This window comes from Lissotriton helveticus, chromosome 10 (genome assembly GCF_964261635.1).
Source record: "Lissotriton helveticus chromosome 10, aLisHel1.1, whole genome shotgun sequence".
Lineage (NCBI taxonomy): Eukaryota > Metazoa > Chordata > Amphibia > Caudata > Salamandridae > Lissotriton > Lissotriton helveticus.
The window spans coordinates 430,669,551-430,813,729 of NC_136071.1; the positions used below are offsets into that span (position 1 = coordinate 430,669,551).

The window sequence follows — 144,179 nt, forward strand, 5'->3', positions numbered from 1 at the left end:
TGTACACAGATACTATGTAACAACTAACATGGGAAGGACGATCAGAGTCTGTGACATTTCACACCCACCTCGGGCATAACGTTCTTCACTTCTTCATGTATCGAAGAGTGGCCGCTAGGGCCGAAGATCACCCCCCTGCAAAGGTACTAGGTAAGTAAGTCTGTCATACCCCAGAGTAGGCTGTTAGGATAGTATTGTTTACAAATTACAGGAGAACAAAAGTTAAAGCAACATGCATAAGCATGAAAGACCAGCAAAACGATATATAAGATTCCAGACATGCTGCAGAGTACAAGGTGGACTGCTATTCGGAGTGAAGGGTCAGCGAGATACAGAGTTCGGTTTATAGCAGTGATCTGGAGGAACATCCTGAAGGCCGAAGCTGCGAGGAGGTCACTGCCGTAGAGGCAGGATAAGGTGGCTGAGAGCTGCCCTGACGAACTTGGATAGTCCCAGCAGCACTGGTGTAGTGACGGACCATTGAAAGGGTGGTTCCCCACTGAAGAGGCCAGCCTGGAGCCCCCTGGCGAGTAGGAGTAGCAACATGAACGATGTGTAGTCAGTCGGTTCAGAGGAGCAGTGCTCCAGGAGCTCGATCAGACTTTAACTGATGGGTCACTGCTCGCCTTATGTAACGTCCACGAACAGGTCCTGACTCTCGGGTGGCTCCACTTCATCTGAGCCGTCTGTGGATTTTCTGCGCCGGTTTTGGGTGGTCGCCGACTGGCGCCATCCCTCAAGCCAGTCCCACACTTCAGCAGGAGATTCAAAGAACCAGGTCCTGCCATCTGATTCAATGCGGAGCTTCGCAGGAAACAGCATGGAGTACTTGATGGACTGTGCACGGAGTGCCTTCTTCACCTCCAGGAAGCTTCGTCGACGAGCCTGCACTTTCATAGTGAAGTCCGGAAAGATCGTGATTTGAGCATTGCCAATTCGTAGGGGCGGTCCTGCCCGTGCCGACTGGAGGATGACATCTCGATCACGGAAATTGAATACACGGGCATCGATAGGGCGGATGGGAGCGCCCGGCTTTGGTTTGCCCCCAGGGACCCTATGAGCCCTTTCTATGGAGAAGTAGTTGGAGAGTTTCTTCGGCTGAAGGTATTGCAGGACTAGTTTCTCCACAAAGAGATCAGCCGGCTCCTCAAGGCGCTCCGGAACACCCAGGATGCGGAGGTTGTTGCGCCGTGCGCGTCCTTCGTAATCATCAAGGAGCAGTTCCATTTGATGCTGTTGCTTCTGAAGTTGAGTTACCGGCTGTTGCAGTGTGGAGGTATCGTCAACCAGCGCCAGGGTCTTGACTTCTATGTCCCTCACTTTGGAGTCCATTTTACGAAGGTCTGCACGCAATAGTGTCACTTCTATGTGTACTGAGTCGATGCGAGTCTCTAGAGAGGAGCAGACCCCCACGATAGCCTCCATGACATCGTCCAGGGTGGGGGGGAGCCTCGCCTGTGGAGGGGGAGTCGCTGTTTTGAGAGCAACCTCTGGGGCAGTGTCTTTGGGTTCCCCCTTGGAGCCCCATGAGAGCTTGTTGATTTGCCTTTGGGTGGGAGGCCGACCCCCTTTACCGGAGGCCATCCCTAGACCCAGGTCCCGCAGGGGGTCGTCCAGGCGCAGGTCCGCAAGGCGCACGGGTCGGAGAGAGGGGAGAGGAGGGGAAGTCTCTCACCCAGTACCGGGGGGGGGAGGGCATACCTCGTTGTCCTGAGGTCTCAGCTCCAGGAGAGGCCGTGTATTCACAGGGTCTGGGGGGGACAAAAACGAGTGTTCGACCACAGGTAAGGAACAGGGGTCGGGCAAGAGCACTCACAGTGAAGCCGGTCTCCCCACCCAGGCAGGGCGAAGAACAGCACTCAGCTCACACCCGGGCAGTAGTGGTAGTCGTAAGGGCATTAATCACCACAGCATGGGGGCCTGTTTCCTCTTGGACGCCTCCAGTAGTAAGGATGGGCACAGGGAACGAGTGCACCGGATCGATGCGCAGGTGGAGAGGCGAGTGCCTTGCGATGCGCGCCCCGATGGGGTCCAAATCAGTGGGTCCCAGCAATGTTGCAAGCCTCCAAGGTGCCAAGGAGTCCCCCACGGTCCAGCCAGTCGAAATAGGTCGGGGGAGAAAGGCGGGCCGGAGGGCGAGGCCCCAGGCGCGGTCACTCCCCTGCAGGGTGGGAGAAAACTGCAGCAAGAGCAGGAGAAGTGTGTCGGTCCCCGGCGGTAGGCCCAAAGCCGGGAACTCGCCTTGGTGCTGGCGCCAAGCGAATGGGGGAGGCCGTTGTTTGTTGCACCGCGCTGCACCCGTGGGTGGCCAACTGGGCGTGGGCGTATGGCAAAGGTGGGGAATCGCCTCCCCGAGACTCGGCGGGGCAGCTCACCAAAAGTTAGGATCTTCCAGCATGTAGGGCAGCCCGGAGTGCAGCGCAGGACGGGAATCGGCTCCGGCCGCCATCTTGGGCCGAGGAAGGTCCGATCGCCAGGATCCAGTCGCGGCAGTCAAGGTGACCCAACGGACAGTAGGGACTGGGGGGGAGCGCCCAGAGAGGCAGCAAAGTGTCGTGGGTCGATCCTGGGCATTACAAGAGCACTAGCACCAGATCAAAGGCAGTTAGGCAGCGTGGGCCGAGGAGCAGCCTTAAAGTGCGACCATTTCCCTCGGCTGCAAGCCACGCCCCCCTTCCACTTCATTATTGTATATGTTTCGTAACAGTCCTGTGACATGCTATTATTTTCATCACTTCACGATATATGATTGATAACGTACTGTGTCTTAAAAATCCTCTCTTTGATGTCTTATTGTATTATTTTGTTTGTATTATGGCTCAATTGATTTGCCAATTCTCAAAGAAGTTTTGGGACTAAATAATGTTTTGTAAAAGAAATATAACCTCTTGGACAGAACCAATTGTTGTTGCATACCACTAGATTTTCCAGGTTCTGGGGGATACTGGGTCACCCCATTATTCTTAATAGGCACCTACATTTTAAAACAGCTCTCAACAGAAAAATAAAAAGTCAATCTTTTCAATCAGATTACAGGGCATTTGCTAAAAGAGAACACGCTCTCCTGGTTCTCATTAGTTATGATAGAAAAGGTCCCCAAAAATATATCATGGGAACCATTTTCACCATATTTCAAAACAAAATACCTGCATCTCCGGATGGGCTCCTTTTAATCACTAGACTTACTACGTCCATGGACAATTAAAACCGAGTATAAAACATGTCGATTATGTGGCTTTCTCATGAACCGATAAACCACCTGCTCTACATATATACCGTCTTTGAGGATGGCAGAAGATTTCTTCGGCATCTGTGGATCAACGAGGGGTCACATACATTATCATTTGCTGTGAGTCACTTATTGAATAATCCCCAGTTGCAAGTGGTCACCAAATGTATAACATTTCTGGAGATAACAGACAAACTATTAAGAAAAAAACCAGAACCCTAAAAGAAGCAGTGACTCAGCTGCGAACTTCTGTAGCACTAAAGATGAATTGCATTCAACTAAGAAATACGGGCTACATATCTGATTTGATCCAAAGCACAGATGTTTATTAAGGCAGGGAGAACAGGAACAATGAGCCTTTCTTTATATAGTCTAATTTCGAAGATTTTATAATTTGTTTATTTTAAATCACATGGTCGTAATCTGAACAGTGCAAAACACTGTGCAATGCCCACATCACTAAGTTATACGCTGCTTATTGCATTGCATTTAAAATTATTCACATTACCAGCATTTATTGAACCTGTATGATGATAATTCGATCGCTTTGACTAATCATTTACATTTCTGTAAAAAATGAGGTCTCGATCATGCTATAATTTTACTTGGCACTTCTGCACTTTAATAGACTTGATTGTCAATAAAGTATATTTTTATTTGATTTGATAACTATTGCATTACTTGTTCATACAACATTAAAAACAGTTGAGCATCATTGGTGAGGTTTTCAAAAATATACAATGGTCAAACGAAATGGAAATGGTTGGTATCCTGCTCACTTAAACGTTATTATTTCTGGGAGAAAGGGTACATAATTCAAAATTTAGACGCATGAACTATAAGCGTTATACATTTCCGTAGAATTCAGCAAGAGCATTTGCTTGTTAAGCAAGTTTTTATGTAGAAGTTGTTTTTGTTTGTTTTTATGTTAAAAGAAAACATATTATATATATTGTGTAATTTGATAAAAACGAACCTGAAAATAAATCAGGACTTTTAACATTAGTGGGAGATTTTAAAATGTTGCAATCTATATCTGTCCCTTTTCTTTTCAAGGACACAACAATGCTCATATCAGTCGGTGGAATGTGTCGCCCAGATGGAACGCTCACTGCTGCGTCACAAAGAAACCATGGCGTTAGCTTGGAGACGCATCTCTAACGGTTCTGATGCACCATCTTTCAGCTCGCGCGTGAGGGTCATAGGTGACATAACAATCACTGCGCTCGCTGTTAAAAACACACAGCGGCCGCGGTTAGTTCTTGACTTTTCTTGAGGGAGAGTCGTCAGCAGAGGTGACTGGTTACTTCTGATTGAGGTACGTTTTATGGACTCCCCCCTTATCTGTACCATTAGTCTTTATTTGACAGCTGAACTGTGTCATATATTTTAGTCTCACACTTTATTCCATCCCTTCCAGGTCAAATTCTCTGAAAAGCGACAAAGGACACAGCCAGCGCAAAAGAAAGAGAGAAAGACAGAGTGTCGTAGTAGAAAGAGGGGGCGAGCCAAAGGGGAAGACCTAGGCTCCTTTGCCACCTTATGTGGGCCCCACGGCAGAGTGCGGGGGAGGAGCAGGCCATCCAGAGCATGTGAGTGGGCTCAAAATAAGCGGCTGGGGCTGGGGAGTGTTGATAAAATGTGCATTGTTCAAAGCCTATCTGCGAAACTGGAAAAAATGATTTCATTTACAGTGTTTTATCGTCTCCTATTATAATATGCAGCACATTATGGTTGGCCTGTGCTTTTAAAATATGCAACATTTTGAAAACATTGATTAAAGTGTGTCAAATGCTTGTACGTATGAGAAAAGTATCTGATCATTTGTTTTCATTTGACTGTATTTTTCGATTCCCGTGAAAGCCTGTCTTGTATGAAAACTAGCCTAAACCGTAGCGAAGGCTGTTCTGGGCTCAGGTGTCTTTGTGTACCATCTAGACCGGCTCCACTTCCGGTTACCACATTTTGTCCAATCCAATGGTATGTGAAGCTTTCACCGTCCCCACACACACTACGGGCCTCCCTCGAGAGGGCAATGTCTCTCTGACCGACCTGAGATATATACACAAAGGGGTGATGCCCAGAGGAAGTACAGAGCTCGTGGGCAGAGATGATAAAGGGCAGATGGGGTAGCGGGTAGAAGGGTTAGAACGGATATGGGGCACTACAGGATGTTTGTCAGAGGTGACAGGGCGTTGTGAGGGAAGGAGCTAGAGGTTGAGGGAAGCCATTGTGGAGATGTGAGGTAAGAGGTCAGGCAGGGAAACAAGAAGGCGGACAGAGGTGAGACAGGACAACAGGGTAAGTGCTGCTACTGGTGACAAGAACAATGGCGGGAGAAAGGTGATATAGGTCAGCAGGAGAAGGAGGGCTGGACTTGAGGTGAAGTACAGGAGGTCGAAGACCACAGGGGACACAAGGCTACTGGTGTTAAGTGAAAAGAGATGAAAGGAAACTGCAGAGGGAGGGGCTAGAGTTGAGGTAGGACAGTGGGGAGATGTGGCATCCTTCTATCTTGGTGTCCATGACTACAGGTAACATAGTTCCACATGATGTAATGTATTCCAGAATGATTACTGGGCAGTTATCCAGTAAGCCTCTTTGTGTATGGTTGTATCTCCCTGTACCTGCTTGCTATTAAACAGCTTTTACTTGAATATACATTGTTGTGCAGTCCTTACAACAATGGCGACAAGATGGGATTAATTTAAACCTGTTGGACGGAACCTGGACTGCGTTCCCCTCGACAATATTATTATTATTTTTTCTTTTTTAAAGAAGAAAAAAGAATATATATTTTTTTCTCTCTCAAATACTCTGTTTACGGGCAGTAGTTTTGACAAGCAAGCAGAGCACACTGTCCGATATTAGCGAAGATCTACAATTGAAAATTTATAAAAAAAGAGAAGATTCTATTGACAAATAATTGAAGCTTAACATCTGAGCGGAGGAAATTGTATTCATTCTTCCACATCCTCGGAACCTTCTCTCGGCGATCCTGAGTAAATTTTAAAGTATATTTGTAAAGGGTACCTTCAGATGGTTGTCGCGGTTGAGTGTGCATCTTTCAACCCGAGGCGACGTTCCATCTTGAGACGCAGATCACCCGAAGCTGCGTGTTCTGACTTGCCGTGTGCTGAACTTGCACAGGCAATAGAACGCAACGTCCGATATGCTGCGTCTAAACGTGTGATGTCATCACGCTAAGGTCATCTCCTACGTGGTGGCCATTTTGTGTTATTTTTTTTTTGCAGTAAATTCAAGTATTTTCCCTTGGACAAGGTACTGAGAGAATAAGCCCAAATATTGGAATTGGACACAAAGCTTAGTTAAATTTAAACATAAACAGAAACAAATTATTATAAAAAGTATACAAATTTTATTAAAATACATAAAAACACATAGTCATTTCTTGAAAAACATTTGTTCCAACATAAAAAACACAATCTTAATTCATCTGTAGTAAACACATTCTCATGTAAAAATCAATCATCTATATATTAAATTATCACCTAGTGGGGAGTAATTATGCAATAAAGGAATGCAATAAAGGGAAAAAAGGGGGGAGAGACACACAGAGACAACAACAATTTGTCATAAAAGTTATGCACATCAAAACCCTTGTTTAAAGCTCAACCTAGACCCGCTTCATTTTGTTGTTCTTGGGGTGAGCTAAATTGTTTGATTGTGCACTAGTGGGCGTCGACGCGTTTCGATGGACTCTTTCAATCGTGTGCCATCTTTGTCAAGACTAAAGGTTTTATGTCTCTCCTGTTATGTGGCACTGGATGGTTGCCTCATTCAAAGAATTCCTGTTGGTAAACATATTTAAGATCAATATTTTCCATCAAACCACAGGTTTATCATTTGTATATTACAGCTATTCATTTTTGAGAGTCTTTACATGTACTCAGTTGTACTGATAGTTTGTACAGGTTGTTAAAAGTTCAATTGCTCTCTACTGGGTTAACCACTTATTCTTATATTCATTTCTCATCAGCCTTTTTTAATTAACATACACTTGGTGAACATAACTCTTGTCTCCATCCTAACACGACACATCTTTACTCTTAGGTCATACATGATGATATAATTCCAGGTCATACATGATGATATAATTCCAGTATGTGGGCTTTTGTTGGGGAATAGACCTCCCACCCGCAACAACTCTTATTTCCGAACAGGAGAATATTTGTTAGAGGGATTCCTATAGGTACTACAGCCACCTCCCCATTACGCATTTACTGATTTCATGTCCCATGATTGCACTTTTAAATGGTAATCACTCATACTCAATTTCGATTACCTTATAACATTTCCTTTTTGTCTGGCTGCAGATTTATTTCAAATTTGGCATAAAATAGCATCTCTGTTCTCGATTTAGTCTGCAAAAATAAAGTTTTTTACGTTTACACAACGTTTGCTCCTACTCTTCTGGGTTTTATTGACTATATATGTTCTTTTATTACCTGGGGGTCCTTTTAAATGTTGCTCTTTGGGTACCTTTGTTCAAATTTTTTCAGGTGGTATTGACACGCTATTGCTCACCTGTGGGGCGATATACGAAGGATTTGGTTTTATTTACGTTGCGCTATTGAGGAGATGTTACTATAAATCACATTTTTCAGGTTTAATAGATGTACCTTATTGCAGGGGATGCTAGTTGGGTGGATGTTGGTCTTCTGCACGACTGTAGGGCAAGAAATTGCCGTCTCTTCATTCACCTTTTTAGAGTCTAGAATGCAACAAGTACCCTTTAGTCCTTGTTCGTGACTAATTTTTTATATTCATGTTAGGGTATACCGCTTAATAGAACCTACCTAGTCTCAGCGTGCGCTGATTGTTGGATCGGGTGGGTTCAGATACCATCTTGATATTCTCGCGCTCTGTTACTCGTGCGCCTTCTACAAATAGATTGAGGAGAAGCATCTTATGTTGTTTGTTTGATCTCTATATAGGGTTTTGGTTTAAGGTAGGGGGTTGATTTTCCTTACCGTATGGTCTTCCGGTCTCTGCTTGTCCGCACCCGCGTCACTCGTGTCAGCTTTCGTCCGACTCCTCCAAAAGGAATAGTAACAGGCACCACTTGCTAATGCCCTATTTGAACTACGTTTTTTTGCAACCAACTCATCGACTAAAGGAAAATCACTGGTACAAGCAACCAAGTGGAAATAAATAACCGGGAACAATCCTGAAGAATAAAGGTAACCAGCATTTCACTATTAATGTGGATTTGAATCCTATAATTGAATATTTGTTTGGGGAGAGAACATTTTCAGGATCAATTACCACAAAGATTGAAATATACAAAGTGATTTTATATACATTGTTCAGTAACAAGAACCATTTTGTTATTATATCATAACAATGGCCTCACAATCTACTGGGCTAGTTACATTGGTTCCTTTCCTTCCACGTCCCAGAGAACCTGCAATTAACCTGCAATTAAGTGGTGTTAGAACTGGGGGTCTCTAGTTGGCAGAGGTAGGTACCACTGTCCAAATAGGGACCCTTGATTCTAGTCAGGGCAAGGAGATAACCCTCTGAGATAACCCCTGCTCACCCTCTAGGTAGCTTGGCACGAGCAGTCTAGGCTAACCAGAGGCAATGCGTAAAGTATTTGTACCAACACTCACAGTAACACAGTGAAAACACCACAAACTGACTCCACAACTGTTTAGAAAAATAAAGGTATTTAATCTAAACTACACAAGACCAAAACGACACATACACAGTTCAAGAATATGATTTCAAAAGAGTTCTTGAGGTTGCGTTAAAATTCTTTAGGTTGCAATAGAATTCTCTACGTTGCGACAGAATTCTCTACTGATGCGTGAAAAGTTCACAGTTCACAGTTGCGTCACGTTTACTCACAGTGCCTTTTTTAGTTGCAGCAAAGTTCCAAAAGCAGAAGCTGGTGCAGTGGAAAACAAGCGATGCGTTGCTCCTGAGACCCTGGAGAGGCGATTGCGACATCCCCGCTGCAGCAGCGGGCGTGTTGCGACGAATCCGTTCTGTATGGGGAGGAAGGCCACTTGTATGGATTCTGGTGCGTAGGTTCCGAAGGAAGTTTGTTCTCGCAAAGGCACGATGCGACGATCTCGTAGGGGCTGCGACGATCTCCGGGGCGACGATGCGCGGTCCGGCGGTGATCCTCTCTCTCGCAGCTCCTCGATGCGATGATTCTGCGATGATGCTCGCAGCGACGTGATGTGGTCCGCAAGCAAGAGGTGCGGCGATCTCACCCAGCGACGACAGGCTCTGCGACGACACTCGCAGCGATGTTCGATTTTCCCGCACCGGTCTGGTGCGTCCCGCAAACGAAGGATGCAAATCTTCTCGCACTGTCGAGGATGCGCTCTGCAAGCGAGCACTGCGACACTTTTCAATTTCAAAGGTCTCTCAAGCTTAGTTTCAAGCTTCCCAGCACAGGTACAACTTCCAGAGGCCCCACAACTGGATCAAGCACTCTAGGAAGGACAGAACTCTATCAGCAGAGTTCAGGGAAGCTGGGGGTGAAGTCCTTTTGTTCCTGGGACTTCAGAACAGGGAGCCAGCTCTACTCAGGCCCTTGGAGATTCCTTCAAGACAGGGGACACAGCTCAGCAGCAAAGTCCTTCCCCTCTCCTTGGCAGCAAAGCAGCAGGTCAGTCCAGCAGAGCAACAGCAGGACAGTCTTCCTTCTTCAGTTTCAGCTTTCTCCTTGGCAGAGGTTCCTTCTTGATTCCAGGATGATCTAATTTTCTGTTGTCAGGGGTCCTGTACTTATACCCCTAAAGTCTTTGTTCTCTCTGTGCATGTGGGCCCTGAGCCCGGTCTGAACCAGTTCTGGGTGTTTCCTGAGTACTTTGTTTTGCTGGCTTCTTCTTTCCTTTCAGAGTGAGGGGCAGGGTCATCAGCCGCCCAGCAGGAGGGGGAGCCAGCATTGTGGAAGGCAGGCACAGCCCTATTCAGGCCCAGGTGCTAACTCCTTCCACCACTCCAGTTGCAAATGCAGTCATTCAGCCTAGGGCTGACTCAGCCAACCTCCTGGGGAATGCCCAGCCCCTGTCACTCTCAAATCAGACAGTCAATACACAAGCAGACCAAGGCACACAGAAGGGTCAGACAAGAGAACAGCAACTTTCTAAAAGTGCTGTTCTCAAACACAGGATTTAAAAACAACCTTTCCTAAAAGATGTGTTATTAAATTCTGAGTTCAGGGATACTAGATACTTATGTCCTATCTGGTTCCTATGGGAAGAAATGCTGTTAACCACTGTAGCCAGCATCCCCCATGTTAATCTATGGAGCCAGATAGCCTTACAATAGTGAAAAACGAAAATGGCTGCCATTCACTATCAGAGCATGTTACCTGCACTAGTACATGCTCTACCTTTTACATACACTGCACCCTGCCCAGGGGGGTACCTTGGGTCTTCCATAGGGGTGACTGATGCGCACAAAAAGGGAAGGGTTAGGCCTGGTCAGTGGGGACACTGGCCAGGAGGACATGGCAGTTTCTAAACTGCATACAGGCACTGCAGTGTCAGGCCTGAGACATCATTTTAGGGCTACTCCTGTGGGTGGCACAATCAGTGCTGCTGGCCCACTAGTAGCATTTGTCATCACCAGCCCTGGCACACCCAGTGCACTTTACTAGGGACTTCATGGTGATACAAATATGCCAAACATGTATATCCAATCAGAATAACACTTTACATAGGGAGCACTTACACTCTGGCACTGATCAGCAGTGGCAGAGTGTCCAAAGCATCTAAACCAGCAAAAAACGAAAACCAGCACAGCATCAAAAATACAGAAGGTAGAGGCAAAAAGATAGGGGAAAACCACGCCAAAGATGCCAGGTCTAACACGTGTCCCCTCCAGCTGAAAGTGGGGAGAACTACCCACCCGCTTGGGAGTTCTCTTCACTAAGGCGGAAAAACCTGGACAGACCATCGGCATTGGCGTGTTCTGTGCCAGGGCGGTGTTCCACCGTGAAGTCCATTCCCTGTAGGGAGATGGACCACCTCAACAGTTTTGGGTTCTCACCCCTCATTTGCATTAACCATCTGAGGGGCCTGTGGTCGGTCTGAACACGGAAGTGAGTCCCAGACAGGTAGGGCCTCAGCTTCTTTAGAGCCCAGACCACAGCAAATGCTTCCCTCTCAATCGCACTCCACCTCTGTTCCCTGGGGAGTAGCCTCCTACTAATGAAAGCTACCGGCTGGTCTCCTCCCTCCTCAGTGATTTGTGAGAGTACTGCTCCCACACCATGCTCTGAAGCTTCTGTCTATACTATGAACTCACTGGAAAAGTCAGGTGCCTTGAGCACCGGTGCTGTGCACATAGCAGTTTTCAGGGTTTCAAAAGCAGTCTGGCAGGTTTCAGTCCAGTCCACTCTTTTGGGCAATTTTTTGGAAGTGAGTTCTGTCAAGGGGGCGACAATGGTGCCATATCGCTTGACAAACCGTCTGTAATACCCGGTGAGTCCTACGAAGGCTCTCACCTCTGTCTGGGTCTTGGGGGCTCCCAAGCCAGAATGGTATCAATCTTTGCCTGTAGGGGTGCCACCTGGCCGCTCCCCACCTGGTGTCCCAAATACACCACCGATCCCTGCCCTATCTGGCACTTGCTGGCCTTGATAGTGAGTCCTGCTCTTTGCAGAGCCTTCAACACTTCACAGAGGTGTTGCAAGTGTTCCTCCCACGTGGAGCTGAACACAGCAATGTCATCCAGGTATGCGGCGCTGAATTCCTTCAGCCCGGACAGTACCTGGCTAACCAGTCTCTGGAACGTGGCAGGGGCATTCTTCAACCCAAAGGGCATGACTCGGAACTGGAAGTGCCCCTCTGACGTTGAAAATGCTGACCTCTCTTTGGCCCCATCAGTTAAGGCAATCTGCCAGTACCCAGAAGTCAAATCAAATGTACTGAAGTACTGGGCAGCTCCCAACCGATCCACAAGCTCATCAGCTCTGGGGATGGGGTGTGCGTCAGTCTTCGTGACCGCATTGAGCCCACGGTAGTCCACGCAAAACCGGAGTTCTGGAGGGCCACCGGGCACAGCAGCTTTCTTGGGCACCAAGACCACTGGGCTAGCCCAGGGGCTGCTGGAGGGCTCAATCACCCCTAGCGCCAACATCTTGGAAACTTCTTCCTTGATGCTGGCCCTGACCTTGTCAGCTACCCTGTAAATTTTGTGTTTCACAGGCAGACTGTCTCCAGTGTCCACATCATGGACGCACCAGTTGGTGATACCTGGGGTCATGGAGAACAGGGAGGAGAACTGACCCAACACTTGGTGACAGTCCCTCTGATGCTCTGGGGTCAGGGTGGGCGAGAGGACCACACCATCCACTGACCTATCTTGCTGCTTAACTGCCAGGAGGTCAGGGAGAGGATCACTATCCTCTTCCATTCCTGCATCTGTAGCCATGAGCATAGTCACTTCAGAGCTCTCAAAGTGTGGTTTGAGGCAGTTCACATGCAAGACTCTCAGGGGCTGCCTGGGAGTCCTCAGGTTAACCAGGTAGGGTACCTCACTCTTCCTTTCCACCACCTCATATGGCCCAGTCCACTTGTCTTGGAGCGCGCAAGCTCCACTGTCGCCATCAACCACACTTTCTGCTAAGGTTGAAATTCGACCAGAGTGGTATTCTGGTCGTACCATCTTTTCATTTCTTCCTGGCTTGCTTCCAGGTTCGCCTGAGCGAGCTTCCTGAAGCGTTGTGTCTGGTTGCGGATGGCCAGCACATAGCTGAACACATCCTGGGGGGTTTTCCCACGGGACTTTTCCCAACCCTCCTTCACCAGTGAGAGAGGTCCTCTAACAGGGTGGCCATACAGGAGCTCAAAGGGACTGAACCCTAAGGACTACTGAGGCACCTCCCTGTAGGCAAACAACAGGCATGGTAACAAGACGTCCCAATTCCATCTCATGGGCTCCGGTAGGCCCATAATCATACCTTTCAGGGTCCGGTTGAACCTTTCAACCAACCCATTTCCTTGAGGGTGGTAAGGAGTGGTGAACTTATAAGTTACCCAACACTCCTACCACAGAGACTTCATGTACTTAGAGATGAAGATGGTACCCCGGTCGGAGACCACCTCTCTGGGGAACCCCACACGGGAAAAGATCCCCATCAATGCACGGCCCACCATGGGTGCTGTGATTGTCCTGAGAGGGACTGCTTCCGGGTACCAGGTGGCATGGTCTACCAAGACCAGGATGAACCTGTTGCCTAAGGCTGTCTTGGGGTCCAGGGGCCCTACAATGTCTATGCCCACCCGCTCGAAAGGGGTGCTTACCACTGGGAAGGGCTGAAGGGGTGCCTTCAACTTCATTCCAGTCTTGCCACTGGCTTGACAGGTTTGGCAAGATCTGCAAAAGGAACCAACGTGCTTTCTCATCTGGGGCCAGTGGAAGTGGGTGACAATCCGGTTCAGGGTCTTGTCTTGCCCCAGATGTCCTGCAAGAGGAACGTCATGAGCCAGACCCATTAGGAAGTTTCTGAAGCGCTCGGGTACCACCAGCACACGGGCTGCACAGGGCTCAGCAAACTTAGGCTCGCTATATTGTAGGTCATCTTCCCAGTAGATAAAGTGATATCTGGCTACTCCACCTGCTGCCTGATCTATAGCCTGTTGCCGCAGACCAATGAGGGAAGGGCATTCTTCCTGCGCCTGGCAGAATTCCTCCCGGGAGGGACCACCTTCCTGCTGCCAATGGGTCAGCTCAGGTAGGTCTCCCAGTTCGGCCACCTGTTCCCCTGTAGGTTCCAGGGCATCCCCCTCAGGTTCTGCTTCCTCCTGGACCGTGGGAACGGCTGGGGCTGGTTTCCCACGCCCTCTGCCTCTTCCTCTCCTGGCAGGTCTCTGGGCCACTGTTTCAGGCTCCAGTACTGCTGAATCACCCTTACTGGCTGCCATAGCACGCGTGGTCACACAGATCCACGCAGGCAGACCCAACATCTCCAAGTGAGTTCTGTGTTCTACATCCTTCCATAGAGAACTCTCCAGGTCGTTACCTAACAGACAGTCTACAGGCAAGGCATCACTGACAACTACTTCCAAAAGACCAGAGACTCCCCCCCATGCAAAGGGAACACGGGCCAACTTGCAGAGGTGCACTGAGCTGTCAGCGGCCACTACCGGGCAGAGTACATCAGGGATAATTTGCTCTTCAGACACCCACTGACACTTCACGGATGTCACGTTGGCTCCTGTGTCTCTCAGAGCCTCAACCTCCCTTCCATTGATGGTCACCTTCTGCCCATATTTCTTAGTGTTAGAGGGCAGTAAGGTTTCCTGGACCACCTCTTGGTCTCCTAGAGAGGCAAGGGTCATAACTGCCAGCTCCCCCCAGTCACTAGAAACCAAATCCCCTCCCAAAGCTACACTAGCTAACGCTGGGGCGGGGGCACCAGTGGGTGCTAGCTTCTTCTTGGGACAGCTTGGAGCAATGTGGCCCACCTCGTTGCAGTTATAGCAGGTAGGGGGACCTTGGTTATCCCTTCTGTCTCTATTGTCCCGCCTGCCCTTAGGGGGCCATGGCTGTCTAGGTTTGGGGGGTTGGGATTCCTTTCCCTGGGAACTATTTTGGGGCCCTTGTGAGAACTCCTTTTGGTTACCCATGTACCCCCCACTCTTCTGCTGGGGACCATGCCCACCTTTGGCCGTGGTACCCACAATTCCTCTGTGGACCCTGGTACTGGTCCAGCGGTCCGCCTCCTTAGCAAGCTCAATGGGGTCTGTCAGCTTGCTGTCTAAAAGATGCTGGTGCAGCTCTGGAACACAAAGACTATTCAAGTGCTCCCAACTGATTAAATGCAACAACCTCTTAAAATCAGTTACTTTACTGCCCTTCATCCAACCTTCCAGTGCACGCGAGTACAAATTCACACACTCCATCCAAGTCTCAGACTCTCTCTTCTTGGAGTTTCTAAACTGCAGTCTATACTGCTCTGGAGTAAGGCCATATGTTATATTCTTATTTAATGTATATCCCTATAAGTAGTATGGTTATGGTCGCATGCCATTGCATGCGACATGTTTTTATTTAATGGTGTTCTATATTCCACATGTTGGTGGAACTATGATGCTGTTTTGCTGAGAGTCAGTTACAGCTGGACTCTGATGCATGAAGATGGATTGCCGTGCTGCCAATAAAGACACATCATATTTTTACTACATTTTCCTGATTATTTAACAAAATATGGCGACGAAGGAAATCACCACTAAGCAGCACGGAATTGGGTGGTGTTGAACCCATCTTTTCATCCTTTTTTCAAATTTTATTGCAGTCTTGGTATGTATTTTGAAACATAATTTTCTCTTAATGTACTATGATTGTACCTGCGGCTGAAAGGAGTGTTACTGTGCTCTGATTGCACCTGCGGCTGTATTTTACTCTTAATTTAAACAGACTTTGACTTCATTTTTCTTAGTGTTTTGTACCGTGTCATATTTAAACATCCTTTTTCTTAAATCCTATTTTATCCTCTGTGCGCGACACTCGTTTAACATTTTTTTTAAAAATCTGATGTTTATTTACCTGTTTATTGACTTTGGGACACACGAAGAGTTTCAAAAGTAAATACTTTCCCGATGTTCGTTTTCGAGTGTCTCATACTAGAACTGCACATGCGCAATGATTTCTGATGACGCATAGCGTTCACCGCGTCTTCACGTTCACTACGTCACACGTACAGCGGCCATTTTGTTATTATTAACTTGTTGCCCTGGTAACGCAACGTATTTCTTTTGCCGATATAGAGGACTTACATACTTCGTTTTTCGACACAATTTTGGTACAACGCTTGGAAGTAAGTGATTGTTCATTTTAATTTTTTTTGTGGGAATTTCGAAAATTATATTTTTAAGACTACCTACACCATATACTTTATTCCAGCTACTGGCAAAATACTATCATCAATAGTTTAGTGTCATAACTATCAGTATAATTTACAAATGAATATGCAATTTGATCCTCCTGCAAAATTTTTACAACTCAAAGGAGATCCACCCATGCCTTGGGCAAGGTGGAAAGAGGAATTCATGACTTATATGAAGGCTATTGATGGTGAAAGAATGGGCTCTGAGAGGAAGAAAAGCATTATTTTGCATTGCCTTGGTTCTGAAGGACAAGTCATTTTTAGATCATTACCCCAAATAATCTCTCAGAGTGATGGAGGGGGAGATTCCATGAATGTTTATACTGAAGCCTTAGCAAGACTTGAGAAAAGATTTAAACCTAATGTCAGTATTGCTTTGAACCAGTTCAAATTTTACACTAGGAAACAGAAGGAAGACGAATCTTTTGATGACTTTTTAACATCTTTAAGATCTTTAAGTTTACATTGCAATTTTGGTATAATGACAGATGAAATGATACGAGATCAGATTATCGTACATGTTAAATGCAAAAAGATACAAGACAAACTTTGGGTTATGGGTGATCCCAATCTTACAGCGACGATTGCAATAGCTAAAGCTCAAGAACAATCTGACTTATGGATGAACACTATTAGGAATAACACGGAGAAGAAAGTTCCTGAAGAAGAAGTTTGTGTTATAAAAAATAGACAAGATAACAAGCTAGTTGCTAATCAACTTTCAACAAAATATACTTCATTTAGACCTAAACAATTTTTTACTCAAAAACCTAATGAATTTAGTAATATTCAAGGTATATGTTTTAGATGTGGAAACAAATCTCACTATGCTTCTTTTCCAGGTTGTCCAGCACTAAAGAAAGAATGTAATTTCTGTAAGAGAATTGGTCATTTTAGCAATATGTGTAGAGACAAACGCACACAAACTCACAATAAGGGTTCTGTTTCTTTAGTAGTAGAAGAAAACGTAAATGTTATTAATGATATTGAGTCACAAACAAATGGTTTTGTAGTATCTATCATTGATGACCAATCATTATTACATCTTAAATCACCTAATTGCATTTTCAAGATTTGTGAAAAGGAGTTGTCTCTTATGGTGGATTCGGGTTCACCATGGACTATTATAACACAAGAATATTTCAGCAACACTTTAGCCAAGTCTGAAATGTTAGATGAAATTAAAGAATCCGATATTTCTGCAAAGAATTTTTCTGGTACAAAAATTGATATAATTGGATTTTTTCGGGTGGTGATTCAATTTAAGAATAGGAAGGCTGACATAAAATTGTACATTTCCCTCAAAGGAGTTAATGTTTTAGGATGGATTGATCAATGGAAATTAGGAATCCAGATAAATCCACGTGCTAAAGATCCCATTTCTCTTTGTGATGAAAGTCTTATGGGTACTGTTTCTGCAATTGATCCATCTAGTGTAAAGCTTACCAATGTTGAGAAAGGCTGTAATCTAGTAAAATCTTTTAGTTCTGTTTTTTGTCAGAAGCTAGGAAAACTCAAAAATTTTTCACATAACATTGTTCTCAAAAGGAATCATACACCAGTAGTACAAAAACTTAGAGGTGTACCCATCAACATCAGGGAAGAACTTAAAGGCATGTTGAAGGATTTACTTGATGAGGGAATCATTGAACCAATTGAATCATCAGAATGGGTTTCTCCCATAGTTTTGGTAAGAAAACCGGATCAAAAATTAAAATTGCGTGTGGATTTAAGGGCATTAAATGCCAACATTGTAATTCACTGTCATCCTTTGCCTAATATTAATGAGTTGGTGTCAATGTTAGAGGGCGCAAACATTTTTTCAACCTTAGATTTAAGATCAGCTTACCACCAAATTGAATTAACGGAAGCATCTAGGAAACTCACAGCATTCATAACACCTCAGGGTTTATTCCAATACATACGTATGCCGTTTGGTCTTGCATCAGCGGCGTCCGTATTCCAAAGGACAATGTTTCATATATTCAGAGATTTGGATATGTTCGTAAAATGTTTTCAAGACGACATTTTAGTTTTTTCAAAGAATGTGGGCAAACATGAGACCCATTTACAAGAAATATGCAGAAGATTGGTTTAACGCTTAAGGCACATAAATGTAAGTTATTTCAGGAGTCAGTTGAGTATTTAGGACACACACTATCGGGGGATGGTGTTGTTCCAAAAAAATCTAATGTAGATGCAATTATTAAAGCGCCCGCTCCAACGAATAAAGATCAGCTGTTGTCGTTTGCTGGAATGTGCGAATATTACAGCAAATTTGTAGTAAACTTTGCTATTAAGATGGAACCCCTAAGAAAATTGTTGAGGCAAGGAGAAGAGTTTAAGTGGTATGTTGCACAACAACAGGCTTTTGAGACAATCAAAAATTATATTATACTTTCACCTACACTTAAACCGTTTCGTATGAACATAGAATGTGTAATTACAGTGGATGCAAGTTTGTATGGCTTAGGTAGTGTATTGTCACAGAAAGAAGGTAATAATGAGTGGATTGTAGCATTCGCATCTAGAACTCTCAATGAGTGTGAGAGAAAGTATGCGGTGATAGAGAGGGAACTCCTTGCTTGTGTCTGGGCAATTGAACATTTTAGGTTGTATGTTTGGGGTTCAAAATTTTCTCTTAGGACAGACCACAAACCGTTGGTCAATATTTTATCAGTTGGTGGTGGATGGAATTCCACAGCTAGGATAGCCAGACTTTCCTCAAGGTTACAGGAATATAATTTTGTCACCTATTATGTCCCTGGCAAAAAGAATGTTACAGCTGACTGTTTATCGCGTCTGCCATGTGAGCAGGATGTAGTGGGTGCACTAAATGAAAGGGATTTTGTAGTTACTGTTCAAGATGTTTTACAAGATAAATTTCAAGATATATCTGAATCTTTGTGGTTGGATTGTGTACAGAAGGATACTAAATGGGAGGAACTCAAGGGTTATATCAGTGAGGGATGGCCAAGTAAAGATAGAGTTAGAGCGGAGCTGTTACCATTCTATAATGTGGAAGAGGAATTTGAGCTAGAATCTGGTTTTATTTTTAAGTCTGGTAAGTGCGTTCCTCCGGAGGGAATGCAGGATGTCATACTTAAGGTTGCACATAAAACTCATCCTGGCATTTCTTCTATGAAGAGGTTGGTTAGGTCGTATTTTTGGTGGCCTGGAGTTGATAGATTTATTGATAGAACTGTCAGAGAATGTCAAGATTGTGCATCTAGTGATAGAATGTTGAAGACTGTTACTCCACCTCTTAAAATAGTAAAATGGCCATCTGAACCGTGGGAGAAAGTTGCATTCGACATTCCTGGGCCTTTCCACATGTTACCAGAGTCTTCAAGGTATGCTTTGGTTATGATAGATTATCACTCCAAGTGGCCGGAAGTTAAATTTGTTCCTAAAGCTTCCACTGAAGCGGTAATAGGATTTTTCAAAGACATTTTTACTAGAGAAGGTTGCCCTTCAGTAATGGTCACTGATAACGGTGTGCAGTTAACCTCTGTGGAAATGTCTGTATTTCTTAAAGAATGCAATGTTGTTCACAGGTTAACCTCTTTATACGAACCACATGAGAATGGGCAAGTGGGGAGATTTAATCGGGTGTTGAAGAATTTTATTGTAGAGTCTATCAAATGCGGGAAAAATTGGGTAAGTGCGTTAAGAGAGAGGTTGTGGATTTATCGCATTACGCCCCACTCTACCACAGAGGTGAGTCCTTTTAAACTATTCAAGGGTCGCAACCCGGCCTCCAGTGTTTTACCATGGTGGTTAAAAGAGAAATATAGCAAGGTTTCTGTGTATGATAAGGAGAATGTTATTGATGTTGCCAAACGAGTGGAAGATAAACAGTTGAAAACGAAATTATGGTATGACAAGAAATGGAAGACAAGAAGACAATTCTTTCAGGTGGGTGAATGGGTTAGAGTTCTTAAACCAGGTTTATTGGCCAAAGGATCTAGTAAATTTAGTGATCCTATTGAAATAAAAAAAGTGTTTACTAATAGTGTCATGACCCAAGATGGTAAAATTTGGAATATGGGAAGGTTGGCCAAATGTTCTAAACCTTATAATGTTTACAGTAATTGCTCTGACAAGAATCTTATTGTTGACAAAAAAAGATTCTGTAGCTTATAGAGTCAAAGACGCAAAACGTGTTATCAATTTACCTAAAAGATTTTCTGACTAAATGTAATGTTACACTTTTGTTTTTCCAATGTTGTACATATTTCTTGTTGTTTTTCTTTTGTTTTTCTTTTTGAAAAGGGAAGATGTGTTATATTCTTATTTAATGTATATCCCTTTAAGTAGTATGGTTATGGTCACATGCCATTGCATGCGACATGTTTTTATTTAATGGTGTTCTATATTCCACATGTTGGTGGAACTAGGATGCTGTTTTGCTGAGAGTCAGTTACAGCTGGACTCTGATGCATGAAGATGGATTGCCATGCTGCCAATAAAGACACATCATATTTTTACTACATTTTCCTGATTATTTAACACCATACCTGAGACATAAGGCCTCCTTCATATTGGGGTAGGTCATGGCACCTGCTAATTCTAAGGGCTCTAGAGCATTCCTCCCAGAAGCCTCAAAATGTTTCCACAGGCCCGCCCCCCAATGCTGATCAGGCACACCATTCATCTTCAATGCAATTTCATACGAAGTGAACCAGGCATAAATATCCTCACTCCTATGGTAATTCTGTACCAGGTCTTTGGGAATATATACTTTACCCCCATGCACTGGCTGCGCTCTGCCACCATTAGAACTGGCATCCACCTCCTTGGCTTGAAGATCCAGTTCTCTCATGCTCAACTCATGAGCCAAAAGCAATTTCTTCTCTTCTAAGGCACGGGCATTTTTGCTCTCCTCCGCCGCCTTTTCTACTTCCAATTGCTTCATTTTCTTTTTTATGACTTCCAACTCATACTCTCTTACTCTCTGATTGTCTTGTAACTCTTCTGGGGAGAGGCCCCTGCTGGAATGGTTGCTGCCAGATCCTGCACCAACTTTGCCCACTGGCAGATCTATGACTTGAAAGCTATTTTCCACATCCACATCATCATTTCCCTCTTGTGCCTCCCAATGGGCCTTCAAGATTTTTTGCAGCTCAGGCTTCCTGTAGTTGCTCTTTATGGGGCACTCAACCTGGTTGCAGAATTCCTGAAGCTGTGCAACTGGGTAAGAATACAGATCCTCAATGCGAAATTCTAATTCTGCTTCCTTCCTGGGTGCCTTCCCATTCAAAGACATGATGTATTAGAAGAGTTACTCAAAAATAGAAAAATCAAAAACCAGTAGTATGCGGTGGCGTAGTGGTCTGCACTCACTAGTGATGTACACCAATTACTGTGGGTCAAGTACAAATACAAGTTCAAATCCCACCGCCTGACCACCAATGTTAGAACTGGGGGTCTCTAGTTGGCAGAGGTAGGTACCACTGTCCAAATAGGAACCCTTGATTCTAGTCAGGGCAAGGAGATAACCCTCTGAGATAACCCCTGCTCACCCTCTAGGTAGCTTGGCACGAGCAGTCTAGGCTAACCAGATTCAATAGGTAAAGTATTTGTACCAACACTCACAGTAACACATTGAAAACACCACAAACTGACTCCACAACTGTTTAGAAAAATAAAGGTATTTAATCTAAACTACACAAGACCAAAACGACAAAAATCCAACATACACAGTTCAAGAATATGGTTTCAAAAGAGTTCTTGAGGTTGCGTTAAAATTCTTTAGGTTGCAATAGAATTCTCTACGTTGCGACAGAATTCTCTACTGATGCGTGAAAAGTTCACAGTTGCGTCACGTTTACTCACAGTACCTTTTAGTTGCAACAAAGTTCCAAAAGCAGAAGCTGGTGCGGTGGAAAACAAGCGATGCGTTGCTCCTGAGACCCTGGGGAGGCGTTTGCGACAGCCCCGCTGCAGCAGCGGGCGTGTTGCGACGAATCCAGTCTGTATGGGGAGGAAGGTCACTTGTATGGATTCCGGTACGCAGGTTCCGTAGGAAGTTTGTTCTCGCAAAGGCACGATGCGACCATCTCGTAGGGGCTGCGACGATCTCCGGGGCGACGATGCGCGGTCCAGCGGTGATCCTCTCTCTCGCAGCTCCTCGATGCGATGATTCTGCGACGATGCTCGCAGCGACGTGATGTGGTCCGCAAGCAAGCGGTGCGGCGATCTCACCCAGGGACGACAGGCTCTGCGACGACACTCGCAGCGATGTTCGATTTTCCCGCACCGCTCTGGTGCGTCCCGCAAACAAAGGATGCGACGGCTCTGGCAGCGGCGTCAGGCGCTGCGACGATCTCGGCCTTCGTAGCGGCGGGAATCTTCTCGCACTGTCGGGGATGCGCTCCGCAAGCGAGTGATGCGACACTTTTCAATTTCAAAAGTCTCTCAAGCTTAGTTTCAAGCTTCCCAGCACAGGTACAACTTCCAGAGGCCCCACAACTGGATCAAATACTCTAGGAAGGACAGAACTCTCTCAGCAGAGTTCAGGGAAGCTGGGGGTGAAGTCCTTTTGTTCCTGGGACTTCAGAACAGGGAGCCAGCTCTACTCAGGCCCTTGAAGATTCTTTCAAGACAGGGGACACAGCTCATCAGCAAAGTCCTTCCCCTCTCCTTGGCAGCAAAGCAACAGGTCAGTCCAGCAGAGCAACAGCAGGACAGTCTTCCTTCTTCAGTTTCAGCTTTCTCCTTGGCAGAGGTTCCTTCTTGATTCCAGAATGATCTAATTTTCTGTTGTCAGGGGTCCTGTACTTATACCCCTAAAGTCTTTGTTCTCTCTGTGCATGTGGGCCCTGAGCCCGGTCTGAACCAGTTCTGGGTGTTTCCTGAGTACTTTGTTTTGCTGGCTTCTTCTTTCCTTTCAGAGTGAAGGGCAGGGTCGTCAGCAGCCCAGCAGGAGGTGGAGCCAGCATTGTGGAAGGCAGGCACAGCCCTATTCCGGCCCAGGTGCTAACTCCTCCCACCACTCCAGTTGCAAATGCAGTCATTCAGCCTAGGGCTGACTCCGCCAACCTCCTGGGGAATCCCCAGCCCCTGTCACTCTCAAACCAGACAGTCAATACACAAGCAGACCAAGGCACACCACAGAAGGGTCAGACAAGAGAGCGGCAACTTTCTAAAAGTGCTGTTCTCAAACACAGGATTTAAAAACAACCTTTCCTAAAAGATGTCTTATTTAATTCTGAGTTCAGGGATACTAGATACTTATGTCCTATCTGATTCCTATGGGAAGAAATGCTGTTAACCACTGTAGCCAGCATCCCCCATGTTAATCTATGGAGCCAGATAGACTTACAATAGTGAAAAACTAAAATGGTTGCCATTCACTATCAGAGCATTTTACCTGCACTAGTACATGCTCTACCTTTTACATACACCGCACCCTGCCCAGGGGGGTACCTTGGGCCTTCCATAGGGGTGACTGATGCGCACAAAAAGGGAAGGGTTAGGCCTGGTCAGTGGGGACACTGGCCAGGAGGACATGGCAGTTTCTAAACTGCACACAGGCACTGCAGTGTCCGGCCTGAGACATCATTTTAGGGCTACTCTGTGGGTGGCACAATCAGTGCTGCAGGCCCACTTGTAGCATTTGTCATCACCAGCCCTGGCACACCCAGTGCACTTTACTAGGGACTTCATGGTGATACAAATATGCCAAACATGTATATCTAATCAGAATAACACTTTACATAGGGAGCACTTACACTCTGGCACTGATCAGCAGTGGCAGAGTGTCCAAAGCATCTAAACCAGCAAAAACGAAATCCAGCACAGCATCAAAAATACAGGAGGTAGAGGCAAAAAGATAGGGGAAAACCACGCCAAATATGCCAGGTCTAACAAGTGGATTGATTGGAAGGAATATTTTTTAAATTACATTTCAGCTTTAGAAGAGGAAAATGATGAAATATTCTCTCCATCTAGGAAAAAGAAGATGTTATTACACAATTTGGGTCCTGAAGGCAATAGAATCTATTTACAAATTAAAAAGAAAACAGGTACTGACAATGCTGATGTATTTCTCGACACATTATCTGATTTGGATAGATACTATCAACCTGCAGTGTGTGTTGGCATTAGTAGATATGAGTTTTTTCAAAGGAAACAACAAAAGTCCGAATCAGTGGAAGATTACGTTTCAGCGCTAAAAAAACTTTCAGTAAATTGCCAATTTGAAAACTTACATGATGGTTTCGTGAGAGATCAACTAGTAATGCACTGCAATAATTCTGCTATTCAGAAAAAACTATGGGTTTGTGGGGATTCTCCTTTAAATGAGATAATCGCAATTATTAAAAAGGCTGAAATGTCTAAAAGATGCGCACAAGTTGCTTTAAGGAAAAATGAGGAAAACAATGTAGCTAACATTCAGACAAAAGCGAAGTTTGACAATAAGAGATCTTCTAATTCATTTCATAAAAGTGTCAATAGAAGAGGTAATGTTAGAGGCGGGGGCGTGGCTTAGGCGCTGACCGGGATGGCTGTGTGAGCCTGCAGCTCCGCGCCGAGTCCCACCAAATATCCTGAAATCCTGCCCTTTAGTGCCCTTGGAGGCAAGTATCTGCCGGATGAGGTGCTGTTAGGTCGGAGGGGAGAGTTTGGACTCCAGCGGGACCTTAATTGCGGCGAGCGGACCGGACCTCGGTGATCGGAGGGACCGGACTGCAGACAAAGGGAAAATGGCGGCGAGCGGAGCTCGGAGGAACTGAGAGCTGTGCCCCTGCTCTGCGCTGGATCATCGGAGGCTGCCTAGCGGGCTGAGCGGAGCGGGGACCGGACGGGGGCTACGTGCGGTGAGGTACGGCGGGCTATTGGCACCCCGCGACACGGGGAGTGCGGTGCCCCTCCCCCTCCCGTTTCCTCGCTCCCCGACAAGAAGGCTCGGAGGGCAGCGGGCTGTTCCTGGGCAGAGACATAGGCGTCTGATGGTGGCTTCTTGCCTGAGGGGCCGGTGGGGCTGCACTGCAGGGGGCCTGCCACGGAGAGATCAGCCGCCCGAGGGTGAGGAGCAGCGAAGGGGTGTCGGCCTGCGCAGCAGCCGCGAGAGAGTGCCTGGACTTGGGCCCTTCCGATTCTTGTGCCCCCCACCAGAGCGACTGGAGCTGGTAGGATCATCCTGGGTGCCCGTTTGGAGCTCGCGTAGTGCGGAGACTGGGCGAGTGAGGTGGAAGAGTCGCGACGGCGGCCCTGGTGCCTGCGGGGTGCTGGTTGGAGCGGCGGGCGTGATCGGCCCTGGATGGCGCCCGCCGCCCTTCTGGCGGAGTATTGAGGGTTTACTAACCTGGACGTGCGGAGCCCTGGTGGCCCCAGGCGACCCCCGGCCATAGCCCAGCGAGAATGAGCTGCGAGCAGAAGGACGCCTAAGAGTGCTGTGGGGGCATGATGGGGCCGTGATTTTGGTTGCCGAACACTGTATACTTCGTGATTTAGTGACCTGAGAGGGGCTCCGGGACCACAGGGCCTGTGCTGTGACTGTGGTGACCTGGAGTGGCCCTCGGCAGCGGCCCGAGTACTCCGCGTATCGCGCCCAGGATGGCTTCTCAGGGCGCTGCCCCGAATGAGCAACAGGGGCGAGAAGATGCGTTCGCTCTGGCCCAGGAAGACGGTAATCCTGCCCCACAGGGGGCCTCACTGCAGGAACAAAGGCTGAACCAGCGCCTTGACACCATCCTGGAGGCGATCACTGCGACAAAGGAATCGCTGCACCAGGATGTTGCGCAGGTAGCTACGGGACTGGGACTACTGAGGGCGGACCACGCCAAACTCTCGGATAGAGTGAAAACGAATGAACAACTGCTCCAGGAGCTGAAACCGGCGGTGGTGACTGCAGAACATGAATTGACGAATATCCTCGACCGTCTGGCGATTCTGGAGCGACGAGCGGAGGATGCGGAAAGTCGCAACCGGAGGAATAACGTGAGGGTTGTAGGCCTTCCAGAAAAAATTGAAAAAGGGGACGCTGTGTCCTACATGGAGAACTGGTTCAAGACGGTGGTGGCGCCGGAGGGGTTGTCTCCCTTCTTTTCCCTGGAAAGAGCGCACAGGGTTCCCGCCAGACCACCCCTGGAGGGCCGACCGCCTCGGCCGATGGTGGTCAAATTGCTGCACTATAAGGACCGCGACCTGTTGATATAGAGGGCACGATCCCAGGGCCCCTTCCAAGTGGACAACAGCAAAGTCACAGTCTTTCCGGACTACACTCAGGAAGTTCAGAGAAGTAGAGCATCCTTTTTGTCAGTGAAAAAGGAACTGAGAGAGGAAGGGATCCAGTACTCTTTGCTCTTTCCTGCGAAACTGAGAGTGATCATTGACAATAAGACCCAATTCTTTCTGACTCGTGATGAGGCTTGGTCGTGGCTTGAACTGTATCGTGCAGGGACTGATCGTGCACACAAAAGCGGGAGGGAGCGGCCTCGACCGGTACGGATCAGAAAATCACAGCGTATCCGCTCCCGGAACAAGATTAAAAAGGCCGAGCTGGAGGCGCAAATGGCGGCGGACAGGAGGGGAGCGCTGGCTGCGACGGCGAACATCACAGGTTCACAACAGGAGAGGACGTCTGGAGGATCGGAATCGGAGGAGGAGGAGGAGAAGGCGGCGACGACTCAGAAGCGGGGAGTGTAAGGGGTCCGGCGGTCACATCGCAAACCTCAGATGGTGTGTTCAACGAGTGAGGCTTGAGGACGCTGGACAATCTTGAGGTATCTGCTGGTACAGACTCTCCGGACATTTATTGGACTACCAGGTATGGGGCTGCACAAGCAGTATGGGACCATGGGCGTAGGGTTGGGGCTCCGCCTACCCCTGGTCGGCGCTCCATCGACCTCTCGAGGCCCTTAAGGCCTTCTGTGGTGGCGACCACAGGTTAGAATAATGTGTGGAGTGTTGGTGGTTTGGAACGGGGCTGAAGCTGGGTTATTAGGTCCTGTCCTGGGGAGAGGGGTTTGGGGTGTTGTTTGGGATGTTTTGAAGGGGATATACAACTGCTGCAGTTCGGGGAAATATTGTTGCCTAGTGCCATTGTGCGGAACGGTGAAACATGGGGACGTTACCTAATTTGAAATGTATCACATGGAATGTCCGAGGACTACGTACAATGGTGAAACGTCATAAGGTGCATGCCTACTTAGTGAGGCGGGGAGTACAGATAGCAATGCTTCAGGAAACCCATTTATCCAAGAAAGAGTGCGGGGCATTACAGAAGAGGTGGCGAGGGCAGGTTTTTGGCACGATGTACTCAGCTTTCGCCAGAGGGGTGTTGATCTGGATAAGAGCGGGCACGCCGTTCCAAATGACGAGTCAGCGAATTGATCCTGAGGGCAGATATGTAGCGGTTGAGGGGCGACTTTGTGGCAGAGAGGTGGTCCTGTGCAATATCTATGCCCCCAACTCTGATCAGGCCCACTTCTTTGAGGGTTTGTCAAGCTCGCTGGCCTACTTCTTGGCGGGCCCTCTCTTACTAGTAGGAGATTTTAATTCAATCACGAATGTGCAGCTGGATAGGTCGCATCCGCCATTGGTTGATTCCCCGGTGCGCAGGCTAGCGACCCACAGGAAGGAATGGCAGGAGAGGTGTGGATTGCTGGATGTGTGGAGGGAACAGCATCCTGAGATCAGGGATTACTCCTACTTTTCCACACTTCATGACTTGCATGTTAGACTGGATTCTGTGCTGTGCAGTGGCCCCCTAGCGGCGGCAGTAATTCAGTCTGAATATTTAGCCAGGACCATTTCGGATCATAACCCTTTATTGATATCAATGCAGTGGCAGCAGGCGAGATCAGCGGTTCCACCATGGCGGCTGCGGCCTGATACACTGGGAGATCTGGTGTTTAGCGACACGGTTCGACAGGGCATTGACTGTTATTTTGAGGAGAATGGAGGCTCGGCCTCGACCAGGTCAGTGGAGTGGGATGCGATGAAAGTGGTGGTGAGAGGGATATGCATGGGCAGATTTTCGAATGAGAGGAAGACAGTTTTGAACGATCTTGCGGGGGCAGAGGAGGTGTTGAGAGAGCTGGAACAACGAAGGCCTGAGCGGCCGGACTTGCAAGAACAACTGATGCGGGCTAAAGAAGCGGTGGCGACTGAGACGGAGCGGCTGCGGTGCTATGATTATAAGTCGTATGTTACTAAGGTGCATGAGGAACGTGATAAAGTGTGTACGCTCTTGGCCAAACTAGCTGATCCGGAGCCTAGGGGGTGCCTGGTCATAAGTATACGAAAGGAAGATGGGGAAGTGGTCTATTCTCAATCAGCAGTACTGGCGTGATTTCAATCCTATTATACGGGCCTGTATGAAAGCCACCTAGAGGCAGAGGTCTCGGAGATAGGCGACTACCTGGATCCGATTTCGCTCCCGGGGTTGGTTAGCGAAGAGGCGAAAGAACTGGGGGGTCCCATAACATTGGCAGAGATTAGAGGGGCGATTAAACATATGGCACGAAACAAAACCCCAGGTGTGGACGGGCTACCGGTAGAATTTTATGCCAAATTTGTTGATATCTTAGCGCCTAGATTGCTGGTGGTGTACTCGGAAGCAAAGAGGATGGGGTGCTTGCCTGAATCAATGAGGGAGGCACTGGTGGTGCCGCTGCTGAAGCCGGGCAGAGATGCATTGGACGTGACATCTTATCGTCCATTGTCTATGTTGACAGTGGATTACAAGATTTTGAGTCGCATCCTAGCCGCCAGGTTGCTGCCGCACATGACCGCATTGGTACATAGGGATCAGGCGGGATTTATCCCGACTAGAAATACCTCGATGAACATACGTCGTCTGATCCGAATCATGGATGGTGCTGGGGCGTCGGTTCTTGACCCTGTGGTATTGGCGGTTGATATTGAAAAGGCTTTTGATAGCCTTGAGTGGGAATATCTGGATGGTGTATTGCTGAAATTTGGGGTAGGTGAAGGCTTTCGGAGATGGACGAGGGTGCTTTACTCGTCGGCGAAGGCGCGAGTACGGCTGGGGCCTATTGTGTCTTCGGCCTATCCAGTGTGTAGGGGGACGAGGCAGGGCTGCTCATTATCCCCTCTGCTGTTCGCTTTAGCGGTGGAGCCACTGGCAGCGCAGGCGCGGTCGGGCACCATGTACAATGGGATAGCGCAGGGGCCGGAGTCACACTACATATCGCTGTATGCTGATGATTTGTTATTGTATCTAGCGGACCCAGTGCAATCGCTGGAGGGAGCAGTGGATATGCTGGGTAGATTTGGGCAACTATCAGGCCTCAGGGTGAACTGGACCAAGACCTGTGTATTTCCTTTGCGGAAAGGTGTGCCCAGTCCACCACTGACGAGAGAGGTGATGTGGGAGTCCTCCAGTTTCACCTACCTGGGGGTGCGCATTTATCATGAGGCTGTGGACCTCCTGGAGGGGAACGTGGGGCGGTGTATTCGTGGGCTGAAGGGCTGCATGGAATTTTGGGCCTCCCTTCCGTTATCAGTCTTAGGACGAGTGGCATTGTTGAAGATGGTGGCACTCCCGCGGCTGCTCTACTATTTCCGGACGCTACCGATATGGATCCCGCAGCGGATTTTTAAAGATCTGAAGTCACTGGTGATTGGCTTCCTTTGGGGACATGGGCGGCGCAGGGTGGCATTGGGCACCCTGACTAGACCTAAGTCTGAGGGAGGGGTGGCCGTTCCTGACTTTGAATTATATTACCTGGCGGCACAACTTCAGATATTGACGCAAAATGTTGCCAGAGAATTCAGGGGCCCTGAGCATGACCGGGGGCTAGGCACCCAGAGGTGTGTGTTGTCATACATAATAATGCAACAGAAACTAGACATGAGAGAGCTTATGATAGAAGAAAGAACGCTTAAACTATGTTGGCATAGGAGCTTAAAAAGAGCAAAAAGGGACCGCCCATATGCACCGGAGATACCGCTGGGAATGCTGACCGCGCTGCCTCATGGGGGCGATTGGTCCCAATTATTGGCATGGGAGGAGCTGGGCCTGCAGGTAGTGGGGGATCTGTATGTTGATGGAACGTTGGCCCCCTATCAGACGTTACAAGAACAATTTGGTCTACCGGATGGGACTTTCCTGCTGCATGCAGCGGTGGTGGCAGCGATGCAGAGATATTGGAGGAAAGGGTTGGAGGAACCAGAGGTGACCATGGCATGCCAATATGTGGTGATGGCGGCGGGCACTGTTAAAGCGGTGACTTGTCTCCATACTCGACTGCGGAGTGAGGGACTGGAGCCACTGTTAGTATTGAAGTCGCGGTGGGAGGTCAGCGTCGGCAAGCCCATACCGGACACGGTTTGGAGCCAAGTGTTGCGAAGGACGTGGAAGGGTACGAGGAACGCGCGCTTCCAACTGGTGGATTTTTTCATTATCCATAGGGCATACATGACTCCGGAGAGGGTGAGACGGTATTTCCAGGTGCTCGATGCGGTGTGCCCGAGGTGCTTGGAGCCCGGGGTAGATCTGGATCATATGCTATGGAACTGCCCGAAGTTAGGGGCGTACTGGCTGGCGGTGGGGCAACTCCTGAATTCAGTCACGGATAGGGAGGTGGACTTTGATATGGCAGCATGTCTGCTCCTCTGGTTTCCCCATACCAAGAGGACAAAAGTTACTAGTAACTTTATAGACCTGGGTATCATGCTGGCTCAAAGAGAGATAACTTGGCACTGGAAGGCTAAGGATGGTCCGTCAGTGAGAAGATGGATGAATGAGCTGTTGAAGTGGTCAAACTGCGAAAGTGCTATCAGAATGCGGCAGGCCACTGGGACTGGCAATGAGAAGTGTTTGGAGTTGGCTAGGGCGTGGGAGATGGTGGTCCAGGCATTGCAGGATTATATGACGGAGGATGAAGAGGAAGAGCTGGGATAGTTGGGTTCCATGTGGATTACACGATTGTGAATGGATCCTATAGGGGGTGTACTCTGGTGTTTGCAAGGCTTATCAGTACCCGAATCAGCGGCAGTTGTGGGGGGGAGGGGGGGATGTTCTTGATAGGGTAGTTAGGCACCGAATCGTAGTTCAGAGGAATCAACTGGGCCTGTTAGGATGTGGTCGAGAGCTGAGGTTGGCGCCCAGGGCGTATTCTGGGTTCTGATGGTGCTAGGGGGGGTGGACTTTAGGGAGTAAAAGCGGATACAACATGATGTAACCGACCGGGAGCCCGAGCAGGGCATACACTGAGACATCACCTGGAGCACAGTACTTTTGGTGCGCCGCCCAGCCTCCGGGATGTGGGCTAAATGGCTGTGTAGTGTCTTTGCTTTGCTTTCAACTTCGTGATGTCATAAGTGTAATGGTTGGTCTAATTTTGAGGTCATGTCTCTAACTCTGCAATAAAAACAAATAAAAAAAAAAAAAGAAGAGGTAATGTTAGAATGAAATATAATCCTGACAACAAAAATGTATGTTACAGATGTGGTTATAGTGGTCACAATGCATTTGAGAAATGGTGTCCTGCTCTTAAATCTAAATGTACTTATTGTGGTGTTTTTTTGCCAATTTTCAAAGGTTTGTAGGAGACGGGTGAACAAAAATAAAAAGAAACATGTTAACTGTGCGGAAGATAAAGAAGCAAGTAATAGTAATAATGAGTCCTCTTCAGATGACGATGTATTATGTATACTTGATACTGATGATTCTAACAATGTTGTGTTGAATATCAATACCACAGGAAAGAAAAAAAAACAGTTTGTGACATCAATATTAGGGGTGTTGATATCCAGATTGTAGCAGATTTAGGTTCCCCTTATACTATTGTGCAAAGAGCTGTTTGGTAAAATCAATTTGCGAACTCCATTAATAAGAAACTTAACCCACCAGATATACGTCCTGTAACTTATACTGGAGAAGAAATTCCCATGGTTGGTTTTGTCGAAGAAATTTTCAAATATAAAGGCAGGTCTACCATGGGAAAATTATATGTTGCTGAAAAAGGTCCTTCCGTTCTTGGGTGGATAGATCAAGGGGAATTGGGTATCATTTTAAACCCTTAAGCAACTAATCAAGTTATGCTCATCAATGATTTTAACAAAGAATTTACTGAAAGCATTACAAAAGAATTTCCCAAAGTATTTACTGGAGAGGTAGGGAAACTGAAGGGATTTACACACAAAATTGTCCTGAAACAAAATGCAAGCCCTGTTTGTCACAAGGCTAGGAATATTCCAATGAGTATCAGAGATGATGTCATGAGGGAGCTTGAGAAATTAGAAAATAAAGGCATTATCGAACCTGTGGGGAGTGCAGAGTTGTTGGCCCCCTTAGTGATCACTCGGAAACCTGATAATCGGTTGCGCTTATGTATTGACTTGAGGGATCTCAATAAAAATATTATAGTTGATAAATTCCCTCTCCCCAAAATTGACAAATTGTTATCACAAACCAAAAATGTAAAGTGGTTCACGACGATAGAATGAACTCTGTAACATATCTTGGTCAGCAGTAATGGTATATCTCCAAAAAAGAACTTGATGGAAGCAATTGAAAAAGCACCCTCACCATCTTCAATAGATGAGGTAAGATCTTTCTTCCTTACCAAAAAGGCCATAACACCCATCGCCACCACCCCCAGGACCTCCCCCCAGAACACACCTCTCCTACTACCACCAAGGCGGCGCAGAACAGGACAGCAGACCTTTCCAAAACAGCATGGCCACTCAATAGCTGAATGTTGGGAGATGTGGGAACCAAGTATGTGTGAAGTAAGCAAGTCACCCATCAATAACAATGCACACAGTGTCAAGTGTAGCGGTGATGTGCTGGACAGACCTCACTATGCAGAGCACAGACCTCTCCATGTGCACGCATACTACTGGTGCCTGTAGTGTTGTGGACAGTGGACCCAACCATGTTACGTCAAACACTAGGGAAGATCTCAGTCATGTAGCTGTGTCCCCCCGCCCTATAAGCGTAACCGGAGTGGGCTGGTCCGATGTACGCCACTTCAGCGTTGGAGTATGAATAAATAGGCCGGATCTCTGGGCGTGGTTCACTTGTGGAAAAGCCAAAGCGTCTGCCAGGGCGGTGCCCCTCACCCTGCCACGAGGCCGCTGTTGTGACTGCAAGCCTCTTCAGCCGATCACTGGCTTCCGCCACTCAGGCCCCCAGCGGCACAGCACCGCAGACTTATGTCTGTAGAAACTACTGCCTTCAATATACACTGCGGACAGTAAGGCTCACAATTCAGATCAAGTCACGATTGCAGATGACGCAGTCCAGTAGGCAACAGACATTGCTTAAGTCAATGCCACATGGCTGTGTGCCCTTCCTCACCGCTGCCTCCGGGTTACACTGCGGTGAGTAGGGCTCACAATTCAGATCGAGTCGCGTTTCAAGATGATGCAGTCCAGTAGGCAACAGACATTGCTTAAGTCAACACGACGTGCCTGTGTGTTCTTCCTGACCGCTGCCTCTAGCCTACACTGCGGTGAGGTGGGCTCACAATACAGATCAAGTCGCGATTGCAAATGACGCAGTCCAGTAAGCGACAGACATTGCTCAAGTCAACGCCACGCGCCTGTGGGCCCTTTCTCACCGCTGCCTCCTGCCTCCACTGTGGTGAGTAGGGCTCACAATACAGATCGAGTCGCGATTGCAAATGGCGCAGTCCAGTAAGCGACAGACATTGCTCAAGTCAACGCCACGCGCCTGTGGGCCCTTTCTCACCACTGCCTCCTGCCTCCACTGTGGGGAGTAGGGCTCACAATTCAGATTGAGTCACGATTGCAGATGACGCAGTCCAGTAGGCAACAGACATTGTTCCCAGTACGGCCTGCCTTGATGACGCATCATAGGCACAGTATACCCACATGTGCAACTGTGTCCTGAGTCCTCAATGGCAGAGACCCCAATCCGTGGCAGTAACCACAGCACCAGACTCCCTTCGATCAGTGAGGCATATTTCTTTATGCAAGACCGGCGACACGTGATGCCACTAACCCTGTCCAACACAAGGTGCTACACGTGCTGCCACTAACTCTGTTCAACACAAGCTGAAACACATAGTACCACTAACCCTGTTCAACAGAAGCCAATCAGAATTCAATAGAAAAAGACATTGGTCCGAGTGCAGCCCTCCCCTGAACCACGCATCATCGCTGGGAACGTACACACTGAGCGCTAAAGGCACTACTAACTCAGTGCACCATAAGTCATCACAAGGAAGACTGAACAGTTTTATGTCAGCAGTGAGGCATACTATCACTCGAAATTCACCCAAAAATACTTATAATATAAAAAGAACAGAACAATCGAAGTACATTAATGATTACAATGCGGTGATTTACAAGATGGGGAATGCAAATATGGACATACAATATGTTGCATATAACTGAACTGCTGTTTCTCGCTATGCCACGTCATATATTACCAAGTCAGAGCAGACAGAATTGAAAGAAATGTGGATAAAAATTTTACAGGACAAGACACTTAGCAAAGAATTGCACAGCTTCAGCTTAAAGATGCTTTCACATCGAGAAATTAGATCCTACAAATGTTTGCGTCGATAGACAGCTGCAAGTTTATATTCAAAGTCAGGAGGGATCATCTCGATAAGTCTTGGTCTTCCTGCAGCACGAAATTGAGTTTTGAAATCTTTACTAGAAATTGAATACTTGGCATTGAATGAACCGGAAAGTATAGATATTCTGAAAACAAATATGTTGGATATGTACTATCGAAATAGAAGTTCCTACCTGGAAAACATATGTCTACATGACATATTACAACATTATACTTTCAAATTTTTTTTTAGGGAAATTATAAATGAAGGAAACTACGGTGTAATTGGGTCTGAAGGATGTTTGGTAAAGCATGCCAAAGGAAATCTGATTAATCACAGGAAAATAAGTTGCAATACTACAGAGAAAAAATAGTTTTTCTATTTACCTCTTCTGCAACTCTTCAAATCTTGGCAGACTGAAATGGAATCACGTGGAGATTGTGACTGCTCTGAATATTCTTTCAATGCCCTTGCTCACCGTTACCTCTGGCCAACACTGCGGTCAGCAGGGCTAACAATACAGATAGACTCCCGATTGCAGATGACGCAGTCCAGTAGGCAAGATACATTGCTCCAGTGTGCCCCGTCTGTACTAAGCATCATCACAGGCTCATACAGTCTCAATACTTCTGGTGCCACTAACTGTGCACCTCAACTCAACGCCACGTGGCTATGGGCCCTTGCTGACTGCTACCTCTGGCCTACACTGCGGTCCTCAGGGCTCACAATTAAAATTAAGTCTTGATCCTTTAATTACAGAATCCAGTAGGCAAGTAGCTATCACTGGCCTAAAACCTATATAATATCCTTTTAGTATCCTTGCTTCATGAACTTTTTTAATATCAGTTACAGCTTTAGTTCAATCACCAAATTCATCTTCAAGTGCAAACGAACAGTCAACACAAGTCTACACTGCGGGCAGCAGAGCTCGCAATTTGAGTTGTGGACGTGTACTGCCACTAACCCTGTTCAACACAAGCCGATCCCACATGTGTAACTGTATTCTGAGTCCTAAATGGCAGAGACCCCAATTCCATGGTAGCAACCACAGCACCAGACTCCCTTCGATCAGTCAGGCATATTTCCATCTGCAAGACCGGCGACACGTGATGCCACTAACCCTGTACAACACAAGCTGATCCCACATGTGTAACTGTGTCCTGAGTCCTGAATAGCAGTGACCTCAAGTCTGTGGCAGTGACCACAGCACCAGACTCCCTTCGATCAGTGAGGCATATTTCCATATGCAAGACCGGGAAAATGTGGTGCCACTAACCCAGTACAACACAAGCCGATCCCACATGTGGAACTGTGTCCTGAGTCCTGAATGGCAGTGACCCCAAGTCCGTGGCAGCGACCACAGCACCAGACTCCCTTCGATCAGTGAGGCATATTTTCATATGCAAGACCGGCGACACATGATGCCACTAACTCTGTACAACACAAGCTGATCCCACATGTGGAACTATGTCCTGAGTCCTGAATGGCAGTGACCTCAAGTCTGTGGCAGCGACCACAGCACCAGACTCCCTTCGATCCTTTAATTACAGAATCCAGTAGGCAAGTAGCTATCACTGGCCTAAAACCTATATAATATCCTTTTAGTATCCTTGCTTCATGAACTTTTTTAATATCAGTTACAGCTTTAGTTCAATCACCAAATTCATCTTCAAGTGCAAACGAACAGTCAACACAAGTCTACACTGCGGGCAGCAGAGCTCGCAATTTGAGTTGTGGACGTGTACTGCCACTAACCCTGTTCAACACAAGCCGATCCCACATGTGTAACTGTATTCTGAGTCCTAAATGGCAGAGACCCCAATTCCATGGTAGCAACCACAGCACCAGACTCCCTTCGATCAGTGAGGCATATTTCCATATGCAAGACCGGCGACAAATGATGCCACCAACCCTGTACAACACAAACCGATCCCACATGTGGAACTGTGTCCTGAGTCCTGAATGGCAGTGACCTCAAGTCTGTGGCAGCGACCAGAGCCCCAGACTCCCTTCGATCAGAGAGGCATTTTTCCATATGTAAGACCGGTGACATGTGATGCCACTAACCCTGTACAGCACAAGCCGATCCCACATGTGTAACTGTGTCCTGAGTCCTGAATGGCAGTGACCTCAAGTCCGTGGCAGCGACCACAGCACCAGACTCTCTTCAGTTTTATTTTTTGTTTTTTTCTTTAAATAAAACAGACCAGCACATGTCTGCAGTTTTTACCAGCTTCTGAATAGTGTGTTCGATTTATCTCAACTTTAGTTGCATTAAAATGCTGATAATGAGATGCAGAGAAGGTGCTCCCATGCAAAAAGACACGACGTGCACCTTTACAATTTATTCTAAATACTAAAATCCTATATTGAATTGTACTGTGCTAGTGGGTGCATTTACAGTGTACACACAAAATCATTGAAGAAATCTCATTGTATTTATATTGATTAGGAATAGTGACTCAGGTGCTGGATCTTGAATACACTGCCCAGTTTGTTTATTTATTTTTCTGTACACAAAAAAACACATCACAACTTTCACAACGAAAGGCAAAAACTGCAATGCGAAGCATATTCCGGCGATAAGCTGCGTTAGCACAAGGGATTTTACACCTGCTTTCTGCTGGTGTTAAGCAGGATGACTACCTCCAACATGAAAGGGAACACAGCCAAGAATCACACCGGAACACCCACAGCTGCCATAGAGTCAATGAGCATGATACACGGATACCCATGAGGGCCACACACTTATCGCAACAACCTCAGACCTGCCAACATCTCCCGAACCCCCATCTGAGCAAGTGTGTCCATGTGTTCATTGTGATGGGCACGGGCCCTGCAACATCACAGTGTGCTGTCTTCAGCAGACATTACAATGTCACCTCAGTGTTGGCAGTGATCCTGGACATGTAGCTACGCATGCATCCTCCTGCATGCACAAGCGGCATGTGCTGGTCCGGCGTACACAGGTCAGCATACGGGTCTACACAACAAACAATGAGAGTAGGGTCTAAGGGCGAGTTTACCGACCAACCAGGTGCATGCCCCAAAATACAGTATTATCACAACAAAATACACCTGGGGGTCACAAGAGAGAGTCAAAACAGAGTAGATCAAAATACCAATGCTACACAAAAGACACCAGTGTAAATGAAACAAAATGCAGGCCACGTTAAGGCTCAAGAGCATCTGGAGAAATAGTTTCCATCAGAAGCCACACTGTACCGCCCTCTTTCTCATCATTTGGATTCTCCTCACCCAGGAGACAAAACGGCCGGTCAGAAGTTACCGTAGCCGATATGTGTGAGGTGAGGGGTGTTGTATGTGGTACATAAAATTAGACGTGGCTACTGAAAAAGGCAGTGTTGAAATGATAAGTGTTAAGTGAGAAAAGATAAAATTAGGTGACCAGGTGGACAAACGACATTTATTAGTGTCTCCCAATCCCTAAAATTTAAAAAGCAAGTGTAAGTGCGGGTTTTAAATAATCAGCGCACTTAATAGTGGTCAACATGTTTCTGCATTATTATGAACATAGTTTCAGAATGCATTCTTCAGGACCGAAAAATAAAAACACTGCTGGTTAGATTAGAGAAATTAAGAACAATATCACCTGACCTTCAGGTGTATACTCAACCGTATACTGTTGCATCACACGGTATTCGATCCACACAGCAAGACAAACAAAGTGGAAAAAGAACAAGAACATGAATATGCCATATTCCTATGACTTATATACTGTGATGAATACACATTCACATGTAACAGGACAAACATTGTCAGATGACAGACTCACCCAAAACTGTTGGTTGAGAGGCTTCACCCCACCTGGCTACAGCGCAGGTTTGAGGAGCACCGCTCTATAAAGAATTCATGAATAACATCTTTAGAGCGAAAAAACATAAATGAGTTCACAATAAGAGACCCTGCTCTAAACGTCCTTCATGGTCCACATAGGACCAGCCCACTCGCACTCGACTCCACCCAACCCACAATGACAGACCAAGTCTGTGTTAGAAAGGATGACAATGTTGTAAAATGCTGAGCACTTCAAGAAATACACGTCTCAGCATATCAGCGTGTGTATTTACTGATCAAGTGGAAAACCCGTTACTCACAAGCTGATCGCTTTTAGACCTCGCGCTTAGAAATAACATAGTCAGCGCGATAGGAATCATGCAGCCAAAGCGCGGTGGGCGTTTCAGCGCGTTGCTGCGCCTGAACATGGAACTGGCGCGATCGGTTTGAAGCAACGTGATCGCAAAGACCTCGCGCTCGCGCTCGCTCACCTGTCCGTCGGTGTCTCCTGGCAGTCAACTGTACTGCTTGGGGGGGCACCGATGTATCTCCAAAACGGACTGATATGCACTTCCTCATTCTACACAACAAGGAGGCAGTCACGTGATTTGATCACGTGATCACAGGCATGCTGGGACATGTAGTCCGAAACCGAATAATGCGTTACAAACTACCAGACAGATAGGTCTGTGTGGAAGTAGTGCGTAAAAGGGCGTAAAATAAATAACTCCTCACAGAAATAGGGGAAATGCGGGGTAGAGCCAAAAGAGTGAGGTAGAGCAAAAGATTCACGAAAACCCAAAAAGTTGGATATTACAGAATTCATATTATGAAGTGGGACCTCACAGGGACATCAGCATACGGGTGTGCCTATCCGGCAAGGGGAGCGGGGTGTCTCGGACATGTCCGTGTGCAGGAAGTGCGGTAAGTGGGTCTCTGTGTTCTGGTGTAGCTGCCACAAGGGCCACAGCAGTCGATGTTGTAATGTGGCATGCACCACCTCCAAACAGCAGTGTCACTGTGTGGTTGGAATGCTGCAGGACATGCGCAACTAAATATGCATTACAATGGTGTGCCTTAGGAGTAGACGGGATAAGACAGCGAACTGCACAAAAGTGTGGTGGCTCGTGGGAGGGAGAAGTAGCTGTTTGGCAACGTAACACACAGAGAAACTTCCCGTGTGCCACATGCTGGGCATCTCATCCATGATGATCAGGGTCGCAGACATTCCACAACACCCACGACCGGCCTTTGTATACATCCTGTATGAATGCAGCTAGAGAAGTTACTGTAGAGATGAAAGGTTCTTTGTCTGAGCTATCTTGCGAGCATTTGTGTCCTGTGTCCGATTGTGCAAATGTTTGTGTTTGGACAACATTCTGTTGGATGTTGGTGTACTCTGCTCCCTATGTGTGTGTGCTGCAATGTGTGTGAGATGTCCCTTAATGTTAGGTTTTGTTCACCCTTCTCCCTTTCAGGCAGTATGGTTTACACTTCTATGCTTGTTCAGTGGTGTGATGTTGGCCGGTTGTGTGACTTGTGCTCCTTCTTGGTGTGTTTCATTTTGGCTATGGTTTGTCTGTAGTTGTGCTGAAATCAATTGTGCATGTGTGCCATTGTGCCCATCTCCCCCTGTCCCCCCACTCCCTGCTTGTTCCACTTCCTGGTGCTGTTGTATCAGTAATTTTGTTCCTCCACACATAAAAACATGTAAAGAACAAATTAGAATAGTTCCTTGATTCTTTTAGATTGCAAAACTTCTCTCTATTGTTTTTTTATTTTTTTCCATATAAACACTTTCTTTTTAATATTCAAGGACACAGAAGTCAGAAGTGAAATATATTCTATCAACACACTTTCTAGAACATTCTACAACACATGCAGGTTAAATGTTCATCAATTTTTTTAAACCTAACAATATTTTTTGCAACATTTTCTCGAACATTTAACGGCACGTGCAGGTTAAAAGTTTACGATTGTTTTAAGTTCAAACAGTGCCTTCCAAATGCAAGGCAAGGAGCAGGTGTGGTTGAGTAGAGCACATTTTATCCTATGATATGTACTCCATGTTTAAACTGCCTTTTATTAACCAATCACAAAGATGCTTTTCCACAAAACGAATATGCACCCTACTTTTAAAAAACAATGCTTTTCATCTCCCAATAAGTTATCGTTTTGTATGGGGGAAAAAAAATTTCCCCATCTTTAAACATATCTCTTATTCTACAAACGGACTGCATGAGCTACATACATCTATCCATACCTCGCAGCCATACCTTCAAAATGCTAGTGTGGATTATAGGACATAGCTATGTTTTCTGGTGCAAAAGGTATGCAGAACAGAGATGTATTGACTTAGACTTAGCTTTACAAAATCTGGACATTAAATGGTTTGGACAGAGAGGATTAAAGTGGCACCAATTGTTGCCTTTCAAGTCAAGTCAAGTCAAGTGAATTTGTATAGCGCGCTACATACCCGGAGGGTCTCAAGGCGCTTGAGGAGGGAGGGGAATTACTTGTCGAATATCCAGGTTTTAAGTTGCTTTCTGAATGCTGGGTGGTTTTGAGTGAGGCGGAGGTGAATGGGGAGAGAATTCCAGGTTTTAGCCACCAGGTAGGAGAAGGATCTTCCTCCCATGGTGGTTTTGTTGATGCGAGGAAGAGCAGCAAGGGCTTGGTTGGAAGAGCGTAGCTGGCGTGGGGGGGTGTAGAAGGAGACTCGCGTGTTGAGGCATTCGGGTCCAAGTTCGTAAAGTGCTTTGTGTGCGTGGGTGAGGAGGCGGAAAGTTATCCTCTTATTGACAGGGAGCCAATGGAGGTCTTTCAGGTGATTAGAAATATGATCTTTGCGCGGGATGTCTAGTATGAGTCTGGCTGATGCGTTCTGGATGCGTTGGAGTTTTTTCTGCAGTTTTGCGGTGGTGCCGGCGTAAAGGGTGTTTCCGTAGTCCAGGCGGCTTGTGACCAGTGCGTGGGTGACCGTTTTTCTAGTTTCGGTGGGGATCCAGCAAAATGTTTTTGTGAGCATGCGAAGAATGTTGAAGCAGGATGATGAAATGGCATTGACTTGTCTGGTCATTGAGAGTGAGGAGTCCAGGATGACGCCCAGGTTCGTGCGTGGTCCGTCGGGATGGGTGCTTTTCTAAGGGCCGCTGGCCACCAAGAGTCGTCCCATGCGGAGGGGGAGGTACCTAAGATAAGGACTTCTGTTTTGTCTGAGTTCAGTTTCAGACGGCTGAGCTTCATCCACTCTGCTACTTCTTTCATTCCTTGATGTAGGTTGGTTTTGGCGGTGTTAGGGTCATTGGTGAGTGAGAGGATCAGTTGAGTGTCGTCAGCGTAGGAGATGATGTTGAGGTTGTGTTGGCGTGCGATGGTCGCGAGGGGGCTCATGTATACGTGGAAGAGGGTAGGGCTGAGTGAGGATCCTTGTGGCACGCCACAGATGACTTCAGAGGCTTCTGACTTGAACGGTGGGAGGCGGACTCTCTGAGTTCTTCCGGCAAGGAACGAGGTGATCCATTCCAGAGCTTTTCCTTGGATTCCGATGTTTCTGAGGCGTTGTAACAGGGTGCTATGGCAGACTGTGTCGAAGGCTGCGGATAGGTCGAGGAGGATGAGGGCGACTGTGTCTCCATTGTCCAGTAGTTTTCGAATGTCGTCTGTTGCTGCGATGAGTGCGGTCTCAGTGCTGTGTTTGGCTCGGAAGCCGGACTGTGAGGAGTCGAGGGAATTGTTGGTTTCGAGGAAGGCGGCGAGCTGGTTGTTGATTGCTTTCTCGATGACTTTGGCCGGGAATGGAAGGAGCGAGATGGGGCTGTAGTTTTTGAGTTCGGTGGGGTCAGCTGGGGTTTTTTTTAGAAGGGCGCTGAGTTCGGCGTGTTTCCAACTTTCCGGGAAGGTGGCGGAGTTGAGGGAGCAGTTGATGACGTCTCGGAGGTGTGGTGCTATGATGGAGTCCGCTTTGTTGAAGATGTGGTGAGGGCACGGGTCTGTGGGGGATCCTGAGTGGATGGAGTTCATCAGGCGGATGGTATCCTCAGTGGAGATTGGGTTCCAGTCATTAAGGATGTTCAAGGGGGGGTGAAGGTTCGGCAGAAGGTTGGGTGGGTTGGTCTTCGGGTTGGTTGTTGAAGCTGTTGTGGATGTCTGCTATTTTGTTGTGGAAGAACGAGGCTAAGGAGTCGCAGAGGGTTTGAGAGGGAGTGATGTCGTTGGAGTTGGCAGAGGGGTTGGTAAACTCTTTGACGATGTTGAATAATTCCTTGCTGTTGTGGGCGTTGTTGTCTAGTCGGTCTTTGAAAGCGGCTTTCTTGGTTGTCCGGATCAGTTGTTGGTGTATGCGGGTGGCGTTTTTGAAGGCGTCCTTGGTGCTGGTGTTTGGGTCTTTTTTCCAGGCCTTCTCGAGGGAGCGACAGAGTTTCTTGGATTTCTTAAGCTCATCGTTGAACCAGGGGGCATTTTTGTTTCCTAGTTTGATTTGGCGTTTTTTCAAGGGTGCTAGGTAGTCGGCGCTGTGAGTTAGCCATTGTGTGAGGTTGATGGCTGCTTGGTTAGGGTTCGACGAATAGGCTGGGGGGTTTTGAGAAAGCGATGTGGAGATCTGTTCGGTGCTGATTTTGTTCCAGTTTCTTCGCAGAGTGGGTTGAGGGTGGTTGTGGATTGTGGTCTTTTTGTAGGTGAAGTGAACACAGCTGTGGTCCGTCCAAAGGAGAGCTGTGGTGCGGCTGAAGGAGATGTGCTTGCTGGAGGTGAAGATAGGGTCGAGTGTGTGTCCTGCGTAGTGGGTGGGAGTGTTAACTAGTTGTTTGAGTCTGAGGTTGGCGAGATTGTCCAGAAGGGTGGTGGTGTTGCTGTCGTTGTTCTTTTCCAGGTGAAAATTGAGGTCTCCCAGTAGGATGTAGTCCTCGGAGGGGAGGGCGTGAGGGGTGATGAAGTCAGTGATGTCTTCACAGAATTGTGCACGGGGTCCTGGTGCTCTGTAGAGGAGAGTGCCTCTGAGTGTGGTCTTGGGGTCGGTGTGGATCTGGAAGTGAAGGTGTTCGGCGCTCGCGAGGTTGACGTCTGCGCTGGTTGAAACGCGGATGGTGTTCTTATGGACGATGGCGATGCCTCCTCCTGTTTGCTTGGTGCGGTCCTTTCGAATGATCTTGTAGTCTTCCGGGATGGCTATGGTGATGTCTGGAGCTGAGGAGGCGTTCATCCAAGTTTCTGTTAGGAAGGCGACGTCCGGAGACATGGTGTGTAGTAGATTCCAAAGGTCGATGGCGTGTTTGTGGACCGAGCGGGTGTTGAGAAGGATGCATTTAAGGTGGTTGGTGTCAGATCTCTGTTTGGTGTTAGTGGATGGGGAGTTGGTCTTGGTGCCGTCATACTTGCAGGAGTTGCAAGTGAAGGGTCCATGGGTGTGTCCAGGTGCGGCTTGGGCGCAGTTGGGGAGTCGGCCGGGGTTTAGTGCTAAGAGGGTGGAGGTGTCGTATGTGATTCGGGAGGGGTGGGTGGTGCGGGAACCAGGGGGTCTGGCGCTGGGCGCGGTCCAGGCGCGGATGGGCGTAGACGGGCTTACCTTTGGCGCACCTTCGGCGCGGCCGCAGCGCGAGGACGCTGCGCGTTGGGGCATCTGTCATAAATGGATAGTGGAGGGGGCGGAGCGTGGGAGGGGGAGCTGGGAGGCGGGAGCGTAGAGGGAGGGACGGGCTGCAGGCACAACAAAATGGACGGGGAGACAACAACAGGACCGGGAAATGCGAGCTGGCGCTGGAACACGGGCACAATATCAGTTTAAATTAAATGAAAGCAATGCACAGCGTTTCTAAATGTGATATTCTAATCAGGCTAAGCAATGCGGAGAAATCACAATTCACGTAGTCGAGCAAGCAGAGTAATGCTGAGCGCTACGCAAACAGAGCGGGTGCAGATCCAATTAGTAAAATATCAATTATGGCAGTGGTAAAATATCAATTATGGCAGTGGTGGGGGAGCAGCGCTACGATACCACAAGCAGCGCTATGGATCCAGGAGGGAGGGTGGAGCGACCGCTTCACACGGAGTCAGGCAGGTCACGGAGGTTCCTCAGCTGAGACGTTCCTGGTATCTCCTGGGTGGGAGGGGGAGCTGGGAGGTGGGAGCGTAGGGGGAGGGACGGGCTGCAGGCACAACAAAATGGACGGGGAGACAACAACAGGACCGGGAAATGCGAGCTGGCGCTGGAACACGGGCACAATATCAGTTTAAATTAAATGAAAGCAATGCACAGCGTTTCTAAATGCGATATTCTAATCAGGCTAAGCAATGCGGAGAAATCACCATTCACGTAGTCGAGCAAGCAGAGTAATGCTGAGCGCTACGCAAACAGAGCGGGTGCAGATCCAATTAGTAAAATATCAATTATGGCAGTGGTAAAATATCAATTATGGCAGTGGTGGGGGAGCAGCGCTACGATACCACAAGCAGCGCTATGGATCCAGGAGGGAGGGTGGAGCGACCGCTTCACACGGAGTCAGGCAGGTCACAGAGGTTCCTCAGCTGAGACGTTCCTGGTATCTCGTGGGTGGGAGGGGGAGCTGGGAGGCGGGAGCGTAGGGGGAGGGACGGGCTGCAGGCACAACAAAATGGACGGGGAGACAACAACAGGACCGGGAAATGCGAGCTGGCGCTGGAACACGGGCACAATATCAGTTTAAATTAAATGAAAGCAATGCACAGCGTTTCTAAATGCGATATTCTAATCAGGCTAAGCAATGTGGAGAAATCACAATTCACGTAGTCGAGCAAGCAGAGTAATGCTGAGCGCTACGCAAACAGAGCGGGTGCAGATCCAATTAGTAAAATATCAATTATGGCAATGGTAAAATATCAATTATGGCAGTGGTGGGGGAGCAGCGCTACGATACCACAAGCAGCGCTATGGATCCAGGAGGGAGGGTGGAGCGACCGCTTCACACGGAGTCAGGCAGGTCACAACCTATTGGTTAAAACCTATTTGCATCTCCAACACCCTAACCTCATGATTGTGCACTGTGGTGGAAACAACCTAGGCACATTGGCTGGGGTAGGTTTGGAAATGCTAATGAAGGACACCTTTAGACAATTGATGTTGCTTTTGCCTCAAAATGTCTTTGTTTATTCCAATACATGCCAAAGACAGAAGTGGAAATGGTCAAACCAATTTTGTCCTCAGATTGAAAAATCAAGGAAGAATGTCAACAAAGCTGTGCCTGCATACCTCAGAAACCATAGAATGGGGTTGATCTACAACAACAACATACGTTTTGATATGGCTGATATCTACAGAAGTGATGGAGTACACTTCACAGATCAGGGAAATCAAGTTTTTCTGAATAACCCGAACCTGTGCATCCACACTTATCTGTAGCTCCAAATAATAAACACTAAGGGGCAGATTTATGAGGCCCTTGCGCCACGTTTACGCCACTGTTGCGTCACGCAAGGCGGCATAAACGTGGCGCATCCCTACGACCGATTTACAACGTGACGCATCTAGGCAGATGCGTCACGTTGTAAAGCCCTGCGCCGCTTGTGGGCGTTCCGGCGCAGGGTGGGCGTTCCGGGGCAGGTGCGCCTCGCAAAAGTGGCTGAGTGAAATCTATAAGATTTCACTCAGTCACTTTCAGGCCAATGCTGCGTCAAAACCCTGCGCCTGCTTGAAGCAGGCGTAGGTCTTGACCCAGCATTGCAAAGATGGGGCACCCCCGAGCCTTGCTGGAGCTGCGTCGCGCTTGCGACGCAACTCCAGCAATGCGCCACCTTAACGAAACAGATGCGTCACGCATCTGTGCCGTTTTTGCCCCATGGTGCGCCGCATTGTAAATGCGGCGCACCATGGGTGGCGGAGCAGCGGCGCAACATAACTGGCGCATCCCTGGTGATGCGCCAGTTATCATAAATCTGCCCCAAGGAGTCTTTTAGAACCACCTTATATTCCCAATATCGGTTCGCAGAGGAACAGCTGCGATCCGGCTAGCACAGGGAGACCTGCGGGCCGTCGAGCAGGTTCTCAGAGGGAGAGTTGCGGGCCGTCGGCTCGGCTCACAGTGTGAGCTACGGGTCATCAGCTTGCAAGCGCACACCAGCGAGCTGGCTTGCAGAGGGAGAACTCGGATCTAACGCGCAAAGGAACACCGACGGGCCAATAGCCCTGCTAACAGAGACACACCTATCACCTAACGGACTGACTCGCACATGGACAGCTAGGGATAGGACGGCTCGCAGACGCACATCTGCAAGCCGACGGACTGGTACTGTTTTATGCTTTAGGGTAGTACAGTAGTGTTTGTGTACTGTAGAGGGTTTGTGCTCGACGTTGCATATTAGCGTTTAAGGTACTGAAGTGGTGTTTGGGTAGTGTAAGAATCGTGCTAGAGGTAGTGTTTTAGAGTTTACAACAATGCACTAATGTTTGGGTAGTGTAAGGGGTCATGCTGGGAGTACTGTTTTAGGGTTCAGGGTAGTGCAGTGGTGTTTATGTAGTGTAGGGGGTCATGATGGGAGTAGTGTTTAAGGGTTTACTGCACTACAGTGGTATTTAGGTAGTGTAGGGGTTATGCTTGGAGTAGTGTTATAGGGTTTACGGCAGTGCAGAGGTGTTTGTGTAGTGTAGGGGATAGTGCTGAGATTAGTGTTTTAAGATTTAGGGTACTGCAGTGGTGTTTGGGTAGTGTAGGGGGTCCTGCTAGGGTTACTGTTTTAGGGTTTGCGACAATGCAATGGTGTTTGGGTTGTATAGGAGGTTGTGCTGGCGATAGTATTTTAGGGTTTAGGGTAGCGCAGTGTTGTTGTGTAGTGTAGGGGGTCCTGCTGAGGGTAGTGTTTTAGAGTTTACGACAATGCACTGGTGTTTGGGCAGTCTTTGGGTAGTGTAGGTGATCGTACCGACAGACTGACTCACAGAGCTCCGAGCCGACTGACGGGCTTCTAAAGGCATACCCGCGACCTGGTGATATTAGGAGAGGCAGCCTGAAAGGCATATCTCACACAGACAGAGATGCCAGTGTTTCCTCGCACAGGTAATACTGCGGACCCGATGGCTTCTACACGGAGAGATGCGAGCCAACGCAGTAAATCACAAAAGGATTGCCAACACTTCCTAGTTTCAACCATTCACAGCCAATAAGCAGCAGGCTCGTGCTCGTAACCCCTCAGCCAATCACAGGTCAGAATTCTCGAATATTGATATCAGTAAAATTTGATATTTCCCAAAAACAATTTAACGGATTTACATCATTAAAACAAAAGTGTGCTTTCTGGACCATGACCTTCCTCCCTGCCAAATCTGGCGTAATTCTGTTGAGCAGTTTTACCTGTAGTCTTCTGAAAAGTTTTGTATCGAAATTGCATGGAGAAAACACGTTATAGGACCCTCTTTTTTCTCAGCCCCTCCTACACCATTCACCTCCAAACTTTTAATATAGGAGCTAATCAAAAAAAGAGAAACTTTTTGGCTAATTTCATAAATATTCATCAAACGACACCAACGTTACAAGTACATAGAAGACTCCAGGAGGGGGCAGCCCAAGCCCCCTCCCAACACGAGTGAAACTCCGGGGCTGCGCAGACCCCCGCGACCCCTGCGAGCCCCTGCTATTATTTTTTAAGAAATTTTATGTTATAGTGAATTTGTAATGCGCACCGATACTCTCGGGTGTCCTGGCGCGGAAGTTGGCTGGGGTTGAAACGGGAGACAAATTAGAGGGCCTGACTGAACAGATGTGTTTTAAGGTGCTTTTTAAAGAGTTGGAACTCTTGTATAAGTTGGAGATATGGAGGAAGCGCATTCCAGGCCTCAGCAGTTTTAACAGAGAGTAACTGGCCTCCCAAGCGAGCTCTGCGGAAACGCAGGATGATCATCTGGCAGAATGAGGCAGATTGCAGAGGACGGTTCGGCACATAGAAAGCAAACTGCTTCCTGAGGTAGGTGGGACCAGAGCCATGAAGGACCCGGTGAGCCAGGGTAATTGCTTTAAACTGCACTTGCTAGGCCACCGGCAACCAGTGTAATTCCCGTAGATATTGTCGGGCGCTGGATCTCCACGAGGCGTTAAAGAGGAGTCTTACCACGGCATTCTGTATAATTTGGAGTTTGCGCAGAAGATAGCAGGGCACGCCTATGAACAAAGCATTGGCATAGTCCAGCCGCGACAAAATCGGCGCAGGCGAACGTCTCTTTGGCAACTCTCGTTAGCAATGGAAAGATTTTTCTGAGGCCTTGAGGGCGCCAAAGCAGACTCCCGTCACTTTTTTTACATGGTCATCAAACCGCAGGTCCTCGCTGAACCATACCCCCAGATTTCTAGCAGGTCAACCATCGGACCGCGGACTAGGGAAGTTAGGAGGCCATAAGCGATGTCTGAAATCCAGAGGAAACTGACCGTATAGGAGGACCTCCGATTTGTCCTCGTTACATTTAAGAGAGGATTGGGCCGGCCAGCGAAATACTGACGTTAAGCACTTCTGAGCAGAATCAGTGGCCAGGTCCGAGCCCCTCCAAGTAAATAGCAGCTGCATATCATCGGCATACACTATATCTTTTGCTCGCAGCTCCTCAGCCAGGTAGACCAGAGGGGTTATGTATATGTTAAAAAGCAGGGGACTTAAAGTGGAACCCTGCGGAACCCCCGTTGCAAGGTTCCTGACAGAGGAAGCACATTAAGCCATGCAGACCTGCTGTGAGCGAGAATCCAAAAAGGATTTCACCCATTCCCAGACCAGGCCCGAGATCCCGATCGCCGAAAGCCTGGCCAAGAGCCGCTGGTGGGGCACCGTGTCAAAGGGGGCAGAGAGGTCGAGTAAAATCAGGGACGCCCTGCCACCCCCCTCTAGACACTCTTTGATAGCCTCCGACATTTCCACTAGGGCAGTCTCCGTGCTATAGGCAGACTGAAACCCCGACTGAGCAGGATGCAGAGCACCAGATGCTTCCACAAACGTCTCCAGCTGCCGAAAGCCCACCTTCTCGCAGATTTTGGGCAAGGCTGGTAACAGCGAAATAGGCCGGTAGTTAGCAAGGACCAGAGGGTCCAGTGAGGTTTTCTTCAGAAGGGGTAGCAGTTTAGCACGTTTCCATTGGGCCGGCACCACGCCACAGCCGTCTGAAGGGAAAGATTGACAATGTCTACTACCACTGGACAGACCTCCTAGGCTACGCCGGCTAGTACTCGAGCCGGACAAGGGTCAGAGGGGGAGCCAGACTTACGAGAGCTAAGGATGGCCAGAATGTCAGCCTCGGCGGCGGGCAGAAATGAAAAAAGTCTAGCGGAGACCACACCCGGGATGTGGGGGGTCCTCAAGGAAGGGGTCTCCTCAGTTCTGAGATGTGTACCAACACTATCCTGGATCTTTAGTATCTTGTCCACAAAAAAGGTGGAAAGGTCCTCACACCATTGTTGGGACACCGATAGCGATCTCTGTTCTGCACAAGGAGAAAAAAAGCTCTGGACAATAGCAAAGATCTCCTTACTATTGTTCCTAGCCAACGCAATAATTCTCCTGGCAAAATAGTCACTTTTGGCTTGCCTAATGGCCATATAGTACTCCCTCTGTGCTAAGCGCAGGGTCTTCTTAGCGGACATGCAGTAGTCCTGGCGCCAACATTGCTCCAGCTTCTTACACTCCAGTTTCATGTTCCTGAACTTAGTGTTGTACCAGGGCTGCGAGGGGAGAGAGCACCAATTGCGGCCACTATTAGCTTTGGAGCTGGCGCAGACCCCCAGGCTGATCCAGCGATCAAAATTGACCACCGCCCCTTCAAGGTCCATGGCGGGAGTCGAGCGAGACTGTCACAGGGCCATAGAGAGGGATGGGAGGGTAATCTTCCTGGCTAATGGATCGTGAGGTAAGAGGGGATTTCTAGAGGTCCTGCCAGTGGACCAGGAGAACCTGATTAGGTGATGGTCAGACCACATTACCGGCTCAGGATCATTGACATGGATAGGAAAGTTGGAACAAACCAAGTCAATGAGGTTGCCGCCCACATGGGATGGCGACATCACATGGTTGTGTCAGCTGGGCTAGGCCAAGGGAATCCAGGAGAATCCTGACTTCGGAAGCTGCCGAGGTATCCAGATGGATATTGAAGTCCCCTAAAAGGAGAAATTTGGGGTAGCGAAGGGCATGTGGGATAATGATATCATCAAATGCCCTAAGGAAAGCTCCAGGAGGACCCGGTGGATGATAGACCAGAGTCCCGCCCAGTGTAAAATGAGGGGAGAGGGAAAAACTAAAATCCAGGGCCTCCCCCTCTGCCCAATCCCCAATTACTTTACTAGTGAAAGGCCAAGAGTCTCTAAACACAACCACCGCCCCCCCCTCTCCCGGAACCCCAGTCACCCCTAGCAATTTTGAAGCCCCTAGGAATAGAGAGCTCCACTACAGGAGCACAGGACTCGTTAAGCCAGGTTTCCGTAATGAAAAGAGCGCCCAACTTGGAATCCGATAGAAGCTCAAAGATGTCAGACGCATGTTTGACCATCGAGCGTGCGTTAATAAGTGCTGCCTGAATCCTGGGTTCACCTGACTCTGAGGAAGAGGGGTTGGGGAGGTGCGTGTGGAAACAGAATTTGCAGACTGGGCATGTCCTAAAAAGTTAATCAAGGACCTCCCCCTGCCAGCCCCCCACACAGCATGGGCCCTTCAGCTTTAATAAATCATTGCGTGAATAGATATTGTTCCAGTGGGCCTGACCTGGCACAATTCGGCCAGCGTGGCTGGTGCTGGTCGCTTCCGGGGCACACCAGTGGTGCGCCCGCTGCACGCATCCTCTGCGCATCCAGAAGGCCATGTGCAATATATAGCCTATCCCCTCCTCCAGCTAGACTGCTGCCTACAGTCCGGCCGGGCTCAGGGACTCACCTAAGATGGCGCCCTGCCCTCCACACAAACAGCACAGGAGCCGCGGTGGACCGAGGCAAAGAGAGCACACCTCCCAACACAGGTAAGAGAAATACCCCTGGAACCTAGCCCACCCAAGGACCTAAATAAAATAAAAAGCGAGAACCCGCGACCCCAGTGCGTATTTTTATCAATTTTTTTAATTTTATTTTACATAATTTTTTGGGCCCTGGGGGTCCTTCTGGGACCCCCCCTGAGCAGACCTAGTGGGTCAGGGTTTTCTACCCTGCCCCCTTCTCTTGTTTTATACCTTTGTTTCTCCGTTTGTGGGTGACTCGCTTCTACCGAGCCACAAGATGGCTGCCAACACTTCCTGGTTTGGATTGCTAGCAGCCAATCACAGTGCAGCTTGCTCACACGACTTAGTCTCCGCCCAGATATCAAATGTTTTATTTTTCTGATTTCTCAGCAACTACTGAACGGATTTACAGCATTTTCAGAAAGGTCGCTTTCGGACCCAAGCACTACCGTTCTGACAAATTTGGAGTAATTCCGTTCAGTAGTTTTGGCTGTTGCCTTGCACAAAGTTTCCTATGGGAAAATAATTGTTTCACTCTTATTTTTGGAATTTCTCAAAAACTACTGAACAGATTTACACCATTTAAAAAAGGTCGCTTTCTGAACCAAGCTCTACCTTTCTTCCAAATTTGGGGTAATTCCGTTCAGCAGTTCGAGCTGTAGCTCGTCGCAAAATTTCCTATGGAAAGCAACATGGAGAAAATTACTTTTGGGTCCCCCCTTTTTTCTCAGCCCTTGCTTGACAAACCACCCCCTAACTTTCAGGATAGAAGCTGACCTCGATAGACTTTTTTGGGAGAATTTCAGGAAGATTCATCAAACGACGCCAAAGTTATTAGCAAATCAAAAAATGCTTTTCCTATAGAAACTAGTTTCCCACTATAACTACCTTCTGTGCTAGGCGGCATGACTCGTTTCAGCTTCCCCCGGAGCCTTGATCACATGACATAGTTTGCCATTATCGTAACGTTCATAAAGTGCTGGGTGCAAATCTAAAGTGGTCACTTGTGCCACATATGCAAAAGACATAGAGAAAATACGTTCAGCTGTTGGGGAAAAATGTCTTTACCCTTTGTTGGAAGCGTGAATACATACATAAATAAATATATACATATAAATAAATAAATATGGATTGCAGAATTAACAGGTTAAATCCTATGGCATTCAAATGTGCAATTTTCCATGTAGTTCATTGCTTATGTGCGTTTCCATAGGCAAATCTAATGCTTGCCCCTGAGGTGTTATCCTTCGATTCTTTTGCTGCTAAATCTGTTTTTGCGTACCCTGTGCATGAAAAACCGTTTTTTGTATATTTTCATCAAAAGTGATTCACTGTACCTGACAGGGCCTATGTGCTAAATCACCCAAAGTGTGATACCTGTGTATTAAAATCATGGGGGCATATAATCGGTTTACCGATGTTTACATGTCTTGTCCATAGGAGCATTATTCGTACATTTTTCATTAAGCTAAGTGTTTATCATTGTGGGTGTCCTCTCTGTATGTCCGAATTAGGCAGTCCTGTTTCTGAATATTGTATATTGGGTCCTGAGTGTTTAGTTGATTCTAATGTCTGAAGTTGTGCTGGGTGAGAACTATTGGGGTGGATCCTGACTGTTGTATGTCTCTCCCCTATTCGGATGTGTCCTGAGGGTTACTTAGTTACTACAGGAGCCAAATTAAGGCTATCCCGTTTTGGCTCAATCTACGTGAGGCTACCATGTGATGTTGGTATAAACACCTCCAGATCCTACATCTCCATGCTTCACTTGCTAGTGATGTATATCATCCTCTTTAAATGTTTTAATTGTTGTGTGTAGTTCTCACCCTGTCTCTATTGCAAATGCCAATTGCATGTTGAACTTACAAGTCAAATAGGTCAACCCCTGTGCAAAATTTGCCATGTTCTTTAATTTAAGTAAATAAATAAATGATTACCATGTTTATAATTACAGTTCTTGTGGTGATAATCAATGTACATACATTCAAAATTATTTTATAAAAGCAATCATAACATTTACTAAAATATATATATTACCTACTGGCGGTCGCCAGTAGGTATATATAGTTAGGATTTTTTCTCTATGGGATTTTTGAAAATTCTATGTCTAATAACTTTGGCGTTTGTGGACGGAATTGGCTGAAATTTTCAGGAAAATGGAACATTTTGTTTCTGAGCAGCCCCTGAAAATTTGGGGGGGTTTCGTCAAGGGGGGGCCGAGAAAGAAGGGGGGTCCCAAAACGTGTTTTTAACATTGAGTTTCCCATAGGGCGGTTGGCCTCACTTTTAGCCCGAACGGCTGAATGGATTTGCACGAAACTTGGCAAAATTGTAGGGACTGGTAGCCCGATGTGCCTTTGCTAGGTCTCAATATATGTGCTTCAGTGGATTTTGAGAAATTAACGTTCAAAAAAAGATATATATCTGTAACAGCGGACCGGGCAGCGCTCCGGTTCGCGGACTTTTCGCGGTACGGAGCTTTGTGAAGCGAAGCTGATTTGTTCTCCGGCGTCTGTGAACATTCCAAACAGTCCGTAGCGTCCGCCATCTTGTCTCTCGGTAGGATCGAGAGACAAGAGGAGGCCAAAGCGAAGGGGCAAATGACCATAAGGGGGCATAGTAGATCCTCGCTGACCCCCTAGGTTTGATGTGGAGGTTTTAAAAGGGCCCCGCGGGGCAAAAAAAAATAATAATAATAATAATCGAACGGCTGAATGGATTTGCACTAAACTTGGCAAAATATTAGGGACTGGTAGCCCGATGTGCCTTTGCTAGGTCTCAATATATGTGCTCCAGTGGATTTTGAGAAATTAATGTTCAAAAAAAGATATATATCTGTAACAGCGCTCCGCTTCGCGTGCTTTTCGCGTTACGGAGCTTTGCGAAGCTGATTGGTTCTCCGGCGTCTGTAAACATTCCAAACAGTCCGTAGCGGCCGCCATCTTGTCTCTCGGTAGGATCGAGAGACAAGAGGAGGCCAAAGCGAAGGGGCAAATGACCATAAGGGGGCATAGTAGATCCTTCCTGACCTCTTAGGTTTGATGTACCATTTTGCCAAGTTTGGTGTAATTCCGTTCAGCCATTCAGGCTGTAGACGTATGTAAATGTCCTATGGAAAATTGCATGGGGAAAACACATTTGAAAGTGTTGAAATTTAGAACCAATTAAAATGTTACTTTGGTTTTGTATTTGTGTGTGATGAAAGTTATTTGGTTATGTATATATCTCAAATGAGAGGAAACCACAGCCATTTTGTGATACTACTGTCTGAGGTACATTTGTGAGGAATTTTTGGTGGTGAATTTCTGGTGTTTGATTTACACAGTACTAACACTTCTCCTACTTTTAAAAAGGTGAGTTGTTAATTTGTAAGGGGAACTATGTTGTACACTTGAAGATAATTTGAAAAATGTTTTCTGTTATTTATTTGCAGTCCTTCTGTTATACTAAATACTTGATAAAGTTAGTTTTATATTATGTATTACTAAAAACGATAAATGAAAGTGATTATTTTTTTCTGCAATTTACAGCAAGCAATTTCAAAATAAAATGGCTCACAATGAAGAGACCGTGGCAATTTCTTTTGAATTGTCCACTACATTGATTGAAATTGACAGCACCAATAATGAAATATTGTCACAAGGAGGAGATGACTTGAATGATTCCACTACATTGATTGAAATTGACAGCACCAATAATGAAATATTGTCACAAGGAGGAGATGACTTGAATGATTTTTTTGATCAATCTGTTGATGGCGAATTTATCGAATGTTTGGAGACCATAGAGTTACAAGAATCATCATTGCAGACTTTTAATGAGGAGATTCCAGATGAGATGATTGAAGAGGAAATTCCTGATGAGGACATGTTACTAGTTCTTTCAAATTTAGAAAATTCAGAAGAATAAATTTATATTTAGAAATCAAAAATTGTTTGAGACATTATTCATTTTTATTTTTAATTTATGAGGTTGTAGCGAAGTGATTGTAGTATAAAATGAGACTTATAGTATAGAGTGCAACATTTTTATGTTACATGGTAAGTTTACTCATATTTACTTCCCTTCTCCCACTATATTATCTCCAATGTGTATTTGACATCTCTTCTTCATCTCCGGCCTCCTTTCTCTCACTGTGTGTCTCTGATGCATCTTATCGCTGCTATTTTGTGTAATTACAGAAGAGAGTAAAATAAAATAGTTCGGAACGTGAAAAGGGGGCAAAGTAGAGTACCCCTCACCCCCTAGGCCTTCTCAGGCGGTCCCAAAAGGATCAGTTTCTGCTTTCCTGAGAGATTATGGTATGAGTTCCATATACCACAATAATTTGCATTACAACATGCAAGATATATATCTCCTATTACCAACTTTTGGAGATATTCGCGCTAAGCGCGAATATCTCCAAAAACTAACACCTGCCCTGAGCAGTTCTTAGCCATGTTATCCAATGGGAGGTGGATAACATGGCTAAGAGCATTAGCTCGGTAATGCATGAATATCGCTAAGTTTTCAGCGATATTAATGCATTGCGGTCGTTTTTTATCGCATTTGCGATAAACCTTGATAATAGCAAGGTTTATCTTCGATAATTTCTGACGATGCTTAGCGGTAAAAAATTCGTTGGTAAGCATCGTTAGCGATAAATATCGCTTAACTTTGGTAATATGCACCAACGTCTGTTAACGTTCGATTCGAAGGAAATGAGGAAGTGTTGAAAAACATTGTTTGCGCCATCTTGCCTTTTTTGAAATGCCACACTTTTGTCGTGCACGGCAGCCATTTTAGATGCCTTGACCAGACCCACTCTCTGCACGCTGTCGATTCGTAGCATGGCTCCCCACCCTCGCAAGCATCTTCCCCAGGCACTGGTCACCCCGCTCTCTGTGTTATGCATTGGCAATAAACCTCTCCCCATCTGCGCTGCTCTTCCCTGAGAATCACACTCTGTGCCCGCCCGACACCTCCCTTTCGCCCTATTCACTACCGCACCCTCTGACACTCCTCTTCCTCTGTGTCCGATTGTCCAGGCTATCAGCTAGCCCTGCAGATGTAGTTTATGGCCCCAGCTGTAAAGAATCACCCCTCTTCAAAGGAGTTATAGTAGATCAAGGCCCACACCCGATGAGATCCGTCACACCACACGTGTTCCTACTATCTGAAAACCATCCTGTATTGTGATTGGGGAGGGGACCGAGCCTGAAGCGGAATATTCCAGGGATGACTCTTTGTACATCAAAGTTTTTACATTTATGTGTCACATTAAAAATATATAGCACTCCAACAAAGTAGTAGGATTATAAAACTTTAATAACTTATAAATATATACAACAAAACAAAAACAGTAAAAACATTTAAACAACGAAGAGACCGTGGCAATTTCTTTTGAATTAGCCAATACATTTATTGAAATTGACAGCACCAATAATGAAATATTCTCACAAGGAGGAGATGACTTGAATGATTTTTTTGATCAATCTCTTGATGGCAAATTTATCGAATGTTTGGAGACCATAGAGTTACAAGAATCATCATTGCAGACTTTTCATGAGGAAATTCCTGATGAGGACATGTTACTAGTTCTTTCAAATTATGAAAATTCAGAATATGTTGCCTGGGGGTGGGTCGTCAGTAGCAGTCTGTTGTGCGAATAGTTCCAAGGCAGCAGAACGCGCTGAAATCTAGATGGCACGAAGGTGATGTCTAGTAAGTTGCCGCCCAGCAAATAACGGCGTGGGGCGCCGCGGGGGTGAGTGAGTCCAGTAGGCACCACAGCTATTCTTACCGGCATTGCAGAATTACTGCTGGGGACAATGCCTGTGCTGTAGCAGGGTCACAGCAGAAACAAAAAGGATTCTGTTGAAGATGTTGTTGGTTTTCAATTTGAAAACAGTTCTGGTGTCAACTGCTATGCTAATGTAGTGGTTAATGTTTTGTTTTCTCTAGAAAATGTAAAAGAGGGGGAGGCAGTCCAAAGTTCTGGTAAAAGGGCAAAGGAAAGGATCGGTGGTTTGAACTATCAGTCAAAAAGGGGAGGGGGTGCAACAATTTTTCCTACCGGGTCACAGTGTGCTTTCACCGGAACTGAGGTTTGCAGGATTCTAGTAATTCAAAGTGAGGCTGGCGCCAGCATGGGAGCGCCGACATCCCGCGGATACAGTTTCGTCACTCCTCGGGCGATCATGGCAGTCATTCCCCAATCGGGGGTGTCTGCGGGGGTCGGAGACTCCCGCGGCTCCTCTAGAATCTTCAAGGTCGTGGAGGACTACTGTGGTGGAGTCAACCAGTGACCGGGCCATTTCTTTATGCTGGGCCTGCTCTTGCCAGGTCGATCGCCATTTTGAGAGTTCGGTAGCTACTGGCGATCGCGGGGTCAAATGAGCGGACGGGCTCCACCCTGCCGGGCGAGACGTTGCAGCATCGCCACAGTGGAAGAACCCTTTTCCGGGCGCCTGGAGCGCTGAGGGTGCAGGTGGGAAGCCTCCACTGGGGAGGCGGGAGAGGCCTGTTCGCACCGTCTCTCCCTCCCAGTGCACCCCACGGCGTCTCGCTTGAGATTTGTTATGGCCGGACCAGGCGATGAGGACGAGGGGGGGGGGTCGGAGGCATGTGCAAGACATCCCCCCCAGTGTTGTCAAAGCCATTATTCAAGAAAGAAGAAGTGTCCCGTCCGTCTTCGGGCCGGGCTTCCGGTGGATGTCGGCCGGACGCCCCTTGCTCTGGCCCCATGAACGGGTTCCTTGGTTTATCGGCTGCAGCCGGATCCCATCGGCCCCGGCCGTTGGTGGCCGGACCGGTAGAGAATGTGGCGGGACTACCTGAAACTGTCAAGGGCCACCGCGGCCGGACTGGGAGAGAGAGCGGAGGGTCGAGGACACGGACATTCCCCCCCCCTGCAACTCTCCAGCATTGTCAATCCCCCTGGCCGGGTCCCGCTGGCCTCGGCCTCGGCCTCTCCTCCGGCTACACCCTACGTGATGATCTCCGAGGCGTGGCAGCAGGACCCGCCTTATATGTGTTGCTTCCGGCTGGGCGTAGCCGAAAACCTGTTGCCCTTTGGAAGTTTCTAGAATGGGGCAGATGTCTGCTGACTTCTATCTTTCCCAGTTTGCCGTTATTTGGCCGTGGCAGGCGGTGGGACAGACACGTTTTGGGGCAGTGAGGGGCGATGTTTTCAGGTTTCTTATTATGGGCTTACTTCTAACGTTTCTTGTTTCTAGGACAATAATAGGTTTTATCATTACGTATTGTTATCGTTTCTTTGTTTGTTATTTAATAAAAAGTTCATCAGTGGCCTACTGATTTTCGTTTTCCTATTCTTTTCTTTCCAGGTTGTTTCATGCTAAAGTTTCTGTTAACAGGATACAGTGATCACTTCGTTATTATTGCATATGTCCTTTTCACTAGGGGTGCTCTCTTGTTGGGCCAGATGACCTATCTCTAGTAAATGGTCCGGGTGAAACAGGTGCATCAATCAGTGGGGAGTAGATAGGCATGACAGATTACAACGGGGGAGAAAGGTCCGCATTACCTACCCTTTCACTACTTGCAAAGATTTTCCTACGTTTATTTGCAAACAGGGAATACCTCCAAAAAGAACTAATTCCCAAACAGTCAATGTTCGGACAATCAATCAATCAATGAGGAATGAAATAGGTACGACGTGTTAAAGGCTTGCGTTACCTACCCTTCACTATCTGCAAAGGGAGAGAGAATATTCCTATTCTTCCTCGTTTGCAGGCAGAGAAGATCCTTAAGAGAACCAACTTCGAACAATTCAATGCTCGATTCAAACAATCAACAAGGGGTACTGTGAACACAAATGAACGCCGCTTATGTACATACACATTGCTATTTTCAACAGGTTGTTCCTAATGTTTCTATTTTAGCGAGGTCAAAAAGAGATCCCATTAGTGGCCTACTGATTTTGCTCGATTCCTTTTGTTTTTTTACACGATTTTTCGCTATCTGCAAAGACTAAACAGAGTATTGCGACTCTGTGCTTGTTTGTAAATAGAGAATGAACCAAAGAGAACAATCAATCAAATGGAGAGAGAAGCAGGCACGATGGATTACAACGGTGGCAAAGGCCTGCGTTAACTACCCTTCACTATCTGCAAAGAGAGAGTACTCCTAATAGAAATGAGGGGTGGGGGGCAGCATTCAAAGCAGATCAGTGTGCATAAACACGAAAATGTTTTTACTTACCACGTACTTGACATTCGACAGCTTATGACATTTGCTATTAAAAAAACATTGAAATTCACTGAAAAAACCATAGGTTATAGACCATATATAGTTAGGAATTAGCATTTACAAAACCTTGAAAATTCACTGAAAAAACCATAGGTTATAGACCATATATAGTTAGGAATTAGCATTTACAAAACCTTTAAAATTCACTGAAAAAACCATAGGTTAGAGACCATATATAGTTAGCTGGACATTTTATTGACATAAAACCAATGAAATTCCATATATAGTTAGTTGCACTAACTATATATCGCGCACCCGCAATCCACTGCTGATGATGTCACATATTACATCATTCATGACATGGTCAGTGACATCACTGATGACATCACTGATGACATCTCAAATGACATCACTGATGACATCACTGATGACATCTCATTTGACATCAATGACCACATCACTGATGATATCATTCATGTGACAATACAATGCATCTCCTCACATTTTAATATAACCTCTGTTTCACCCAGTGTTAAATACAGAGTATAATTTTTGAAACCATTGACACACCAATACTAGTTACTACATACGCACTCACTGATTGCTACGTCTACACACACCTTCACTCATTCACCCATACAATCATTCATACATACAATCACTCATCTTTACAACACTATCATATGCACTCATACACCTATACAGACACTCACAGTCTGCCACTCATCCATGGAGTTACTCACACACCTAGTCAGTCCTGTAAAGAATCAATGACACTTCCATTTTCTTGTCTATACAGTTAAACATAGAGCACCTTACATTTTCAAACATATACTAACACATACTTACCTTCTTATACAATCATTGATACAAGTACACATTGATCTGCACAGAGTCACACACCTCCCAGCTAGCCACACACACACTCAGTCTCCCATACAAATACTTGGGCAATCAATCAATAACCCATATAGTTACTCATATAGCTACTGATCAACACATGCAGCAGTTTACAGAACAACAGACATAATGATGCACAAATTAAGACAGTTTAGTCACTAACCCATGCACTCAGTGAGACACATTTAATCACTCACTCATACAGTCAGTCATGCACCTACTAAATCCTTTGTCCAGACACTTACACATCCACTCCTTCTTCAATATGTAAGACATATTTAAACTTTACAGAAACAAAAAATCACTGGATGTTGTTATCAGTGATGTCATCAGTGATGTCATTTGAGATGTCATCAGTGATGTCATCAGTGATGTCACTGACCATGTCATGAATGATGTAATATGTGACATCATCAGCAGTGGATTGCGGGTGCACGATATATAGTTAGTGCAACTAACTATATATGGAATTTCATTGGTTTTATGTCAATACAATGTCCAGCTAACTATATATGGTCTCTAACCTATGGTTTTTTCAGTGAATTTTCAAGGTTTTGTAAATGCTAATTCCTAACTATATATGGTCTATAACCTATGGTTTTTTCAGTGAATTTTCAAGGTTTTGTAAATGCTAATTCCTAACTATATATGGTCTATAACCTATGGTTTTTTCAGTGAATATATATATATATATATGTCCACAAATTGATCCTAATCTCTGGTGAATTCTCACAGCGGGTCCTCTGCGTAAGTTCCGGATCCTGGCCCCACAATTCCACTTCACAAAACCATTGACAAAGCATTCAGGAAGAGATTTTCAAAATGCATTTATTTGCACGGCTCAACCAAGGTGTTTCAGCCCTCTCACGGCCTTGCTCACAAAGAACATTCATAGCCAACACGTGTTTTGCACCCTTACAGTGGCCATTCGACCTGGGGCTTCCTCAGGGCTATACATAGTAGCACGTGCATAGTGATTCACACATGACATAAGAAAAAGGCCATAGAGGCAGTACAACGCCACTGGCACCTGTTACAAAACACACCAGGACTTAATGATCATCTATGCAACTACCCTGAAGTTAGATTCAGCAGAGCACCGAAACTGAAAAGACTGCTGTGCAAATCTGAATTTATGGTACCAGGAAACAGACAACCACTTTCCTAGTGAGACCAGCAGCCTTCCACCCATGCCACAACGGTAGCATTTGCAAACTGGGGGTCAACAAAACCATCCTAATTCCAATGCCACCCAAAAAACAGATTACAATCAAAGTATGGATCGATTGCAACAGCAAGTTACCATCTATGTGATCTTTTGTCCTTGCAATCAACCTTATATTGGAAGTACGATTTGACCCCTATGCACAAGAATACAGGAACACTACAGACATATCAATAAATACAACACAGGACACCTGCTAACAGATCACTTCCACAGTGCGCACCAACACAAGAAAAGTTTCACCTTCAAAGGTTTTTAAGTGGTGCACCCCATGAAAAGAGGTGGGAACAAGGAACTCAGACTACGCAGAAGAGAGAGTGAACTAATCCTACAATACAACACTTTGAAACTGGGTCTCAACAAAGATGCAGAAATGCATGTGTGGTTGGGGGATGAATAATTTACTTTCCCAGGCATTCTGTTATCCACTTTTTTGTGAAACCTTCCGATTAGGCACATTGCACAGAGGGACCTACACTATTTCTTGGGCCCTTTACGTATTTGTCTGGATAGTGTTTGCCATTCCGCCCAGTTGAAGTGCTCCACGTCCTGTATTATCACTACCTCTCAGGACCCCACAGGATCCTATGGGACCTCTGTCCCTCTCCCTGGCCAATTCACCCAGATTATTGGTCTCTGCTTCATACTGATTTCAAAGATACCATTACCACGTCCTTTTTACCATGTTACCTTTACCTAGCCGCTATTTGCATCATCCCGCCTGATGATGTCCTGAGGTTACACAGACGATATTCCTCCCGGGCAATTTCTGTGCCCACAGGTTGCAACCCGGTGACCCCTTATTTCTCTCTCCCCCACCCCCTCTAGGCTTCTGTCAGGCTTCTACTATTACATCCCGTAGGATACCAGATTACCACATATGGCATCCACTGTGCCACGGACACTTCGGCCTTTCCTTCGCTCAACATATTAACTTATGTAGTCACGGCCGGCTAGTGATTTTCTTAATCTTTTCAATTTTAGCTCATATTTTTGGCCTCCGTGAGAACCTACACCACCAGATGACTCCTGTCAGGCTGAATCTAATTCCTCCTTAGGATACCTGACCTCCGACCTGATCACTTCATTTAGCGCTTACTTTTCCCTCTCCTTCGTTTAGCTTAATTATTCATACCGAAATACTTAACAACTAATGTGTTCACTGCATGCTGATGATCTCTGTATTTCCTAGTCATTAGAACTACAGCATATCTTTTTGTCCATATAGAGAGCCTATACCACTACAAGATGGGGCTTGGCCCAGAACGTCACCCCCTGACCTGGAACCGGAAGCCCTTTTGATATTGGAATTATGTTCTTAAAGCGAGTTGTTTCCCGTGCACCTTGCCCTTACCGATGGACTGTAACTGGATATCGAAGCCCTGTTCACCATACTCCAAGTAAGTGAAAGTATGTCCCTCTAGACTAGGGTGACCAGGCGTCCCCATTTTGCCCAGACGGTCCCCGTTTTTTACCAGCTGTCCCAGCAAATTTCGAGAAATTTAGCTCATGTCCCCGTTTTTGGAGAGGGTCGACTAAAAACGGTGGGAGGTGGTTTTTATGTTTTACAAAGCAGGGATAGTTAGCAGTTGTTTCAAGAAAGCTATTTCATTAACAGGCAAGCTACTGGACTTAAAAATTGCATTTTATGTATCTTCTTACTGCCTGTTCTGTAATTCGCTGCTGAGGAGAGCTCTCATCGCTTGAAGTAAAATTGTAGTCCTTCATTTTTTGTGAAATGTCCCGGTTTTTGGCTTTAAAATTCTGGTCACCCTACTCTAGACAAGGTATGTGCTGTAACCTCTATGAGCAGGGCGCGACTCTTGGCATCTCACGAGCTGCGAGACTAGCCCCCCTGTCCTTATGAAGCATAAACCCTGACTGTTCTCTCCCGCTTTCTCTCACCCCCCCATTCTTCAGTACAGCCGCCTTTGGCTTACTGGGAAAGGACTGATTTTCCTACACTCAGCCTTCCATTTTTAAACGGTAAGAGCTGTTAGAGCACGCCGGCACCCTATTATTGAATTTTCTCCCGTCACAGAGTATTGCGACAATTGGTTCACCCATCCATACCCACATCTCTAGGCCTTTACACACTACCATATATTTGAGCACCTACACTGGCTTCGAGGATTTTTACTTCACGGGATACCGACAATCCCTAGAATCTTCGGGCCGTATAAACCTTAACAACACCATACCGGACTACTGAACCGGCGAAAGTCATTTTTGTCTTGTTTTGATCCAACCTGTGTATGCTAACATGCTGTTGTGTATTTCTTCTGACCTACACATACCCCCTTGGAATTCTGAACCGAAATGCATTGGACTCCGTATGTATTATAGCTTGCCTTATACACTTTATGTCCGTTGAATGTTGTCTCTATGCATGTTCATGATGTTTTGACCTGGCCTTTGAATCCTTTTTCTTTTTTATCATGCGACGTACTGCAATTTGACTTACGCATATTTAATGTCATGTCTCTGTGTTCTAATTATTGTGACCGCCCCACTCTCTGCCCTTCCCTACCCCTCCTCAATCTCTTCTTTTTGCCTAGGCTGTTTCTCCACGTCTATGTTGATACTATGCTGGTGCAAGTGCCTACCAATGCTTATCAACATAATTGTAATATGATCCACCAATTATTGGTGCATTTGCCTTTCGGGTCCTTAACCAATTGGTTCTTCTCCCGCTCCCTTTTCCTGGGATGTTTTCCCACCCCTGGCCTCTCTTCCACTCGCTGTCCGCCTAGGTTTATTTCCCACCCCCCCTCCGTCTACTGTCACCTACCTTTATACTTTCCACTTCCCCTCCGTTTCCCTGCTTTCGCTCTACAACTCCACTGTACACTCTTCAAACCGAGTTCTGAACCACGGTAATACTTCCTACCTTTTGCACTGCCTCTATGGCCTTTATCCTATGTCATGAGTGAATCACTATGCATGTGCTACTATTCATAGCCCTGAGGAAGCCCCAGGCCGGATGGCCACTGTAAAGGGCGAAACACGTTTTGGTTATGAATGTTCTTCCGCTGTGATGAAGCACCATTAAATAAATTGGAAATGATTACAACAAACCAGTGACCTCACTTACTCGTAAAGACACATCAACCAGTTCTACTACAGTAATGGGGAAAGGGGTTCCCATTGTCAAAAACTAGTAACCCCACCAGATGAGCTCTATTATTACAGGTTTACTGAGGCTCCGGGTCCATTATCCCATACCCCATCTACAATCATTGCCAAGCTGATGCTTAATGTTGTAATTTACTCTTGACCCTTGTGACAAGTACTGGTGAATTTGATGAATTATTTTCACATTGTTGTATGGATTTTAATCCCTAGACAAGGAAACTTTTTGTAAGGATAATTATGCTTCCTCCATTATAGAGTATGCTTGGCAAATATGTGTCTGTTACAGAGCTGCCCTTCATTTCATATGTGCTTTAGCAATTTAGTAAGTGCTATTATTTAAAGGAATTTATATATTTTTCCTTTTTTATTTAAAATCGTGCGTCTTTCTTTCGGAATGCAGCAGTTTTAAATATCGCGTTTATGTTAATGGCAATAATATTGGAAACGGGGGTTAGCAGGATTTGAGAGAAATGGAATGAAAAGGGTAAATAATCATTCATATTGAGGGGGATCTTTCCAAAAGCGAACCTGGTGCCACATACCTTGATTGCTGGGGGCTTTGAGAGGCGGAACCTGCCGCCTCCTTGCTGGAATTGCCTCCGATTGCCACAGCGACTGCTCTCCCCCCGCCGCCACACCTTTGCACCAGCTGACCGCGGCCGCAGTGTGGGGGGGGGACTATAGCGCAGAAACTACAACTCCCAGCCTGCAACGCGGCCGGAAGCCGCATATTGGTAAATCGCACCAGGAGGCGCTTAAATAACGCTGCTATTCCCGGCGGAGCGGGGATCTTTCCAAAAGCGAACCTGGTGCCACATACCTTGATTGCTGGGGGCTCTGAGAGGCGGAACCTGCCGCCTCCTTGCTGGAATTGCCTCCGATTGCCGCAGCTCCTGCTCTCCCCCCGCCGCCGCACCTTTGCACCAGCTGACCGCGGCCGCAGTGTAGGGGGGGACTATAGCGCAGAAACTACAACTCCCAGCCTGCAACGCGGCCGGAAGCCGCATATTGGTAAATCGCGCCAGGAGGCGCTTAAATAACGCTGCTATTCCCGGCGGAGCGGGGATCTGTCCAAAAGCGAACCTGGTGCCACATACCTTGATTGCTGGGGGCTCTGAGAGGCGGAACCTGCCGCCTCCTTGCTGGAATTGCCTCCAATTGCCACAGCGCCTGCTCTCCCCCCGCCGCCGCACCTTTGCATCAGCTGACCGCGGCCGCAGTGTGGGGGGGGACTATAGCGCAGAAACTACAACTCCCAGCCTGCACCGCGGCCGGAAGACGCATATTGGTAAATCGCGCCAGGAGGCGCTCAAATAACGCTGCTATTCCCCGCTACGCGGAAGCGTGCGGAAACGTCCCGGGAGAAGCCCGCGACAAGGGCGGGGCCATCTGTGGCCATCCGGGGACGACGAGGGACGGGACGGGCCATTCCCCTTACCAGTGATATCCCAGTCTACATGGTTGCGGCACCTACTACAAAGGTACTGTTACTTGGAGCATTCTGCCTTCTAGCTATCGCTCACTGATCCATTGGGCTATCGCCGGACTGAGAGCACATATCTTGATTATTGCGGGACTTTGTTATTTTATAGCTGATAGTAGAGCCACTGTTCCTTAGTAAAATTAGCACCTTGGGCAGGGAATCTAGATTACCTGCATCTCGTCCAAATACTAGACTTCAGGCCACATTACCATAGCCCCTGCCCACATTAACGGCCATTGATAAAATGTTGCAACAAACTATAGGGGTGGTGGCCAATGCAATCAAACACACCGAAAGAAGATTATCCTTCCCACCCACAGCATGCCCCAAAGACCGTGTTGAGGATTGCTCAGTTATTGTGAACGATCCAACGATCTTGGATTCTTATTTAACATCTACCTACGCTGAGCTGCCTTGTGCGCAGGTGCCTGCTGAGACCTCAGTAGATGTTGAACTAATACAGGTCCTAGCAGGGTCCCCTACTAATAATGACGACCAACTCTGCACTTTGACCTCCCCTCCCCCTGCGGCAATTTTAAAATCTGGCAGAGCTGGTCCTAAGACAAAAAAGGATAGTTTCCCTAAAAATACGGGCAAAAAGAAGCAGGTCAACCATAACTTGGTGTCCCCGTCTGCTAACACCTTCCACGAATCCACAGGGATACCCTGTTGGGTCAGCAACTTGGTGGCCGATCTTCAGGCAAGCCTGGAGCAAACTATTGCCTCACACATTAAACCTTTGGTGTCAAAACTGGACAGATTAACCTCCATCTTAAATAACAGAACTCCAGGGACAACAAAGTTATTAAATCCCCAAGTCAAATTGGCACCCCCTACACCTGCAGATGCCTCATCAAAGATACCTTGATCTGCCAGTAGCTAAGTCTTCTGTCCCAGTAGTATCTAACCAAAATTCAGGGCGAGTATCAGCTACCGCAAAGCCTTTAAACCGTGTACCTCCCCCCACATCAACTACCAACACACCAGAACACACCATTCCTTCCGTAGGGGACCCTAATGGCAAATCTAGACGTCATCACAAAGAGGGCAAAAATGTGGGAACTAATAATACAGTACCACCACCAAGACCTCCTGTGCCCAAGACAGTATCTAGCCAATTGCCGTCAATAAACCTGCCCCCGGAAGCTCAACCATATGTAGTTGCCTTAGTGGGAGTCCCGGCCCTTAGCGGGGGGGAAAGAGAACTTGAGGCAGATCTATATAACAAGTGAGTACAGTGGTTGAACCTAAATAGACCTTTGCCTTCAAACATCTCGGGGGAAATACTGACAGTGAGAAGAATAGATTGGATTGGGAGGGGCCCTAAAACAGTGGCAGGGGATGTTGTTACTATTAACTTTAGGGACTCCTCCGCTGTGGATCACATCTGTAAAGCCCCTTTCCACAGAGAATCCCAAATTTTCCCTCTGCACTTATCCTATTTCTATCCTACCCCTAATCACAAACTGACTTCATATAGGAGATCCCAACCGACTAGAAATTGCTACCCGCCTCCTAATAGGATTCACCATTGGCAGTCATTTGGGGAGGGTACCTTTCCAACAATTCCTACCTACCCACTGCAAGCCCACTGGAATAGGTTTAGTGTCCTCGAGGAGGTTGATTGACTCACCTCGAAAGGCACTCCCCCACTACAATTTAACAATGGCAACCTGGCGGAGGGGACTGAAATCAAGGAGAAGACCTTACCAATGGCTACTGGTGAGAATTCCTCTCCCACTGCAGTGCCAAGGGTGGGGCCAGGTGCAGAGCAGAGATTGGGTCAGGAACTCCCTCTAGAACTAGGGGATGCACAATGTACAAATGAGGCCATGGAAGGAAGTATAAAAATCCTCTCATGGAACATAGCCGGGCTAAAGAGTAAGCTACTTGATTCAGGGTGGTCTTCTTTTATGGCCACATATGATATTTGCCTGATGCAGGAAACTTGGTCCTTAGAGGAGAGTGCTAGTCCCGGTTTTGCCACCTATGACATCTATGCAGTTTCTGGGGGGAAGGGTCGTCCTTCAGGCGGCCTTTCCATATGGGTAGGCGCACACCTAGGTGCACAGGCTACCCATGTGGATACAAAATCACTCGATATACAATGTGTCGTACTAAAGACCATAAATAAATCCCGTGTGGCTATAATAAATATCTACTCAAGGCCCACTGCGAATGGAAAGGAATCGAGCCCTATTAAAGCGCTCGCTCTTTTTCTCTAAACACTTGACCCGACAACTTCGATAATCCTTGGTGGCGACTTTAATTGCCAGTTTGAGCCCCTGGGTGGATCTGAGTTGTGCGATGAGGATGAGGTTGATTTGCTCTGGCATATCCCTGCTCCAAGGATTGCCCCGGTAAGGGCCTGACTCCGTTAGTATTACAAATCAAATCCCTGACCCTTGCAATGTCCCTGCGGGCATGTAATGGAAGGGCCATTAATGATAGTTCGGGCTTACCTACATATAATCGGTCTAATCGTACTACCACCATTGACTATCTTATGCTGGAAGCCAAACACTGGGACAGGTTTAAAGATTTTAGGGTCATCCCAAGGCATGACAGCGACCACAACGCGCTGGTCCTGACGCTTAAGCCTGGATCATTTGGACTAACTAATACCGACCCTAGCAATAATATGGTAGTGCCATCTTATACTATATCTAACAATAGGAGAAGGGTCAAATGGCCTTCGTGTGTGGACTCTCCAAGCCGTCTTGCAGAAAAAGTGATATGGGGAGCGCCACCTCCCATGGGCAGAATATTGAGTCCCACAGAAAGTTAGTTCTGAGTCTAGGGGATGTATTTTATCCAGTTAGTGGGACGAAGTCGCGTAGGATTAAATCACACCCTTGGCATGATCATGCCTGTAAGAAATCCAAGAAAGACCTTCTTACAGCAATTAAATCTAAGGACACCCTAAAAATCCAAACCACAAGACTGCTTTACAAGAAGGAACTTACCAGGGCCAAGAGTGACTGGGAGGAATCAAGATGGGATGATATGAGACAGGCACTCCTTCTAAAAGATTCTAAGACTTTTTGGGCCATTGTTACCTCCTCGGCGGGTGGCGAGCGAGATGGTTAGGTCTCGAACATTGCTCCCATAGTCTGGGAGATGCACTTTAAGTCACTTTACACTAGTCCTAAGTTGGGGACACTTGAGCGCCAAGGCCGGGATAACTTGCCTAGAGTGATTTTGCCCCTTCGGATCTGCACGGGCCTGGACCTCCGGCACGAGCATCGACTGCCGGGGGTCCCGGGGCCCGGGGCTTCCTCCTGTAAAAATCAGGGCACTATGCTAGCCCGTGTGGTTTCCACGACCCCAGACCCCCCGCACGAGCACAGACTGCCAGGGGTCTAGGAGCCCGGGGTTTCCTCTTGTAAAAGTCAGGATACTATGCCAGTCCCTGAGGCTTCCACGGCCCCAGACCCCCCGCACGAGCATAGACTGCCGGGGGTCTGGGGTCCCGGGGTTTCTTTTTGTAAAACCCAGGACACCCTGCCAGCCCCGGAGGTTTCCGCGGCCCCAGACTCCCCGCACGAGCATAGACTGCCGCGGGCCTCGGGCCCCGGAGACCGGACGGGACAATTGGGTGCCCATGAGAGGATTACCACATTTAAGCTCGATTCTATCTCCCTTAAGGAAGTTGAGTCGGCAATCAAGAGATTGCTCCCGAACAAAGCTCCCGGTCTTGACAGGCTTCCAGGAGATCTTTTCCGTTCTCAACCTAAAATCTGGGCCCCATACCTGATGGTCTTGTTCAATGCGGTCCTACAAGGTTCCGCATTGCCTGAGGCCTGGCTTGGAGCCGAGATCGTTCCAATTTTTAAAAAGGGTTGCCCGCTCGCCCCATCTAACTATAGACCAATCAGCTTAATTGACACCACCCAGAAGCTGATGGGGCGAATCCTACTCAATAGATTATCGGGCTGGATGGAGGAGAATAAAATCTTGACCACCCTCCAAGCCGGATTTAGAACAGGGATCTCGACCATGGACCAGATCTTCCGACTCCAGGTCCTATACTGGAAAACTGCAAGAGTAGAGGGTGGCAGCGTCTACCTTGTCTTTGTGGACCTGCGGGCCGCATTTGATCTGGTTCCCAGGGAGAGGCTCTGGACGGTCCTGGAGGAGCTTGGTCTTCCTCCCTATTTACTAGATGCCCTTATCAGACTCCACACAGGGAATTATGCACAGGTGAGGTGTGGGAGGAACGGGGAATTATCATCTCGCTTCCCCATTACCCTGGGTGTACGCCAGGGTTGCGTACTGGCCCCCACCCTCTTCAGCCTGTATGTCAATGGTCTGATAGATGTACTTAATGGCGTTAGGGATAACGATGCTCCTCGCCTGGCCACTGGTAGGGTGCCCGCTCTGATGTTCGCGGACGACACTTTGTTGTTATCGCGAACATCAACGGGCATCCAGCGGGTTCTGGACGGGTTTGTGTCCTTCTGTGCCTCACGGGGGCTGGAGGTCAACTTGGAGAAAACCAAGTTCATGATCTTCAATCCCCCGAGGCACACCCGCCCAAATCCCACACTGGACGGAACTCCCCTTCAGCGAGTCAAGACTTTTGTATACTTGGGGGTCACATTGACTGAGCATTTCACTTGGGATCACCAAATCTCAAAATTATCCCTGAGACTGGCTCAGATTATGGGAGGCATAGGTAGATTTCATAGAGCTTCGACCTTTAAACCTGTCACTCCTGCCCTTGAGATATATAAAACACAGGTCAGATCAGCAGCTTTGTATGCTGCAGAACTCTGGGGACACACGAAAGTACATGAGTTACTGAAGGTTGAACAGGCCTTCATGCGACACCTGGTTGCCCTTCCCCAAAGCACTCCCCTCATACCACTACGCCTAGATCTAGGCTTGGAATCCATCGATGAACTGGCAGCTGCACGACCTCTGCTCTATTGGAGAAGGCTCTGGTCCGTGCCGGAGCTTGTACCTTTTAGAACAGAGTTCACTGCAATTTGGGGACAGTTACAGCATAAGAACATACCCTGGCTGGCCCATGTTAAGGTTTTCCTCCACCAAATTGGTATGCCACACCTTTGGGATGCACCTGAAGACAGCTGCGTGAGGACGCAAAGGTCCCAAATAGTGGCGGCTGTAAGGTCACATAACCTTAAAACTCTACATTGCTCGACCTCCCTGGGCAGGCTGTCCACAGAGTTTTTATTGATGAAAGCTGACTCCAGGACGGAGGTGTTTTTGGACCTGGTGCAGCCTCCACTTGCAAGAAAATTATTCACTCAACTGAGGCATGGTTCCATACCGATAGGGGCACTAACATCCAGATGGTTAAACTCGATGGAGGCCAATTGCCCTGCTTGCAACTACTGGAGGGAAGACATTGTACATATCTTTTTCTTCTGCCCGGTATACAGTGGAATTCGGAAATGCTGGATCCTTCCACTGTGTAAAAATCTGTGTTTTAGACAATGTGCACAAGCTTCAAGAGTTTTAATCTATGATACTGCCCCTCCCATTGTTTTTGCTGTTTCCCGTTTTTTATTTGGCATGTGGCGGAGAAGAACTCTTTTCATCAGTATGAAATAATGGCCCATAATTACCTACTGTACCTTTACTCTTTGATAACTCAACGTTTAATAACTTTTAACTTGACTGTATTTATGGTTTTATTGTCGTGCCTGTACATATCTTATTGCACTTTTATGGTCTCCGACCGAAATAAAGTTATCAAATGAAATGAATATATGAAGCAGAATATCCTTATGAGCGAAATTATAAAAGTAGCATATAGTGCTTGTGTTATACATGCTGGTTATCTCGCTTTCCCCACGGCACTGTCTCTAATGTCTTTAAAACTGGCGATCTTGTAATGTGACTGGCAGCCCACATGCTTAAGTCGAAATCAAACGTCTGTCACATTCCCATGATGCAATGTTAGGCTCATCACGTGGATATCTTTATGGTAATCTCTGATCTCAGCAGGATGAGTGAATCTAGCAGCTCAAAAAAGACTGAGGAACCCTATCTTCAGAGCAGATTCACCATACGAACATGGCTTTCACACATTCTACCAATCGCCTCAATGTTAACCCATTTGCAAAACACTTGAGAAACCTTGCTGTTAACTTGCGTGTTTTTCTTTCGCTCAGGATTCAGTTAGAAAAGTCAGTAAATGCCGAGACTCAAATCGCCTCATTAACTCTCCTAAGATTTCAAAGGGAAGGCCCAAATTCAGAAAATACTTACAAATAATACTATGCACAGCCATTGTTTATGCTTTAAGAATGTACGTATTTATTATGGGGTGCAATTACATTTAGGTAGCAAACACAGGTTCTTTATTTTATCTGAAAAAGTTGCATATAAACAAAGTACTGGAAAAGCGTGATGTACACTTTGTTTCTTCATCTTTTTCCTGCTCCAGTGGCCCAGTGGATAGGTTTGGGGGGCACCAGCAAATCAACAGTAGATCACAATCTGATTAGTTATGATCTTTTCAAATAAAGCTAACTTGTAACCTACTTTGTTTTTCAGGCAAGAGAAACCTGCAGGAATCAGCAGCTGCAGGATGAAGCTCGAGCCGAGGGGAGCCATTGTGTGCAGCGGGGGCCTGGGGAGATTTGTCAGGAGGAGAGGCAGGGTCAGGGATTCATTGTGGGGCGAAGTTCAGCCAGGTGTCCACAGAGGCTCTCTGGACAGAGTGGAGCCTGGCTGTAACTCAGCGTACAATAACTAGTCATACAGAAACTGTACATGCTCCAGGTGTGGTGACTATAAAATCATAAATCAAAAAGGCAATCGCCAAAACTGTCTATACAGTGAAGGACAGCCCTTTGAATTCAGTGACGCCGGATGGGTCGCAGTCTGGGTATGTGGCATGGGGCACAGCTGTAGAGTCAGGATGGGAGAGCAGTAATAGAGAGACCTCGGGTGGAGTGCCAGTTATGTTAGCCAGACATGGGGCAGCCAGAGTGGAGGCGAGTCGTAGGGGAGGGGTACAGAGCCTGTGGATCAGCAGCAGTGGGGGCAAGGACAGTGTATAGGGCAGCTGACAGGCACACGGGAGGGCAGCCAGGGAAGGGAGGGGGCTGAAGAAGGGTTGAGGTAGCAGTGGAACAGGCAGGGGTTAAGTGGTGGGGAGCCAGCACAGTGGAGTGCAGGACAGGCAGGTGAGAACTCGGGAGGAGTCAAGGAGGGACAGGATTTGGGAGAGGAGTTCAGACAAAAGGGAGTGTTGCTGGAGGGTCGGTCAAGTGCAGCTGAAGGTGTGTGGCTGGGTGGGGAGTCCAGTGAAGATAGAGTTTGGCTGGAGGGGGAACTGTGAAGCGGAAGGAGTGTGGTTGGAGATGCTGAGCTGTGGAGCTGAGGCAGTTCAGCTGGAGATGCTGAGCTGTGAAGCTGAGGGAGTTTGGCTGGTGGTGCAGAGTTGTGAAGCTAGTTAAGTGAAGGTGAAGTTGTGTTGCTAGAGAGAGTCCATTGAAGATGAAAGTGTTTAGCTGGAGGCGTAGAGCTGTGAAGCTGCGAGAGTGTGGCTGGAGGGGCAGTCCAGTGAAGATGAGGAAGATGGGCTGGAGGGGCAGTCCAGTGAAGATGAGGAAGATGGGCTGGAGGGGCAGTCCAGTGAAGATGAGGACGTTGGGCTGGAGGGGCAGTCCAGTGAATATGAGGAAGTTGGGCTGGAGGGGCAGTCCAGTGAAGATGGGGAAGTTGGGCTGGAGGGGGAGACCAGTGAAGATGAGGAAGTTGGGCTGGAGGGGCAGTCCATTGAAGAAGTGGAAGATTGTCTGGAGGAGCAGTCCAGTGACTTGGACCCGAGGCTCTGCAAGAAGGTAATGACTTCATCTTCTAGGTTTATCTTTATTTGGTATTGAAATGTAATCACCCTTAGGGGCACTAAAAGCGGCCTTGCTATACCAAGCTCCCCATCAAACTATGAAGTGAAGTCAACCAGATGCCCATCACCACAAACAAGACTTAAACATGTATCTTTTTAAAATGTTCAATGAAAATGGTTTGCACTTTCTGTGTGAAGGGTTTCTTATATTCTCTTATGTGTGTGCACATGATTCCACTTTCTGGATTAAAGTACTGGTAGGGGGTGCTTCTACATACCCCAAAGCAGTGACCTTGGGGTCTTTTAACCAGGTATGTGCTTAGAGAACATCTCTATGATTCCCCTCTTTGTACAGCCCAAGGGTATTTATTTCCATCAGTGAGCCTGGCAATTAATCAAGCCCATTGTCGAGTCCACCCTGTTACTTGTGTGAGGCTCCAGGATGGTGTCTGATGTCAACTGGGCTATCAAAGTGTCCTCCTTTTCAAGAGAGTGACTGCTGCCCTCCGTAACTAGGTTTTATGGGACTAGAAGTGATAGCAGTGCAATTTATATTGGGGGGACAGTCCTTTTTACTGGCCTTATATGAGGGGATGTGTCTACCTGCCTCACCTCTCTAAAAGGTTCTGCAAGTCTCTCACTGTTTGTATGGTGCAGGAGGAGTGTGGATGTATGCCTGACAGAGTAAGGAGGTAATCCATTTTAACGGCCTGAAGGAATTTCAGTTTGAAAGAAGAATATTAGTAGGCCTTGCCCTTTATGAGAGGATGTGGCATAAAGGTCAAAGCTGCCGAACTTGGAGTTGGGGAACCAGGTTCGAGTCTCCGCGTCGGCTCAACATCCTGTGATCCTGGGTAAATCACGTAATCACCCCGTACCTAACAAAATGAATGTGTCCTTGTGTAACGTGACTGGTGCTCATGTAAAGCCCCCCACTACCTTCCAGTCTAGTTCGCGCTATATAAAACTGCAAAAAGAAAACAAATTAGGCAGGCGCCAACACCAGTCCCACAATGCTTCGTTAGGAAGGACATTACTCACTCCCTTAAAGAGGAGTGCACTTTGGGTGGCCACCAAAGAGCACTGATCTGGGGTTTCAGTCCTTGGTTCAATGGTGTATCTAAGAATGTATTTTTCTAACTTGTTTCTCTTTCTGCCTGTCTCTCTCTTTATGCTACTCTGTCGTTTCCCCTCATCAGTCTCTCTCTCTCTCTCTCTCTCTCTCTCTCTCTCTCTCTCTCTCTCTCTCTCTCTCTCTTTTTTTTTTTTCCCCGTCCGCCTCTATCTAATTTTCCTGTATTTATTTTGTTATGTAGGCAACAGGCAGCTGACCCATGATGATCCTTCGTAAGTACTCCTGATAATTCTTTTTTTTGTTTAGCCTTCAACTGTTGTTTGGCTGCGGCACTCTCTGTAGCATAGTGAGATATGTTGGTGGGTTATCCTAATATAACACAATCAGTAACATTTAAGAACCCTTCAAAATGAAATAAAGGTGTTGCTGGCAGTCACCACCCATCGTCCCATTACAGAATCTCAGTTAATCGTTGTCAAGGGCAAGCGGTCAATCAATCAAGAACATTTTTAAAGCGCGCTACTCACCCGCTAGGGTCTCAAGGCGCTGGGTGGGGTGGGGTGGGGTAGCTGCTACTGATCGAAAAGCCAGGTCTTGAGTTGCTTCCTGAAGGAGAGATGGTCCTGGGTGAGTCGTAGGTGGGTGGGGAGGGTGTTCCAGGTCTTGGCCGCCAGGTAGGTGAAGGATCTTCCTCCGGTGGTGGTTCTGCGGATCCGTGGGGTGGTAGCGAGGGCGAGGCTGGCGAAGCGGAGCTGGCGGGTTGGCGTGTATAACGTGAGGCGGTTGTTGAGGTATTCGGGGCCCAAGTCGTGGAGAGCCTTGTGTGCGTGGGTGAGGAGTCTGAACATGATCCTCTTGCTGAGGGGGAGCCAGTGCAGGTCCCTCAGGTGGGCGGAGATGTGGCTGTGTCGGGGGATGTCCAAGACGAGTCGTGCTGAGGCGTTCTGGATGCGCTGGAGTTTTTTCTGTAGTTTGGCGGTTGTTCCAGCGTAGATGGCGTTCCTGTAGTCCAGACGGCTGGTGACGAGGGCCTGGGTGACCGTTTTCCTGGTTCCAGTGGGGATCCAGCGGAAGTTCTTACGGAGCATGCTGAGTGTGTTGAAGCAGGAGGAGGTAACGGCGTTAACTTGCCTGGCCATCGTGAGGGAGGAGTCAAGGATGAAGCCCAGGTTGCGTGCGTGGTCCGTGGGCTTGGGTGGGGGGCCCAGAGCAGGGGGCCACCAGGAGTCATCCCAGGCGGAGATGGATGGGTCGAGGATGAGGACTTCCGTCTTGTCTGAGTTCAGTTTCAGGCGGCTGAGCTTCATCCAGTCTCCGTTGTCTTTCATTCCGTCCTGGAAGCTGGCTCTGGCAGAGGTGGGGTCATTGGTGAGGGAGAGGATCAGTTGGGTATCGTCGGTTTAGGAGATGATGTTGATTTTGTGCTTGCGTGCGATGGCTGCGAGGGGGCTCATGTACACGTTGCAGAGGGTGGGGCTGAGCGAGGAGCCTTGAGGTACGCCGCAGATGATCTTGGTGGCTTCTGCGAGGAAGGGCGGTAGACGGACTCTTTGGGTTCTGTCGGAGAGGAAGGAGGTGATCCATTCCAGGGCCTTTCCTTGAATCCCGGCGTGGCGGAGGCGGGTTGTCAGGGTGCGGTGGCAGACCGTGTCGAACGCGGCCGAAAGGTCGAGCAGGATGAGGGCGGCGGTTTCTCCGTTGTCCAGCAGGGTCCGGATGTCATCGGTGGCCGCGATGAGGGCGGTCTCGGTGCTGTGGTTCGCTCGGAATCCGGACTGCGATGGGTCGAGGGAGCCATTCGTCTCCAGGAAGGCTGTCAGCAGTTTGTTGACGGTTTTCTCGATGACTTTTGCAGGGAAGGGTAGGAGCGAGATGGGGCGGAAGTTCTTGAGGTCTGAGGGGTCTGCAGTGGGTTTCTTCAGGAGGGCGCTGATCTCTGCGTGCTTCCAGCTCTCCGGGAAGGTGGCGGATATGAAGAAGTTGTTGATGATGTCCCGAAGTTTGGGTGCGATGATGGAGTCTGCCTTGTTGAAGATGTGGTGTGGGCAGGGATCGGCTGGGGAGCCCGAGTGGATGGTGTTCATCATGTGGGTGGTACCTTCCGTGCTGACCTGAGTCCAGGGGCACAGGGTGGTGGTGGGGGGTGTAGGTTCGGTGGTGGGGTACGAATTCTGAGCACCGAAGCGGTCACACTGAGACACTAATTATCATCGCTTCTCAATGTGACATAATTTGAGTCCTCATTCTAGTTAGAGGAGTGCAAAGTTGCCAAAATGACTGACTGGCAACTTCCAAATGTTTCTTTAAAATTATGCAAGCTTTGCAAAGAGCAGCTTTTGCAGAATTAGAGGTGAGCACACCTGTTCAAGCCGAGGCATGGGGCGAAGGGTGGACTGTTGACACTTGGCAGCAGTCACACAATCCTGCATGTTTGCGGTCACACAACTGCCTCTTGCTGCATCATCGGCCACAGTGTCCACCTTCCTTCTCAGTCTTGTTACCCCCTACCCTCCCATACAGTCCTGAAGCTGATACATACAAAAAAAAGAGTTCCAATTAAAATGTTGGTAGTCTGTGACATCATTAAACAAAGATTTTTTTATGAAGGATTTTTGTGGTTTCTGTTAATTGCTGACAGCTACCCCAGAATGTTTTGCAAGAAGAGACAAGCATGGCACTTTGGGTGCCCTCAATATACAGTTATAAATTGACTTAAGTACAAAAAGTTCACCGAATTTGAGAGACTACCAGTTAATGGTGATAGGACCTGGTGGGATGAGGTCATAAAGCAATGTGTGCCTACAGACAGGTGATATGGTTGCTTTTACGCATCTGCCTGTCCTAATCTGTAAATGGACAAATAAGAGCATGAGAACTGTAGCAGGGATTCAGTCTCCCGCTGCGTCAGTAGAGCACCTTTCATGTATACTGACTTAACAAATATTAAAAAAGATAAAGGGAGTAAGTTTATGCGGTGGCTGGCTCAGAAGAGGAATCTTATCATATCTGCATTATCCAGAATGGGATTAGCACGAAGGAGATGGCAGGTGATATTTGTATCTAGGCAGCGTGGAGAGCTATGATTGGAGGGACATCCCTAACTTCTGGGAGTCACATAATGAGGACCTTGTGTGTATGTGTGTGGACAATTTGGTAAGAAAACTGTAGAATCTTTTAATGTGTTTTGTTTTCTAGACCCACGATCAGTGAGACACGTGTAAGGAGATGATGGTGGCAGAGGTATGCTATTAATTAATATATTGTCCGAACAGAAGACAGAAAATGAAGCAACAAACTGTGAGGTTTCGTAATTTCTCCATTAAAGGCGAACGGGGGCTGGTTTCCAGTTAACAGCATGTTATAATGCTCACAAGCATGCAGCTTCACAGCTTGGGTGGTTACATTAGGAAGATTAATGGCATGTGGTGGTTAGTAGTGCTGCTGTGCATGACAAACAGTAATTACATAGGTTATGGAAATGTATTTACATTGGGTGGCAGTCAAGGTAGGTCATTGTGATGATGGAGGAACAAGTAATGGAAGATCGGATACCTGGACGCTCAAGGAAAACAAATTGGATTTTTATGCACCCGCGGAACTTCTGCAGAAGTTCATACTCAATGCATACACTGGTATAATAGTACAGATACATGCACCCACATTCGGCCAATAGCTGCTATAATGATTTGTGCTATATTCTGTATACCCCACATATCCAGAGCAAGTAGGTTTATAGTATAAATTGGCTTTCAATCATACACTTTCAGAGACTTCTAACTATAACATATATATTTATTTTCCTCTTTTCAGAATGATTTCTTGCTGCTGTTTTCCTTTCAAGAAATAGGCGTTAGTTGTGATCTCTGCAGGTATGCGTCTTTCGTGATCTCCGCCCTGAAATAACTTATCCTGATTAGCTATACATGGGAGTGATAGACTCTCTCAATTCCTGACAGTTTCGGCAAAGCATCATGTGTATAGCAAGGATTGGCTACTTTGTGCTTTCCTGTCTCACTGGTGTTTGTAGTGTTTATTGTGCCAATCCTCTAATTGTAAACTCTTCAGGTACCCTATCCACCTGCTAGAATCATCTGCTGTGCCTCCAGATGCTCTTATTTTATAGTAGCTGGTCTGGTTGTTTATGGAACCCATGTAAGTTATCAGCCGTGGCTGGTAGTGGGAGTACTGGCCGGGCGGTGACGTGGGGAGGGGCAGGGTGGGAGGTAGTAATGTTTGGATTAGGGACTTTAAAAGGTAAGTAAACATAAAAATAAATAAAACGAATTTCGTTGCACACACTGCATCACCAAATGCGATGCAGTGTGTGCAACGAAATTCGTTTTATTTATTTTTATGCTTACTTACCTTTCAAAGTCCGTAATCCATATATTACTACCCCCCACCCTGCTCCTCCCCCTCCCCACGTCACCCCCCGGTCGGTACTCCCACTACCGGCCGCGGCTGCAAGTTGTGGAGCATAACCTTTGTTCTAGTCTAGTGGCGTTGCTTGAGTGATGTTTGTTTCTGTCACAGACTTCTCTGGCTACTTTAGCCCAGTTCTATCTCTAGAATTCCTTCCAAGCTCTGTGAACTGCTGATTCTGCTGTGGAAATGTCAAACTCTTTTCATGCTGCTCCCCTGGAATAAAGTGATCAAAAGCCTGTTAACCTAGTGTTGCTAAAGGATTTAGGGAATATGTACTTTGGCAAGTAAGACTTGTAGGAGGAGAACGCAAGATACACATTCTCAGAAGTGGCCCAAAACAAACATGATCTTTTGGCACTTTCTTCCTAATATTTCAATCTACTGTTTATTCATCCTGGCCAGATAGCTTTAGAGCATTTTACATGGTTCATGCCCATTGATATAGTTCCTTTTAGTGCACAGAAAGTCTGTGTGAGCAATTGGATAAAGAAACTGCTGGTAAATCGCCCTGTCTTCCTGTCTAATTATACAGGCGAAAACCTGCTACATTAGCATTACTAAATAGGAATATTGACAGCAACAAACAAATCACAAATTTGAAGCGTCATCTTGCTCATCATCATAAACACAAGAATAATTGATTAGCTTCTATGCATATTGATCCACCTAATGTTTTGGTAACTGGAGTAAGTCTTGCTAGAGACATAGGGGCTCATTACGATGGCGGAACGATTGCCACCACATGGCCAGCAGTGGCGATCATTCCGCCATCGTAAGGAGATTTACCCACTGCCATATTAGGATGGGGTGGGTATCGCGGCGGATGCAAAGTCCGTCTGCCACTTTTTCGCCAGTGGCAATCGTTACGATTGCCTGCCGGGCGGAGCTGAGCCACTAATATGGTGGCGGTGCCTACCAGGCACCGTCCACCATATTAGGATGTGGGTGATGTATATACCTGGTGGGGATGGACTTTGGGGGCCCATTGCGAGCCCCTCAGGCGGAGGGGGTGGGAGGTGCACTGGAGTTCCCTGCGCAGATGGTGCCTGCCACGTGGTGCAGGGAAATGCTGTGCATGCCCTTTTACCATCGCGGATGATGCTGCAGCCAGCAGCACCGTCCGCAATGGTAAAAGGCCAGGATGTGCCCGCCAGTATGGCGGGCGCATCCTAATTGGGCCAGTTTGACCGCCGCACATCTGGCGGGCGGTCCCATCACCGTTATGATTGTGGGCGGACTTATGTCTGCCCGCCATCATAATGAGCCCCATAGATAGGTATGTCTTATTATCACAGGCACAACTATTATGTCTGGTTATTTAGATGTCTTCAGTGGAGTCTGGCTAAAATGAAATCAGATCGTCATTTACAGACATTCATTCAAATTTTTTAGGAAGATGGCTGCCAAAGGGGTTGCTCTCCCTTGGAGCTCCCGGTCGGGGAATATTGGCAAATATCCCTGTTTTAACCAGCCATCGACAACATCCTTCAACCTTATAATATTGTTAACTTGTAACTCATCACAACTGAACTTTTGAAGTCTCCTACCTGCTGCTGAACCGCTCTGCATGACTTCATAGATTTGCAACCTGTCTGCCCGTCGCCGTCGCCCGGACAGTGCCACTGGATCGTCTGCACTCATCCCGCCTGCGATCCGGACTGTGGGACGGACTGAGGTGATCTCCTCCATTGGAACAGATAGCGGCTATCTCTTCCATCGCAACCGCACTGCTGATGCTCCAGATGCTGCTGGGCCCCCTCGCTACGCTCACTGGGGTCAAAGGCTGCGCTGAGCATGCATCCCCCTGGCAAGACGTCCCCTTCCAGCCGGCCCCCGCCCTGCTGACGCTGAGCTGAGTCACCAACAGAGGTGACCGCTCTGATCCAGCAGCCGGTGACTGAGGCCCTGCCACAATCTTTGCACACAATGGGGTCTCTCAGTCTGAAGCTCCTGGAACAGGGCTGCGCCACTCCAGGCATGGCAAGGTAGGCCGCCAACGGGTTGATCTCTTCACTCATTGATCTTCCTGGCCCCCTGCTGTTATACCGGTGCCTCTGGGACACAGCTCACTGCTTCCTCCCTGCTACTTTCGGAAGTCCGATAACAGTCTTAACTCAACTATTTTCATACCCTGAGGCACGGGATTGCTCTGGACTTCCTCTTTCCCCCTGTTCTCCGGCCCCTGGCCTCTAAGTCTTAGCTGATGCCGAAGATCGCTCAGCGATCTGCTGGAGCTGCCCGAACCTACGCTGCTCATCTGCGGCTGCTTTGAATCTATGCCTCCCCCCACCTGAACCGAGGTCATCAGCGTTCGCAATGCCGAATGGTCGTATGCAGTAGGGACGTCGCCCGATCATTCCCGCGACGCTACACTCCATGTTCCCTCTGCCCCACTGGGATGTCGAGGCTCTGAGCCCCCCCCAGCCCCTGCCCGTGTTGATCCCCTGGTACTCAAGGATAACGCTATGCACCCTGATGTCCCCGCCCCCTGCTACCTCCCGCCATTATATCTTTGCTTGCTTGATCCCCAGGCATGCTTACAGCCGTTAATGAGAGTTACTGTGAGTCTCTGGTACCCACAATCACTCCCGCCCTCTGCTGCAGAGTGGATCTTTGCTCTTGCTTTTCCGACTGTCTGCTCTCGCTCCGAGGACCAGTGATTAATGGCTTCATTTTGGAATCTTGCACCACACGATGATGTCGGGGTAAGTGCCCGTTGATTGACTTCAGGTTCCCTGGCATTACTGATATCTCTAAAATGGCCACCTCCACCTCCATGTAATATCTGGGTCTAATGCATGACCCCTACCTCTACGAAGGATTTCTCCCTCTCTTTAAAATGGCTGCCCCTGCTCTTCTCTTGATTAACTGGGTAGATTGTTTGACCACAACACTACTCTAGCACCCCATTCCACTATTAAGGAGTCCTCCTTCTCTCTAAAATGGCCACCCCCTGCTCTTCTCTTGATTTTGATTAACTTCTCAAGTACCCATTCCACTATTAAGGTCTCGTCCCTTTCTCCAAAAGGGCCGCCCTCTGCTCTTCTCTTGTTTGGGTTGAGTGTCTGACCCATTACCACTATTCAAGTACTCCTCCTTAGAATTGACCGCCCCCTGCTCATCACTGCTAAAGCTGACCTGACTCTGGACTACATCGCCACACTATGCTAAACATCTAGCACATGACCCCATCCAGCTTATCCCTGATCTTTCCATTAGGAGGCTCCTGTGTATCAAGCGTTACATACGACCGCCCCTGCTCCTCAGTATAATAACTGGGCCGACTGCTGGACCCATTACCCATTAACTCTGTTCTCTCCCTAGAGCGGACCGCACTTTTTTAATATATATCTAGAAGATTCCCCAATCAGGACAACCTTAGGGTACAACTTCTTTTACCCCCGCGTCCATTCCAAAGGTGAAACTTCAGGCCAAGGTGATACCCCCGCTAAGCTCCCACTGAGTTCCAACATGATGTCTTCATTAAGTCATGACCATGCTATACCTCACTAATTAGCCTAGATAATCTGACTTTAATCAAGGTGCACCCTCAAAACACACCCTCTGGGAGGATCACTCTGGGGACCCTGCTCCCTCCAACCTCACTGTCAAAACACGTACACTAAGCTCTCTCCTCCACGACCACTCTTACACATTGCAGTATGGACTCCAGACTTAAAAAGTACGGCTCTAACAGCCACACAATTATCTACCCGACCAACCTCTCCAAAAATGCGACTAAAACTCTGAAACAGACTCCTCAAGGCCAACCCAGAAACCTTTACCTCTGACCAATACCTCTGTCCAAAAAAAGGTACTATTACGAGTGACCTGATCTTCTACACGAAAAGAAGAGCTCAATGCTGATAGACATTCCACTCCCTACTCAGAATCACTTCAACCAAAAAAGTCCCTCACGGTCTCCGACTTTTGGTTATGAAGTCTCCCACTTTTAGTGCAAATGCCACTATATCCATTTACAACAATGGGACTATTCTAATTCAGGCCACCGACCGCAGCCTGGACATCTTTGATGACAGATTTGCCCTCTTTAAAAACATCTTTGGTCACCAGCGACTCACCTACTCAATCTAGGTAAGGCCCTCCCCTACCCCATCTCAGGAGGTCCCTGATCCCTCTCTAACGTACCACACCCTGATGACTACCTCACCTAACCAGATCAACACACAGAGGACCACAGCTCCTTTACCCCTTGCTCCCCTAACTCACCCTCTGTTCCACAATCGGACCAGACTTTGGCCTACAATCACGGTTCATTTGTTATCCCTCGCTCCAACTACCTCGCGATACTTCCCCCACCCCCTCTCCAACTACCCTATGACTACATAACTCCCTCACTTGATAGAGAGCTTGCCCACTTTCCAACAGGAACTCACTCAACCTTCCTCCCCCTAACCTCCCGGACATCGCCCACTCACCGAGCACGCCCATACATCGGAGAGGGAACTATCCATTTGTGGATTTCCCCCACCCCTCCCGTTCTCTTCCGGCCTGTACTCCCCTCCACCCTTACCACTGACCAACCCTCCTCCTCCTCCCCTCCACGTGAGCCATACTCCCCATTCTGATCCTATGTTAGGAATCAGGTTTAGTCCTCTTTCAGTGACCATGAACAGTTGTCACATGGCTTACCAGTTCAGGATATAGGTCAGTCCTTCCTTACTGTCAGTGCTTGTTATTGCTAATGTCTGGGTTCCTGGTTGCTGGTTGCTGTTCCCTGGTCCCTGTGTTTGCTGGAGCTTCTCCGACTTTTCTCACGGGCTCGTGAGCTTTGTGGATCCCTTTCTGGAGCTCGAGTCTTGGGCTCCTGAATCCCTTTCCTCCCTGTGTTTTCCTTGGTTAGTTAGTTAGTGTCCCTTTTCCCTGTTTTCTCTTTGGTTCCGGTGCTTTTGTTTACGTCCCTGTTTGTATGAGGCTGGGGGGGTTCTAGGGGCTCGTGTGTGGGCTGAGTGGAAGGAATCCAACATCCTACTTCTAAGCTCAAGAAAATAAACAGTGAACTGCTAACTCTCAAAACGGTCATCCAAAAACTCTTTAAGACCACCGAAGAGCTAGCCCTTGCTCTCTCTTCCAACCATGTCCACACATTAGATCCCTCACCTCTTTTCCAATGTGACATCACATGAGATCTCGCATATGATCCTCCCAAAACCCCCTACCTAGAATTTGATTACCACTCCCTACCCTAACGCCCCGTCTAGACCTGCCAGATCCAAAAACCCATAATCTGATCCTGAAATTCTCTCCCTCCTCCTTGAGTCCACCCCTCCTTGTTCAGCCATCTCAGTCCCTGCTAGATCCTCACAAACTGCCCCACTAAATGTCCCTGACTCGACATTCCCTCATCATGGTAAGATGGAACCCATCCAAAGCATCACGCCCAACCCCCATAGAACACCCAGACTCAACGCCAATGCCATAAACATCAATGACCTTTTGCGGATCCCCATTACACAACCTGCGCTCACAGACACCTTGCACAAATTACACCTGAAAAGCATGCAGCGGTGAAACATGCCACTGACCTTGCTGATCTCATATTTGCCCAAGATCTGGACATCCTTATCCTCACTGAAACTTGGCTCAATGACTCCTCTGGCCCTATCCTTGGACTATTAGTCCCTCCCAGTCACAACATTATCAAACTCTAGCGAGTTAAGAAAATGGGTGGTGGCATAGCCTGTATCTTCCGCAACTCTCTCATAGCAAAACAGTCCCGTTCACCTAATCTCCCATCCTGTGAATACATATGCATAGATATCACTAGCACACATAGACCCTTATGCAGCCTTCACATCTTCTACCACCCCAGGTGATAACATCCATCTAATTGAACAAATTATGGAAACCATCTCCGACAATGCCCCCAGATCTTCCTGGTGACTTCAATCTCCACCTGGAATGACCCGCATGATCAAGCGGTTACAACCCTCAAAAACTTCCTGCCCGACCTATCTCTGACCAAATTCTGCGACAGCCCCATACACAACTTAGGCTCGACACTGGCTCTCATCATCTCCAACCCGAACTCCATTCATCTTGAATCCATTCTTCCCTGTGACTGGTCTAACCATCATTATATCAACTTCCTGATACTTGAAAGTTGGAATCACAAAAGTGCACAACCACTGAAACTAAAACACTAGAGAAGATCGCTCCACAACACAAGCTTTAATGAGCTCATTTAGTGATGCAATAACTCCCTTCTGCCGCCTGCAAACATGAATGATGTTCACAACCTTACCGATCACTATAACAATGCCATACTATCTGCCTTGAATGATACGGTCCCTCTTAAACTAAAAATAATCCCCAAAAAAGACTCCAAACCTTTGTTCAATGACAGACTAAATGCGGACAGACACAGTCGGAGACTAGCTGAGCCCAAGTGGGGGGCCACTCCCTCTTTTTGAGCTCATTAAATCACAATCCAACAACACCTCTACCCAAGCTCAGCACCTCTCTCACCTGCAACTAAAGTGCAATGCGGTTGCTGAATTCTTCATCGAAAAGACAAGCAAAATCAGATCAGATCTAAGGTCCGTTGCACTCATTCTCTCGCCCTCTCCTGACTCCTCTGTCTCCACACCCCTGCCCTCGCCTCATGATTTCTCCCTCAAAAACAATGCTTCATGGAGTCAATGCACTCCCCTCAATGACATTACCATTCTCAATATTCTCTCGACACTTAATCCCTCAAATCACTTCAATTACCCCCTCCCCCAACTTTTTAAAGAAATGAGAGGTTCAGTAGCACCTCTCTAGTCCAAAATCATCAACGCTCCACTTCTTCAAGGTGAGATCCCAGACTGCTTGAAGGCGGGCCTACTGCTCCCTTTTCTCAAAAAACCCTTGGCTGACCCTGTCGGCCTGAACAACTACTGCCCAATCATAAGCATACCCACCCTGGCCAAACTCCTGGAGAAATGTGTTCATGAACAACTACGCAAACACATTGAGTAATTCCAGCTTCTCGACCTATTCCAATCAAGCTTCCGCACTGGTCACAGCACCAAAATGGCCATCACTCACATAGTGGACGACGCTCTCACTTTACTTGACCAAAATTAAGATTACCTTTTAATTCTGCTCGATCTCTCGTTTGCTTTTGACACTGTTAAACATGACAATCTACTCTACCTCTTGGAACGCAGGATGGGCCCCTCAGGCACGGTCCTTAAATGGTTTTCTTCTTTCCTCAACAACAGAACACAAAGAGTTAAATCCAACCAGTCTCTCTCCAACCCTAGTTCCTGCACACTGGGTGTCCCCAAGGATCCTCACACTCACCCACACTCTTTAACCTTTTCCTGGAACCATTGACTGTAATTCATAAATTCTGCAATATCCAATATCACATGTATGCGAACGACACCCAACTATACATGAAAATCTCCTCCCCCGAAGACATCAACTCTCTCAACGGTACTCTGCTCAAAACCCTTAATTGGCTAACCTCCAACCATATCAGATTAAACACCCTCAAGACGGAATTCCTCCTCATTGCACCCGCTTGGCAAACTCCCACTGTGGTGAAATTTCTCGGTAACCTCACCGCCCTCATCTGCATACCTCACATCATTGACTCCACTAAATCACTGGGAGTTGTGCTAGACAAAAACCTTAACATGCAAGACCACATCCGATCATCAACCAAAGGAGCAAACTTCCAACTTAGCATCTTAAGATAACTCAAACCCTACATTCCCCATGATGACTTTAAAGTGATACCATTTGCACATTACACGAAGCTGAACTTGCACTAGCGCTGATCGTTTTTACATAGAAACCTTTTATTTACCTTGTAGGCTGCTAGAAACGAATTTAGGAAGCTGCTGAATGAATTTTAGAAAATTGACTTTTTAAAACAAAGTGTATTTTTAATTGCTGATTATGAAGATATTAATATTGCACTGATCCTAGCATAATTTTGCACACTGTTTGGAACCTACCCGACGCGCTAGAGCGAAGGGAATAGGGCATTCGACCACGAGCACCAGCCGCCATCTTGGGGCTGGGTCGGGACACGGTCTAGCTCTTCTCCACTTCCGGGAGAGAGCTATTTAGTCCTCGCTCGCCTAGGATGCGCAGCGGACGAGCGCAGCGGGCGCGCGCCAAAGACGCGCCTAAGACAAGCCCGTCTGCGCCAGTCCGAGCCAGATCCAGGCCCAGGGCCACCCCCCCTGGTCCTGCTGACATCCTGTATACCGCATCTACCCTACGCTACACCTCCTCTCAGTTGAATGAATGGAACACGGGATTAGGTACGTCTTGTCAAGTATTGCCGTCTCTAAAACATTCAATATCCACATCCATGTCATGTGTAGGCTGTTCTTTCACGCTGCCACCTCCCCTGCCTGCGATAAATACTACATCCTACTCATCCATAACTGCTAGTGCCTCTTCACTAGCGGCACAGTATACTAGAGCCGCACTTATTAACTCACGTTCCCTCCCCAAACATAGTCTGGAAATCAGGGAGAGCATTATTAATCACGAACTGGACATCTTGTTCATCACAGAATCATGGGGAGATGAAGCATCAGGCCCAGATTTTGTGCAAGCTACCCCCGAAGGTTATAGCGTAGCTAGACAAGATAGAGCCTCGGGGCGAGGCGGAGGCCTAGCCATTATTTATAGGGACACTTATCGTGCCAAATTTGAGCCTATTCAAAGTACTAATTGCGAAGCTTTCGCATTTTCCATTAATCTTACTCATAAACAGGCTTTCAAAGGAACTCTGGTGTACAGGCCACCTGGGCCGCGCACTAAATTCCTAGCTGCACTTACTGAAATTATGGAATCAGTAATAGAATCCCCGACTTATACAATTCTTGGGGATTTCAATTTTCCTTTGGAAAATATGGAAAATAAAGATACATCCCAGCTTATTACTGATATGCAGGCAATAGGACTGCAGCAGCTGGTGAAGGGCCCCACGCATGAAGCCGGACACACGCTGGATGGCCTGTTCACTAATGACCAAAGCATTGAGCTGGGAGCAATGCTACCTCTGATATGGTCTGACCACCAAGCCATTACTTTTAGGATTCGGATGCTACCGCTCAAACCCCCTCAGATTAGCGTTAGAGCATCAGTGGGGGCGCGGATGTGGAAAAATGTAGATATATCACATCTTTCAAATCTACTGTTGTCATCAGCCCCGGAAAACGGAGGTGATATTGAAACCATGTCCATTAAATTTCAGGAATGGATATCAAAAGCAGCGGATGAAGTTGCACCTGAAAAAATCTATCGCCCCAACAGAGCGACTCCTTCTGCTCAATGGTACACAGAGGAGCTACGACTCCAGCGCCAGTTCTGTAGAAATTTAGAAAGGCGCTGGAGAAAGCACTATAGTTCTTCGGCTAAACAAGAATATAAAAGTGCTCTAGCAATATATAAAAAAGCCATCAGTATACAAAAGAATCTGTTCTTCACTGGTCGAATTGAGCACGCACAGAACTCAGCTAGGATGCTATTTCAAGTGGTGAACTCTCTGTCCAATCCTCCAGCTGGATCTACAATAGAGAATTCGCAGGAATTTTGCACCGCACTAGCCACTTTTTTTACCACTAAGGTAATGGATATTTATTCCACCTTCTCCAAAGAGCCGGTAGGAAGAACTGCTGATTTAACCATTCAACCAGCACTGAAGTATCCTTCCCTTACTCAGTTTCAATCAGCTACCGAAGATCAGGTCAACGTACTTATTGGCAGGATTAAATCAGGCTCTCCATTGGACCCATGCCCTCCGGCCATAATGAACCAACTACACAATGTGGTTACTCAGCCGCTGACCAACATATGCAATTCCATCTTTAAAACCGGTGTCTATCCACAGATCTGGAAGAAGGCTATTGTTAAACCTTTGATTAAGAAGCCTTCCTTAGACCCTACCATCACTTCCAACTACAGACCTATTGCCTGCCTTCCCTTCCCTGCCAAAATATTAGAGGCAATAATGAATAAACAGCTTTCTGAGTTCATTGAACAACATAAGCTCTTAGATGATACTCAGTTCGGGTTCCGGAAGGAACACGGAACTGAGACAGCATTGGTAAAAGCCTCGGATGAAATTCGAGAGATCATGGATTCGGGAGGCGCGGCAGTGCTTATCTTGTTGGACCTGTCTGCTGCCTTGCCTTTGACACGGTCGACCATGACATCTTGGTCGACCGTGTCGCAGCTCTTGGAATTAGTCATCTGGCTAAAGATCTTATAGCCTCTTTTCTAGTCAATCGTAAACAGGCAGTCAAATTGGGCAACTACTATTCGCCCACTTCTGAATTGCTCTGTGGGGTCCCTCAAGGATCCTCGCTAAGTCCCACGCTTTTTAATATCTACGTTGCGGACTCGGCGAGGGTCATTAAATCTCATGGGATGCGATTGACTACTTATGCGGATGACAGCCAACTTGTGTTGGCAGTACACAAGAATGGTCCAGTGGTGGCTGCTAAGTTTCAGGAGGGGCTACTGGATGTACAATCATGGATGCACAGTAACTGCCTGAAACTTAATGCAGAGAAGACCGAAGTGATGACCTTCGGTAAGATCTCCCCCGAATGGTCCTCAACATGGTGGCCCAGTCAGATGGGCTCCCCCCCGGTTCCTGCTGTTAAGGTTAGGAATTTGGGAGTTATCTTCGATAACAAGTTATCATTTGGTTACCATGTAAATAAGGTGGTCTCTGCTGCATTCTTCGTGCTGAAGAAAATAAAAAAACTCATGCCATACCTGCCTGCCTCGGCAGGGAAAACACTCATTACCACCTTAGTGTTTTCGAAGCTGGATTATGGAAACGCCCTCTTCCTTTGTACACACAAATACATTCTGAATAAACTACAATCTGTGCAAAACATGGCAGCACGGATCCTACTTAATATCCCCTGGCGACACCCCACTTCAGTAGCCATACGCCATCTACACTGGCTAAGGGTGGAGAGCAGAATCAAATTTAAGGCGCTCTGTATCGCCTATAAGGCCATTCATCAGACTGGACCGAGATTCCTAAAGGAAGCTTTTCAGGTGTACATACCTGGAAAGGCTCTAAGATCAGCGGCAAGCTGTTTATTGCATGTCCCCCGCACAAGAACGGCCACATGGGGAGATAGACGTTTCCTGGTAACAACTCCCAAACTGTGGAACACACTCCCCTTGCATATTAAAACAGCACCAACACTCATTGCCTTTCGCAAGGCCTTGAAGACATGGCTATTCAACCAATAAGTTCACGCTTTGAATTTTGTGCATCCCAGAGTATCTCACTGCGCCTAGACACCCAAGGGTATTAGTTGCGCATTAAAAATGCAAAAAATAAATAAATAAATAAAGTGGCGGTGCAGGCACTTGTCATCTCTAGACTAGAATACAGCAGTGCAACTCTTTGTAGACTGACGAAACTCAGTTTAGCCCCTATCAGAGCCTCTCTGAATGGTGCTACTAGACTCATCACGGGTTCTAAGAAGTCCAACCACATTTCGCCGGACCTGAAATCGCTCAATTGGCTTCCCTTTGAAGCAAGGATCCAACTAAAGATCGCTTGTATGACCCATAGAGCACTACACTTCAACACCCCACTCTACTTGAAAAACATGCTGGAACTTTCTGGTGGCTCCAGGTCCACAAGGAGCACCTACATACTGCTGCTGAAGCCTAAGAAATGTAATAAGCTTAAACCTACAATCGGATATTCACTAGCATCGCCCCGAGAATCTGGAACTCCCTTCCGGTGGAAACAAGACTGATTCCCTCCACACTTGCATTCAAAAGGGATGTTAAAGCTCTACTAATGACCAATGTGTTGAACTTGATGCTGTGGTCCTCTTGCCTCTTACTTACTGTATACATTTTGTTGGTTGCGACACATTGTCACCTGTCACATTGTTTTGTTTGATCTTGATGTATATTGCCCTACCGGATGTCCACCTTAATTTCATCTTGCCCCTATTGTACATTGTCCCACTGTTACCCTGACTTTTCTCCCCTTGCTGTTTTCCGTTGTCTACCTAATCCATGTGTTAAGCGGTCTGATACCCATCTGGGTCATGTTCGCGCTACACAAAACTTTAAATAAATAAAATAAAATTCATATAGACAGGCAATATGATGAGACCTGCAGTGATTTGTATAGGAGTATAGACTGACTATCAAAAGAAAATCTGATGATTTCCTCTAAAGTTACTAAATAAGGCAAGGAAGGAGACTAGCCCATGTTAGCATCTTAGTCATAAAACATTTATGGACTTAGGTTTCTTGCCTGATCAGTTGCTTTAGAGAAAGATGTGAACACACAAGCAACGAGGCTCTTTGGAGGCACCAACCCAGAAGTGTACCTTTGCCAGTGCAGCCCCATGAAACCCTTTTTGGAGGAGGCAAACAGTGCCAGGGACCTTCTCTCCTATGAAAAGTGGTCACTATCAACCCAAAAGGCAGGCCTAGTCTGTCTTCAGTGAAAGACGGAATGGAAGTTTGAATATCTCACCCTTACTCTCTTTCCAGTCCAGGCACTAGGGGGAATGCATGTTTTATGTAATGGTGAGGATTTTGCCAGCATGCACTGGGTATATCCATAGATTGGAATTCCTTCTACAAACCTGGCCCCTGAAAACAGTCTGCAAATGTGCATATACTCTTTGTCATTTAGGATTCCTTCATTATTGGAAGAGTTTTAAGGTAATTTTGTGTATCACTCAATCTAATTATGTCTCCATGTTATTTTTTATTTTTCAACAGGCCATAGATGGTTGACATCAGCTGTGAAGAATTTGTTAAACTGTCTCATTGATCAGAAGAATCCGATCTTCAGCATATATGAATATGCAGTTTCTTTTTTCTGTATTATGTATTTGTTAGTTTATCATTATTTTAAGTTCTTTATGTTTCAGTACCTTATGTGTGCACTATACAACTTAACAAATAGAAAAATCTTTAAAATATGAAGCTCCAAGGAACAGGAAAACCAAGGATACATTGTATCCACTTTCAAATTCAGAGCTAAAAAGGTCACTAAGAAAAATCAATATTTAAAGGGGATCCCAGAACACTTACACAACATTAATATAAATATATAAAAGAAAATAAAGAGCCAACACAGGGTACCTATTGCTGTTTCAAATATTTTGCTAAAGTTGAGCTTTTGAAATATAGTTCTATCTTTTTTCAAATAATTTAAATTCTTACATCTGCATTCATCTTTGGGAATGCGAAAAAAGTGATACCTTTGGTTACTTAAATTTCCCTGAATTTCAGAACTTTGCGACTTTCAAGCAAGTTGAATCTGCTGACATTTGACTAAGGTAAAAAGGATGTGTTCTTGGATGACTGAAATAGTCTTATGTCAAGGTTAGTTGATTAAATGTTTAGGTAGGGAAAACCTATCGCTGGGTTCAAAGTTCTAGGGGTGTACTGCGTGGTTAGAAGACCCTAGATAACATGTAGGCTATCACCTGGAATTATTACACCAGTTCCTTCCTAACATTCCACAATAAGTCTACTCATTTTGGGTAATCCATTATATATAAAGTAGATATTCACCTCCAAAACTCCAAAAGTAGATTTTCATTCTTAGATACAGATTGATAAAAATAACTTTATGATTGAATTTCTTATAGGTTAGAGTATCTATAAATCGTTTTTGGCCTGTATCCCATTTACTTGACAGATTTTTGTTTTGAAATATATGTTCTAGATCATACATTAACTGCTGTAATTGCTCTGAAAGAGATAAATAAAAAAAGAAAGTATACTTATTTGTTTGACTTGTTCCCGTATTTTCAATACTTAGAAGGAATTGTTCTATGAAGTCAGACTTTGAAAATCATGCCGCCGTTTTCTGTAAAGAAATGTAAAAGAGAGGCTACCCAAAAAAGCTGCTGAAACATTTCACCAAAAGGGCATGTTACACGCCTGTGAGAGCCTTCTCCAAGTAAAAGAGAAAAAAGTTCTGGAAAGACCAGTTTGTGTGTCAACGTATGGCCCTGACCTAACATGTTTAGACAAATTATCTTGAACAATTGGCATTTATTAGAAAACTTGAAATGCCCTTTCCCAAAACCACTGTTCGCATGGAAGAAAAACCCATGCATTGACCAACAAATAGTGAGAGCCAAACTTCTGTCCCCAAGCCAAAAAGTGACCTATTGGCCCAGTGGAACCTAAAACCAATTGAGGTCCACCGGAAATGTGGCAAGTGTGTAGCCTGTAGTAACACCATTGAAGGCACAGAATTTGTCAACAACAAGATTAAATGGAAACATACTGAGTTCACAAATTGCAAAACAAGAAATGCAATCTATGCTATAATCTGAACCTGTAAAAAAATCTATATAGGGAAGACCAATCAGCAGGTCAATACTCGAATTACCCAGCATCAGTCACGAATTAAGAAAAAGGTATTGACCGCACCAATAGTTGAGTACTTTGTGGAGAAATGTTACAATGAAACACAGTTTAAATGGACAGTATTCTCAAGCTTTAAGTCTTCTAAAACACTGACAGATATTGAAAGTTCACTACTGCATAAAGAAGCATACTTAGGGGCCGATTATGATGGCGGACGGACCTGAGTCCGTCCGCCACCATAGAGTAGGAGAGACCGTCCGCAGGGGCTGCGGAGGTCCCTCCGTGCAGATTAGGATGTGACCGCCAGGGTGGCGGTCACATCCTCAATCTTTAACATTGCGGCGGGTGCAGCTTCAAGCTGCACCCGCCACAATGTTAAAAAAAGCATGCACGTCATTTGCGTGCACAAAGCAGCAGGCACCGTGCGGTGCCAGCCGCTTTGTCCACGCAAATGCAGGGGGGTACCATAGGTACCCCCCATGTGCACCCTCCAACCCCCCGTCACCAAGGCGGCCCGCAACGGGCCCCCGAAGGCAATCTCCGTATGCTTTTCCACGGCGGAAAAGCCGCAGTGGAAAAGCATATGTTTTCCGCTATCCTAATATGCTTGGCGGTGTCACCGCCAGCCATGTTAGGGCTTTTCCGAAGCAGTCGAAAGCAGCGGACGGATTTTGAGACCCACCACCATCCTAATTTGGCGGTGGGTCTTTTAGGCATCCGCGGCGGATTTCCCGCATCCTCCGGGCCGGCGGTGGCTTCCGCCGGCCCGGAGGATGCAGGAAATCCGCCATCCTAATCAGCCCCTTGATTTTGAAATTCAACAGCGCGAATACAGGTTTAAATAACATGATGGAGCTATCAAGAATATAAACACTACAATGCCCATAATGCAACATTTCGGCTTTAAATAGCCACGATGCTAGTAGTGACCGACTTAAAGCCAAAAACTATTCTTCCCATAGATCTAAGTCAGAAGCCATATTTAGGTGCCTCCATTTGGAAATGCCAGTGCCTAAACTCGAAAGGAAAAGATAAGACCGAGCGCACGAAGAATGAGGCTAGCTGCCCGTCTGAAGCCTTTAACAATAAATGAACAAGCTGTTTAGTTCAAAAACAAATCTAAGCTCGCTCTGAAATTCTTTTTTCAGAAGAGGCAATTAAATTCCCCGAAAGCCGGCCCAAGAAGACGCTACCGCACTAACATCGCTTTTAAGGTATGTCTCGTCCCCAAAAAATCAGCTTACATATTCCTCTTGTGTACTAAACGCGTTGTTAACAAGGTGAAATATTTTTCAGCACACAAAAGAATAGCGTACGAATTAGTCCGAAGTAGAAGCAACTGAGAAAAGAAAAACGTCCCACTCACAGGTACGCTAAAAGCTTTTTAATGAAACATATAAGCGACAGCAATTCGCATTTAAAACACTAATGAATTAGTGGGGTGCCGCATCGTCATTGAGGTGTTTTATGCCCTGATACTAGCGGAGGTATTTGGGAGCTGTGAGACACTGTTACCTACTCCAGCGGAGAACGTTGTTTGCGGCGAGACACGGCAGATCCAACGTAGGACTCCAAGTCCCAGGAGTCCTCTGGCTTGCTCCACACCTGGTCCTGTCCCTGAGCACCGCCCACCGCCCACTGACGCCATATAGCACCTCACCGCACCCGCTCCGCGGATGCCGCATCGTCATTGAGGTGTTTTATACCCTGATACTAGCGGAGGTATTTGGGAGCTGTGAGAGACTGTTACCTACTCCAGCAGAGAACGTTGTTGGTGGCAAGACACGGCAGATCCAACGTAGGACTCGAAGTCCCAGGAGTCCTCTGGCTTGATCCACACCTGGTCCTGTCCCTAAGCACCGCCCACCGCCCACTGACACCATATAGTGCCTCGCCGCACGCGCTCCGCGGGTGCCGTATCGTCATTGAGGTGTTTTATGCCCTGATACTAGCAGAGGTATTTGGGGGCTGTGAGAGACTGTTACCTACTCCAGCAGAGAACGTTGTTTGTGGCGAGACACGGCAGATCCAATGTAGGACTCGAAGTCCCAGGAGTACTCTGGCTTGCTCCACACCTGGTCCTGTCCCTGAGCAACCCCCACCGCCTACTGACGCCTTATAGCGCCTCGCCGCACCCGCTCCGCGGGTGACGCATCGTCATTGAGGTGTTTTATGCCCTGATACTAGTGGAGGTATTTGGGAGCTGTGAGAGACTGTTACCTACTCCAGCGGAGAACTTTGTTTGCGGTGAGACACGGCAGATCCAACGTAGGACTCGAATTCCCAGGAGTCCTCTGGCTTGCTCCACACCTGGTCCTGTCCCTGAGCACCGCCAACCGCCCACTGACACCATATAGCGCCTCGCCGCACCCGCTCCGCGGGTTCCGCATCGTCATTGAGGTGTTTTATGCCCTGATACTAGCGGAGGTATTAGGGAGCTGTGAGAGACTGTTACCTACTCCAGCAGAGAACGTTGTTTGCGGCGAGACACGGCAGTTCCAACGTAGGACTCGAAGTCCCAGGAGTCCTCTGGCTTGCTCCACACCTGGTCCTGTCCCTGAGCACCGCCCACCACCCACTGACGCCATATAGCACCTCGCCGCGCATCGTCATTGAGGTGTTTTATGCCCTGATGCTAGCAGAGGTATTTGGGTGCTTTGAGAGACTGTTACCTACTCCAGCGGAGAACGTTGTTTGCGGCGAGACACGGCAGATCCAACGTAGGACTCGAAGTACCAGGAGTCCTCTGGCTTGCTCCACACCTGGTCCTGTCCCTGAGCACCGCCCACTGACGCCTTATAGCGCGTCGCCGCACTCGCTCCGCAGGTGCCGCATCGTCATTGAGGTGTTTTATGCCCTGATACTAGCGTAGCTATTTGGGAGCTGTGAGAGAATGTTACCTACTCCAGCAGAGAACGTTGTTTGCGGCGAGACACGGCAGATCCAACGTAGGACTCAAAGTCGCAGGAGTCCTCCGGTTTGCTCCACACCTGGTCCTGTCCCTGAGCACCGCCCACCACCCACTGATGCCTTAAAGCCATTTATCTTAACCGCTGCACGGGAGCGTCCCGGGAGAAGCCCGGGACAAGGGCGGGCCATCTGTGGCCATCAGGGGCCAGAAGAGGCTGGGCCGGGCCACCCCCCTAACCCCTTCAATATGGACTGGGACTCAAGCCTAGTTAAGTAAGCTGTATGACGATTATATTTCTTGTTAGCATCAGTGTAGGAGTGACATTTTATCCTGGCATCCTTATGGTACATGTATAATTACATAACACATCTCATTTTTTAAATTTGATTGAGCAGGGGTGCAGTGTTCTAATTATTTAGTTGTTTCCTATCTTGTATTATGAGCAAAACCACCTGCAAGGGAGGGACAGGGGTAGGGGCAGGGGGTGTGGGGATCTTAGATGCCTTTCTTCAGCCGGCAGAATCAGTATTGATTAAGGAGATAGAGCTTAAAGAGAGGAGGCTCTCACTTGATCCACTTAACCTGATTCTAAACCCCGCATCAGCGATAGAGTCAGCTGGAATTAAGTCTGTCCTCTTACCCCGCATGTGCTAATATCCTCTCTACATGAGGATCCTATGCAGTCTATAAAAATGGCTAATACCCTATGTTCATCTCTACCCAGTTCCCCTCCTTCACCTCCTTCCACACGCACAAGACAGTCAAGGGCTCCACTGGTTACTAGAGGTAAAGAACCACCTGGGAAAAGGAAAGCACATAGCGCTCCTAAAGAAAGCCGTCAGATCTCGAAACTGGCAAGGAATAAAAATCCTGCTCTTGGGTTGGGGACACAAACAGAAAAAGCAGTGGATTTGGAAAATAACCCTAGGGCGAAGGGAGGGAGTAAGTCTAGAGGACCCACGCTAGGTCCTAGTCCCGTAGGTAACAATCCCGATTTTATTAGGCAAATGGAGGAAAAGCTTCGGGCTCTTACTGACCCAGTTATGGCGAAACTTGATTTATTTGACCATAGTTTAAATGCTTTAGAAAAGCATTTACTTAAAGAGTACCCCACCATTGATGGGACACAACCCATTGCTGAATGTTCCACCAATGACCATATTCCTGCTTCTATTGGTCTGAGTCGCCCCTCTGTGGCTCCAACGGCCAATATAGCAGCCCGTCCAACATGTAATGGCTCTGGAGTGAAATTGGGCCCCGGGGTCCCGTAGGGAGAATACACGGAGTGGGAATTAGCCCACCTAAGGAAGTGTTTCTTCATCTCCCCCCGGAGGCATGTCCCTACTCCATTATTTTGGCAAACGTCCCGAAAATCACAGATGGCGAGGAGGAGCACTGGTCCTCTCTCAAAAATAAGGCACTTCACTTTTTGAATAAAAAAACTGTGCTAGGGGATCATCTCTTTAAAGAATTTAAAATGGTCAGAAGGGTTGCCTGGGTAGGGCAATCACGAAAGGGCATGGAAGGAGACTGTGTAGTCTTGAGTTTTGGGTCTCCGGAGATGGTGGGGCACATCCTGAGGCAGGCAGGATCTCTCAGGATTCGCCCAGATTGCATTAATGTATTACCTCTGGGTTATTTTTATCAATCACGTATTCATTCGGGAGCCAACACAAGAAGAGATTACCCAATTCAGGCAGGTCTCCCCAGTAGTTTTGTCCCACTGAGCAACAGATTTCTGGCTCTAAGCACACTGGACGTTAATGATTGACTGCCATGTAAAAGAGATAAGACTCCTCCTGGAATAAGCCCAGCTCATGTCCAAAGAGAGTCTACATCCATATGTTCAAGCTCACTTGAAGTGAAATCCCTGGCCCTGGTAAAGAATGTACCATTGGGTAGATCCCCTAATAATAGCCTGACCCAAGAGTTTTCTCAAATTGAGCAAAGAGAATCAAATAGTGTGCCAGGTAATAGAGGGCCTGAGAGTCAATATAAAATTGGTATTGGTCCTGATGTAACATCTTTGGTCTCATGGAATGTGGCTGGACTACGAAGTAAGGTAACATCACAAGACTGGCTGTCTTTTTTAGATAGTAAGGACCTAGTATTGCTCCAGGAAACTTGGCTGGTCGTACCAGAGCATAGACCAGGTTATCTTAACTTTTCTAAACCAGCAATTCCTAGTCTGCGGGGGAGACCCAAGGGGGGTTTAATTACTTGGGTAAGACAGGATAGTAGATACACAATTAAACAATTGGACACCAATAGCAATGATATTCTACTAGTACAAATTCAGTGCCCCGAGTCTAAGGTTCTTCTTATTTTTAATATTTATTCAAGGGGTATGCCGGGGGGTAAACCCTTCGGTTATTATTGAACAGTTAGATGCACTCCTTGCGTTTTATAATGAGAAAGGTAACATTATAGTTGGGGGAGATTTGAATTGTTGTTTTGAACCCCGCAACAGTAATGACATAGATCTTACCTTGGAAGAAGACTGTTCATGGAATATTCCACAGCTGTCGCTGTCGCCTATTAAAAAGTGGACAGAGGCAGCGCTCCAGCTCAAAGTCTTGTGCCTTGAGCAAGGGCTCCGGGTGACAAATGGCAGAACAGCTTCTGATAAATTAGGGACTTTTACTTTTAACAATGGTATATGTAAGAGCTGTATTGATTATATCCTCAACATATGGTTCAACATATGGTACTTCCAGCTCGGAGGATAAATCTAGCGACTCTGATTCATCCAATTCTGGGACTGGACAGACTGGCTATCGAGGGCGAGGCAACAGAAGGAACCGGAGAGGATTCAATCAGAACTTTGGTCAGACTCCGTTTCTACCCTGGTGGCAACCAAGTCCTTGGGGTGCTGCGGCACCATCTTTTCCACCCCCGATGGGACCATATGGCCCACAACAATTCTACCCTGACTGTAACCAGCAACCTTTTTTAGGGTTTGGCCACGGGAGGATGAGAGGGAGGAGACGATCCCAACAACAGGGTCATGTCCAATGGAATGTGCCATCCAAGACAATGGATCTGAGGAATGGGAAAAAGATCCTCCAGGAGCAAGCAGGGACATCAGTGGGACCAGCCTCATAGTAAATCTGAGTTCCTATGAACTGACTGCTCTGGAAGAACAGGTCCTTAATAGAAGGCTTGGTTTTGTGACTACGAACACAGGGGACCCATTTCTGACCCAGATAGAAATGGGTAAATTTTTTAGAAAGGTCCGCCTACACTTTCTGTTTGCTAAAAATGATGGAGACTCCCCAGGAGAAACAGATGAGTTGAATACTGGCCTCAAAAGACCGTCAACGTTTAACCCCACCACAGCGGGCTTCCTGCGAAAGTTGTGGCTTTTGAGGAGGCAGTGGACCATGACCTGAGGGTCCTGTTCCAACAACAGCATAAACCTTTCATTAATTTTTCAAGGAAGGAGCAAGAAGGGCTGAAGGGCCTGACTGGTAATGAGACCCTAACAATCAAACCTGCAGACAATGGGGGTGCGATAGTCCTAATGGACTCTAGCACCTACCGAGACGAATGCCTCCGTCAATTGAATGACACGAAATCATATTGTAAACTAAGTGAGGATCCCACTGAGAGACTCTCAATAGTGATCAATAGTGTTATTGAAGAGGCTCTATCTGAAGGATGGCTGACTGGAAAAGAGGCACAATATCTTTGTGCAGTGAACCCGGTGGTACCGTATTTTTACGTACTACCAAAAATTCACAAAGCACAACGGCCACCCCCTGGCCGGCCGATTATATCGGGCATAGGCTCCTTACTAGAACCGTTGTCCTCATTTGTAGACTTCTTCCTAAAACCCATCGTTAGGGAGATGCCCACTTTCTTAAAAGACACTACTGACGTCCGAAGGATTCTACCAGACATTGTGTTTGACATGGATCTGGATTTACTCGTCTCTTTCGATGTGGAATCCCTCTATACTTCTATACCACAGACAGAAACGCTGGAAGTAATAGAGGGCCTTTTATCCACTAGAGATCTTGATTCTATCACACCAGTGAGCCTGATTATGACACTAGCAACAATTGCAATGACTGAATTTTTTTTTCAGTTTGAAGATTCCTTTTATTTACAGGTTAGCGGGACCAGCATGGACATGCCCCAAGTCTCGCTAACCTGTATGTACATAATTTTGAACAGGAGCACGTTCTCCATGAGAACAACCCGTACCGCAGTAAACTGCGTGTATGGAGACCTTACATAGATGACGTCCTGGTGGTGTGGCGTGGCACAGAAAGAGATCTAGAAAGTTTTCATGTTTGGTTGAATGAAAGGAATCGCTTCTTACGATTCACTATGGAACACAGTAGACATCAGCTAGCCTTTTTAGATCTGCTTATTACACCTACTGTCGCTGGCCTGCAATCAGAGGTTTATCGGAAGCCAATGGCTAGAAACTCTTTATTGAGTTATCAAAGTTGCCATCCAAAAGCCTTAAGGGATAATTTGCAGTTTGGGCAATTTTTAAGGATCCAACGTAACTGCTCAACCAAAGATCTATTTGAGAAACATGCCAAGGGTCTAGAGGCCAATCTAGTTGCCAAAAACTATCCCAAGAATCTGATTCATAGATCAAAAAAGAGAGCCTCCAATAATAATCGAGAGAGTCTGCTGGAAATCTGTCCCCCTAAGGATAAAGAAGACCGACTAACCTGTGTCAGTACATTTTCCACACAATCCAACAAGGTTCAACAAATTGTGAAAAAACATTGGGCGATCCTCAATACTGGGACTGATAAACTCCTCCCACCTTTGTTTGCCTTGAAAAGGGGCTATAACCTAAAAGACCTATTGGTCCATACTAGACCGAAAACTATGTTGCCCCGAGCAGTGGGAACATTATGGGACATGCCGGCAGTCAAGGGTCACCATCCCTGTGGGAACTGTGCCGCGTGCCCTCAAACCTCCAAAACCACGAGCATTGACATAGGCACTGACCGTCCGTGGCTACAACTCAGGTACACCAACTTTAACAGTGCCAAGTTAGTGTATCTGATTACATGTCCTTGCAACTTGAGATATGTAGGGATGACTACAAGGAAAATAAAGACTCGCATCTCGGAACACAAGCGCTCTATTAGATGCCAGAGACAGACAACGAAAATGACGAACCATTTTATAGAAGTAGGTCACGGTCCTACTGAACTTAAATGGACTGTGATTGAGCAGCCTGTGATACCGAACCATGTAACTGACGTAACCAAGTTCTTATTCAGACTGAGCAGAAATGGGTGTACAAGCTGAACTCAGACAAAGAAGGATTAAATGAGGACATCCCTTGGATGTCATTATGAGGAACACACCTTGTCATTAGGCATATCATGACTTTGTCTGCTCAGAATATATCATGAAGCATTCTGATTTATATATAATACTACTATAGGACTCTCACTGTAATGCTCCACAGAGAGTTTTCTATACACGAGTAGTAACTGACTGTGCCCTTTCTTGACTCCGCATGACTTGTTAAATGGTAGGAGACTCACTTACTGTATCCGCCGCCATGCTGCCCTATGAATATATTGTATCGGTCTATGCTGACCATCTTTAAAGGAGGAGGAGTCTGCAAATCTACTCTATTCTCACAATATGGTTTTTATGAAGAGTACTTCCTTCTTAAAAAGGATTCATAGATTATTAACTATTCTATGTATGAGACCTTTCACAGTGAATGAGAGAATAATTGATACGGAAATAATTCCTGGTCACCACTACCCTCACTAACGGTTGTGTTAAGAACAGCGAGGTAACTGTTTAATCTCTTTTCAACACTGGTCCCAAGGTGGATTGCACCAAGGGCAATAATCGCTGTATATATTCTTTCTGATCATCACAAGATCCTCAATAGAGCTGAAAAATAGATATGCGAGCTAGCATTATCGATGGATGAGGACATAAGGACAACAGTTACGATCGAATTGTAGTTCTAGACACCATAACTACATTCCCCAGAATCCCGAGACTGGTCGCGGGCATGTGACGCGCTTATAACGCTAGTCCCAAGGTGCATTTCACCGAAGGTAATAATTGCTGTAGAAATTCTTTCTGATCAATACAAGATCCTCAATAGAGCTGAAAAATAGATATGCGAGTTAGTATTGTCTATAGATGATGATATAAGGACAATAGTTACGATCAAATTGTAGTTCTAGACACTCTGACTACATTTTCCATAATCCCGAGGCTGGTCGCGGGGACGTGACGCGTCCCATGTGCCAAACAAAGGTGGGGACAGTTTATGTAAACGCAATGGCTGCCTCGGTCGGTACCTCCCCGAGACAGCCCAGAAGGACGCTCGGAGTACCGACCGGAAGGTAAGCGCACGCGTTACTAACTGAGTCGTAAGGTGTAGCATGACTGGTATAAGTTTTGTTCAAGGTGGAGCCTCATTCTCCTACAGAATGATCAACTAAGAATACGAGGCTGTGTGCGCAAACTATTACTGCACTTTGCATAGCTGCCCCTTGTTTTTACTGATTGTCATCATGCGATAAACATTGAGACTGTAGCCAGAAATCGTATTGGAATATTGTGAGATGATACTCGTTCACAAAATAATTAACACACATAGACCATATGATTTCTGAAACATATGTTAACAAGCATCATGATGAGGAAACTAATACGAATATATGGCAACACAATGCCTTGGTTTGTGAATGATGGTTTAACAGTAGTGATCAATCAGTAGAGCCTCAAAGGAGACTACCTTCCTGTTTACTGTCTTGAGGTGGTGGTATGAAGTCAGGTTCACTGACATGTTGAAGTAACCCCTGTTCTTAATGTATTTTTTTGCTCACTAGTGCGGGGCTCCATGTACTTGCGCTGTGGCCAGGTGGGGTGGAGCGTTACTCTCCTCTGAATGAGGTAAGTGGGAGTACCCACTTTATGTTGTTGAGAGTGGGGTGTCATTTATTGACACAAGATTGAGATTTGTTTTAAATCCAACTATTGATACACATCACTAATGGATAGTGTAACCTAACTGACTGATTGCTGTTATGGTTGTCTGTCTCCCTTTTATGTTTCTGTTTGAACGTTCTCCCCATGCCACTACGATCTGGAAATCGAAATCCAAATCAAGAGGGGAATGAAGATTCACTAAAATACCCAGGTGATAGTTTTTCTTTTTTGTACACCTTTCATGAGCAGTAGCGACTATGGTCCTGAAGAAAACAGCAGGATACCTTTGGGCTCCAACGAAGTCTGCAGAAACATGTCGACCTAATACTAGCATTAGTGGTTATTTGCTAAAATCGCTACCATCGCACGCTTTTTTAATGATTTGGGAGTAGTTAGGTGCTAATAAAGTTCTTATCCTTTCTACTACCCAATTTTATTAATACACCACACTGTTCACTTACTTTTCACTTGCACTGCTCTACAGTTGTCCATCTATACCCCTAGACTCCCTGATATTCACAGGGTTCCACTGTGATGACAACAGTTGTGTCTCCAGTGGGTATAACCATCCCATCTTCCTGGTATGGAAGAACCCAGATGATGAACAGGGCGTTCAGGATCGGCAACTGATGGGTATTTTTCCACATAAGAAAGATACTCCACACTCAGATAGCGCAATCTTACACCACCTTGAGGCCAGGTCTTCCTAAGTGGGTGTTACGTTTTCCAGACACATATTTTTTTGAGATAGTTAGTCTTGGACCCTCTGCTACTTTTTGTCTGTTTACTGTCTAATTAAGGGGTTGTAGCAGTAGTAGGTCTTTAAACATCCCCTTGGGCCCTCCCTACCCTCGTTGTGTATTTGATTACATCCTCACCAACAAAGAGAATTGGCCCAACATTAAGGATATGAGGGTAGTTGAAAGAGTGGAAAGTGACCACGATCCAGGTTTTCAGGTTTTTAATGTCTTTATTTCGATGATAAGATCATAAAAGACAGGGTTAAAAACATTACATTACAAGGCATATTAACCACTATACAATAAGTGAAAAAGAAAAACATTAACCATGTTATTGAATTACACTTGAATCACAGCTAAAACTAATTATTAAACCTCGGAAATTTACAAAGACAAAGATAAACCTGGACCTAAAAAAGCTAAAATTTGCAGATTTCAATTTACAGAATTAATAGAGTCATACACAGTACAGTTAATGAGAGTTCCTTCTGGCCCTTATTGCCCACGCCCAGCCTAAAACTTTAGCCAAGCATACCACAAAAATTTCCGAGGTATTAGTTTTTAAAGCCCAAATTGCCTCGCAGGACCTTGTACGTAAGAGGCGCTGAGACAAAGGTTTTAACCATTTGGTGCGATGTTCTGAGTACTGCGGGCAGGCAAACAATAGATGACCCTCTGTTTCCTTTTGGTCTGGGCACCAACAACAAGAACTTGAGGTTTCTTTACCTCAAGATGATGTAAATGAATTCAGCGGTAGGGCACCTACTCGAAACTGATGATAAAGTTTCTTATCCAGTGGTCTGGTGATGATATCCCAGTAAGACTCACGGGAGGGGTCCAGCTTAAAGCTTAGGAATCTTCCCGTAAGACTGCCAGAACTGGAAGCAATTACCAAAGATTGGCGAATCGAGGCCCAGTATAATTCTTTGAATTCCTTTTTGGATGGAAAGGTGTTGGTACCAGGAGAAGCCCACAGATGTTCTAATCCCATATCTTGCAAGCTCCTTTTCACGGAGCGAAGCCAGGGGATTCTTTCAGAGCCCCCCAGCGACCTCACTTCTGCTAACTCCTTTGCAAATAGAGTAAGATCCGGGGAGGTCCACAAGCGCCTCCAGAGAGCCACTACTCTAAATCTTGCCATATCATTAATTGGGGAGCATCCCATATCATGGCAGAGGGGTATCGATGGGGAGGATTGAGGTAACCCTACCAAGTTCCGAAGGAATTTACACTGAGTTTTATAAAGATTTGAGAGGTCCATAAATCCCCATAAATCAGCGCCATAAAGTATGGCGGCGTTTATTTTAGTATCATAGATTTTCATAGCAGGGATAACCCGTTTTGTTATGGATCTCTTCTGCTCACGCAAAAGACAACCGGTGAGTTGAGCACATTTTAGCTGTTGAGCCGCGATTTGCTCTTTCCATACCAAACGGCGGTCCAAAGTGACCCCTAAATAAGTCATGGTTTCAACTTGTTCCAAGTTGACCCCACTCATTTTTACATTACTACGGACGATGTTATTCCTAGTTAGAACCATGAACTTGGTTTTACCCACGTTTACCTGGAGATCATTTTTCACACAAAACTCCTCAAAACGGTTCAAGGCCCGCTGTAGGCCTATACGTGTCTTGGATAGGAGTAGGGTGTCGTCAGCGAAGATAAGCATGGGAAATGTTGTCCCTGCCAATGATGGGGCGTCGGTATGGGTGGCCGAGAAAAATGTAACTACCTGATCAATGAAGAGCAGGAAAAGTGTGGGCGCAAGGACGCACCCCTGGCGGACTCCACGAGTGACCGGGAAGGAATCTGTAAATTGTCCTTGGCCTCCCCACCTTACCCTCGCGTAGTTGTCTTCATGCATTCTAATGATTAACTCGAGTAGTTCTCCTGGTAGCCCAAGGTCCCTCAATACCTGCCACAGTTTGCCCCTGGGCACTAAATCGAAGGCTGACTTCAGGTCTATAAATGTGGCAAAGATAGTACCACCGCCGAGCAAGACCACCTTCCAGAAAATCATCCAGAATCGGAACACCTGGTTGATGGTGCTCGTCCCAGATCTAAAGCCTGCCTGCATGGGTGACAATATATTTTCTGATTCCATCCACCCTTGCACTCTAGCCAAGATCATTCGAGCAATGACCTTTTGGAGGCAGTCAATTAAGCTAATCGGGCGGTAGTTGCCCGGATTAGACCTATCTCCTTTTTTATATATTGGAAGGATCTCGGTCCCCTTCCATGATTTGGGAATGCTTGCACCTTTTGCTATGGAATTTGCTATGTTCGTTATATATGGCACCCAGAGATCTGTATTTGCTTTGAACAAATCCGCTGGTATTTGGTCCAACCCTGGTGCTTTCCCCCGCTGAGTCAAACCAAGGGCAGACTCCGCCTCAATAATAGTAAAGGTCAGATTTTCTCCACGTGTGGGCGTTATATACAGCTTGTCCAGCATAGGGGTAGGATCAGTGCCTGCCATACTAAATTGGGACGCATAGTGTATTATCCAGGCTTCTGGAGACACATGATTGATTGGAGTACGGGAATCAACATCCTTCCCCATTTTACTATGTCCCAGAATTTGGACTGGTTATTCAACTTGGAGGCATCCAAGAGATCGGCCCAATAACCATCCTCCCACACCCTTTTGGCTTCCCACTGAACTCTTTTATACCGTGTCCTAGCCTCCTTTACAGCACACATATTTCTAGATTTAACTTTGTCAACCAAATTACTGTGAGCCTCCCTACATTCTTTGTTATACCACTTTGCCCGAATAGCATGTGGTCGTGCTACACCCTTCTGACATGGTTTGGAGAGGAGAAACTTGAGCTTATCAAAACAGCGTTCATGCAGGACCATGATTGTGTTAGATTCTAAGGTACCCCTCCCAGTGTCCTCTGGAAGCATTTTGTTTAATGCAATCATAACCACATTCTCTATATTAGTCTGTAGGGTTTCGTCTCCTGATATGTTTGACCATTTCAACCTCCTGCGATCGTTAGATAGGATTACAACCCCTTGCCCCATGGAATCTGGATCTTCCGGTTTTACCAAACCATTCATCCTTAATTTCAATGACAGGGGGTTATGGTCGCTTTCTGGGCGAGGGACAACTTCCATATCGACCATCAGTGACCAAAATTCAATTTTTAAAAGGAAGTAGTCTATACGGCTTTTCCTCAGTCCATTATCAAAAGTAAAGTTGGCGCCAAGGTCTGAGGGGGAGCGTCCATTTACTGCCCTTAACCCCCAAGTGAGGCATAGTGCAGTCCAGTTCAATGCAGCCTCCGTTGCTGTAACAGTTTTACTGGTCAGTAAATCCGGTATGTTCCATGTTGCATCCTCTGCGGACCCCCAGCTATCCCCTGCAATGTGGAGCGGCTCAATTGTGCAATTCAAATCGCCGGCTAGGAGAATTAGGGTTTCTTTACTCAACCCCGCTAATTGGCTATCCAGGACATCCACAATCGGAGGACACCGACCACCAGGGAGGCCACGAGAATAAATGTTAATGATGATCATATTCTGTCCGCCTCCCTTGCTCAACTTGATGGCCAGTAGGTCGGGGTTGTCCACATAAAGTTCGGTAATTTTGTATCCCCATGCCTGTTTAACCCACGTTGTCAGTCCCCCTGATGCTCGCCCTTTACTGCTCTTGATTGCAGGTTTAAAAAAGTTTATGAAGCCTGCTTTGTGTATTGGTCCGGGTGCCCAAGTCTCTTGTAATACCACAGCGTCATATTTATCGACAAACTCTAGCCAGTCCTCAGAGTCCATGCGAGCCTTCACTCCTGCAACATTCCAGAACACAATATTAAATGTTGCTGTTGTAGGTTCTGCTGTGTTATTTCTAAGATTAGTGGGGGGGAAAGGATTCATTAGGGTAGTCCGTGTAGGCATGTATCTCTCCCCTGTTTCTTCTATGTTATTTTTTTGCGAGCTTTCCCCCTTTATCGTGGCCACTATTTCTTCCATTTTGGGTGGTGTAAACTGATCACCAGATTCAAATACCATTGGGGCTTGATGTAAAGTGTATGCCTCACCCCGCTAACATCAATGGGATTATTCATCATACTAGGAGTATTCAGTCAATCTACCAGCTCTAGGTCAGACAGGGCCCCAAAGTGGTTAAAGAGTAGGGGGTACTGCTGAAAGTGAGGTGTTCTTGGCCCTTTATACCTCCCGTCCCTCGCTCTCCACTGGATTGAGCCTAAGGGATAATTACTATGTCTGTGTGGGTAAAAATAAGCAAGATCCAAGGATTGGACATCACCCTGGCGAGCAAATCTGGCTTTCCGTCGTATAAGATCGACCACCCAGGGGTCTTTAAATGAAATTAGGATACAGTCCCCTTCCAGATCTTTGATGCCGTTACCCACCCAATCTACTCTCCTTACATAAAGAATTTCTGTTGGAGATGATGGTGGTAAGGGACGGTTTTTATTTAGCCAAAATATTGCTTTGTTGCGCAGTTCCCCTTGTGTCTCCTTAATACCATCTCTTAAGGGAGCGACACCAGTTAAAACTATAGTGTATTGGGTCGCCTCCGGGGGTAAATTGACTCGGGGTGCTAAACGCTTCTTTTGTTTACCCACAAACGGCGTCCTAGAGGGTTGAAGGTTAGTTTTTCCCCTACTAGGTGTCTGAGCTGGAGTACTATTGGATGGTTTTGTCCTGCCTTCTGACATAGAAGGGTTAGCTTTATCTGGATTAGGTTTGGGCAGGTCTTTTTTCCTTGGTACGTGTGTTAGGGTACCTCCACTAGCGGTAGTAGATGTATCAACTGACCTTACCCCTGCTATAAGTTTGTTAATAGCTGCCCCTAATGGTGCGGGCTTAGCTACCTGAATCTCTGGGGGATTGCTAGCTGGTTTGGTTTTACCCAGTGTCAGATTACGGGCCCCTACCACAGGATTAGAGGTGGATAGTTTTTGCAGTATGCCCAGATTAGTATTAACTGCAGTATCCAAAGCATCGATTTTGGAGGTCATCAGCCTTGTTCGCTCCAAAACCGGAAGCAGAATAGTTTTTAACATAGCCTCAATTTTGACCAAAAGAATATCATCACTATTGAGGCAAGTTGGGCAAGGATTAGATGACCCCAAGGGAGTGAATGAAGGACAATACACATTTGGAAAACCATAGGGTGGTTGCGGGGCTGCTAGGAGCACACTACGGGTGTCGTTCAATTTGGGCTGTTTTTGATCTTTCGCCCTCTGGGGGCTCGAATCGTGCTTCCTCTTACGAGATGTCAATTTCGGACTCATAGGATCCACCTCAGTCAAATTAGGTGCGGTGGAACCAATAGATTGAGAAGAACTGTCCAAGTTATGTTCATTGTCCCCATTATTCTGGCTTTCATCCCCCTTCCTTGGCTGACTGACATTAAGTTTCGGGACTCTAGTGTCTGGGGATGAGGGTAGGACCACACCCTCTCCATCCACATGGACTATTGCATCAGTCTCCATGGAATAAATGCAGTTGGATGCTGCATGGGGGACAGGGCTTTTAGCTAATGCCAAGCCACCCATCGAGGAGCGCTTTCCAGTAACTAAATTTAAAGACAGCCTTTTTTCCACCATTTCTATTTCTTTTTCCAGAATCCCTGTGGCTCTAGTGATGAAGGCATCCAGTGGGCCAGAAACTACACCCTTTGATGTTTGTAACTGAACTAAACGTTCTTTCCCTGATCTCAGTGGCATGATGAATTTTAATTTATGCAATTTAATTAAACCTTCTGTACTTTAAATGCTATATATCACCCTCCCTTTCAAAGACAAACTATATCAAAGTACCTTTGGGTCCCGCACGATAAATGTAATGCTGCTTATTGTTTGAATAGCAAGGGGTCCGGGCCCAACCCAACCTTGTCCGAGCACGGACGGCCACAGACGGTCCCGCCCTTGTCCCGGGCTTCTCCCGGCGCACTCCGGCGCACTCCCGCGCAGCGGGAACACGACTACCTTCAAATAGCAATGGGTATGATTGGTGGGTGGGCGGGGCCGGCAGGGAGAGCAGCCCAGCTGATCGTGATAGGGCGCGCAGGGACTCCTGGTCCTCGGAGTCCCTGCTTAGTGCTCGCAGCCCTGCCGGTCAGTAGAGAACAGCCCCTTCAACAAAGCAGCTTCCGCGGTTATGACCGCGCTGCGGGACCCGCGAAGCGGGTCCGGCAAGTCGCTGATGCAGGCTGATGCAGGCTCCGGTGGCAAACAGGGCAGAGTCTCCAGCTACTGTGAGCTGGTCGGCCTACGGCGTCCAGGTGAGAAACCACGATCCACTACTCCTATTCTTTCAGCTATTTACATCTAGTTACCAAGAGGCATCCCCAGACGGTGTCGATATTGTCCTTTCAAATCATACAAGGAGAATTAAATGGGCAAACTGTTTAATGAAGGAGGACAATATAGTGGCAATGAGGGAACTGACAATACAGACAGCAATTGATCTCCAAAAATGCACCATACAGGAGGATGTGGTGGCAAATGTCATTCCGATCCATACTAAAATTTTTAATCAATTAAGGGAATTTTTTATAAAAAAAGTTTCTATTAGACAGAAGAGGCCCATAAATAGGGAAGAACAATGGTATGGGAAGTCTTGCAGGGCTGCTTATAAAGCCTTGGCAGAGGCAGTAAAAGCAAAAGACAGGGATAGAATTAAGAATGCCTGTGTCTACTATAAAAAAAGCCCAATACGATGCTAAACGAGCCTGGGATGAAGAGTACTGGAGGGAGCTGTATTGTGCCAGTAAAGAACGATCTATGGGCACTTTTTGGGACATGGTCAAATGGGGTCGGGGGATCCAAAGGGGAGAACCAATTAACCATGTCCCGCCCAACCTCTGGGTCTCTCACTATGCGACACAGTTTGCCCCTCTGGAAACTGTAAGCAAGATGGACGAAGATCTTGTCCTCTCCAACAAGGATATTATTCCGTTATATTTTGAAAGAACCGAGGTTGTAAAAATACTGAAAGTTATCCCGAAAGGAAGAGCTCCAGGTTTGGATCAAGTACCAGCTGATCTATTTATGCACAATAAGAAGGTTTGGGCACCAAATATTCAATCCCTAGTAAATGCTATTGCCAAAGGCTCACCCATACCTGATACCTGGAAGGGTGCTGAGATCATTCCGATCTTTAAAAAGGGGGAGCGCTCTGATCCAGGAAATTATAGGCCGATATCCTTAATAGATTGTATACAGAAGGTGATAGCAAGGCTGGTTCTGCAGAGAATCCAAGGGTGGATCGAGGAGGAAGAAATATTGTCGCCTCTCCAAACAGGGTTCCGCAGTCACACAAGCACAATAGATCAAGTTTTTAGATTTGTTTTAATTTACTGGCGTGTATTATTGTTGGGGAGGGGGCATGTTCTTTGCGGCATTTGTTGACCTCAAGTCAGCTTTTGACTTGGTGCCACGGGCCAAAATGTGGAATGTCTTTGCAGACCAGGGCATGCCATTAGATATTTTGTCCTTCCTAATGAAATTACAAGAGGACAATTTTGCTCAAGTTCGTTGGAATCAGCAAGGGAGTGTAACAGACAAGGTTCCGATCGCTAGGGGAGTACGCCAAGGGTGCGCACTGGCCCCGACCCTCTTTTCACTTTACATCAACAGGTTGATAAAATATTATGAGAACCACCCCACTGATGCCCCCAAGTTGGATGGTAAATTGATCCCCCTGCTCATGTTTGCAGATGACACCCTATTAATTTCTAAAACACAGCAAGGCCTGCAAAAGGCTATAGATTTATTTGAGGTATTCTGCAAGGACCATGGGCTTTCCATTAACGTGAGTAAGATCAAGTTTATGGTCCTCCATAAGTCTAAGCATGTGAGAGGGAGAGTGGTCATGAATGGGGTTCAGTTGGAACAGACCCAGGTTTTTACATACCTGGGTATAACCCTCGCCTCGAAACTAGATTGGAAACATCACACTACCCAGTTGGTCACGAAGCACGCCCAGTTAGCAGGTGCCCTAACAAAACAGCTATTTCTCTCCCACACGCGTCCAATTGCCCCAACGCTCAAGATCTACGATGCAAAGGTTGGTTCTGCGGTCCTTTATGGGGCTGAACTGTGGGGGTACAGTAACCTTGCCCCATTGACTGGTGCCCAAAATAAATTTTTAAGGGGCATAACGGGCCTTCCAGCATCCACCCCCTTAGTTCCCCTCTTTTACGATTTGGGATGCCAGCGCTTGGAGGATTGGGCCCGGCTCAGACCGGTGGCATACTGGAGGAGATTGTGAGTTACTCCTGATCTCTCCCAGTATGCACGAGCATTCCTTGAAGTCAGAGATGCTGATAGTGCACACAAAATCCCATGGATGAGGGAGGCAAGGGCAACATACATTGCCATGGGTCTAGGCTGTTTGTGGGAAGATCCAACAGCTAATTTTTTCCCACCTAGGAAAGTTTTCAGAGAACTGTACTGGAGCATGGTTTCATTGACAAGGTTTAGTAACTGTACTAGCCCGTCACAGCGGAATTCTTGGAACTAAAACACTTAACTGCTCTAGAGGGTTACTGGGTTCGTATTACCATTCCTGGGGATAGGAAGAGGTATCACCAATTTAGGGTTGGGACACTCCCCATAAATTCCTTCACTACCAAATGGAACGGCAATTACAAACCCAGTTGTCCCTTTTGCCCTACACAACGGGAAAGCATTGGCGACATTTTATTCATCTGCCCAGAATATAAAGCTCCAAGGCAGACGTGGTCGAAGCCCATCTGCTTGCAGATGGGTCTCACCACTGGCTGTGAGTCCTTAAGAGTTCTTAAAGTTAAAGTTCCAATGCACTTAAACTATTTTTTTAGAAGATGGATGGACTGACATATTGACCATATCCCCCTGCTGGTTTCTTGTGTAATGTAATTAGGTAAATGAAATGTTATGTTATCGGTTTTTAACTTGTTATTTTAAGATATATAATGTCTGTCTTTTATGATGTAAAAATCGAAATAAAGACTTGATGAGTGAATATCATACCAATACTTTTTGATAGAACGGTTCGTGAAACACAAATTGTGACGGGGAATAACAAGAAAAGCTCAGTTGTAGCACAAGGTAGGAAATATGATGGCATGCAATGTAGCTCATAAATAGTCATCAGTACGTAAATAAATAGCGAGAGACAATCTTTAAGCACTGTCTCTACTTCCAAACAGATACAAGCTCCTAAATTGAGAAGAGGAACACCGCCTAAAAGGCACAAATAACAAAACCTTTGTGTAAAAGAGAAAGATGACACATAAGAAGGGAGTTTAAACCATTAATTAAAAAAAAATTCTTTCACACATCCATCTTTCAGAAAATCAACACTGCTGCTAAACTCAAGAGCCCTGATGGGAGTCCCTGTATTTAATCCTTGAGACTCGAAACGCATTAAACTCAAGAGCCCTGATGCAAGTCCCCTTATTTAATCCTTGAGACTCAAAACGCGTTGGCATATGATGATATTTGATAGGAACGTGGGGGAATTATGAATTCATTTTAGTCTGTGTATGGAGGAAAGTTCCCTGTATGAGACATCTAAGTGTTCCCTCCTTCCTTTATTGAAATTTAATGTAAAAGCATCTTGAGAAAGCTTAGAATCAGCACACAGATTCTGTTGCTAAAGGTAGCATGAGAACATTCATATATATTGGATGTTTGCTCACTTATGTTTTTGTTTATTTAGGTTTTTCCACTGCATTTAACTAAATTAATTGTTGTTGTTTAATGTTTTGTCAATTAATAATGTACACATAGATTTTAGTATATAGACTGCACTGTCTTTTTCTGTGTTTGAGTATATATCGAAAATACTAAAGAAACTGAAAGAAAAGGTATAAATAAAATACCGGTACAAACTGAAATAAATATGTTTGTCCAAGCGTGAATCAGAACACGTCTATTGAAAAAATTAGTTTCAGGCCCTCCCCCTTTGTTTGACGTATTTTCAATACAACATGTAAGATAAAATATAATCTAAACTGTAGAAAGCAAATTTAATTAGTTTTCAAATATGATTGTAAGATACATTTCCCACCTCTTTTATAATTAAAATTCCTCATATTTAAAACAGAGTTCACTAGCTTTCATTCATTCTAGTTAATTTGCTTTATATTGTTCAGTTCTCTAAAAGACAGTAACAATAAAAGCTTTTGATGAATACTCAGTGCATCACAAAATAAAAGCACATGTATCAACATTGTGGCCACAGTATGACATGGAAGACAGCTTTGATTTTCTGGTATCTTTTTCTTCCATCTTATTCTTGCTAGGTGAGTCCTGTCCACATCTTCAACACCTAACTCTTTGGCATTTGAGATTGAGAAGCAGTGAAGTGCTTGAGGGAGCTACAAATGTTCCTTATTAAACAAACATATGTATATAATACATTTAATTCATATCTCACTTAATCTACAGCAAAACTTTCAGATTTTGTTTCACTCTTAAGTTCATTCTTCCAAAGTATAGTGTTCATGATAGAGGGGTCCTCCTCCATTTTCAGCATCAAGGTCTTTATACTTTAGATTAGTATATCAGGGCACAGCTTGACAGGTTTCTAAATTCTAAATTTTTCTTTACAGTATAGTGCAGGATTCTCCAAAGTTGGTTCTTGAGGGGGGGGGGGGCGCTAGCGAGCCCGAAGCAAGATGGCCGCACATTAGTGCAGCTCTGCTGGCCGGGCCATAATCCGAAAAAAATCCTGTATCTCTCACAGCCTTCCGGTGACCTACTACGAAGTATTTGGACACCCTGACCATCTGCAACAGACTAATACAGCTGCAGCAGTCCTCTGTGCAAGATTTGGGGAATAAAAGCTGGTTTTTGTTTTCCTGCCGACAAGATGGCGGCGCCCGTACTCTGACTGCCACGATCATTGGAAGCGGGCTCCCGTCAGTAGTACACCAGCAAGATATTGGTACTGGTTGGTGAGGGAAAGGTGAGCCGCCCAGAGAGGTCGCGCCGCTATTGACATTAGAAGCTGCGTGTCTCTTTCTAACTGCAAGACATGCTGAAGCCTGGGGATCTGCTTTAGCCTGCCATCTTGGGGACTCAAGTGATTGTGACTGTGGGACATGTGATCATAAGAACTTTGCTGGCGAGTGCAAGTGGAATATTCCAGTAACCCCAAAAATGGTAATATAAGGTTACTATTTCAGCGCTGCCACTGTCAGAATCAGGCACTGGAAGACTGTGACACTACGTGCAGGGGGGTGCATACACCTCGGAAGTAAGCTGATGGCCATTTTGCCTGTGGAGTAATGTGGCTGTGGATACCAGCGCCGTGCGGTGAGGGAGGAGGCGCTGGCTCAATCTGCGTAAAGAAGGGCTGCGACTAGACCATCCCTGGGCTGATAAAGCTACGGGAACATCTAATTAGTTAAGCTGCCTGTGCTGGCCCAGGCTCCTTTATATATTGCGCACGAAGATTACACAGATATACATTGCTGTCACACGGACACCTGAGGCGGCGAGACTAGGGAGCTAGGCCTCTTCCCGCTCACGTTTGCACTTGAGGCTGTACGGTGACATTTGAAGGTGCACGATCGAAGCCAAGATGGGCAAGCCGGACAAACAGTTGCAGCCCAAGCTGTCCTTTGAATCCAAGCATCTTACAAAGTTGGCAACACAGACAGCATCAGACACCGAGATGGACATGGAAGCAGGCGGTAACAGCAAACTGGAGCATATAATGCTGGCCGTGCAGCAAAGTTAGCACACACTTGACAGCAAAATCGACACTCTTAGTCTTCGCATGGATAATATGGCGTCAAACCCGGACAAGCACAGTGTGCCTATAACCAAGGCGGAGCAACGTATATCCAGCACGGAGGACAAAGTGGATTCCGTTGTTGAGTCCTGCATGCCAATGGAGAAGCTGCTGCTTTAATACAAGCAAAGAATGAGGACTTGGAAAGCCAGGTCGTGGCGGAATAATCTGCATATCACAGGGGTACCTGAGTCCACAAATACAGGGAAGATGGAACTCTATGGTGAAGACATGCTCAAGACGATGGTGGGTGCGGAGAACTTTTCTAATATGCTGGTGGTGGAAAGAGCGCACCGATCTCTTGTACCGCGCCCGGTACCGGGGGCGCCCCCTCTGCCAATAATTGCCAAACTACTTAATTATCATAATAGAGATGCAGCACTTCGGCTGGCAAGAGAAATGGGCACTACAAAGTACCAGGGAATAGAGGTTCCACTATTTCCAGATTTCACAACCACGGTGCAGCAGGCCAGATGGGAATTCTAACCAGTCAAAAAGAAACTGCAAACACTGAAAATACTGTATGCCATGCTTTACCTGGCTCGACTAAGAATTCATCATGGCAGTAAACCCAAGCTTTTCACTACCCCAAAAGACGCTATGCAGTTCATAAAACAACTGGAGCGAAGAGAAACAGCTAGAGAGGCTGGGGACGAAGCGGACAATGAGGACTGACAAACCTGGCTATGGACCTTTCCAGTCTGGTACCAATGTTGATAACTTTCACTCTGTGTGTCCCCATGGTATGTTCCTTTTCTATTTTGACAACTCTATAACTTACGGAAACCTGAGTAGAATACCATCACCAAGGTTAAGTCTGTTCTATTTTGCAAGGGAGACGCGTTTCAGAGGGTATGGGAAATGGCAAAGGTTGCCTTGTTAGCTATATCTGTATAATTGGTTTCAAAATGAGATGTAATGTCTGTTTAAGCGCATTGTCATGGGTAGTAAGGTGGTGCAGTTACATGATGTTCATATTGTCTGAGCTGATGGTTCAAATATGGGGGTTCCATAAAAGTCTTGCCATACTGTGTCAATGGGATTTTTTGGATAAGCTATTTGTGATACAGTTGTTCTGGGACGAGATGTGGAATGATGTTAGAGATTGCCCGGAACCCCCTTTATTACATCAAGGGGGTCAGTGGGCAGCTGGTGTCCTCCCTGAGGGTACACCCCATACAGTTATTGATTGGGATTGCATACTGTGTGCGGAATAGCCACTCACAGCAGGATGGGAGGTTATTTTTGGGTCTTATGTTGAGTGCCTTGGGGATGCTCAGCATGATTGGGATGCTGGGGTGGGTGAGGGGTTCACTTATGGGGATGTTTGGATGTAATGTGACATACAGAGTACATAGGTGGTGGGTAGTCTGCATATATAAGCAGCAATACAGAGCAAATGCTACATACGTTCAGATCAGTAGCGATAAGGCCGACAGAGGAAGTTAAACTAAATTGGAAAACATGGAATGTCAAAGGTCTCAAAAATCCTAAAAACATTAGGCAGGTGTTGGCATATCTTGATCGTCATGATGTCCAGATGGCATTGTTGCAGGAAACACACCTCATGAGGAAAGCTACAGCAGCGATAGTCATAAAATGGGCCGGTGCTCGTTTTGCATCTTCCTACTCCTCTTACGCACGAGGGTTATGATCTTAATTGAAAGAAAATATCCCCTTTGTCAGTACATATGACGACATTGATGACAATGGCGATACATAACAGTACAGGGTAAGTTGTGCGGTATGTTGCTCAGGATAATCAATGTATATGGGCCAACTATAGATGACCCGGATTTTTATGAGACACTGTGGAACAAAATATACAGGTTACCGCCAGCTGCAATTATCTGCGGGGGGATTTTAATGTTGTGTTGAACCCTACACTAGTCCGTCACACAAATGCAGAGCCTGTTATAAAGAAAGCCGCACAGGCGGTCAGAAATGGTATACAAGACCTGTTTCTTACAGATGTTTGGCGGTTGAGACACCCGGGGGTACAAGAGGGCACATGTCACTCCTATACTCATAACTCATGGTTGCGCCTTAATTATTGGTTAACTACTAGTGATGGTAACACATGGATCACTAGGGTTGTGCACTTGCATCGTACATTGTCCGATCACTCCCCTGTCTTGCTCACTGTGCTAATACCCATGTACACACCACCCAAATTTTAGTGGAGATTGCAGCCCTCAGCTTTTCAAGATCAAGTTTTCAGAGCGGAGGTGGGGGAGGCCGTTGAAAAATATTTTACTGATAATGTTGGATCAGTGCAGAGCCTGGGCACGTTATGGGAGGCCTTTAAAGTAACAATACGTGGGTTGTGCATAGGCTTGCAAGCTGGGGTACTTAAATCATTGTGGGGTTCAATGGAAAGGATTGAACCAGACCTGTTGCGTTTAGAGCGACAGTATGAAGATACACCAGAGAATGTTACTTTAGCCTCAATATGTTCTAAAATAACTGAATATAATGATTTGGAGGAGCAGGAAGTGAGACACATGTCAAGACGCTGGAAGGCCAGATACTATGGGGAGGTCGGCAGACCGGGGCGAGCCCTAGTCACTAAGATCACTAAACCATGGGTGAAAAATTGCAACGTACAATCAATTGCAGAGGGTGATACAGTCTGTTGCGACACAGCAGGTATTCTTGAATTGTTTGTAAAACACTACAATCTATTTATAGTAGTAGGCAAACCGCTGATGAGGAAGATATAGCACAATACTTAGCAGATATAGCTTTGGTTTGGTTATTAAAAGGGCAGCAGGACTTCCTGATGCACCCACTAACGGCTGATGAAATCAGAGATGCTATTACTTCTCTGCCTAATGGCAAGGCTACAGGAACAGATGGACTCCCAGCAGAGTTTTATAATGAATTCATAGATATCTTAGTGCCACACATTCAGGCTATGGTTGGTAAAGCCTAGGAACAGCAACTGCTTCCAGACACACTTTGAGAGGCCTTAATTATAACATTATTGAAAAAAGGGAAAGCCCTGGATAAATTTGACTCCTACAGGCCTTTGTCACTAATGAACATTGATGTTAAGATATTAGTGAAGGTACTTGCAACCAGGTTACAATTAATAATACCCATTATGGTGTTGCCAGATCAATCAGGGTTTATGCCAGCCCGTTCCACGGCACATAATTTAAGGACGCTATTCACGGTGATGCACCTCTTGGAACCTAAGGTGCCTGCAGCTGCGGTCCTGCTAGATGCCGCAAAGGCATTTGATTCCATTGCCTGGCGTTACATGTTTGCGGTGTTGCATCGTATGGGGGTGCCGTATTGCTACACTAATTGGATCAAGTTATTATATACAGATCCGGTGGCCCGTGTACGTGTTAATGGGCAGACATCAAGCACAATACCGATTAGGCACGGCACGAGGCAAGGATGCCCCCTATCGCCCTTGCTATTTGTGTTGGTGTTAGAGCCGCTGACCTGGGTGTTGAGACAGAGGCATGCGAAGGCGGCATTGCGTTTCCTCCAGCGGCCGCTAGCGATGTCGATGAACGCAGACAACATGGGCTTGTACTTACGAGAGCCTTCGGTATACCTGGAACAACTCATCAGAGAGTATATTCGGTTTGAATGGTACTCGGGCCTCACAATCAATTGGACTAAATCAGTGGTGCTATCTCTGACTGAGAGCACTATGCAAGTTGAATTGGGTTGCCCCCTAGAATGGACCACAGACCAGTAAAATACTTGGGTGTCTGGATACATAGAGACCCACAGGTCATCATTCGTACCAATTATGTTACAGCAGTTTCCTGACTTGATGAACAGGTATCCCTTTGGAATAGACTACCACTGATGTTTGCAGACAGGGCGACACTGATTAAAATGGTGGAACTGCTGAAATTTTTATATTTGTTTGTAAATGTTCCTATTAACCTTACCCAGCATTTTTTCATTACACTGCGATCATTATTGATTACACTAACCTGGGGGGGGGGGCAAAAAACTGGGGGTCAAGTGGGAGACATTAACATGACTGTATGAGATGGGGTGGATTCACAGTACCCGATATGCAATTGTATTACTTGTGTGCGCAAGCACAATATGCCTTTTATTGGCAAAACGCGACACCATTCTCGCTGCATGTTGCAGTTGAGGCGGGGGCAGTGCACCCAGTCCCACTCAAGGCGATGATTGTCAACAAAACTACTGTCTTTGAACAAGATGAAGTAGACACGGTGCAATGTACGTCTCGAGCCTGGCAAGACCTGGGAAGGCATGCTCGGAGACTTCCACTATATGTGCCGGCAATGCCGCTGGTTCATCATATGGCTATATCTGTAACAGGCGAGATAGGCTCCCTTAAGGCACTGCATAATGTTGGGTCACAAACTATGGGTGACATATACCCCAATGGGAAGTTTATAAATCTGCAGAACTTTGTGGGGGACGGGGAGAATTCTGTTATGTTGACATTCATTAATAGCAGGCTGAGAGCTGTGGCGCGGACATTATACTCCTGTTTCCCGGATGAACAACCAGCCCTGGGGACTTTTTCAACTTATATACACCACACAAACTAGAAATAAATTAGTTTCATGTTTGTATACAGCCTCACAATCGGACAAAGCGACTATTGAAGTGGGCCCTATAGACAAATGTAATGCTATAATGCCTCGGCCACTAACGGAGGAGGAGTGGGAGGTGCGTTGAAAGTTAACGGGTCAATTTGCTGCTAACAGCAATCTTAAACTTATACATTATAAGTATGTCCACCAGATGTACTACACGCCAGCACAACTCTATAAGTACGATTTGAGAGACTCATACTGCTGTAAGAGGTGAGGGGCTGATAATGCAGGTTTTCAACATTTGGCGTGGACATGTCCAAAAGTAGCAGATTTTTGGGGAAAGTCACGATGACGTTAACAAAATTGGTGGGTGAGATGATAGAATGTGATATGAAAGTCTGTTTACTGGGAAATGTACTGAATTTGAAGACTAACAATCTGAAATTTGTGGCAATAGCACTACTGCTGACAAAACAGGGTCTCACTCAATTGGGATGGTAGGCCTGCGCCTAAGCTGGTACACTGGTTACAAGCTATAGCCTACTGTTGTGATCAACTTACCTGCTATGTGGAAGGGCTGCCCAGTGCTTCAAGACCACGTGACGTTTGGGGCCCATTCACTGCATATATGCTGACCAACACAAGAGTGCTCTTATTCTTCCACTAATTAAAAAACCAACTTTGGATCCCATCATACACGCCAACTATAGGCCTATTTCTCTCCTCCCTGCTCTGGCAAAGGTGGCGGAAAGGCATGTGCACCGATCAATCTCAGATTTCATTGAGAATAACAACATGTTGCACAGTACTCAATCTGGGTTTCGTGCGAATTACAGCACAGAAACCGCTTTACTGGAAGTCACCACCGCCATTAGAGAGGTCTTAGACTCGGGAGGTAAGGCCATGTTGGTCATGCTAGACTTGTCGGCGGCGTTTGACACCGTTCCCCATGACACTCTCCTAATTCGTCTCTGGGATTGTGGTCTTAGGGGGACGGTGTGGAACTGGCTTAGGTCATTTCTAGCCAACCGCCGGCAAACGATCTGGGCGCCACCTCACTCCGCAGCTATGTCAGTCCTGGAAGTGGGGGTCCCTCAGGGGTCTATTCTTAGCCCCCTGCTTTTCAACATCTTTATGGCCCCCCTTGCAGAGGTTGCGGAGTCGTTTGGCGCTCAGATCGTGTCTTACGCTGATGACACCCAGCTCTTGTTCACCCAGAACAAGAATGAGATGTTTGATGGGACACGTATTAGAGGCTGTTTAGAAGCAGTCTTTGACTGGTTCAAGAGACACGGCCTGAAATGCAACTCCGATAAATCGGAGCTGCTTTTTTTCGGGTGTGTCTCTGAACCAAATTGGAAAAGTTGGTGGCCCCAGGATCTTTTCCCTCCTACCAATGCTAGTACCAAGGTTAAAAATCTTGGTATCATTGTAGACAATGAGTTGACTTTTGGACCCCAAATAGCCAGTCTTGCAGGGAAATGTTTCGGTATCCTGAGGATGCTCAGGAAATTTCTTCCTTTGATTTCCGTGAACCATCGCAGGGTTATCGTCCAAGCATTGGTAGGGTCTCGCTTGGACTATGTAAATGCCCTTTATTTGGGTCTTCCTAAATATTTGGTAAAGAGACTTCAGGTTGTGCAAAATTCAGCTGCACGGGCCATCTATGGTCTTCCTAGACGAGCGAGTACTTCTAACCTGCTTAAGGAATTGCACTGGCTCCCTATAGCCAAAAGGGTGCTGTTCAAGTGCCTGACTCTAACCTATAAGGCTCTTCACGACCTGGGCCCCAGGTATATTAGAAAACGGCTTGCTCTGTACAAACCGAGCAGAGCTCTTCGCTCTGCCTCCCTGCTCAAAATGTGCGTCCCATCCATCAAACGCACTCGACAAGGGGGGCGCTCGTTTCACTACCTGGCTCCACGTGCCTGGAATGAATTGCCTTTCGATCTTAGACAGGCCCCTAGTCTGATGTCTTTTAGAAAGGCATTAAAAACCTGGCTTTTTAGTTATGAATTGTGAAGTCTTTTAATCCCAGTTATGTTTTCTTTCCAATAAAGGTCCTCTTCGCCAAAGCGCCGGGACACTCCTTTGTGAGTAGCCGTTGCGCTATAGAAGAGCCCAATTAACATAACATAACACTGCTGACTGATGTTCCAATGTTACCTTGAACTAATGAAATGCTCAATCAACTGGCTGCTATGTATTCTGTACAAATGTGAACAAGATGTACTGTTATTTTTGATGGTTGTATTATGGAAACTTATAAATAAAAATAAAAAAATAATAAAAAAGTTGGTTCTTGAGGGCCGGATCCATGCTTGATTTTTAAGATAAATATATTTGTCTAAACGGGTATATGCTAAAAGTCTGGCATGGATCCAGCCCTCTAAGACCAACTTTGGAGAACTCTGGTATAGTGGATGGTACCTTCTATTGCTGTACGGATCTGATGTCAGGATGTTGGAATTCTGCTATTCTATTTCTGTTTTACAGTCATAAGACCCAACTCTAACCTTTGAGCAAACCCATGAGTACCCTGTGCAAGTCCCGGCATCTTGTTCAGGTGATCATTCTTGTTGACTGGTGCTTATGTTCTTCTTGTGTAACACCTCACGCTCAATATTCACAATTGTTAGCTGCGTCTTTTTATAACCAACACAGCCTATCATTTTTCCCAGGGTTCCTAAAGTATCATTGGCCATTCAGTAATCTGTTCAATTTGTTTATGAAGTTTCATATTAGAACTGAAACATAACATAGGAAGCTCAGACTAGAAGCAAATTCAATCAGGTGACCATTTAGACTACACTTAAATGTATGCTTTATCTTTCTATGTCTGAACTCTGTGGCTTAATTTTTTACACAGCTAGTTTTTAGGTAATCCTGGTAATAATAATAATCAAACTATAAAAGTAATTTAGTGTATTTTGGAGGCCAGTTCGTATCAAGCCAAATAGAACTTCATCAGCTGCACAGAACAAGCATTGGATTGTCTTATTACTTTACTGCCATCTCAAGCAGTGTGCTTGTTTTAAAGCCTTACAATCATCAGAAATGTAGGTAGGAAATCAGTCTAGGATACAACCTAACCTCAGGACATTTAGGGGCCGATTCTGATTTGGTAAAATCCCCTACGAATAGCTGTACGGAGTGTATTTCCCATACAAATCGTACACCTTCACGGTCCCCGTACGTACGATGAAGTAGATCCGAACCCAAAACAGATCTCCGTACGAATTGTACCAAACACCGTACGAGAAAAAAATACTTAGGATTTGTATCCGGATCACGCAGTACGCGACGTCCATACGTAAACAAGCAGCAGTTACTGGCCCAACAAGTACGATTCGTCTCTGCGACACTCCGTACGACCCTTTTTCTACGGGAGCTCAAAACGTCCGTAAAAGCAGAGTCCAACCCGAACCGCATCCCCAGTATGGGACATAAACGCCACGAACCCCATCGTCCGTGTCTTCCCAGTCCTGTACACCTACGACCTGGTGCGCAGAAACCGACGACGGCGCATAAGGTGAGAACAACGTACCGCAACAATGGAAGTGTACTTGTACGGTGCGTCTTATGCGCTCGCGTATAGCACCATTCTAATAATCATACAATGCGCATACACGCCATGAATGTTGGGGTACGTTGCGTGTCACGCGATGTGCACACACGCCATGAATGTTGGGGTACGATGTGTCACACGCGCTCGCGTATGGTACCATTGCAATAGTGATATGATGCGCAAACATGCCATGAAAGTTGGGGTACGGTGCGTCACACGCGCTCGCGTATGGCACCATTGCAACAGTGATACGATGCGCACACATGCCAGGAATGTTGGGGTATGGTGCATTTCATGCACTCGTGTATGGCACCCTCACAATAATTATACGAGGCACACACACGCCGTCATTCCCAGCAGAGGCCAGACATATGAGAGGTGGGTGGATATGGATCCCAGCAGAGGCCAACAGTATGGGGGTGGGTGGATATGACTCCCAGCAGTGGCCAGACATATGAGGGGTGGGTGGATATGACTCCCAGCAGAGGCCAACAGTATGAGGGTGGGTGGATATGTCTCCCAGCAGGGGGGTACATCATCATCAGTATACCACAACTACATGGGGGTATGTGCACATCCCTAACTTGTGACTTTCATGATAGTGTCATTGCAACACATCACTTACAGCAGTGTCCCACTCCCTGGAGGATGGATAACTTTCACACACTGCGTGACACACCACATGTGGGTGTGATGTGTTGTCAAATTCCACATGCATTCCCACCCATGGAGGGTGCTGGCGAAATACGCACCCTACCATCATGACACAATAGTGTATAGTAATGTAACAGCCTACCAAACAAAGAGAGCGAAAGGGAACACACACTGTCACGCACCTCCCAGGACTGATATGAATGACCAGGTGGTTGTCAGACCACCAAGATGTGGTCTATCATGGAAGGAATAGGGTTGAAACCCCTTAGATACAATGTACAAAAGTTGTGAGTCATGTGCCCAAATACCCTGCATAACAATCCCCAACATAGGGGTAGGCTGTAATTATTTACATGCATAGTGGTGAAAAGGGTGAATGTGTCCATGAAGGCATTTCTACATACTCAAAACACAAGTACAGTGATTTGCAAGTATGGCACAGACGAATGAGCAGTAGACATCTGTGAGCAGACTTGACCATTGTTGAAAGGAACCGTCACCAAAAAAGGAAATTGCACACATGTCAGCACAACAATTTTGCAACTGTCTGCAGTGGAGATGTCAGGTGCCACAGAGGAAGGAACACTCCTTGAGACAATGTCTCTAGCCAAACTGAGCACACACAACCAATGATTAATTGCAGAGACATTGTGATGGCACACAGATACCATGGTCCACCTCATGACCATCAACAAAAAACATCTTTCAGAACCCAACAACATTACCATGACAGCAACTCTAGGTCCCTCATCACCAACATCAAGTACCTGAAATGCAATAGTTTGTACGTAAAACAAAAGGCTTTATTCAGCATGAACAAAAAAGAAGTGCACAAATGAGTCTCTGCTCAAATAAGGCCAATGGCCAGTCCAGACAATAGTCCTTGTAGGGGGGCGTTGGTTAGGCCGTCTATCCCAACTAGCCTGCACATGGATCTGTTAATGGGATGTGGACCCTTGGGGGCATCATGGGGTGCAGGACCAGGCACCGCAGGGTCAGGAGTGGTAAGAGTAGGTGGGGTGGGTGCAGGGGCGGACACATCCTCCTCAGTGGTTTGTTCAGAGCCGAAGGTGGACTCATACTCAGCGCTGCACAGTGCAGCCAGTTTGGCCAGCCCAACCCCTACACCCGAGGACACAATTGGAGAGGAGGTAGAGGGCTGTGAGGGTTGCGCACTGTGACTCTGAAAGCGTGTATGCGGTCTAAGCCCAGTCCCTGTGGGTGTGCCTGCAGCCCCCTGAGTGTGCATGCCAAGAGGTGTGCGCTTTGCCATATATTGGGGTGTGCTGCCTGTGTCTGTTGGGGTGCATGATGGTGTTTTCCTGCGTGTGCGTTGGACAGGTATGGGAGAGGGGAGTATGGATGGGTCTGAAGGAGGGTGGGACGGACTGCTGCAGGAGGGAAACTGCTGCCATCAGTGAAGAGTCCATGGACTGCATTATCCGATGTTGGTCAGACATCGTTGCTGACATGCCCTCCATGAAAGACAACAACTGGGTCAGTATTTGAGTATGGGAATGGAGGACACTCAGCATTGATGTCTGACCAACATGCAACTGGCGGAGTAAGTGCACAGACTCCGCACTGAGGGCAGCAGGGGTGACAGGGGCAGGGGCTGCGGTGCCAGGCCTGAAGGAGACATGGAGGGCTGCATGGACAGAAGGGATGGGAGCAACTGGGAGGGTGGAGATGGTGCTGGAGGGGGCGGGGACAGACTCTGTGCAGCTGCCCGGGGTTGCTGCATATTCCCCCTCCTCCGGGGAGCTAGAATGGGATCCGTTGGCGTGGTAAGATGATGTTTCGCCTTCCAACAGGTCCGCAGACTGGCTCCCCTCACCCTCCGTGCCACTGGCTCCCTCTGACTCCTCCACACTGGTGGCACTGTGGCTGGGTCCGTGCAGCTGTCTCCTCCTGTTTCTGGTGATGATGCTGTGTTCAAGGAGAAGAAACAGAAATGCATCAGTCACCTGTACACATCTGACACATGAGCACATGGAATCATGGCATGCATCATGAGTAAGAAACAGATAACTCTGCACATATATGAGGCTTGTACTGCCCAGTTGGTATAGACACAATGCTACTTGGACAAAATGATCCAAAGAACACACCAGGCCTCAACTTGAATGCGAATTACAGAGAGAAGCTAGTGTTTGTTTACAGGAGAGCAGATCAATACAATGAAGTGATGCCACCTGAAGTTCACAAAGAAATAAACAGTAGTGGTGCCCCTGAGGGCAAACTAACCCACCTCACTCCCCAAGGTGACACCACACGCCGAGCCCTGTAAGTACATTGGGCAAAAAATAAATGTAAATAAATGTTGGTATCTTGGGACTCAGCATACTTTACACAATCGACATGTATTGAATGTGGTAATTTGCCATCTTGTGAAGAGAACACGTATGTGCCTGCATGAAAGATGTCTCACAATGAAATGCACACAAAAAAACATTTACAAATTCATTGAAACAGCTGGCACCATTTAAGATAAAACACTGTTAGAAACAAATGGCGTTGCAGATTTGCCATATACATGGTCCAATGGAGGTCTTGATGTCTTGACACTCATTACTTTGTATAATTGACAACACAGGCGTTTCAAGACCTCAAGACCACTATGGGGACATGTATATGGAGATCAAGGCACACCATTAATCACTAACACTGGCCTCTTTGAAAAGGTGCCAGTTTCTTTGAAAAAAAGTGGAAATGTCGTTTTGTGTGCAGTAACTTGTGAGACAACTATCATAAGTGTTCTTTACATAATTCATCATATTAACACATTCACCAAGCACTCTGCCTCCAGGATTGTTAAGGCCTGCCATAGGAGTGACTTATAGGTATATATATGTCTATATATAATGGTAGGTAAAGGAATACTATACCTAAGCAAGGGGTGATTACAAGACCTTGCCCCAGCTGAGTGATCAGCCAGTTGTGTCAATTTGGATGGCCAGCCAGGGGTGGCATAATTCATGCTGCAGCCCCTGGTAGGCCTTGGATGCCCCTATGCCCTGGGTACCTATGGTACACTAAACAGGGGCTCACAAGGTGACCCAACATCCAATTGTAGATGTATCTAAAGTACATGGAGTCCATTTTACAGTGAGAGCAGATAGCCTGGGGCCCTGAATAGCAGGATCCCTGGCCAACTAAGTAAAAAACCAGCTAAACACCATGCAAAAGGTTGGGGGTAACCATAGTCAGATATCCATCCTCCTACACAACCCCCCCAAACGAAAAGAGATAAGGCTATCCTTTACCAGGTAAGCCTATATTACCTGAGTGGCCATACAATGAGGTACCTGCACTGGCATGATTATCCCCTGTTTCATGGTCCACTAAGCAATCCCTCACCCTAGGTGTACCAGAGAGTCTCCACCATAGGGAATCTCTACCTGTGGTGTGTTTTGGCATAGTAAGAGGCTGGTGTGGGGATGGAGTACTGAAGTGAGGCTCCACTAATGTAGGGCTCAACTTCCTCCAATCACTCTCCACCATGTATGCCTTTCTCTCCATGACTGAGTTGCACTGTGCTCTCAGGGTCAACCTCTGGCTACCTACAGCTGGAGGCTGGGTCCCTTTTGTTGGCTTACTGGAGGGACAGGTCAGGTTTGGGGCCACTAGGTCCCAGGTTTGGCTGTGCCCAACAGAGTCTATCTGGGGGAGGTTCTTAACTAAGAGTAAGGGAGTTCCCTCAGGAGTTTGTGGAATTTTCACCTTGCTAGGGCTGCTAGCTTTGGTGCCCCTAATCTGTTGATGGGGGGGTTCTTGTGGACAGGGGGCCCTTTGGGGTCCACTGGCCTCCCTGACCTCTACAGCCCTGGGCTGACTGAGGCAGGGTAGAGAGGGGCACGTTACCTGCTCCAGACTGGCTCCCACCTTGGAAGGGTCCACTGACATCAGGGGCTCTGCCAGGCTAGGCCTGACTACCTCTGGGGCAGTTCCTTCACAAGGGGTAGGGTCAGTTCCCTGAGGAGGCTGACTCTCGCCTAAGGTCTGGTGGGAGGGAGACTTTTCTTCCTCCCCAGTACTCTCTGTCTGGGTGGAGTGATCCATAGTTTCAGGCTTCACAACACAAAAATCTGTTTGAGTTTGGGCTGTGACCATCACAGCCCTACCAACCTTTTCAGGAAGGAACTCTGTTTGTGTGTTGGCTGGGACTATCACAGCCCTGTAAACCTGTTCAGGGAAGGAGTCTGCTTGAGATTGGGCTGAGACCATCACAGCCCTACCAGCCTTTTCAGGGAGGACATTTTGAGCTGGGGCTGTGGCTATCACAGCCCCACTAAACTTTCCAGGAAGACCTATCATTTTGGAATGGGTTTCTCGTTCTACCTCAGCCCAGGCTGAGATCTCTAGATCATTTCCCAGTAGACAATCTACAGGCAAGTTTGTAGATACTTCCACTCTCTTTGGGCAAGTGACACCTCCCCAGCTGAGATTTACTACTGCCATGGGATGATCTTTCTGCACTCCATCAATATTGACCACCTGGTATGTGTACCCAGGTAAAAGTTGTCCTGAGGGGACTAGACTCTCAGTCATCATAGTGATGCTAGCCCCTGTGTCTCTATAGGCTTTAACTTTCTGAACATTGGTGAGGGGCTCCTGTCTGTACTTGCCCAAAGTGTTGGGATAAGCAGTGAAGTTGGCAAACCCCATGCCATTTTCACAGACAAGATTAGCTATGGAAGGGGACCTGGTTAGGCCCGAGTTCACCTGAATTCCCCAAGTAAACCCAGACAAATTTTTGGGGACACTCCCACCACCTGGGGGATTACTACTAATAGTAACAGGAGGTTTTCGAGTAGTACCTGGAGGAACATTTTCCTTATTGTTGGCTTTTGGGCAACTGCTGTCAGTTTTCCAATGGCCAGGTTGTTTACAGACATGGCAATAAGGGTTCTTAATGGTAGAGGAAGGAGTTTGGGACCCACCCCCTCAGAGGAATTTTGGGGCCCTGTAGTGGATTTGTCCTTAAATTTATCCCCACCTTTCTCTTGAGGCTTGATATTATCTTTCTTTTGCTCACCACCCTGATTTTTAGGCCTAATCCTGGTTTTGACCCTTTTGTCTGCCCTCTTACCCAATTCTTGTGGAGAGATCAGATCAGAGTCCACCAGGTGCTGGTGTAGAAGCTGGTTTTGACAAATACTAAGGATATGCTCCCTCATAATCAGATTGTACAATCCTGTATAGTCCTGTAATTTGCTGCCCAATAACCAGCCCTCCAGAGCCTTAGTAGCACAATCTACAAAATCAGTCCGGACCTGCGTCCATTTCTTCTGGGTATCCCTGAACAACAACCTATATTGCTCAGTAGTTAAGTCAAACCCATCACTCAGAGCACTCTTCAGGCCTGTGTAGTTATTAGCATCCTCATCACTAACTGTGAGGGGCTTATCTCTGCCTTTTTCTGAAAAGGAGAGCCATAAGATTGCTGCCCACTGACTTTGGGGTACCTGCTGTACTTTGCAAGCCCTCTCCAAAGCAATAATCCACTTGTGGATGTCATCTCGAACTTTGTAGGGTGGGACAATTTTGCTTAGGTTTCTAGTATCATAGGACCTATCTTTATCCTTACGGATATTGCTGCCACCAGTGGAATCTAATCCACTTAACTTTTGCTCTCTGGCAAGGGCAAGTTTCTCCTTGGCGAGGGCAAGTTCTTCCCTCTCAATCCTCAGATTGACTTCCTTCATCCTTGCCTGATTCTCTCTTCTCTGATGAGAAGTCATTCCCCTCTGAGCAGGAGCATTAGAGCCTCTTGAAGCATTAGAGTGGAGAGATTGCCTAGAGTGGGATCTTCCCCTCCTATACCTCTGGTTAAGTCTACTTAGAGGCCTGTATGGGGCTAGTCCATCTTCAGCCCCATGTAGGTTGAGGTTAGCCTGGTTAAGTCTACTAACTTGGACCTGGCTGTCTACTTCCTCCCCAGAATCTTCTGCCTCCACCTCTTCCTCATCATCTATGATAGTAGGGTCGGTGGCATCTTCTGCTGAGGGTAGTACCTCATCTGTATTACCTGAGGGGCCTGAGCTAGAGGCTTTCTGAGCATCATATTGTTCCATGAGCTCTATCAGGTGCTTGAGGGTAGGGTTGGAACCCTGCTTTAACCTTCTAGAAGTGCACAAGTGCGTTAAATCTTGGAAAGTTAGGGTATCATATCTGGAAGGTATACTTACAGGATCTACCTCCACTGGGAGAGATCCACTTGGTTCTGCTCTCAGAGACATGATCTAGTGATGTGTGGTGTGTGCATCTACCTACACTAAGTGTTATCTACTAAACCTCTCTAGGAGTTGTAGTCAGGGTGTGCTAAGCCCTTTGCTCTACAACTACTAAGTTCAGTAGAACTAAAGTATTATAAGACTTGGCATATGTACCTATAGGTACCTAATGTGATTTTTCAAATGATATCTTAAGATTACAATTGGTAAAACAACAGCAAGCTCTTAACCCAACCGCTGCACACCAATGTGAGAAGTTGGCCTGGTATATGATGTTCACTATTCTAGTGAGCACCTTGCACCAGTCCAAACAACCCTTATGGTGATGGTTGTAAAGTCAACCTTATAGACAAGCTATCCTAGTGGTAGCATGGACAAAGCAGTCTTAAGCTAAAACTTCAGAGAGCATGTAAAGCCAGCTGTTTTACCATATGTAACCCCTTGAATACCAAATGAAAGGACACCACACAGGTTATATATAAAATATATATGTATTTATTACTAACACAACCCCTCTGAACTCTTTATGAGGTCAGAGGCCAAAGCACATAACAAGTTACTCAATTATCTTACAATAAGTTGCACAAAATACAGTCGTGCCCTAGGGGGCGTTGCAAACCATATATTAAAATAGTGGTATAAGAACCACGTCACGAACAGTGAGTAGGCCTAGGGAATTACTGGGGCTACGCTGTATTACCAAAGGTTAGGAAGCAGGAGGCCCTCGGGATGCGTGTGCAGTGTCTAAACACACAAGCGAGTTACCATAGGGATACAATGGGAACGTTAGAGTTAGAAGCTAGTTGATTTAGGATACTTCCGGATGGATTAGGAGAAAGCAACTGAAAACTAGGACACTAGGATAGTTAATACCCACAAGAGCACCGGAGTTCTCGCGTTACCTCACCCACCGGAGCTGGTTGCATAGGTGTCAAGTTGTGTCGGGTTTCGTCGCTGAATCCTATGGAGACCTGTGAAAAGTTGCTGCAGGCGACCAGGAGAGAAGTGTCCGGTTGGATCCAAGGGCGGATCGAGGATGAAGAGTACCTGAAAGCAGAGGGGACAGAGTCTGGGTCACTAGCCAGTGACCAGGAAGGAACCAGGAAGGAACCAGGCGATGTCGCGAAGAAATCAGGTGATGTTGTGAAGCTTGTCTCTGCAGCCACGTGGACCAGGAGGTGTTGACGACAACCAGGAGCTGGATACGAACTGTCGCACAAAGGTTCTTGCTGTCGGCAGTGTCGGCTTCCAGATCAGAGTCAACAGGCCTTGGCAAATGCAACCCATGCAGGAATTGAAGATGGGCTTCTGTTCAAACCAGCAAGGTGTGGGGGTCTTCTCCTTTTCAGGGAAGCAGGAGCAAACCTGGCGCAACTAGGCCAGCAATGCAAATTCAAAGGTTCGTCATCACAGAGGCCACTAGCCAATGGGCAAGTGATCAGACAGACGCATCGAGCACAAAAGTACCAGCAGAACCCCACGTGGCACTTGGTGAGCGTGGAGGGCTGTGCGTCGGTGCAAAAGGTGCTCAGAGCTGGGGCTTCTGAATCCCCAATGCACAACTTCGAGAGTGCCTCAGAAGCTGCACAAGTAGCAATTAGCAGGTTGTTCTAGATGTCCGGTCCCACATCTCTCGTCGCCTCCACGGGTCTCAGCTTTGCTGTGGCTGTGGATTGGGGTCAACGAAGTCTGAAAGTCCAGGTCTTGTTGGGCTCTGTGCTCGGGCTCCGGCGGGAGCATCGACAAAGCAAACTGCAGATCGCTGGATGGTGCTTGTTCGCACAGGGTGGTCACTGCTTGACCACAGGGAGATTCTTCAGTCTACTAGATGCAATAGAATGTCGAAGGTCCAGAGTTTCGTTTCAAGTTTCAGTTCAGGATAAATCTAAAGTCTCTTGACTCAGCTCCTACCTTTATACCAATCAAAGATGCTGGACTACCTGCTAGGTCCCTCCTATGGGTGGGACCAGGAAAGGGGGTGGTTACACCCCTTTCCCTTTGTCCGGTTTCGCACCAGAGCCTGGGCTGGAGTGCCCCAGCAACTGGTTTGAACCGGACTATGCATGGACCACCTTGTGTGCCCCAGGCAGTGTCTCATTTCATTCAGGCTCAGCTCATGCTAGAGCACCATCTCACATAAAACCAAGCACTCTGCCTCCAGGATTGTTAAGGCCTGCCATAGGAGTGACTTATAGGTATATATGTGTCTATATATAATGGTAGGTAAAGGAATACCATACCTAAGCAAGGGGTGATTACACGACTTTGCCCCAGCTGAGTGATCAGCCAGTTGTGTCAATTTGGATGACCAGCCAGGGGTGGCATAATTCATGCTGCAGCCCCTGATAGGCCTTGGATGCACCTATGCCCTGGGTACCTATGGTACACTATACAGGGGCTCACAAGGTGACCCCACATCCAATTGGAGATGTATCTAAAGTACATGGAGTCCATTTTACAGTGAGAGCAGATAGCCTGGGGCCCTGAATAGCAGGATACCAGGCCAACTAAGTCAAAAACTAGCTAAACACCATGCAAAAGGTTGGGGGTATCCATAGTCAGATATCCATCCTCCTACACAACCCCCCCAAACGAAAGGAGATAAGGCTATCCTTGACCAGGTAAGCCTATATTCCCTGAGTGGCCATACAAGGAGGTACCTGCACTGGCATGGTTATCCCCTGTTTCATGGTCCACTAAGCAATCCCTCACCCTAGGGGTACCAGAGAGTCTCCACCATAGGGAATCTCTACCTATGGTGTGTTTTGGCATAGTAAGAGGCTGGTGTGGGGATGGAGTACTGAAGTGAGGCTCCACTAATGTAGGGCTCAACTTCCTCCAATCACTCTCCACCATGTATGCCTTTCTTTCCATGACTGAGTTGCACTGTGCTCTCAGGGTCAACCTCTGGCTACCTACAGCTGGAGGCTGGGTCCCTTTTGTTGGCTTACTGGAGGGAAAGGTCAGGTTTGGGGCCACTAGGTCCCAGGTTTGGCTGTGCCCAACAGAGTCCATCTGGGGGAGGTTCCTAACTAAGAGTAAGGGAGTTCCCTCAGGAGTTTGTGGAATTTTCACCTTGCTAGGGCTGCTAGCTTTGGTGCCCCTAATCTGCTGATAGTGGGGGGTTCATGTAGACAGGGGGCCCTTTGGGGTCCACTGGCCTCCCTGACCTCTACAGCCCTGGGCTGACTGAGGCAGGGTAGAGAGGGGCAGGTTACTTGCTCAGACTGAGTCCAACAGTGGAAGGGTCCACTGACATCAGGGGCTCTGCCAGGCTAGGCCTGACTACCTCTGGGGCAGTTCATTCGCAAGAGGTAGGATCAGTTCCCTGAGGAGGCTGACTCTGCCTAAGGTCTGGTGGAAGGGAGACTTTTCTTCCTCCCAAAACTCTCTGTCTGGGAGGAGTGATCCATAGTTTCAGGCTTGACAACACAAAAATCTGTTTGAGTTTGGGCTGTGACCATCACAGCCCTACCAACCTTTTCAGGAAGGAGCTATGTTTGCGTGTGGGCTGGGACCATCACAGCCCTGTCAACCTGTTCAGGGAAGGAGTCTGCTTAAGATTGGGCTGAGACCATCACAGCCCTTCCAGCCTTTTCAGGGAGGAAATCATGAGCTGGGGCTGTGGCTAACACAGCCCCACTAACCTGTCCAGGAAGACCTACCATTTTGGAATAGGTTTCTTGTTCTACCTCAGCCCAGGCTGAGATCTCTAGATCATTTCCCAGTAGACAATCTACAGGCAAGTTTGTAGACACTTCCACTCTCTTTGGGCAAGTGACACCTCCCCAGCTGAGATTTAATACTGCCATGGGATGATCTTTCTGCACTCCATCAATATTGACCACCTGGTATGTGTACCCAGGTAAAAGTTGTCCTGAGGGGACTAGACTCTCAGTCACCATAGTGATGCTCGCCCCTGTGTCTCTATAGGCTTTAACTTTCTGACCATTGATGAGGGGCTCCTGTCTGTACTTGCCCAAAGTGTTGGGAAAAGCAGTGAAGTTGGCAACCCCCATGCTATTTTCACAGACAAGATTAGCTATGGAAGGTTACCTGGTTATGCCCGAGTCCACCTGAGTTCCCCAAGTAAACCCAGACAAATTTTTGGGGACACTCCCACCACCTGGGGGATTTTTACTTATAGTAACAGGAGGTTTTGGAGTAGTACTTGGAGGAACATTTTCCTTATTGTTGGCTTTTGGGCAACTGCTGTCAGTTTTCCAATGGCCAGGTTGTTTACAGACATGGCAATATGGTTTCTTAATGGTAGAGGAAGGAGTTTGGGACCCACCCCCTCATAGGAATTTTGGGGCCCTGTAGTGGATTTGTCCTTAGATTTATCCCCACCTTTCTCTTGAGGCTTGATATTATCTTTCTTTTGCTCACCACCCTGATTTTTGGGCCTAATCCTGGTTTTAACCCTTTTGTCTGCCCTCTTACTCAATTCTTGTGGAGAGGTCAGATCAGAGTCCACCAGGTGCTGGTGTAGAAGCTGGTTTTGACAATTACTAAGGCTGATCTGCTCCCTCATAATCAAATTGTACAATCCTGTATAGTCCTGTACTTTGCTGCCCAATAACCAGCCCTCCAGAGCCTTAGTAGCACAATCTACAAAATCAGTCCAGTCCCGCGTCCATTTCTTCTGGGTATCCCTGAACAACAACCTATATTGCTCAGTAGTTAAGTCAATCCCATCACTCAGCGCACTCTTCAGGACTGTGTAGTTGTTAGCATCCTCATCACTAACTGTGAGGAGCTTATCTCTGCCTTTTTCTGAAAAGGAGAGCCATAAGATTGCTGCCCACTGACTTTGGGGTACCTGCTGTACTTTGCAAGCCCTCTCCAAAGCAATAATCCACTTGTGGATGTCATCTCCAACTTTGTAGGGTGGGACAATCTTGCTTAGGTTTCTAGTATCATAGGACCTATCTTTATCCTTAGGGATATTGCTGCCACCAGTGGAATCTAATCCACTTAACTTTTGCTTTCTGGCAAGGGCAAGTTTCTCCTTGGCGAGGGCAAGTTCTTCCCTCTCAATCCTCAGATTGACTTCCTTCATCCTTGCCTGATGCTCTCTTCTCTGAGGAGAAGTCATTCCCCTCTGAGCAGGAGCATTAGAGCCTCTTGAAGCATTAGAGTGGAGAGATTGCCTAGAGTGGGATCTTCCCCTCCTATACCTCTGGTTAAGTCTACTTAGAGGCCTGAATGGGGCTAGCCCATCTTCAGCCCCATGTAGGTTTAGGTTAGCCTGGTTAAGTCTACTAACTTGGACCTGGCTGTCTACTTCCTTCCCAGAATCTTCTGCCTCCACCTCTTCCTCATCATCTATGATAGTAGGGTCAGTGGAATCTTCTGCTGGGGGTAGTACCTCATCTGTATTACCTGAGGGGCCTGAGCTAGAGGCTTTCTGAGCATCATATTCTTCCATGAGCTCTATTAGGTGCTTGAGGGTAGGGTTGGAACCCTGTTTTAACCTTCTAGATGTGCACAAGTGCCTTAAATCTTGGAAAGTTAGGGTATCATATCTGGAAGGTATCCTTACAGGATCCACCTCCACTGGGAGAGATCCACTTGGTTCTGCTCTCAGAGACATGATCTAGTGATGTGTGGTGTGCGCACCTACCTACACTAAGTGTTACCTACTAAACCTCTCTAGGAGTTGTAGTCAGGGTGTGCTGAGCCCTTTGCTCTACAACAACTAAGTTCAGTAGAACTAAAGTATTATAAGACTTGTCATATGTACCTATAGGTACCTAATGTGATCTTTCAAATGATATCTTAAGATTACAATTGGTAAAACAAGAGCAAGCTCTTATCCCAACCGCTGCACACCAATGTGAGAAGTTGGCCTGGTATATGATGGTCACTATTCTAGTGAGCACCTTGTACCGTCCAAACAACCCTTAGGGTGATGGTTTTAAAGTCAACCTTATAGACCAGCTATCCTAGTGGTAGCATGGACAAAGCAGTCTTAGGCTAAAACTTCAGAGAGCATGTGGAGCCAGCTGTTTTACCATATGTAACCCCTTGAATACCAAATGAAAGGACACCACACAGGTTATATATAAAATATATATGTATTTATTACTAACACAACCCCTCTGAACTCTTTATAAGGTCAGAGGCCACAGCACATAACAAGTTACTCAATTATCTTACAATAAGTTGCACAAAATACAGTCGTGCCCTAGGGGGCGTTGCAAACCATATATTAAAATAGTGGTATAAGAACCACGTCACGAACAGTAAGTAGGCCTAGGGCCTAGGGAATCACTGGGGCTACGCTGTATTACCAAAGGTTAGGAAGCAGGATGCGCTCAGGATGCGTGTGCAGTGTCTAAACACACACGCGAGTTACCATAGGGATACAATGGGAACGTTAGAGTTAGAAACTAGTTGATTTAGGACACTTCCGGATGGACTAGGAGAAAGCTACTGAAAACTAGGACACTAGGATAGTCAATACCCACAGGAGCACCGGAGTACTCGCGTTACCTCACCCACAGGAGCCGGTTGCATAGGTGTCAAGTTGTGTCGGGTTTCGTCGCTGAATCCTATGGAGACCTGTGAAAAGATCCTGAAGGCGACCAGGAGAGAAGTGTCCGGTTGGATCCAAGGGCGGATCGAGGATGAAGAGTACCTGAAAGCAGAGGGGACAGAGTCTGGGTCACTAGCCAGTGACCAGGAAGGAACCAGGAAGGAACCAGGCGATGTCGCGAAGCAATCAGGTGATGTTGTGAAGCTTGTCTCTGCAGCCACGTGGACCAGGAGGTGTTGACGACAACCAGGAGCTGGATACGAACTGTCCCACAAAGGTTCTCGCTGTCGGCAGTGTCGGCTTCCAGATCAGAATCAACAGGCCTTGGCAAATGCAACCCATGCAGGAATTGAAGATGGGCTTCTGTTCAGACCAGCAAGGTGTGGGGGGCTTCTCCTTTTCAGGGAAGCAGGAGCAAGCCTGGCGCAACCAGGCCAGCAATGCAAATTCAAAGGTTCGTCATCACAGAGGCCACTAGCCAATGGGCAAGTGACCAGACAGATGCGTCGAGCACAAAAGTACCAGCAGAAACCCACGTGGCACTCGGTGAGCGTGGAGGGCTGTGCGTTGGTACAAAAGGTGCTCATGGCTGGGGCTTCTGAATCCCCAATCCACAACTTCGAGAGTGCCTCAGAAGCTGCACAAGCAGCAACAAGCAAGTTTTTCTAGATGTCCGGTCCCACATCTCTCGTCGCCTCCACGGGTCTCAGCTTTGCTGTGGCTGTGGATTGGGGTCAACGAAGTCTGAAAGTCCAGGTCTTGTTGGGCTCTGTGCTCGGGCTCCGGCGGGAGCATCGACAAAGCAACTGCAGATCGCTGGATGGTGCTTGTTTGCACAGGGTGGTCACTGCTTGACCACAGGGAGATTCTTCAGTCTACTAGTTGCAATAGAATGTCGAAGTTCCAGAGTTTCGTTTCAAGTTTCAGTTCAGGATAAATCTAAAGTCTCTTGACTCAGCTCCTACCTTTATACCAATCAATGATGCTGGATTACCTGCTAGGTCCCTCCTATGGGTGGGACCAGGGAAGGGGGTGGTTACACCCCTTTCCCTTTGTCCGGTTTCGCACCAGAGCTGGGGCTGGAGTGCCCCAGCAACTGGTTTGAACCAGACTATGCATGGACCACCTTGTGTGCCCCAGGCAGTGTCTCATTTCATTCAGGCTCAGCTCATGCTAGAGCACCATCTCACATAAAACCAAGCACTCTGCCTACAGGATTGTTAAGGCCTGCCATACGAGTGACTTATAGGTATATATGTGTCTATATATAATGGTAGGTAAAGGAATACTATACCTAAGTAAGGGGTGATTACACGACCTTGCCCCAGCTGAGTGATCAGCCAGTTGTGTCAATTTGGATGGCCAGCCAGGAGTGGCATAATTGATGCTGCAGCCCCTGGTAGGCCTTGGATGCACCTATGCCCTGGGTACCTATGGTACACTATACAGGGGCTCACAAGGTGACCCAACATCCAATTGGAGATGTATCTAAAGTACATGGAGTCCATTTTACAGTGAGAGCAGAATGCCTGGGGCCCTAAATAGCAGCATCCCAGGCCAACTAAGTAAAAAACCAGCTAAACACCATGCAAAAGGTTGGGGGTAACCATAGTCAGATATCCATCCTCCTACACAACCCCCAAACGAAAGGAGATAAGGCTATTGTTGACCAGGTAAGCCTATATTACCTGAGTGGCCATACAAGGAGGTACCTGCACTGGCATGGTTATCCCCTGTTTCATGGTCCACTAAGCAATCCCTCACCCTAGGAGTACCAGAGAGTCTCCACCATAGGGAATCTCTACCTGTGGTGTGTTTTGGCATAATAAGAGGCTGGTGTGGGGTTGGAGTACTGAAGTGAGGCTGCACTAATGTAGGCCTCAACTTCCTCCAATCACTCTCCACCATGTATGCCTTTCTTTCCATGACTGAGTTGCACTGTGCTCTCAGGGTCAACCTCTGGCTACCTACAGCTGCAGGCTGGATCCCTTTTGTTGGCTTACTGGAGGGACAGGTCAGGTTTGGGGTCACTAGGTCCCAGGTTTGGCTGTGCCCAACAGAGACCATATGGGGGAGGTTCCTAACTAAGAGTAAAGGAGTTCCCTCAGGAGTTTGTGGACTTTTCACCTTGCTAGGGCTGCTAGCTTCGGTGCCCCTAATCTGCTGATGGGGGGGGGGGTCATGTGGACAGGGGGCCCTTTGGGGTCCACTGCCCTCCCTGACCTCTACAGCCCTGGGCTGACTGAGGCAGGGTAGAGAAGGGCAGGTTACTTGCTCAGACTGAGTCCAACCTTGGAAGGGTCCACTGACATCAGGGGCTCTGCCAGGCTAGGCCTGACTACCTCTGGGGCAGTTCCTTCACAAGAGGTAGTGTCAGTTCCCTGAGGAGGCTGACTCTCGCCTAAGGTTTGGTGGGAGAGAGACTTTTCTTCCTCCCCAATACTCTCTGTCTGGGAGGAGTGATCCATAGTTTCAGGCTTCACAACACAAAAATCTGTTTGAGTTTGGGCCGTGACCATCACAGCCTTACCAACCTTTTCAGGAAGGAACTCTGTTTGCATGTGGGCTGGGACCATCACAGCCCTGTCAACCTGTTCAGGGAAGGAGTCTGCTTGAGATTGGGCTGAGACCATCACAGCCCTACCAGCCTTTTCAGGGAGGAAATCTTGAGCTGGGGCTGTGGCTATCACCGCCCCACTAACCTGTCCAGGAAGACCTACCATTTTGGAATGGGTTTCTTGTTCTACCTCAGCCCAGGCTGAGATCTCTTGATCATTTCCCAGTAGACAATCTACAGGCAAGTTTGTAGACACTTCTACTCTCTTTGGGCAAGTGACACCTCCCCAGCTGAGATTTAATACTGCCATGGGATGATCTTTCTGCACTCCATAAATATTGACCACCTGGTATGTGTACCCAGGAGGTAAAAGTTGTCCTGAGGGGACTAGACTCTCAGTCACCATAGTGATGCTAGCCCCTGTGTCTCTATAGGCTTTAACTTTCTGACCATTGATGAGGGGCTTCTGTCTGTACTTGCCCAAAGTGTTGGTATAAGCAGTGAAGTTGGCAAACCTCATGCCATTTTCACAGACAAGATTAGCTATGGAAGGGTATCTGGTTAGGCCTGAGTCCACCTGAGTTCCCCAAGTAAACCCAGACACATTTTTGGGACACTCCCACCACCTTGGGGATTACTACTTATAGTAACAGGAGGTTTTGGAGTAGTACTTGGAGGAACATTTTCCTTATTGTTGGCTTTTGGGCAACTGCTGTCAGTTTTCCAATGGCCAGGTTGTTCACAAACATGGCAATAAGGTTTCTTAATGGTAGAGGAAGGAGTTTGGGACCCACCCCCTGATAGGAATTTTGGGGCCCTGTAGTGGATTTGTCCTTACATTTATCCCCACCTTTCTCTTGAGGCTTGATATTATCTTTCTTTTGGTCACCACCCTGATTTTTAGGCCTAATCCTGGTTTTGACCCTTTTGTCTGCCCTCCTACCCAATTCTTGTGGAGAGGTCAGATCAGAGTCCACCAGGTGCTGGTGTAGAAGCTGGTTTTGACAATTACTAAGGATCTGATCCCTCATAATCAAATTGTACAATCCTGTATAGTCCTGTACTTTGCTGCCCAATAACCAGCCCTCCAGAGCCTTAGTAGCACAATCTACAAAATCAGTCCAGTCCTGCGTCCATTTCTTCTGGGTATCCCTGGACAACAACCTATATTGCTCAGTAGTTAAGTCAAACCCATCACTCAGTGCACTCTTCAGGACTGTGTAGTTGTTAGCAACTCATCACTAACTGTGAGGAGCTTATCTCTGCCTTTTTGTGAAAAGGAGAGCCATAAGATTGCTGCCCACTGACTTTGGGGTACCTGCTGTACTTTGCAAGCCCTCTCCAAAGCAATAATCCACTTGTGGATGTCATCTCCAACTTTGTAGGGTGGGACAATATTGCTTAGGTTTCTAGTATCATAGGACCTATGTTTATCCTTAGGGATATTGCTGCCACCAGTGGAATCTAATCCACTTAACTTTTGCTCTCTGGCAAGGGCAAGTTTCTCCTTGGTGAGGGCAAGTTCTTCCCTCTCAATCCTCAGATTGACTTCCTTCATCCTTGCCGGATGCTCTCTTCTCTGAGGAGAAGTCATTCCCCTCTGAGCAGGAGCATTAGAGCCTCTTGAAGCATTAGAGTGGAGAGATTGCCTAGAGTGGGATCTTCCCCTCCTATACCTCTGGTTAAGTATACTTAGAGGCCTGAATGGGGCTAGCCCATCTTCAGCCCCATGTAGGTTTAGGTTAGCCTGGTTAAGCCTACTAATTTGGACCTGGCTGTCTACTTCCTTTTGAGAATCTTCTGCCTCCACCTCTTCCTCATCATCTATGATAGTAGGATCAGTGGCATCTTCTGCTGAGGGTAGTACCTCATCTGTATTACCCGATGGACCTGAGCTAGAGGCTTTCTTAGCATCATATTCTTCCATGAGCTCTATCAGGTGCTTGAGGGTAGGGTCGGAACCCTGTTTTAACCTTCTAGATGTGCACAAGTGCCTTACATCTTGGAAAGTTAGGGTATCATATCTGGAAGGTATCCTTACAGGATCCACCTCCACTGGGAGAGATCCACTTGGTTCTGCTCTCAGAGACATGATCTAGTGATGTGTGGTGTGTGCACCTACCTACACTAAGTGTTACCTACTAAACCTCTCTATGAGTTGTAGTCAGGGTGTGCTAAGCCCTTTGCTCTACAACAACTAAGTTCTGTAGAACTAAAGTATTATAAGACTTGTCATATGTACCTATAGGTACCTAATGTGATCTTTCAAATGATATATTAAGATTACAATTGGTAAAACAACAGCAAGCTCTTATCCCAACCGCTGCACACCAATGTGAGAAGTTGGCCTGGTATATGATGGTCACTATTCTAGTGAGCACCTTGCACCAGTTCAAACAACCCTCATGGTGATGGTTGTAAAGTCAACCTTATAGACCAGCTATCCTAGTGGTAGCATGGACAAAGCAGTCTTAGGCAAAAACTTCAGAGAGCATGTGAAGAAAGCTGTTTTACCATATGTAACCCCTTGAATACCAAATGAAAGAACACCACACAGGGTATATATAAAATATATATGTATTTATTACTTACACAACCCCTCTGAACTCTTTGTGAGGTCAGAGGCCAAAGCACATAACAAGTTACTCAATTATCATACAATAAGTTGCACAAAATACAGTCGTGCCCTAGGGGCGTTGCAAACCATTTATTAAAATAGTGGTATAAGAACCACGTCATGAACAGTGAGTAGGCCTAGGGCCTAGGGAATCACTGGGGGTACGCTGTTTTACCGAAGGTTAGGAAGCAGGAGGCCCTCGGGATGCTTGTGCAGTGTCTAAACACACACACGATTTACCATAGGGATACAATGGGAACGTTAGAGTTAGAAAGTAGTTGATTTAGGACACTTCCGGATGGACTTGGAGAAAACTACTGAAAACTAGGACACTAGGATAGTCAATACCCACAGGAGCACCGGAGTACTGGCGTTACCTCACCCACAGGAGCCGGTTGCATAGGTGTCAAGTTGTGTCGGGTTTCGTCGCTGAATCCTATGGAGACCTGTGAAAAGATGCTGCAGGCGACCAGGAGAGAAGTGTCCGGTTGGATCCAAGGGCGGATCGAGGATGAAGAGTACCTGAAAGCAGAGGGGACAGAGTCTGGGTCACTAGCCAGTGACCAGGAAGGAACCAGGAGGGAACCAGGCAATGTCGCGAAGCAATCAGGTGATGTCGTGAATCTTGTCTCTGCAGCCACGTGGACCAGGAGGTGTTGACGACAACCAGGAGCTGGATACGAACTGTCCCACAAAGGCTCTCGCTGTCGGCAATGTCAGCTTCCAGATCAGAGTCAACAGGCCTTGGCAAATGCAACCCATGCAGGAATTGAAGATGGGCTTCTGTTCAGAGCAGCAAGGTGTGGGGGGCTTCTCCTTTTCAGGAAGCAGGAGCAAGCCTGGAGCAACCAGGCCAGCAATGCAAATTCAAAGGTTCATCGTCACAGAGGCCACTAGCCAATGGGCAAGTGATCAGACAGACGCATCGAGCACAAAAGTACCAGCAGACCCCCACGTGGCACTCGGTGAGTGTTGAGGGCTGTGCGCCGGTGCAAAAGGTGCTCAGGGCTGGGGCTTCTGAATCCCCAATGCACAACTTCGAGAGTGCCTCAGAAGCTGCACAAGTAGCAATGAGCAGGTTTTTCAAGATGTCCGGTCCCACGTCTCTCGTCGCCTCCACGGGTCTCA

At 46.8% G+C, this 144,179-nt stretch overlaps 1 long non-coding RNA gene across 2 annotated transcripts; it reads left to right on the forward strand.

The window, feature by feature from the left end:
* Nucleotides 1–4,423: 4,423 nt before the first annotated feature.
* Nucleotides 4,424–93,373, forward strand: LOC144784254 (uncharacterized). 2 transcript variants are annotated; one of them, XR_013601624.1, is made up of 8 exons: nt 4,424–4,547; nt 4,650–4,821; nt 62,888–63,059; nt 72,806–74,100; nt 75,422–75,452; nt 78,376–78,420; nt 78,991–79,049; nt 92,362–93,373. It is a non-coding gene; the product is annotated as an uncharacterized LOC144784254 (long non-coding RNA). The 2 variants fall into 2 exon arrangements; XR_013601623.1 differs by lacking the exon at nt 62,888–63,059.
* The last annotated feature ends 50,806 nt before the right edge of the window (nt 93,374–144,179 follow it).